Source organism: Anabrus simplex, chromosome 11 (genome assembly GCF_040414725.1).
Source record: "Anabrus simplex isolate iqAnaSimp1 chromosome 11, ASM4041472v1, whole genome shotgun sequence".
NCBI classification, from domain to species: domain Eukaryota; kingdom Metazoa; phylum Arthropoda; class Insecta; order Orthoptera; family Tettigoniidae; genus Anabrus; species Anabrus simplex.
In genome coordinates, this window is record NC_090275.1 from 26,064,975 (window position 1) to 26,209,153 (window position 144,179).

At 40.2% G+C, this 144,179-nt stretch overlaps 1 long non-coding RNA gene across 1 annotated transcript; it reads left to right on the forward strand.

The window, feature by feature from the left end:
• The first annotated feature begins 35,221 nt into the window (after positions 1-35,221).
• On the forward strand, positions 35,222-102,460 carry LOC137502664 (uncharacterized). The gene is made up of 3 exons (XR_011018822.1): positions 35,222-35,276; positions 40,235-40,269; positions 102,068-102,460. It is a non-coding gene; the product is annotated as an uncharacterized lncRNA (long non-coding RNA).
• The last annotated feature ends 41,719 nt before the right edge of the window (positions 102,461-144,179 follow it).

The following is a 144,179-nucleotide window of genomic DNA, read 5'->3' on the forward strand; positions in this document are numbered from 1 at the left end:
CCCTTCGATAATTTCCAGCACACAATAGAATAAATGAAACCAGCTACGTATTTTAGTTAAATAACTATGCCTTCACGATTTTCGACGGCGGAAGTTTATGAAATTTCACATCACTTTCAACTAAATACTCTAACTCAAGCCACCTACATGAATGTATAACACAAGTTATTCTGAGGAAACAAATACCGCACTTTTCTCGGAGACAAGCAACGTGGGTTCCTCCGCCCAAACTTTCAGATAGAGTGTGTGAATATTCATGGGGGGGGGGTCTATTTATAAGATCTGAGATGACGCTGCCGTGGTCATGAAGTCTTGTGGTGCAATCCTCTAATTTCATAACCGCTGGACCAATCTTCCTGAAATTTACTCCGAAAATTCAACCATAATTACAATTCACAGTTTTGTTTTTGTTATATTTTTCCCATGCTTGCAACGTGCGTAATTAATATCTGACATGTAAATTCACGCGCTTTATAAGGGTTTGACCTTCGCATGTGTCGTTAATCTGCCGATACAGACGCCAACTTCTCTCCAGGCTTAATTACATTCATTTTCACCCTGTGGATTATGTCTTCATTTAATATTTATTACTAATTTCAATTCTTTATTCCTGGATTAACTATGTTGCCAAAATCTCTCGTTGTGAAGGTTTTCTATAGATTGATAATTAGTCAGTACCCGAAATCAGCCGAAGTGTCCTGGCATTTCACGAGCGGGTGGCTCGCTCGCTACGGTGAGTTCGGTCCTACGGTCTTGGAAGGTGAGATAATCTCGCAATAAAAATATTGCTGCACCAAAAGTTATTTGTGGCTGCAATATTTATCTGTAATATTTATCATCGAAGAATTATGGGTTTAATAATAATAATAATAATAATAATAATAATAATAATAATAATAATAATAATAATAATACCGGCCGAGGTGGCCGTGCGGTTAGGGGCGCGCGGCTGTGAGCTTGCATCCGGGAGATAGTGGGTTCGAATCCCACTGTCGGCAGTCCTGAAGATGGTTTTCCGTGGTTTCCCCTTTTCACACCAGGCAAACGATGGGGCTGTACCTTAATTAAGGCCACGGTCGCTTCCTTCCAACTCTTAGGCCTTTCCTATCCCATCGACCCATAAGACCTACCTGTGCCGGTGCGATGTAAAGCCACTAGCAATAAAAGAAAGAAAAAATAATAACCTATTAATAATACAACTCTCACTAATACACCATAAACAGCTACCCGTCTAGTTATTTTATACAATACAAAATATCATCTTCTAAAGGGTAAGATTACCTCAAATTAAATTATTAAACATTTTCAATAAGAAAAATATTTTATAAATATGGTTAGGTTATCTAAAACATCTCGATGTACTAGTTAATGTTAATACTACTAGAACAAAAATTACATATGAGACTGTTTTGAAAATTGTATCTGTTTTATGTATCTCACGTCAACACTAATATCTTGTCCGTAATCAAGACACAACCTCTTCACTGGCTCAGAATGTGCTTTGCAAACGGCCAGACGTGCTCCGAATGTCGTTACTAGGACTCGGAAGTTGAACACTTATAGATTGCCTTAAAAAAAAGACCTGAAATATCAAAAAAGACGCAAAATTGGTAAAAAAAGGCTAAAAGTGCGACCCGAATTCATTCCTAGAACTTCTTTCGGACTTTATATATTTTTAGATTAACATAATTGAAAGAAATCCGTGTTTGTTAAAAAATGACTTGCAGAATTTAGAATGAAATGTTTTTTCCACCTAGAATGAATTCAGCGCACCCGCAATGCACATCTTGGAGAAAGAAACTGAAATTTACATAACTGGAATCATACTTGGGTCAACCACACTCTACAGAAATTTGAATTTGGAAACATTACCTCATATCTCCGGGTTCTGAGGTGCAAAGGATCGTCGGGTTTGAGGCAGCGCGTAGCGAAACCTTGAGAAACACATAAAAAATTTATCTTTTCAATATTTCACTTATCTGGCTCATCTGGTTTTATCAAGCACTTGTTTGATTACATTTCATCTTCTCTCTTACTAACAGAAAAAGGTATTTAAGAGGTCATGGATGACCTAATGAAGAATCCACAGTCTGTTTCAATTCATTGACCAGGTCACGAATGGACTGGACGAAGTCCCCATCTAGCGGCGAGGATAGGAATTGTGCCGGCTGCCGGAGCCTGTCGCACTCCTGTGGGTCAGTGATTAATGAATGACATATGGAATGAAATGATACTGGAGAGTGAAAACCGGAGTACCCGGAGAAAAGCCTGTCCCGCCTCCGCTTTGTCCAGCACAAATCTCACATGGAGTGACCGTGATTTGAACTACGGAACCCAGCGGTGAGAGGCCGGTGCGTTGCCGCCTGAACCACGGAGGTTCAGGACGAACTAATGATTATTCGAATTGAGAATGGGCAGTACAAATGTATGCGAAAGACGGTGAAGTTGCTAAAAAAGCCATTGAGACCTGAAAAAGGACCGATAAGCCAAAATACCGGTGCGCCGAGAAAGGCAAAAAAAAAAAAAAAAAAAAAAAAAAAAGGACAAATGAAACCCAGCATTTTCTGGCCTGCAGTGACCGGGAATGAACATATATTATGTTGGGTTACGTCTTCGTCTCGGACCTCAGCAGCTACCAAACTGTGACAGTTATAAATGAGGCTACACTCTGCTCTGGGAGATGCAAATGGCCAACAGGCGGGAGTATTTACACTATTTACCTCCACATCTTTTTGAGCACGCACTTTATTGAGGAAAATTACTTTTTACATAAATATGTCTTATGATCATGCGAAAATTTGTGTAACGTGGTGCGACAAAACGTGTAACCATAGCAACCGGGCGGGCAGTGATGTAAGGTGAGTAGATGGGGGTTCGATTCCCACCTCAGCCACCCTCGAAGTGATTTTTCGTGGTTTCCCACTTTTCCTCCAGACAAATGTCGAGATAGTACCTAACTTAAGGTCACGGCCACTCCCTTTCATCTTCCTTGTCTATCCCTTCCAATCTTCCCATCCCCCAACACGGCTCCTGCTCAGCATAACAGGTGAGGCTGCCTGGGTAAGGTACTGGTCGCCCTCTTCAGTTGTATCCCCCGAACCAAAGTCTCACGCTGCAGGACACTGCCCTTAAGGCGGTAGAGGTGAATTCCATCGCTGAGTCTGAGGGAAGAACCAACCCTGGAGGGTAAACGAATTAAGAAAGAAAGCAAGAAAGAAAGAAAACTTCCAACTTTTCGCGCTTTCCCTTGAGATTCCTTTACAAAGCAATGTTAGAAAACCTTAATTAGCTTTTTAAATAATTGAAAGGCACACTTATAACGTTCAGCCCACGATCCCGGTATACTGCGAACACCAGATTGCTGGGATTAGAAAGATTTCGAACGGAGTGTAAAACGGATGAAAAATTCAATTTTTATTTTAGTTTGAATCTGCGTTAATTTCCCTTTCCAATGGTGTATAAATTATGATAATCTTCCTTCTTTTTTTTGTGAGATGATACGTAGGATCCCCGCTTCCACTGGGTGGATAAATTTGACAGACTTATGAAGCAGTAAAACATTATTCTGTTCATGTGGCGCGCCACGGAAATCGTGTTCGTGTGTCACACGCGTGGCATAGGGATAGAGCAGCTCAGCTCGGAATTGGTATTACGTCTCACGAACTAGTTTTACTGTTTTTGGAAACGCTGACGTGTCGGAATTTCGTCCTGCAGGAGTTCTTTTTCGTGCCAGTAATTCTACTGACACCACGCTGGCGTATTTGAGCACCTTCAAACATCACTGGACTGAACGGGGATCGACCCAGTCATCTTGAGCTCAGAAAGCCAGCCATCCCCTCGTAATATCAGTCAAAGGAAAAAGAATATGTCACAATAACGCATACATACTTTGCGGAGTAGGATGGCAATGATTTTGAAAGACATTTTAGGTTATCTAAAGCTGTCAGTCTGGAATTCCCAGCAAATGGATAAGTAACTCGATTCTAGCGTATGTACTAAGGAATATGCCTTATTATTTGAGTGAAGTGTACAATGTGTAGGCTAAAATCCAGTGGCGGCTCGTGACAAAATTTTTTGGGGGTTCACAACAACATTTTTGTTCATGTCTCAAATCTGCAAAAAAGTAACATAGGTACATAAATCACTTTACCAAAAGTTCCTTGTACGGTTCCTTTTTCACAAATAATATGGTAGAACCCCTGTAACCGAGGATAAATTTTATACTAGACTAATCTGTTAGTGTAGAACAAAAGTAAAATTCATAATAACTTTAGTACACTGCGGATATTGAAGGATGCGAGCACTATTCTTGGCTTTTAAATAGCACGAATTTCACCTAGGCACGACGAGAAGCATGGAAATAATGTGTGCCGCATTTACCGGTCGAATTTTTTAAAATAATTGTTTCCGAATTGACCCCAATAGTCTCCACATTATCTCGGTTAATCAGGGTTCTGCTCTATCACATGTTAATTTTTTCTCGTCTTGGAAATTACAGACAACACTAGCATAGGGAATTCAATACTCGCGTTTTTGTGTGCATGAAACTTTTCATGTTAATTTATTTTTGCACTCAAATGAGCAAGGTCTGTGCACCCAGCTAAATTCCATACATTTCTTTCTTTGTTGAACAATAACCAGGGCAAACAAAAAGGCGCACTCCTAGACTACCATCCACAGAGCCATTTGCGTGTTTCGTACATTTCTCTCTTCAACTTACGCCTATAGTCGCGTTTGTCAGTTTTTGTAAGGTTCTCACTAATCAAATCTGGTCTGTCCGGTCCAAGCCTTATAATTTCTAACTTACCCTGATAGGTTAATATTTCTTTCTTAATCTGCTTACCCTCCAGGGTTGGTTTTTCCCTCGGATTCAGCGAGCGATCCCACCTCTACCGCCTTCAAGGGCAGTGTTCTGGAGCGTGAGACATTAGGTCGGGGGATACAACTGGGGAGGATGACCAGTATCTAGCCCAGGCGGCCTCACCTACTATGCTGAACAGGGGCCTTGGTGGGCGATGGGAAATTTGGAAGGGATAGACAAGGAAGACGGAAGGAAGCGGCCGTGGCCTTAAGTTAGGTACCATCTCGGCATTTGCCTGGAGAAGAAGTGGGAAACCACTTTGAGCATGGATGAGGTGGGAATCGAACCCACCTCTACTCAGTTGACCTCCAGAAGCTGAGTGGACCCAGTTCCAGCCCTCGTACCACTCTTCAAATTTCGTGGCAGAGCAGGGAATCGAACCGGGCCTCAGGCGGTAGCAGCTAATCACACTAACCACTAGGGCCTACACCACAGAGGCGGACGGTTAATATTTCGTTGGTTAAAATTAACTGAACTGAATTCATTTCCTCTTACACAAAGAATACCATGGTTACAAACCATACAAACAGAGAAGCAAAACACAAAACTCAAATAAATTTCAATTGAAAAGATTTTCCAGTCACAAGGTAAAGCAAACTTCTTCCCGCAATTGCGAACACCTGTTCACGAGCTAGAAAATGCCTATTCAGAATTACTAGCGAAATCTGCCGGTAATGTAATGCAATAGTATCTCCTGCGGGGCTGTGGCTAACAGTAATAGGGGAGGTGGCGGACCCTTGTGGTCAACTGTAATACTGGCACTGGTTTGAGGATTGCTCAAGACGGCAAAGCACGTACCTTACCGTGCTCCTCGCTAATGAAATATCAGTGCATAAACCATGACGTCATCTGCTTTGCGCATGCGTATAGTCTTCAGCACAATAGCGCATTACCCAGTGTGCTCGCTGCACTGTCAGTCAAAACGAACAACTGTCGGTGTAACGGAGCTTCTATATAAGTCGAATGCTTTCGATCGATTGTTGAAATCAGGTCGAAAGAAAGGAAAGTTTTAAATTATCCATGAATGCGTAAAGTTGTGTTAAAACTGGGTGTTCACGTGCTCCTGTGCTCCTAAGAGCCCACCGCCACTGCTAAAATCTGTTTTCTTATTCTCTAAGATAATGTTTTCTGCTACTAAATTCAATGACAATTCGCCGGACTGAGTGGCTCAGACGGTTGAGGCGCTGACCTTCTGACCTCACCTTGGTAGGTTCGATCCCCACTCAGTCTGGTCCTCAAATACGGCAGCCGCATGTCGGTAAATTTACTGGCACGTAAACGAACTCCTACAGGATAAAATTTTGGCACCTCGGTTTCGTAAAAGTAGTTAGTGCAACGTAAAACCAATAACATTATTGCTGCATAATAATAATAATAATAATAATAATAATAATAATAATAATAATAATAATAATAATAATAATAATAATAATAATAATAATAATAATAATAATTGTACCGGGCGGTACACCTCCATGCCGCTTATTTAAAATTTGCGCCAGTTGAAACTCCTCTGCTGGAGGAAGTCTGAACTTTATCTACGGTATTAATTTTCTACTTTCTCAGAAGATGTCACTACCTGGAAATTTTGGAGTTTTTGAACTGTGTCATTTTCGACGTATTTTTGTTTTGCTTGTAATAAGAAGTGTGAACTTTCTCTTCTAGAGGACACTACTGAAGATCAACAATAGTGCACCCTAGTGCAGAGTGAAAGAACTGTTTTTTTTGGAGAAAATTTAATTTCAAAAGTTTGTTTCTTGTTAAATTTATTTCTGTTATTGTTTAAGTTGGCTGTATACCCCTCTCTTTCCCCTTGTTTTGTATCTAGCCAATCCCGAATGTCTTTAATTAATTTTCCACCAATAATGTGTTTCTTCTTCATATTGTGTAGGGGTTTTCTTTAACCACCAATAAAAGATTGTGGGCGGGTGTTTTCCTTCCTAAAACGCCTCGAACTTTCCGCGAGAGTATATAAACTGCTGATTTTAGGGTCTCTGCGCCACTTCTGTTCCATCTTTTCGTGTGTAAGGTACATAGCAGGGGGCGGGAAGCGCCTCTTTCTTCGGCAGCGGTCAACAACAAGGTAATGGCCGATTAATAACTTCTTTCTTTGCTAGCTCAGCAGTTTAACTCTCGGGGCGGGTCCGAAGTTTTTCCATTATGTAACCTTCCTTAAAATGTAAAGAAACTTGTATCTATTCTATCTTTTAAACTACATATTGGGATAGAGAGTGCTTAACCCTCTCGAGCTCCCACTCATATTGTTTTGAGGTGAACTTATTTTCTCAACCTATTCTTCCTTAACATTATGTAAATTTGTTTCTTTCTAAAGTCACCTCTTTAGTATGGGATTAGCCCTTGCATCAGTGGTCTAGAGCCAAATTAGGTTTTGAAACAAATACATTAGGAGTGCAGATCGCCTCCTCTCAAATTGTTATTTTAGAGGTCATGTAATTATCCTTTTATCGCTTAATAGACCTCAGTAGGTTGGGTATTTTACCCCTGTGCTTACGTCCTTAGAGGACAGCTTGAAAGTAGAGTTAGGTGTGGCCTTGTGATAGGCTTAAAACTTTGAGAGCGGATCGCTCTTTTTCAATTTGTTTCTGCGTGCCTCTAGGAGGTATTACTGTGTAATTCGGAGCAAGTGCTCCTGGGCATGATTGGGGTTTTCTGCCCCTTTGCTAAACCTTATGTACATGTAAATTCGGGCTAACTGCTCGAGAATTGGAAGTTCGGGGCCCGAAGCCCAAAACCTGTAAATACTATTGTTGCTCTTTGTTGCCTTGCTACTCTGTACCTGCCATTCTTGTTATTTCTGAGTTTGAAAAGAAAATATAACCTTGTTAAATTTTAAATTAATTTGACTTTCGTAGCTTGAGACCTGTTCACCACCCCGCACCTTCTTTCACCTCTAACTACCACAAAACACGGTAACAAGTGGTAGCAGAGCGTGGTTTGAATGGGTCTCAATTTAGCCCCTTTTGACGGCTAAACATTGTTTTGTTCCGAACTCTAACCATTTTCTCAGTTGCTGGAATTTTTGATCCTTCCTGTTTCAAAATTGTTCCGTCATCATGCCCGGCCCTCGCGATGTTCTCCATCTTAACTATTTGTGCAAAGAGGAGTTGATCTATGAGTTAACTATCAGAAATGTGCAATCTGGAGGCACGGTTGCAGTAGACACAAATAAGCTTAGAGAGTCCCTTGATTTGCCCATTTCCATCCCCACCTTGGGAGAGAAAGAAATTGACGACTCTCTTTCCACTATCGTCGAGAATATTACTGGGCTAGCATCTGTAGTTAGTTTTTTTGATGAAAATGATCCTTCTCCTAATCAAATTAAGCGTGTGCAAGCCAGGCTGTTTCATTTTTCAAATAGAGTTAACGATCTGTTGTCTCTAAAGTTGAATGACGTTCAGAAGAAGGAAGCTAGTACGCTGCTTGAAAATATTTCTGAATTATCTAGCAAGGTCACTCAATTGTTAACTGGGGAGGTTCCTCCCAAAAGCGATCTACCCACCACAGTGAATGTAGGTAGCGAGGAAGAGCCTCCTAAAGGAGAAGTAAATAGGAAAACCATCGCTGCTCAAACAACCTCTGCCCCATTGGACGAGTCTGAACGCCGTAACTCATTAAATAATGTACGTTCTGAATTAAGTTCCTTGCCACCGAAACCTTTACCTACTATGTCACCCGGGTTCAGCAGTTTGCCTCATCCATTGGCAATGTTGCTCAGAGGTATCTCTAAGTTTTCCGTTAATACCACCAGTGAAGTAATTTCCTTTTTAAGATTTTTAGTTGAATTTCAGGATCATGCCCTTGTGTTTTCTCTTTCTCCATGTCAAATTTTGCAAATTATCTATCCCTATGCAATTGGCATTCTCTCTGACAAAATAGTAACAGCCATTGCCGAGCAATCATCTATTGAGGATTTCCACGCCCACTTGCTAGCTAACTTCATCCCGGCTAGGGCCAGGTCCTCCCTTATTCAGAAGTACTATTATCGTGTACAGCGTTTGGATGAAAACTTGGCAGACTTTATCCAAGATATTAAATTCTATACTAGGGTGTTTGCTCTTCATTTTCCTGAAGACCAGATTGTACAGGCTATTGTAGAAGGAATTTCACCATCCTATAGGTCATATTTGTGTTTCGCTGCGTGCCCGCAAACCTTCTCTGAACTTGAAGCATTGGCCGTCTCAGCGGAAGGAGTTAGATACGCCGATTCTTTGCGTGTCGCGAAAGAACCCCCTCCCTCTTTTAGTAATCTTCGGCCTCCACCTCGCCGACCAGTCACACCCCGTAAATGTTATGCTTGCGGGTCGCCCGACCATCTGCGCAATAAGTGTCCACTGATCAAGTCGAGTGGGACAAGGAATGGGGCTGGTTCATCACAAGGCTGTTTTAAATGTGGGGCTTTCTCACATATCGCCAAAAATTGCCCAAATTCAAATAGCACCCCCTCCTGCTCAACTTCTGGTGCAAACTCCACCAATGCCAATAATAAAAAATGACTAGTGGCTTCGGCTGAGTCGACTAATCCCTCTTCCCGAGGCTCAGCCCCTGGTAAACAGGTCGAAAATTCAGGGAATGTTCTATCTTCAAATTCATCTTTCGAATGCCCCAAAGAATGTCTTAGGATTGCGGCGGATACCCCCGCACCGGTCCCCTTTCTCAAAATTGAGGTAAATAACGAACCTGTAACAGCTCTATTAGATTCAGGCAGTGTTTGTTCTATCATTTCGGCCGAATGGTATGCAAAATTGAAATCTGTTTGTAAACTACCTGACTATGACTCATCTCCTGTTCAATATGTTTCGGCTAATTCATCCCCATTAGAAATTCTAGGTTCTTTACAGGTCAAAATTCGTATTTTTAAATTTACATGGAAATTCAAATTGTTTGTGGCCAAGCACTTGTCTTGCCCCATTATATTGGGAGCTGAGTTCATTTCCTACACTGGTCTTGTGCTCGATCTCCAAAGTAGGTCGTGCTCTTTCAAATTTGCGTTTAATTGTAAAATCCCATTATTGAAATGTAATTCTGTATCATGTTCATCTATTTCGCCTACCCAGGATGAGATGTTGTTAGACCTTAGACATCTACCTGAGGAGCAGGCTGATAGTATTCGTAAGTTGTGTCAGTCGTTTCCAGAGGTGTTCTCTGATACTCTTGGTGTTACTGACCTTATCGAATACAAAATTGAGGTCACGGATTCGATTCCTGTCCGTTTTCCACCTTATAGGCTATCTCCACTTAAAATGAAGGCTCTGAAAGAAATCATCGATCAGATGTTGAAGGATGGTATTATTAGGCCCTCTAAGTCGGCGTATTCGTCGCCTATTTTTCTAGTCCCGAAACCCCAGGGGGGCTTCAGGCCTGTCATTGATTATAGGGCTCTCAATCGGAAGGTGGTGTTACAATCTGTGCCCCTTCCCGACCTTCATTCTTGTTTTTCATGGTTCCGTAAGGCCAAGTTCTTTACTATCTTGGACTTGAATCAGGCCTATAATCAAATTCCACTTGCCGAAGAGTCTAAACATCTTACAGCGTTTGCCACGGACTGGAACTTATACGAATACAACCGCGTGCATTTCGGGCTCCCCACGGGAGCAGCTCTACTCACTAGGCTGCTAGATAGGGTCTTCTCCGACATCAAATTTGAGTACTTGTATCACTACTTGGATGATGTCGTCGTATTTTCGGAGACTTTTGAAGAACATCTTGATCATCTGCGAGAAGTTCTTAGTCGCCTTCGTAAGGCTGGGTTAACTGTTAAGTTGTCCAGGGTTGCCTTTGCTAAGCCCTCTATGTCATTCCTAGGGCATATTGTGTCACCTGATGGTGTTGCAGTCGATCATTCTAGAACACAGGCCATCCGTGATTTTAAACCTCCCAAGGACGTTAAAGGTATCGCCAGGTTCATTGGTATGGTGAATTTCTTCAGGAAGTTTATTCCTAACTTCGCTAATAGAGCGGCGCCCTTAAACCTTCTTCGTAGGAAAGGCATCAAATTCGAGTGGGGACCTTCTCAACAAGCCGCTTTTGAAGATCTTAAATTAGCTCTCTGTAATGCCCCTGTCCTTGCTATGCCTGATTTCTCGAAGAAATTCATCGTCCAAACCGACGCGTCGTCGTCAGCAGTAGCTGCAGTCCTTCTTCAAGAGACTGAACTAGGGAGGCGACCCATCGCCTATGCATCTAGGACCTTGTCGGCTCAAGAAGCCAAGTATTCCAGCTATGAGCTCGAAGGTTTGGCAGTCTTATTCGCCTTAGAAAAGTTCCGTCTCTATCTGGAACACGTCAAATTCGACCTGGAGACAGATAATCAAGCCTTAAGCTGGGTCTTAGGTAGGCCGCGTCGTACTGGTCGTATAGCCCGTTGGGCCATACGAATTTCTGCCTTCCAATTCGATGTCCGGCATATCAGAGGTACCGAAAATGTTGTTGCTGATGGACTCAGCCGTATGTTTTCCAACGACGTCGAGACCCACGAACCGGTCGACAGTTCATCACCTCCCGAGTCCATACTATCTGGTGTTAATGCCATCTTAACAGATGCTCCCATGCTCTTTAGGGATATCGAGAAATACCAACGTGAAGATCCGACGCTGGCTCCGATAATGGAAACCCTTTCTTCTGGGGAACATGTTGTCCCTTATGTTCTGAGGAATGGTGTTCTATGTTGCCCTTCGAGCCATGATAAGATGATGAAGGTTGTCGTTCCAGCTGTTCTTATGCCTATGATCTTCAAGTACTATCATGAGACCCCATTAGGAGGGCATCTTGGAATCTTTAAAACTCGTGAAAAGATTCGTGAAAGGTTCATCTGGAAGGGTATGGACGGTGAAATCCGTGAACTAGTAAAAGCTTGTAAATCTTGTTTGCTCAGTAAACCCACCATGTCCACCAAGGTAGGCCTTTTGTCTTCTCATCAAGCGTCGCGCCCCATGGAACGCCTGTATATTATGTAGGACCCTTCCCCCAGTCAAAGGGAAATGCCAACAAGTTCATCTTTGTATGCGTAGATGGTTTCGCAAGATTTTCCTGGTTATTTCCGACTAAGCTGGCTACCGCTCAGTCCACCATTACTTGCTTAAATTCTATTTTTGCCTCTTTTGGTCCGTGCCAATATATTGTGTCTGATAATGCTAAGGCGTTCACATCAAAACTTTTTCGTAAATTCTGTTTTGACTTGTCCATCTCTCATGTAACTACTTCTGCTTATTACCCTCAACCATCTCTGGCTGAACAGGTTAACCGCAATCTCAGGTCCGCGCTTATTGCCTATCATCATGAAGATCATTCCAGGTGGGACACGTCCCTGCATTGGTTAGCTTTTGCTTTGAATTCGGCGGTTCATGAATCTCACAAGTTTACTCCAGCTTCTTTGATGTTCAAGTTCGTTCCCAACACGCCGCTCTTTAACCTCTGGTCTCTGAGTGACATTCTACCCGAGACAATAGATCCGGATAATATTAAAGATCTTTGGAAGAAGGTTAAAGCCAATCTTAAAGTCTCTCATGAAAAGGTTAGGGAAAGATATGATCGTGGACGGAGACCCACCCATTTGAAGGTAGGTGACCAGGTGATGGTCAAGAATTTTGTTCCCGCGGGCAAGCTTGCCCCCAGATTTCATGGGCCGTGTATCATTCTAGATTTCCTTACGCCGGTCACATTATTATTAAGCAATCCAGCCACCGAGAGGATATTTAGGGTTCACCTGTCACAGGTGAAACCGGTGTAATTTCTGGGTTAACTTGCTTCATATAATCGTGAAAGGAATATGAAGGTTATATTTTTTTTGAGTTTTCACTTTTAAGGCATTCTGCCCCTTCTATAATATTTTGTTTCATATGTAAGTTTTTTGTAAACCTTCCCCGCACGGTTAAACTGCCATCCTATCCTTGCCACGGCCATTACCACGCTCCCGTCTCCTGCTCCACTACACACAGTGGCTCGCATCTGAAAAAAATTTCTGCACGCCGCTGGCCCCTCAACCTCTCCACAAAGCCTGTGCCCTCAAAAATGATGATGGTCCAACAATTCTGCCGCCTAGCTTTAATGTTTCAGTGCCCCCGCAGCCGCGCGGCGCCGTGCTGCGACTGGGATAGAGGAAGGGCCCCCTCTTCCCCAGCGAGGACATGTGCACGGCGAGCCGGAGCCCTCCTCCCGGCCAAAGCTGATGTGCGGCGCACGACCTGCTACTGGCCCGCAGCCTGTATATGTTCACCGCGGGCGCGGCGTGCTTCAACACCTCTACTCCTCTCATAGTGCGGGCGAGCGGTGTCTCAGGGTACTTGAGGGGTCCGAGCGGCCTCCTCTGGACACAAGCTGCAGCGGCCGGTCTGGCCATCCAATTTAATTAACTACATGGACAATTACTATCAGCAATTACTATACCTGAGAGTTCAACAACAATATCTGGTGGACTTAGAAAATTTTTCCTCAACTTAAAACTAAAGTTTTCCTTCTCAATTCAACCTTCTACAAACATTAAGACAGTACTTCCGCTGTTACTACAAGAATTTTTGAAACTGAATCAATCTAAATTTCAACCATTTCGATAAATGCTTCTGCAATCAATCTTCATATCCACATCATAACTTGGACCTTGTTTTCAAACAAATTTCATGTGTCACCCCTGGAGGAACCTTTGGGGGGGGGGGAGGTCTGTACCGGGCGGTACACCTCCATGCCGCTTATTTAAAATTTGCGCCAGTTGAAACTCCTCTGCTGGAGGAAGTCTGAACTTTATCTACGGTATTAATTTTCTACTTTCTCAGAAGATGTCACTACCTGGAAATTTTGGAGTTTTTGAACTGTGTCATTTTCGACGTATTTTTGTTTTGCTTGTAATAAGAAGTGTGAACTTTCTCTTCTAGAGGACACTACTGAAGATCAACAATAGTGCACCCTAGTGCAGAGTGAAAGAACTGTTTTTTTTGGAGAAAATTTAATTTCAAAAGTTTGTTTCTTGTTAAATTTATTTCTGTTATTGTTTAAGTTGGCTGTATACCCCTCTCTTTCCCCTTGTTTTGTATCTAGCCAATCCCGAATGTCTTTAATTAATTTTCCACCAATAATGTGTTTCTTCTTCATATTGTGTAGGGGTTTTCTTTAACCACCAATAAAAGATTGTGGGCGGGTGTTTTCCTTCCTAAAACGCCTCGAACTTTCCGCGAGAGTATATAAACTGCTGATTTTAGGGTCTCTGCGCCACTTCTGTTCCATCTTTTCGTGTGTAAGGTACATAGCAGGGGGCGGGAAGCGCCTCTTTCTTCGGCAGCGGTCAACAACAAGGTAATGGCCGATTAATAACTTCTTTCTTTGCTAGCTCAGCAGTTTAACTCTCGGGGCGGGTCCGAAGTTTTTCCATTATGTAACCTTCCTTAAAATGTAAAGAAACTTGCATCTATTCTATCTTTTAAACTACATATTGGGATAGAGAGTGCTTAACCCTCTCGAGCTCCCACTCATATTGTTTTGAGGTGAACTTATTTTCTCAACCTATTCTTCCTTAACATTATGTAAATTTGTTTCTTTCTAAAGTCACCTCTTTAGTATGGGATTAGCCCTTGCATCAGTGGTCTAGAGCCAAATTAGGTTTTGAAACAAATACATTAGGAGTGCAGATCGCCTCCTCTCAAATTGTTATTTTAGAGGTCATGTAATTATCCTTTTATCGCTTAATAGACCTCAGTAGGTTGGGTATTTTACCCCTGTGCTTACGTCCTTAGAGGACAGCTTGAAAGTAGAGTTAGGTGTGGCCTTGTGATAGGCTTAAAACTTTGAGAGCGGATCGCTCTTTTTCAATTTGTTTCTGCGTGCCTCTAGGAGGTATTACTGTGTAATTCGGAGCAAGTGCTCCTGGGCATGATTGGGGTTTTCTGCCCCTTTGCTAAACCTTATGTACATGTAAATTCGGGCTAACTGCTCGAGAATTGGAAGTTCGGGGCCCGAAGCCCAAAACCTGTAAATACTATTGTTGCTCTTTGTTGCCTTGCTACTCTGTACCTGCCATTCTTGTTATTTCTGAGTTTGAAAAGAAAATATAACCTTGTTAAATTTTAAATTAATTTGACTTTCGTAGCTTGAGACCTGTTCACCACCCCGCACCTTCTTTCACCTCTAACTACCACAAAACACGGTAACAATAATAATAATAATAATAATAATAATAATAATAATAATAATAATAATAATAATAATAATAATAATAATAATAATAGTAATAATAATAATAATAATAATAATAATAATAATAATAATAATAATAATAATAATAATAATAATAATAATAATTGCAACGGGAGGTACACCTCGACTCCGCACATTCAAAATAAGCGCCTTACTGAACTCCTCCATCGACCAAAATGTGAAATTTCTACTACTTAAAGTTGAGACTTTAATCAGAAGATGTCACTTCTGAAATATTAAGTAATTGTGTTGTTGTGAAGTTTCCTCATCTGATTGGATTTCTCTTAGTTTTGTTTCGCTATACATCAAGAAGTTTAAACATTTTTCCACATATGACACTACCAAAAAACTATGGTCATGCACTCTGGTGTAAGGTTACATAAGTTGTTATCGAAAGAAATTTTGTGTTTATAGGTTTCTCAACTTTCATTTGTTTTTTCTGTAATTCTAGGTTTGCAACACTCCTGTCTCATTCCGCCAGTTTTCAGTCTGGCCAATTAAAAAATTTCTGTAATTAATTCTCAGCCTATCACAGGCTTCTTGTTCGATTTTGAGTGTAACTTTTGGGTTCAGCCAATAAAATTGGGAGGATGTATCCGGATTAGTCCAGAATCCTCTCGAACCTTCCCTGAGGGTATATATACTGCGGCTTTTCTAGCTACCGTGTCTATTGATCGTCGTCTTTCTGAGTGTGTGTATTAAGGCAGGAGGCAGGGCGCCTCTTTCTTCGGTAGGCAGAACATCAGCAAGGTAATTGCCACATAAATTCAATCTTTCTGGCCGTTTCCGCATACTTATCCGAGGGGAAGGTCCGAATTTCTAAATATGTAACCGTTTCTAACGCAAACTTCTACCTTTTCATGTAAAATTTCATAAAGTCTTTAATTGAAAATCGGGGATAGAGAGTGAGTAACCCTCTCGAGCTCCCCTTCATCTTGGTTTGAGGTGACTACGATTTCGCAACTGTTTTCTTTCATGTAATATATTAAAATTATTTCCATGCGAACCACCTCAGTAACTTGGGACTAGCCCCAGTTTCGTCGGCCGAGAGCCCTGTAGGTTTTTTATATTTCATTATCTGGGAGCGCAGTGTACGCCTCCATTCAGTTTGTGTACGGGCCATTTATTTAACCTGTTCTTTTTCCGCAAAGGCCCAGTAGTTTGGGTACTAGATACCCCTGTGTAAAACTATTTCCATTGTTAAATCGTGCCTTGTGAAGCCAGAGAGTGTAAGATTTTGATGCAATAAGTGGGCTGTAAGAAATCGAGAGCATATAAGCTATTCTCAAAGTTTTGTAATAGTGAAGGGTGCCTCTGGAAGGCTAGATATTGTAATTTTGGGAGCAAGTGCTCTTGAAGTAGGGGATTTCTGTCCTTGCCTAAATTATTCCTCATTTGTGAATGTCGTAAATTTGAGCTTGTAGCTCAGAAATTGTAAATCGAGGGCTTGGAGCCCAAAATTGTTAAATTCCCTATTCTGGGGTGTTCCACCCTTGTTTGGCATTGTACCTGAGATATCATTGTTATTGTCACCCAGTGAAAATTTGTAAAGTTTGTTGTTTGGAAGAAATACAACCTTCAGTTCAAGTTTTAAATTAATTTTGATATTGTAGATAGACCCATTCACCCCAGCACCTTCTTTCACCTCTCTGCGATCCACCAAACCACGGTAACGAGTGGTAGCAGAGCGTAGTTGAATGGGTCTAAATTAAGCCCTTTTGATGGCTAAAAGTAGGATCTGTTTCGAACTCTAAGAATTTTCTCGGTCGCTGGGAATTTTTCCAATTTATTAACTTTGTCAACATGTCTGGCCCTCTCGAAGTCCCCGCTCCCGGGTACTTGCGCAAGGAGGAATTGCTCTATGAGTTACTCATCAGAAAGGTCCTATTTGGAGAACGGTTGTGGCAGATACTGCCAAACTTAAATACTCATTAGAATTGCCAATTTGTATCCCAATTTTGGGGGAAAGGGAAATTGAGGAGGCTCTATCCACCATCACTGACAACACCACCGAATTAGCATCTGTAGTGAGGTTTTTGAAGTAAGCGATCCATCTGCTAATCAGCTTAAGAGAGTACAGGCTAGACTGTTCCATTTTTATAATAGGGCTCGGGACCTATTGTCTCTAAAATTAAAAGAAGATCATGCTACATACGCTATTAATCTTGTTGAACACCTTTCAGAAATGTCAAATAGAGTTAGTCAATTTTTGACTGGGGCAGCTGCTCCCAAAACCGATCAAGCCCCTTTAATCAATTTGCCTACTGAGGAGGATTCTTCCAAAGTTGTAGAAAGTAGAAAATCTGTGGCAACTCAACAAACTTCTGCCCCAGTAGAAAATGAGTCTGATCATCGTACACAAATTCCACCTTTCTTTTCAAATAATGCTATGTTAGAGACTTCTCAACCTTCTATGCCGTTACCTATTATGTCACCTGGGTTTAGTAGTTTGCCTCATCCATTTGCTATTTTACTTAGGGGAATTTCTAAATTTTCAGTAAACTCCACTAACGAAGTAATTTCATTTCTCAGGTTCCTTGTTGAATTTCAAGATCACGCTCTAGTATTTTCTCTCTCTCATTCCCAAATTCTTCAAATTATTTACCCTTACTCTATAGGTGTCCTCTCGGACAAAATAGTTAAAGCAATAGCTGAGCGATCTTCCATAGAAGACTTCCACGCCCATCTGCTGGCTGACTTCATTCCGGCTCGAGCCATGTCATCATTAATCCAAAAGTACTATTTCAGAGTACAGCGACTGGATGAAAATCTTGCAGAATTCATCCAAAATATTAAGTTTGACACCAGGGTATTCGCTCTTCCTTTCCCTGATGATAAAATTGTGCAGACGATTGTTGAAGGTATTTCCCTGCCCTATAGGTCGTATCTGTGTTTCGCGTCGCGTCCTCAATACTTTTCAGAATTAGAGGCTATGGCTGTCTCAGCCGAAGGAGTAAGGTATGCCGACACCTTACGAGTCGCTAAGGAGCCCACTCCATCTTCTAGTAGTTTTCGGCCCCCTCCTCGCCGAACTTTCACCACCCGCAAATGCTATGCTTGTGGGTCAACGGAACATCTGCGTAACAAGTGCCCATTGATAAAATCGAGTGGGACAAAGAATGGAGTATGGTCATCACAAGGTAGTTTCAAATGTGGATAGTTTACCAACCTTGCCAAGAATTGCCCTAAAGTTAATAGCACCGCCTCCTGCTCAACTTCTGATGCAACTTCCGCGAACTCCAATAATAGAAGGTGACTAGTGTCATCGGCTGAGTCGGCATGTTCATCTTCCCAAGGCTCAGCCCCTGTTAAACCCAATGAAAGCTCTGGTAAGGATAAAGGTTCTTCTAATCCATCGTTTGAAGGCCCTAAAGAATGCCTCAGAATTGCGGCAGAGTCCCCCGCACTTGCACCATTTCTTAAAATTGAAGTCAATAGTGAACCCGTCACTGCTCTATTAGATTCAGGGAGCGTGTTATCTATAATTTCGGCTGAATGGTACTCTAAATTAAAGACTGTTTGTAATTTTCCTGACTATTGTTCGTCTTCAGTCCAATGCACTTCGGCAAACTCTTCTCCATTAGAAATTTTAGGTTTCATATTTGCCAAAATTCGCATTTCCTTATTTACCTCGAAAATAAAATTGTTTGTGGCTAAACACTTGTCTTGCCCTGTAATATTGGGGGCTGATTTTATGTATTCGACTGGTCTGGTGCTCGACATTCAGAGCAAGTCATGCACCTTCAAATTTGCTAATAATTGTAAAATTCCTTTGTTAAAGTATAATTCTGTATGATGTTCATATATTTCGCCTACCCAGGATGAGATGTTGTTGGACCTTAGACATCTACCTGCGGAGCAGGCTGAAAGTATTCGTTAAATTGTGTCAGTCGTTTCCTGATGTATTTTCTGATACTCTTGGCGTTACTGACCTTATCGAATACAAGATTGAGGTTACGGATTCTATTCCAGTTAGATTTCCGTCTTATAGACTATCTCCACCTAAAATGAAGGCTCTTAAGGAGATCATCGATCAAATGCTAAAAGATGGTATAATTCGACCTTTTAAGTCGGCGTATTCATCGCCTATTTTTTCTTGTGCCAAAACCCCAAGGTGGCTTCAGGCCTGTGATTGAATATAGGGCTTTAAATCGTAAAGTGGTGTTACAATCAGTGCCCCTTCCTGATCTTCACTCTTGTTTTTCATGGTTTCGGAAAGCCAAGTTCTTTACCACCCTAGACCTCAATCAGGCGTACAACCAGATCCCTCTAGCTGAAGAATCGAAACATCTAACTGATTTTGCCACGGATTGGAACTTGTATGAGTACAAATAAAAATAAAAATCTTTTACTTTTACTTGCTGACATCTGACGACATTGAATGCTGAATGCTCTTTTGTTCGCCCTTTAAAGATCCGATGACCTCTGCTTTGTTTGAACGTGCTATCTTAGGATCTGGAGGCAGACACTCTACCACTGACCCGTAGAGGGCGCCTGACAAAGCCTGGCTTTGTCTAGTTCCGGATACCTCAAGCCGAAGCACAGATGAGTTGTATTTGGAATTGACCAACTAACGTAGGCTTCCGTGAATGAAATACACTGGCGTAAAATGAAATTCCAACACCAAGAAGATATTCGTTTAGAGTAATGCAACATAGATTAAGCAATTGCCCACGCCTGTTGCAAAATTTAATGCTGGTATTGGATGACACTGGATTTGTCGTCCCATATGTCCCATACGTGCGCAATAGGCGATAGGGCTGATGATCTCGCAAGCCGAGGAGGACAACTGGTCGACACTCTGTAGAGCGCGTTGGTGACAGCAGCGGTATGAGGACGAGTGTTATCCTGTTGGAAAACGCCACCTTGAACGCTGGGAATGGATGGCAGTATAGTAATCACCACGTAAGGTAATACCCCAGAAAGTAAATATCGCCGCCCGATGCTCTTCTTTTCTCTTTTTTGTAACGGCTGATCACATATTAAAATCACCAGAGATAACCATAACAAACTAACCTCAATGTAAACACCGATAATGAATGTTTCCCTACCCTAGTAAATGATAAGAGTTAAGATGAAATAAATCAAGATATTCATAATTAAGTCGGTTTCCACGCTCAATGAGGAATTGAGGAAATAAACACACTTTCTCACTCAAATTAATGTTACATATATCTGTCTTTATTTTGATATACAGTAGGCGTACTATAACTATATTCTTGAAAAGAGGGGCGTGTTAAACGATGCAATTTATTTAATAAGTCTTTGCAGTGTGATTTTCGAAAGTTCCAGGCATCCAATGACTTCCCTTTCATTTGCGCGAACATTTCCTTCTCTCTTCAATACCGGTAACCAGTAAGGAGAGAGATTATTGGGCATATTTTCAGCCTGCAGGCTGGTTATATCTTCAAGCTTATCAGGAAACATAGGAATACTAATGTGCCAAGCTCCATGAACGGAAATTAGGTCAGCTTTCAAGTTCACTGCGGATTTGAAACCGGTTTAGACACCAGTCTGTCGTACAAATTTGCTTTCAAGGTTCTTGGGATAAAGACGAGAATGGTCCTGCTTCAAAGGAATTAGGTCCCCAGACCACAATTCCTAGTGTATGTCTAGTGTGTAGGTTCAGTGTGTCGACGTCGCAGACAGCTTGGATCTAAGACCTCACCAGGCCGCCTCCTTACCGACCCACGGCCATCACTGGAGATCCCGCATGAGTCCATACATGACCGCCCACAGTTTCGGCAAGCCATCCAGCGGGGAATTTTTCCAATGTCATTTACAAGTAAGAAGAACACAGGAACCAGCAGACCTATATGGGCGGAGTAAAGAAATCTGGATCACAGCCAGAAAATGAAGGAATACTGGAAGAGGAGAAAACAGACGGCACAAGTGACGAGAAGATACGAGCCCCGTGATCCTCAGGAGGCCCAAACGACAAATAATAATAATACTAATAATGATAAAAGTAATAATAATAATAATAATAATAATAATAATAATAATAATAATAATAATAATAATAATAATAATAATAATAATAATAATAATAATACCGGGCGGTACACCTCTACGACGTAAGTTCAAATCTTGCACCAATTGAAACTCCTCTACAGGAGAAGCTCTACTGAACTAATTCTACGGTTTATCAGAAGATGTCACTGAGTGTTTTTGATTTGCTTTTGTTTTTCATGGATCAAGAAGTGTGGACTTTCTCTAACAGATGTCTCTACCAAAAACTATGGTAATACACTCTGGTGTAATGGAATGTACTCTCCTGAAGAAATTTTGTATTCCTAAGTTTTGTTTTTACTAAATTTTGTTCTGTGGTTTGTGGGTTGGCAACATTAATTCTTTCTTTCCGCCTGTTTTGAATTTAACCAATCACTAATTTCTGTAATTAATTTCCCTCCAATCATTGCTTTCTTCTTCTTCTTCTTCTTCTTCTTCTTCTTCTTCTTCTTCGAATTTCCATGTGTAACTATTTGTCTACCAATAAAATTGGGGGGGTGTGTGTCTACTCATTCCTGAAAGGTCTCGAATTTTCCACGAGGGTATGAAAACTGCTGATTTTCTTGTCTCGGTGCCACTTCAGTAACATCTAACTTAGTGTGTGGATATGTAGCAGGGGGCGGGAAGCGCCTCTTTCCACAAGCAGCTGCTCTTCAACAAGGTAATTGCCTGTTAACATCTTTATTTCTTGCTAGCTCAGCAGTTTAGCCTCGGGGAGGGTTCGAAACCTTTAATATGTAACCTACCACTTTAAAATGTAAATTCCTCTTCTGTCTATGTAAAAACTTGAAACATCTTTTACTGTAAAGCGGGGATAGAGAGTGCTGTGCCCTCTCGAGCTCCCCTTCATTTAGAAATTGAGGTGACTACGTTTCATAACCATTTCTTCTCTTCCTTAATGTATTAAAGTTTTCTCATACGGGTCACCTCCATAGATCGGGATTAGCCCCTGTATTATCGGCCTAGAGCCACTTAGGTTTTAAAGTGTAGATTGAGGAGTGCAAATTCACGCCTCCATCCTTTTGTTTTGGGCCATTTAAATTAACCTAGTTTTGCACACTAAGGCCCAGTAGGTTGAGTACGAGATACCCCTGTTTCTTCATCATGCCTTGATGGCAGTTTGTGTAAAAGTCCGTTATTGCCTTTATAGGCTTGAAAGATCGAGAGCGGGATAGCTTTTTATAGGGTTGTGGTAAAAGTGCCTTAGAGAGGCTTGAGATGTAAAGTTGGGAGCTAATGCTCCATGTAATTAAGGGTGTTCTGCCCTTTGGTATTTTGTTGTTGTGAGCTGAGAGCTCAGAAATTATACTTGGGGCTCGAAGCCCAGATCTTGTAATAACCCCCTAAATAGTGTGATTTCTTTGTACCTGATTTTGGCTTGTTGTTGACTTGTTAAGTTTTCAAATTTTATATAAACTTTTGTTAACTCTTGTTGTCTATTGAAAATATAACCTTTATTTAAATTTTAAATTCATCTTTCGGACTTGTAGTGAGACTTATTCCAGCCCGCACCTTCTTTCACCTCTTACTACCACGGATATCTCCGTAACAATAATAATAACGATGGGGTACATCATAGGGGCGTGTGAAACTTATAAGTTATTTTAGTAAAGTTACAGTCGGCTACAGAACACTTTAAAATGTTAGGTACTATAAACATATTTTTATTAATGTAGAATTTTGATGTCAATTTTGACAGAACAATGTTCATGTGCAATGCTTAAAAAAAGAAAACTTCTTGTTTAAGCTGACATATAAATGTGCTTCAGCAGAACATTTCCTTTATTTGACAAATAGTTTAGCCGGCTCCGTGGTCTCGGTTTAGCGAGTCTCCCTCTTACATGAAGGACCCGTGGTTCGATTCCTGGCCAGGGTTTTTATACGGATCGGAGGGCTGGTTCGAGGTGCAGTCAGCCTACGTGAGAACAGTTGAGGAGCTATCTGGAGGTGATTTAGCGGCCCTGGTGTAGAAATCCAGAGATTTGTTCCAACTGGCAGTAAGATAGCGGCCCCGGTGTAGAAATCCAAGAGATTTGTTCCAACTGACGGTAAGATAGCGGCCCCGGTGTAGAAATCCAAGAGATTTGTTCCAACTGATGGTAAGTCCTAATCCCGACGGTATTACGTTTGCGAGTCCTATGGGCTGCATTCACAAAATACGACTCCGAGTAGAGTTGGAGTAGAGTAGAGTATCGCGGAGTAACTGGTAAGGTTAACTCTGAGTAACGGTATTTCGTGAACGCTTCGAGTGAATACGGCTAATCAAAGATTATTTGTTTTACCATAACCTCATATGCGAGGAATTTAATGTCTAATTTCCAGGCGAATTTCTTCATAGCAGCGTGCTATATGAGTTATTACTACTTTCCTCACCAAGTTGTGCCTTAAAACAGTACCCGTTATTCTTTACCTCGTAGGAACAATCTGATTACATTGATGATGAATACCAATACATCGGCTCCGCACTGGTGCACGATAAGCCATTTAGGACAACTAACTGTAAAGATTATGTTGTTAACAACTACGACGAAACTGAATTTAAACAACATTTCCGATTCCCGGATCAGCATTCGAACATCTACTCAGAGTCCTTGGCCCTAAACTTTCTAAATCCAAAATCGGGGAACGAGCAAGACCATTGTAAGACTCACGAAAAAAACTTGTTGTAATTCGGCTCTTAGCACCTGATTCGTGCAAATCCGTTTCTTGAGAGTTGTAAATGCACTGTGTGGTATTTCTGATCGTATAATTAAATGGTCTCATTCAGAAGGTCATCTAAAATATTAAAAAGTTACGTATTATACATTTTAATAAATCAGCTGATCATTCATAACATGGGTATTCTCATAAAAATTCAATCATGTTATTTCCGCCGATTATTAAAATTGGCACGGTACCTATTTTTCCTGTTTTAAACGAAAATATCCCATTCTTTATTCAATACATAACGCCCTTCTTTGTCAACAACTAGAAAATAATTTGAATTCATTGTCATGTCAATATACTCGCAGTTAATATATTTTACCGCCACCAATAAATGAATTACTGCGCATGTCGAGTTAAATCTACCCACCTATTTACGCAGACGCAGAGTAAAAGGAGGATACTCTGAGTTAACTCGAATGCATTTTCTGAACGCCTTGTAGAGTTAACTCTTTACTTTTATGAACGGATAGAGTTAACTCCGAGTTTACTCGGGGTTGAAGAGTAGTATTTTGTGAACGCAACCATGGAGTCTCTTATTTTCACTTCCTTCGTGGCCTTTCTCTTTCTTTCAGTCACTCATCAATGATCTGCATTTACGGCTGTCGCCCACGTGTTGTTTACCTAGCTTTTCTTGAACGTTTTCAATGAACTCGGAAATTTATCGAACATTTCTCCGTTTTTTTTAAAAGTTGCTTTACGTCACACCGAGACTGATAGGTCTTACGGCGGCGATGGGTTAGGGAAGGGCGAGGAGTTGGAAGGAAGCGGCCGTGGCTTTAACTAAGGTACAGCCCCAGCACTTGCCTGGTGTGAAAATACGAGGGAAAACCATCTTCGGAGCTGCCAATAGTGTGGTTCGAACCCACCATCTCCCGATTGCAGGCTCACACTTGCGCGCCCCTAACCGCACGGCCAACTCGCTCGGTCTCATAAATTATTCCAATCCCTTAATCCTCGTCATATAAATGAATATTCGTCCTCTTGGATTCTAACTTTATCTTCATGTTATGATTATTGAAAGCTCCACTCAAGCTTCTTCATCTACTAATGTTGTTCAACGCCATCTTTCCACTGACATCTCCGAACATATCACGTAGTCCTTACTCCCAAGTTTACCAGCCCAAAGTTTACAACATTTTTGTAACACTACTGTTTTGTCAGAAATCACCAAGAACAAATTTTACTGCTTTTCTTCGGATCATTCCCGGTTCTCAAGCAATCCTGGTGTGGATCCCATACTCTGATTGGGATCATACCAGACACTTACATCCTTACACCCTTAAATACCATCACAACCATGTGAACAGATATGTACTCTTTCTCTACAACCTTGCTGATGTGCTTACCCCATTCTAGGTACTTATAGAAATTTCCATCAACACAGTAATTCAAAATTCAAACTGAGAGGACTTTTCCTCTCGGTAAAACTTGCAGTCTGACTGTTCGTCCCATTGACCATCGCACCATTATCTGCTGTCCATCTCATCTTTTTGTAGCCGCTCGTAAGCCTGTAACTTATTTACTATTCTATACAGTATGACATCATCCACAAATAGCCTATAGATCTTCATTGGGGGTGATCACATAAATGGGATTGTAAATAAAGGGTACAGATCTCTGCACATGATTATGAGGGTATTTAGGTGTTGTAGTAAGGATGTAAAGTAGATAGCGTATAAGTCTCTGGTAAGACCCCAACTAGAGTATGGTTCCAGTATACGGGACCCTCATCAGGATTACTTGATTCATGAACTGGAAATAATCCAAAGAAAAGCAGCTCGATTTGTTCTGGGTGATTTCCGAGAAAAAAAAAAGTAGCCTTACAAAAATGTTGCAAAGTTTGCGCTGGGAAGACTTGGGAGAAAGAAGACGAGCTGCTCGACTAACTGGTATGTTCCGAGCTGTCAGTGGAGAGACGGCGCAGAATGACATTAGTAGACGAATAAGTTTGAGTGGTGTCTTTAAAAGTAGGAACGATCACAATATGAAGATGAAGTTTGAATTCAAGAGGACAAATTGGGGCAAATATTCGTTTTTAGGAAGGGGAGTTAGGGATTGGAATAATTTACTAAGGGGGATGTTAAATACATTTCCAAATTCTTTGCAATCATTTAAGAAAAGGCTAGGAAAACAACAGATAGGAATCTGCCACCTGGGCGACTGCCTTAAATGCAGATCAATGTTAATTGATTGACTGATTGTATACAGTTCGGTAAAGTCGCATAATCTAAGAACTTTAAGAAGATAATTAGCCAACTCATCTTAATACAACAAATTTAATAACTTTTCTGTGTAAACAATAGCTGTCACTAAATATGTTGTGATAAATAACATAACTCTTCCAGGAGATAAGTGTACACCAGCGGAGCAATCGTGGTTTCACTTTATGAACATTAACTTGAACCAGGCAGTTTTTTGTTAGATCCTTCTGAATGTTATCATATTTGATTAACTGTAGATAATATGATTCACGTGATTGAAAGTACACATCGAGAAGAGGCTCCTTTAAGGATGATTCTGGATTACAACAAAAGTCTTGAAAGATGATGAATTATTATACAAATAGAAACGATTGAAATGTCATAACGATAGATTATTCTGTATAATACCATATCTGGTAAATTATCGGTCATGATTCAAGTGACTGAAACTACATATCAAGAAGAGGATTCTTCAAGGGTAATTTGAATTACAAGAAAAGTCTTTAAGGATAAAGACGGCGAATTAATCAAATGAAAACAACTGAAATGTCATCATGCTTGAATTCAGAATGCAAATTTTCATAGTACCGGTAAAAATATATAAATCTTAGCTAACATAATCAATTTGGGTTTTCTCAGAGATGCTGCAAATAGACAAATCTTGTAAAAAGGAACATATAGCACCAGGACATAGATATAAGGAGTCAAAGTAGGAAATTTCACGGAATCATAGTCCTCAATAACACCCAGATGGTGGTGGTGATCCCTGTTTTAAGAGGAAGTACAATTGGGCAACCATCCTCTATATAACACTGATCACAGAGAAACCATGGAGGTGATCCCACACTTCGAAATATGAAGGTATCGATCAAAGAAAGACAAAGACTATGGAGGACGTGAAAATGAAAGAATCCCTAGACCTTGCAACCTAAAAGAACGAGAGTTGACCAATGGAGGTCGGATAGGATAGATGAAAGTGAGGAGCCTGACTCAAGTAACTGGAAGCAATGTAACGACTCAGCTTAGGGCCCCGTGGTCACCAACTCACGCTTCAAAGTTAAGAGCCCCTGTGGCCTCTTTTAGTCGCATCTTAAGACAGGCAGGGTTTACCTGGATATTATTCTACCACCCCCACACACAGAGGAACCATAACACCCAGTAGCCATAAACATTTTCACACTTATAAAGTAAAACTGAATCATTATAACCTGTCCCATTCAAAGTGTTACTTACCTCCAAAAGACAAATGAACAAATGAAGATGAAGTAATGTAAACACTAAAAGGCTTGAAAACGTTCTCATATTGTATCTTAAAAAGCTAAGACAAATACTGGTCAATGAACGGAAATCCTCACCTATACCTCATTAGTTTGTCTTACGAAGCTAAAACCATTCTCCATTTGTTTATCTATCCAGGAAGTACTTCTTATGTCGATACGGCGTGTCCATTCTTGGAAGAGTCAGACCTCTACCATTTTCCCTGTCATTAGTGTTACTGGTTACCTACGTAGTTGTACTTCGTCTTTAAACAATAATCACCACCACTACAAATCTCGTACATATTGGTAAATAATGCATTAACGAAGAGTAATCATTTACAATGATTTGTGATTAATTTCTAGCCGTAGGATTTTAGTGGGTCCGCCTCTGCTGCGTAGTGGTTAGTGTGATTAGCTACCACCCCCGGAGGCCCGGGTTCGATTCCCGGCTCTGCCACGAAATTTGAAAAGTGGTACGAGGGCTGGAATGTGGTTCACTCAGCCTCGGGAAGTCTACTGAGTAGAGAGGGGTTCCACTCCCTCCTCAGCCATCCTGGAAGCGGTTTTCCGTGGTTTCCCTCTTCTCCTCCAGGCAAAGGCCGGGATGGTACCTAACTTAAGGCCATGGCCGATTACTTCCCTCTTCCTTGTCTGTCCCTTCCAAACTTCCCATTCCCCGACAGCACAGCAGGTGAGGCCGCCCGGGCGATGTACTGGTCATCCTACCCAGTTGTATCCCCCGACCCAGAGTCTGAAGCTCCAGAACACTGCTCTTGTGGCGGTAGAGGTGGGATCCCTAGCTGAGTCCGAGGGAAAAACCGACCTTGGAGGGTAAACAAATTAAGATGAAATGTGAGAAATAGCAAACTTTGAAGTTTTGAAACCTTTCATTTATTGCCTTTAGAATGAACAAGTAGAAGTGTGATAAGGAGAGAGTAGAGATAAGGAACTGTAAGCGGAATGCGAGTCAATGTAGTGCTGCCCGACACGTCATACATATACGCGTGTATTATCTAGAATCTGTCAAGAAACTGAGCGATAAAACGGACCATAGTGGAATGGCGTCACTACACTTCAGGAGCAAGATTGCTATAGAATAATGGTAAGCAGAGGGAATTATATTCGTTGAACTGTGAGCAGTGGAATATTATAAGAATGTTAGAGGAAGTCGAAATGTCTATACTTCTCTTGGTGCCCCGCCCCTAATATTTTTCTGAACCTTCTATCCAAATACCGGCGTATTCTTTGTACATCTCTTACGTAGTGTGTTGAAGAATTAACAATTCTTCTCATAGCAGTTATTTTGTATAGATATCACTTTGTTATATCATTTCTAAATTTTATCATTCATTCAGTACAGTGCATTTATGATTCGAGGATCAGCGAAAATACCCCGATCTGATTTATAGGGACCTGGTTGATTTCATGATATAACCATTCAATTTTTTTCCTTATACAATATATACAGTGCATAACAGTCTTGTTTGTACACCAACTTATTGCAACGAAATAACGGTTAAACTTTTGTATACAATTATTGTGATGTATTTTATTGCCCATATCGTAATAGATGCACTAATAAACATTGTAAATAATAAAACAACTGATCTGTGATCTTACATTTTAACATAAATTCAAGCAATGTACAAAAACCGGGCGTTTCATCATGCAACAACCTTGTTTGTACACTTACAGAAGATAGCAAAATGTTCACACAAAAACACTCGTTAATACCCCGATGAGTATCCTCTGGCCTTGAGAACTGCTTTGCACCTTCGCTGCATCGAATGAACCAATTTCTCACATATTTTTTGGTCGGTTTTACCCCATTCTTCGTTGACTATACTTCTTAAATGCTCTAGTGATTGAGGTTTCCTTGCATGAACCCTTCTTTTTAGATCGACACACAAATGTTCTATGGGGTTCAAGTCAGGGGATTGGGCAGGAGTTCGCAGTTGCGATGGTACGTTCCATATCAGCCACTGCTTGCAAATATCAGCTGTGTGCTTGGGATCATTGTCTTGCTGAAATATATAGTAAGACCCCAACCCCATTTTTACTGCACTCTGACATTGTTCTTTAAAATGTTTAAATAACCCCATCTGTCTATGATGCCACTGATGATTTCTATATTTCCCACTCCACAAGACGACATGCACCCCCAAATGATAATTGATCCACCTCCATGTTTTACAGTGTGTAGCGTATTTGCAGGTTTATTGGCTGTATTAACTTTTCTCCATACATAACTGTTTCCATCCGAACCGTATAGAGATATTTTAGTCTCATCTGACCAAATAACTTTGTTCCAGAATGTGCAATCCTTGTTTTCATACTCTCTGCAAAATTTCATTCTGGCTTGTCGATTTTTCTTAGTAACAAACGGCCTTTTCCGTGGTCGTCTACCGTGATGATCATATTTCCACAATACCCTACGAATTGTCTGACTTGACATTTTCTTCTTCGTCCTTTCTTCGAGCATTACGCGGATCTTAGGCGCACTTAATTGAGGATTCTGTTCTACTTGTTTCACAATATAACGTTCATCTCGCCTATTCAGTATCTTTTCTTTTGCTTTCCTTGGCAAATTCTTCGTGGTTCCACTATATCTGAATTTATTCAACACATAGTGTATTGTGAAATGAGGTTTATTTACTTTGCGTCCAATTTCACGCAAAGAATACCCTTGCAATCCGAAAGATACAATTACATTTTTTAGTTCGTCACTTAACTCTGTTCTTTTACCCATTAGGCCTATGTAACACACGGTCTGGTGCACTAACTGCGAAACTATACACACTAGCACAGCACAGATACACACCAACTAGCTAGGAGTGTTCCCGAGCGACGAGGTAGCTAACGTGTACAAATAAGACTGTTGTAAGCAAATAGGCCACTACACAACATATATCACTCATATTCTTTTAAAATGGTGTACCGAGACTTTTGATCGCTAACATCAAGTTCTCAACACCTTGTGCAATAACTTATCCATGTCTTGTGCACTGGTTACGTACTATTTAGAAATTATAAAGACATTATATCTGCTAAGTGGGGTGTACAATCAAGACTGTTATGCACTGTAGGTATGCGCGTATATGATTTATTTCTTTATCAGTTTGGCAACCGGTTCGTGCGGTAAGTTGTTATCATCGTCAAGAAGTTATTATTTAAGACTCTGAAGGTCTGCTCTGGCTCATTATAACTTCGTATAAATGCAATTTGAACCCAGTAGCATGACAGGTTGAAATTACCTTTATATATTAGTTGTACCGGTACCTCACATTTGAACAGTTTATCACGCAGAGTAGTTTTAATAATTTTACATACAGAAGATAATCCTCATGAACATTCCGTTGTAATTTAAGATCATGTATAAAAAGTCAATACAATAATAACCCTTTGTCTAGCCTACGTTTATTTTATTTGTCTGCGTTAGGTCTATAGATGTGTGGTGATAAGATTTTGTTCTGAAAGTGGTTCGTTGAAAGTATCAGTGAATACGTTCTAACAAACCTACTTTGTCGAAGGATTTTAATAATAATAATAATAATAATAATAATAATAATAATAATAATAATAATAATAATAATAATAATAATAATAATAATGTTATTGTTTTTACGTCCCACTAACTACTTTCACGATTTTCGGAGACGCCGATGTGCCGGAAATTAGTCCCGGAGGAGTTCTTTTGCGTTGCAGTAAATCTACGGACATGAGGCTGACGTGTTTGAGCACCTTCAAATACTACCGGACTGAGCCACGATCGAACCTGCCAAGTTGGGGTCAGAAGGCCAGCGCCTCAGCCCGGACGAAGGATTTTAGAATGCTGGCTGATGGTGTTGGAACAGCAATGAAACTACCCGTTTCACTCCTTCCCCAAATTCTCAAACCGTATATTTAGAGATTCAGCCAATTTCACAGCAATCACATAGCAAACAAAAGGAGCATTCTTCTTCGTTTTTAAAACTTAACTTACAAGTTCACCGCCTGCTTGATTCACAATAACATTGCTTGTCCAGACGCAACATCCTCCCAACTTTGATTTTACACTGTCAATTCAAATTAATTTACACATGAACAAGATATATTAAACAAAATTTCAAACACAGTTTAAGTTCTTTCACTCAAGAAAACGTGAAGGGATGTTCACTTTCCTGCCTGTCCTGGTAACTTTGGCACCTTGCACGGGGACACCAGGATCTGGAGACTTGGAACAGGTACCTTGGTATTTTTTGTGGTAACGTCTAGTGTTGCGCCTTTACCTGGGCTTATGGGAGAGAAACACATCTCCAAGGGATAGATGTATTTTATTGGCCGGATGAATGCTCCAGCAGTCACTATTCGTGCTACATTGTTCTTCCCGGGGAACACCTCTGTTACTCGCGCCAAGGGCCAGTTCATTCTCTTCATGTTGTTATTGCCGATCAGCACAACATCTCCACACTTTATCTCTTCTCTCCTCCCCTTCATGTCACCTTTCTTGTGAACGAGTTGACCTAGATACTCCAGTCTGAATCTCTTCCACAATTCTTCTCTCAGGCGTTGTAGCCTTTTTGATAAATGAATGTTATCAATAGAATCGAGGTCTGGCACTCCCACCGTTTTGATATCTTGTATGTTCATTGAAGGTGTCAGCATGGTGGTTAACATCACAGCATGGTTAGGATGCCCGAGCCCTCTTTCCATTCGTCCCATCACAACCCATCCTAGTGAGCCCACATTCCATTTCTTCAACTTTTCCAGTATAAAGCTTCGCCACAGCGTCCGCTCCTAACAGTATCTCAATTGATGGCTGTCCGTTTCCGACATCAGTTATTTTGATTCCACGTTGGTTCAGCTCTTTCAAGCAAGCCGTAGACGGGTGTCGGGATATGGATCCACATATTATGGGCTGGTCTAGTACCTCAACGTTGCTAGCGTAGTTTCCTTCCAAGCTTTCTAAGCAGATGCTGTAACATCGGTTCTTTTTTTTCTTGGTTGAGCTCCCACCAAATAGGACGTGTTTTGCCATCTCAGTATTTACATGTCGTCGCCTCATTTCTTCTGCAATCTTCTTCAGGATATACGATCGTTGTGAACCTGAGTCAATTAGTACCCTTGCTTTTTGCTTTCTGCCATTTGCAACGAGATTTACCGTGAGTGTTTGAAGAAATACCCCTGAGGTACACTGACTAGATAAACACGTTTTGTCGTCTTCATCATTTTTACCTTCTACAGATAAATTTTTCTGTGCATTTTTTATATTTGGACACATGATTATATAATGTCTTTTGGAGCAAATTATGCAACTTACTCTCTGCTTGCAGTCCTTTGCCCGATGGCCATGTTTTAAACATGCGTAACATATTTTCCCTTTTCTCACCAAGTCTTGCTTGTGGCTAAGGGATAATTTGTGGGCATGGAAACAATCCTTACTGACATGAGTTTTATTACAGAACAGACACACAAGAGGACTCTTCTTCTTCTCACCAGAAAATAAGTCTGCTGCAGTAATCATAACATCATTGTCGTCAACTTGCTCTCCGTTGTTCTTCTGTCGCTTTGAAGCCAGCTTTTGCTAGTGCTATTCGTTCTTTACCCTCAGCTTCACACCCCAAGAATGCTAAAAGACGTTTCAATCGGTCTTCTTAAATTCTACCTTCTTCGTTCTCTTGTTCGATTGCTACAGGGTTCCTTAACCACACGGGAAGTAGATCTTCTGGAATACAGCATTCCACAAGTGGAAATAGCATCGCTGCGTATTTATCTGATGTCATCCCGATTGATTCCAATGCTCTCAGGTGTGCTTCTAACTTATCGTAGAGATGAGCTATTTCAAGCCTGGTTTGGGACTCTGTTACATTTCTTATTACGAGTCCTTGTAGCTCTCTCACGTAATATTCGGTCAAAGATTCTTCCTTACCGAATCTATTTTTTTAAGCTTTCAACTTTCAATAGCTTTCTTATAATTTTCAGCAGATGCGGGGAAACTCTCTACAATCTCTCCAGCTCGTGAACCTTCTACTGTAGTCTGAAGCAAATACTGAAATTTATCTGCATCTTCCATATCCCTGTTTTAATCAATTCTTCTAACTGATTCCAAAAACCCAAATGTCTTTTATATTTCCACTAAATTGTTTCAGCTCTATTTTAGGAAGTTTAAGCTTCCTCCTACTTGAGGTTAGAGATGAACTAACCGACTGGGCATCATTGACTAGTTCTACTTGAGCGCATTTTGTAACAAAAGTTTCCATCTTTACCTTAACACAATCCATTTTTTCTCTATATGCTTCTGCAGTGTCATATTCTGTTTCAAAGTCAGCATTTTCATCATCTAATATCAACGTGGCCATTTGATCGTCTAGTTTATTAAGATCGCCAGATAACCTATCTAACGTAGAAAACTTTGATTTCACTATTTCCTCATTCGGATTCCCAGAATCTATTTCTTGTGTAAAACTGTCATAAGTTTTAGTAAAACATGCCTTCACCACTTTATGTTTCTTAAGTACTGCCTCCATTTCTTCCGTTACGGTACCTATAATAACCAGATTGAGACTCACCAGTATCTGCGTTATTAGATCACGTCGGGGACACCAAAGTTATGTTGGAACAGCAATGAAACTACCTACCCGTTTCACTCCTTCCCCAAATTCTCAAACCGTATATTTAGAGATTCAGCCAATTTCACAACAATCACACAGCACAACAAAAGGATCATTCTTCTTCGTTTTTAAAACTTAAATTACAAGTTCATCGCCTCCTTGATTCACAATAACATTGCTTGTCCAGACGCAACAGATGGTATTGGGTCTCAATCCGTTTACTTCGAATACAAGAGATTAGCACTATGACCTCGCCACACCTGAAAATTCTGGTTATCTTCGACTGGCCTGTGAGGAGCCGAAGGACATTGCCGTTCCTGAAATGTTTTTTATACCCCGATTGCACAATTCTTAGTGTGTAAATGATGACTGTGACGTTATAATCGTTAATATCAGTGTGTAATTTGCTTTAAGATCACATTTAATTAGTCGCCTTTTCCCTGTGTATAAATCATTCATATAGCATTGTAAGTGTATATATTTTATAATAAGGTAGGTTGTGGTAATAAGGCCCAGCAGGTATGAAGGCCAACTGTTTGATTTTCGTATTTGCCGCTTCTTTGGTCGGTAGTTAACCTACATGTCTGCTTACTGTCTATGCCTGGTACCTGTTGGAGAAAGTGAGATCTTGGCCCTCCTCAGTATTTGGTTGCCAGGCCAGACTCAAGACTCGAAGAAGGGGAGTTGATCTCATTTTAATAATTTTTCTTTGGAAAGGGAAGTAAAAAAAGGGAATGTTAGTGCTAGGATAGCATTAAATTAATATATGTATCTAATAGTGCATTAAATAAATAACGAAACGGTGTACATTTTATCGAATTTGGTTAAGAACACAAGATGATGCAATAAAAAACCCTCAAGGTCACGATGCAGGAAATAAGGCCCACGCTTTGCAAATGTAGGCCTTATATTTGGAATTATGAATCATCTCCACCCAAGCTCGTACTCCCCAAGTATAATACTTTATTGCGTGACCTAGATAGGTTTAATTATGATAGCACAGCTTATAATAGGCCCAGGAATTGGATTGGCACTGAGGAATGTGAACCAAATATGGCATGTCTGTAATCTCTTAAATGCATCTCTCAATCAAGTGTGGTTTAGGTTTAATTGAAATGTTAATTGCGGCCAGTATCCAGTATTTGGGAGATAGTGGGTTCAAACACCACTGTCAGCAGTCCTGAAGGTGGTTTTCCGTGGTTTCCCATCTTCATACCAGGCAAATGTTGGCGCTGTACCTTAACCAAGGCCACGGACTCCTCCTTCCCATTCCTAGGCCTTTCCTATCCCATCGTCGCCGTAAGACCTATCTGTGTCGGTGTGACGTAAAGCAACTTGTAAAAAAAAGGAGATGTTAAAGATATTTTCTTTTCAGATTTTGGAGGCTCTCCTGATAATTTGAAGGAGTGGTGGTGTATCATCAAGAAAAATGGTCCCTGCAGAGGAGGTAACTAGTTCCGTAACATACATTTATTTCAGACATTCTTCAGGCTAAGAATCTACTTATCTATGAGGGCATTTTGTATAGGTTTGCTTCTTATATGATCTTTCCAATAATATCTGGGATAATGACCCGAGGTGCAGAATCCGCATAAAGCCTAGAATATCTTCTACCAGAGAGTCATTTATTTTTCACTGTAAGTAATGTTTATCCTATCATGTGTTCCTTTCGATGTCTGCATCTTTCTAAATAATGGTATGACTTAATATTCACCGCTGTCGCTGTCCTTGTCCACACTCACAGGTTGTTTTCATCTTGTTTACGTAGAAATGAGGGCTCTTCTGTCAATATCGGTGATACACTGCTGCTTCTAACTCCTCATCACATGTGTAACGGTGACCTATCAGATGTTCCTTAAGTTTCAGAAGAAGGAAGAAGTAACAAGATGTGATATCGAGAGAGTATGATAAATGGGGTAAAATCACATGAAATTAGAGATGCCATAATGCACCTATGTGTGGACGAGTATTGTCAATAGAAAGAGGCTAACTTCTTTTCCAGGACGACCTCACGGTAATCAGGTGTGATGGGTCCACAAAGTACCCACTTGCACTTAGGAGCTGATTGTTTTGCCACACTCTACAAAGTGTATGCGATCGCAGTCCCAGAAGATGGTCATCAACACTTTCCCTGCCGAAGCAGTTTTAGGGGTCAGGTGACCCTTTATGACTGTCGCTTGTTTTCTGGGTATATTGGAGCTTTAGAAAGAAGTTGGAATAGGAAAGCTAAATGGGATAATTGATAGGAAGATGATTTGGACGTGTAAAGAGGATGGAGGAGAAAAGAATACCAAGACAGAGATGAAGTTTGAGGGAAAGAGAATGATAGGAAGACGTAGTACAAGGTGTATCGATTCAGTAAAGAGGATTGCAAGGAGAAGAAACCGGAAGTGAGACAGAATGATGGAAGAGGAATGGTGGGAGGAAAGAGGAAGAATGCCCCGAACCAGCAGGAGCTGAATAAGGGGAAATGGTGATAAATGGAGTGCCCATGACTTGTCGCCATTTACATTAATTTATTACAATAACTAGAACATAAGCCTGTCAAAACTACTATCTATAAAGTAATTGGAAATTCTAAATGGATATCTTATGAATAAAAGTCACACTTTCCAGGTATTTCAAATGGAATCAATACAGGTAGTGTAGTATTTCCTTATGAACCATATTGGGTGCACTTGTAGCTCAGAGTTGTACTTTGACGTCTATGGATCTGCGTATGTTTGATAAAGCTACACACAACAGTCCAAAACGAATCGTCATCAGCAGCGTAATACGCCCTCACTCCATATGAGCATTGCGGAGAGGTTTGTAATTGAACTTACTACGCATTCTACTGATTAGAAATTCTATAACTCCACCTCTCCTTCCTGCTGGCCAACATTCTGAACAGGACTGGAACCGGCTAACCACGATATCAAACCTTGGCCATCATGTACTTATCGATAGAGATAAATCTCAGAATGGAAATGAAACAAAATAATTCATTCATTTCACTGGTAGATAGTATTTTTCACCGAACAGTTCTGTTATGATGGTCATTTTTGCACTTTCTTTTAATCCATAACTGGTACAAGTTTAAGGGTGGCGGGCACCAACCAAGAGTAAATTCTACTTCCGTAGTAAAGTACTCTTGAAGTCAGCATTCGGCGACTTCCACACGAGAGTAAATTACTTCCGAAGTATTTTAGTCCTTTCAGATACACCTGGACTAAATTACTACAAGAGTAAAATGTTGAAGAGCACCATCTTGTAGTATATTACTAAAGAAGTAAATAACGTACGAATATAGGTTAGAATTTACTCTCACGTCGTGCATGGAGTAAGCTAAGTTTAGACTTGTTGACTAATGATAATATCGTGCCGTATATGAGAGGAAAGACGTTTCAAACGTGTTTATGGATTACTTAGATTATATTGACGATCTCGACGCAGTAAACGATGGGAAATGTAATAGTGCGTAGGCCTACAGTGCGTGAAAGGCGATAGCCGTGTAATGTGAACACGGCGAGTTTCAGGAACGTTTTTGGTCTTAGGAAGGAATCCTTTACTTTTCTTCTAAATCTACTTGGAGATCACTTACAGCTGAATTCTTGTCTTAATTTTGTTGTATATCTAAAATTACAGTTGCTGTGTGCCCTACGAGTGTCTCGTACCGGAACATTTCAGTCCAGTTGCCGGTGATCTAATTAACGTTTACCGCACAACTGCTAGCCGTATCTTTCATCGCGTGATTAAAGCAGTAGTTGAGGCTAAGTGGGAGGTACGCCTGCAAATGATGGTGATCGTTCGGAAAATAAAAGGATATTCTTCACGTTGGCAGGTTTCCACACGTCGTGGGTGCAACTGACTGTGACTGCGCGCATATTCCCATTTATTGCCCTCTCGGTGACAACGGTGAACTTTTCAGAAATCGGAAGATTTTTTTTTCAATCTGTTTAACGTCGCACCGGCACAGATAGGTCTTATGGCAACGATAGGGCAGGAAAGGCCTAGGGATTGGGAAGCGACCGTGGCCTTAAGGTAGGGCCTACCTGCCTGGTGTGAAAATGGGAAAATTTCGCTGTGGATGTAGGCCATCTGTATGAAGAAACCGCCATCACTTTTAATTATTCCCGCGTGTCCATGATTTTCTGCTTTGCTTCCGTCTTCGCTTTTAAGTCCTTCTACAGAATCTTAACTTGCTCTTCACTGCGTTTTCCGTCACTCGAAGCATTGAATTCTTTCGCCACGACTTTCCATGAATTTCCTTTCTTATCCAGCATCTTTATGTTGTGTTTCTTACACCTTATATCCTTTGCATAGATGGTCATTATCTCTATTAACAAGCATTTATCTTTTTCGCTTACGTTTTCCCCCCGTTTCCTATCGCACATAACCTTATCTATTTGGATTTCTTTAAAGAAGATACACGAACACAGCACTACTCCGCGAGTAACGAACGCTACTTCTGTAGTATGGACTTCTTTAGTAAACGCTACTTCCGTAGTAATTTACTCCAAGATGGTGCACGCCACCCTTAGTCTTTCAAATGTTTCTGTGGAAGGCAGCATAAGCCAAGATGTACGCAGTTCAACACAATGCTGATGGATAAAGCTTTAGGTATACTTATGTCATCAAGGCCACAGACAATTTATCAATGGACATAAGGAGTTTTCATGCCCCAGAATAGAAAAATGATTCATTTATTTTACTGAAAGAAAGCATTTTTCATTAAATATTATGATGTTCAACATTGCGTTATTCTTATAACCCATATCTGGTACCAGTTGGAAGACAACAGATGTCGGGATGTACGAAGTTCTAACTCAGCCCGATAGATATAGCTGTGTACTTAACGTCATCATGATGATGAGACAATAACTCCTCTAACAGAAACCAAATTTTCTTTAAAAATGTACAAAAGTCGTGTTCATGAGAGGTTGATTGTATTTTTCTAGTAAAGAAGACATAACAGCCTATAACTGGCACCAGTTTCAGCTTTTGAAACATTCTTATTTTCTCAATATGTTTTATATATAGAGATTTTTGAAACAATTTTTTACATTACTTATACTTTAGTGTAGGGGTGATACCAGACGGCAGTGATCTGGAAACGTATGTAACTAGAGAAAGACCTACGCTGCAAAATAGAAAGAAAGATAAGAGTGATAAAAGTGAAATAACGTATAACCTACAAATGTTGCTCAGTCAGGAGTGTTGGACATCGGATGAGTGATTGGAACAACTCGCTATGAATAGCGACAGAGTTTGTTAACCTCGACACAAGTGGTACAGTCTCATCCTGGTGACTTGTCTTAACAACAGTAATGTTGTTCACATGTAGTATATTCCTGTCAGAGATCAGGGATTTCTTTTTGTGTTACTTCTGTATCGATTGACAGAACTGCAGCAATTTATAGGATGGGAAGGCCTCCAAAGAAATTAAGCAGAAAGATAAAATCCAATGTTTTAAAATTTCTTACTGAAGATAAGTATTCAAAGCTGTAAAAATGGGGCAGTGCATGCTGCTAGGTGGTGTAAAAAAGCAGAGTGATTGATCGGGATTGATGGTGAGACACTTGAGAAAAAGTATCTCCTTTTAAGTACCTGGGTAGGTTAATACCGAAGGATGGCTGCTGTCGACAAGATGTCAAGGTGTGCCTTAGGATGCTGTGTCCCTACGAAGGTTGACGATCCAGTTGATTATGATAGCTCGCAAAACAGCAGCTAGAAATATTTCATTGGAAGTTCGTCCATACCAGCAGCGCAGGGAGGTAGTGTTGTACAAATACCACAACATGCTAGTCTAATGCCCTTAGGTTCAGGAAGTGATTCCTTAAAATATTTGTTTGGTCAGTAGGATTACATGGGATTTAAATGTGGATATTGAGCTCCAAACTGATGGGTTGTATTCACGCCTTTCAGATGTGATGGTGAGGCTTGATTAAGAACCACTGAATTAATTGAATTAAAAATATAGAAGTAGATTATCAGGTTGGTAAAGGAAGAGTTATTTTTAGGCAACTGAGTAGAAGACGACTTGCCTGGGTCAGACACGCTATAACATGGAGACTTGCTGTTCGAGATGGTGGAATGTAGGCTGGAGGGAAAGAAACAGCAAGGAAGACAATGTCACACTTTTATAGACCGACTAAGACAAGAAACGAGTTCACACATTTGGGCAATTAAAAGAAACAGCTCTCTCCCAGGGACGGATGATGGGTATTTTTTTCAGAAATCCCCTGCTTTTCAGCATTGTTCATTTATTTCCCTATTGTTTCCCTCACTTCCCTCAAATACACTTCCTTATTATTTGAAACACCACTTTCAGCGGTTTTCTTCCTCCACATGATTCCAATATCAGGCCCATTCTTCCTGCATGAAGTGATTACTATTTTAGTGATAATATATTTATTATTTCAGGTGCAGGAAGACAACCCTCAGAATGCATCAGTCCCGTAAGTCAAGTAGTATTAGTACTGGTTAAAGTGAAAATATAGGTATTTAATTTTATAAATTAGTTTGTTGATTTAAGTGAATATTTAATTTTTACTGCTGCAATGTACTTGAAATAAACTTTCTGCTTGCTACGTCATGCTATAAAGATATACTTTCAGCTTATTATGCCGTGTTGTAGTAAATACCAAGAGATGTTAAGCACAGAAAAAATGGCCAACCTGATGCCAGTGGGGTCAAAATCTTCAGAATTCCCATTTTGCATTGGTTGCTCCAACGTTTGAGCTATTCAAGCGAATATTTAACCTCCTCGGGCCCATGGTTCAAGTATAAGTGTTTCGAATACAATTTTCAGATTTTCAGGATGCAAGAAATCTCAGTTTTATGGAAAAAATGACGTCAAGTTTGAAGCTAATTACTGCCCCAATACCATATGTAACCTATATGTTACAGTGGGTCGTAATGTTTATGATGGAAAAGTATGGGATATTTTCTTTGAAATGCTGTTGGTCACTTCGAAACACACTTAAGTTAAACATCAGTTCACTATATACCACAAAATAAACAGATTAAAAACATACTTTCATATAAAGTTATTACAGTTTTAGGTTCAATGAGTTAACAACACACTAAAAGTACACAAACAGAATACAACAAATCATAACCCATAGAAATGTTTGTAGCAGTTCTGATTTGTGTTCATACAGAGAAACACCTTACAAGTGGAACACATGACCCTGCATTTTGAAATGTCACAGGCTGGTAGGCGGTAGCGCTAAGGTTTCACATTTCCAGAGATTTCCGGCATATGATCAGCGTTCCTGTCAGGATACAGAGATGTTGTTGCTTTCCATTTTCAGGTCACCATTTCAAATGCCGTTTTGTTTGTATCATCATCTTCCGCTTCCATCTCCACTTATGATTGTTAGTTCATTAATGAGTGTAGCAGAGGAGAAAGCCATGACTCAGTATTTGACAGATGAAAAGGGACTGTCCTGAGAATGGTTTTCTGTGGTTTTCCATTCTCCTGAACTAAGTCAAATACCGGGATAGTTTCTAGCATAGGCCACCGCCGCCAACACCCTTAATTTCTCCACACATCTCCTTCACTGCTCCAAATCTCCTGGCCAGAGTGTGGGCGTTACCCTCTAAGAGGCCTTCATGGTATGGATAGAAAACATTTGTACTTAGTCAAGTTAACGGTCGTCGTTAGAAAGGTCTGAAGCATAACATTTTAAATTAAAAAGAAAAGGAGATATTTTCCTAAAATACAGTATTATACACTTTACATTAATAATTTTTCTATCCTCCACTGCAAACCATGTGACCTTGCCATGGTGCGGAGGTTTGTGTGTCCCAATGAAGCAGATAACTGATCCGCAGTTGCAACCATATCGGATGGGTATCTGTCGAGAGACCAGACTAATGAACGGTTCATCGAAAGTGGGGTAGCAGCCTTTTGGAAGTTAAAAGGGTGGCAGTGTAGATGACTGACTGATATGGCCTTGTAATAATACTCAACATGGCTTATCTGTGTTGACACTGCTATACGGTTGAAAGCAACGGGAAACTACAGCCGTAACTAACTCCCGAGGACTTGCAGCTCTCTCTGCATGAATGATGTACTGATGATGGCTTCCTCCCGTGTAAAATATTCCGAAGGTAAAATAGTCCCTGGATCTCTGGGTGGGGACTACACGAGAGGGGGCCATCATCAGGAAGATATATACTGACATTCTACGAGTCGGAGCGTGAAATGTTAGAAGTTTGAATCATGGTAGGTTAGAGAATTTGAAAAGGGAGATGGAAAGACTGAAGTTAGATGTAGTTAGTTTAAGTGAAGTAAGTTGGCAGGAACAGCAGGATTTTTGGTCAGGCGACTACAGAATTATCAACACAAAATCAAACAGGGAGAAATGCAGGAATTGGTTTAATAATGAATAAGAAAATGGGGCAGCGGTTACGCTACTACTACTACCACTACTGTGAAGATAGACACTAAACCAATGCCCACCACAATAGTGCAGGTCTACATGCCTACTAGTTCAACAGATGATGAAGAAATGGAGAGATTATATAAAGAGATGGAATATTTTATTACAATATGTAAAGGTGACGAGAATCTAATTGTGATGGGCGATTGGAATGCAGTGGTAAACTAAGGAAGAGAAGGTAATGCAGTAGGAGAATTTGGACTGGAACAAAGGAATGAAAGAGGAAGTATGCCGGTAGAATTCTGCACCGATCATAATTTAGTTGCTGCCAATACTTGGTTCAAACACAACAAAAGATGGCTGTTTACGTGGGCGAGACCTGGAGACACTGAAAGTTATCAAATAGACTTCATTATGATTAGGCAGAGATTCAGAAACAAGGTGTTGGATTGCAAAATTTTCCCAACCCACTGTGGGTGGGGGATGCAGATGTAAAATACACCCACGGTATGCCCTGCCTGTTGTACGAGACGAAAAAAGGGGGCGACCAAGGGATGATTGAATTAGAACCATGAAACTACTTGTTATTAGTACCATCATGCAGGAAAAACCATGGGTCATCTTTTCTTGTGAGTAGTACCACTATATGCGGAATGGAACACCATGGGCCTACGTTGCCTGTGATTAGTACCGACTATTTTAGGAACACCATGGTATAGTATGAGTCCCTATGATTAGTACACCTATGTGAGGAATACCATGGGTTTGCATTGCCTACGAGTGGCGGCATCATGTGAGAAACACCATAGGACTGCCTTACCTGTGCGACGTACAATACTTAGAGCAGTACCATAACGTTTCGAACACTGTGAGTCTACGCTACTCTCAATTAGTACCGCAACTTGAGAAATACTATGGTTCTACTTTACTAGCGATAAGTACCATTATGATGCACCATTGACGTGGATTTTGGACCCCTTTGGACAACAAGAGCCGGCCCCATGGTGTAGGGGTAGCGTGCCTGCCTCTTACCCGGAGGCCCCGGGTTTGATTCCCGGCCAGCTCAGGGATTTTTACCTGGACCTGAGGGCTGGTTCGAGGTCCACTCAGCCTATGTGATTAGAATTGAGGAGCTATCTGACAGTGAGATAGCGGCCCCATTCTAGAAAGCCAAGAATAACGGTCGAGAGGATTCGTCGTGCTGACCACACAACATCTCGTAATCTGCAGGCCTTCGGGTTGAGCAGCGGTCGCTTGGTAGGCCAAGGCCCTTCAAGGGCTGTAGTGCTATGAGGTTTGGTTTGGTTTGGACAACAAGAATCATCGATTCAGAATTGTGCTTTGTAAGCAGTACCTTGGTCAGTAATACTCATTTTTCAATATAGATTCTGGGAAGGTGGGGCATTGTGGGTCAAATCCACTGATCGTTTTAAGTTCATAATCATTGTTCATTGCCATCCTTTTGCATTCTATCCAGTGGATTGATTTTGGAATTATTTTTAACTTTCAGCATTGCGAGTTGGCTCTGCTGATTATTTTAAATTGATATTTATCTTTTCATTCTTCATCATCATGTTTTAAATTCTGTTCAGTGGATGAATTTGGGACTTTTAAATTGTCATTGCATTTCATCTCATTTCATACCATTAGGTGCCAATGACCTAGATGTTAGGCCCCTTTAAACAAGAAACATCATCGTCGTCGTCATCATCATCATCATCAAAACTTTCCCAGGAGCATTGGCTCTGACCACAACTTGATGGCCATGAAATGCCAACTGAAGTTGAAGAAATTGAAGAAATGAAGGAATGTAAGATTGTGGGATCAGAACAAGTTGAAAGAAAAGTGTATTCGGGACTGTTTCAAGGAACATGTTGCACAAGGACTAAATGAAAAGGCTGAACGAAATACAATAGATGAAGAATGGACAGTCGTGAAGAATGAGGTCCCTAGGACTGCAGAAGAAATTAGGAAAATAGGAAAGATCAAGTGGAGCCTCCGTGGCTCAGACGGCAGCGCATCGGCCTCTCACCGCTGGATACCGTGGTTCAAATCCCGGTCACTCCATGTGAGATTTGTGCTGGACAAAGCGGAGGCGGGACAGGTTTTTCTCCAGGTACTCCGGTTTTCCCTGTCATGTTTCATTCCAGCAACACTCTCCATTCTCATTTCATAGCATTTATCAGTCATAAATAAATCACTCTGGGAGTGGTGACCCCATCGTACTAACAGCCTATATCTGCTTCATTCATCATATCCCTGACCTGGTCAGTGACTGGAAAACAGGCTGTAGGTTTTCATTTTTTCAAGAAAGATCAGCTAAGAATCAATGGATAACTCAGGGGATACAAGATCTGATTGATGAACAACAAAAGTAGAAGAATGCAAAAAATAAAGAGGACAAAAAGGAATACAGGCGATTAAAGAATGAAGTGGACAAAAAGTGTAGGACAGCTAAAAGAAATGGCCGAAGGAGAAGTGCAAGGATGTTGAAGATTGTATGGTCCTAAGAAAGGTAGATGCTGCATACAGGAAAATCATGGAAACCTTTGGAGAAAGGAAAACTTAGGTGCATGAATATTAAGAGGTCAGGTGGAAAACCACTTCTAGGGAAAGAAGACAAGACTGGGAGATGGCAAGAACATATCCAACCTATCAGAGTAAAGATGTAGAAGATATGGTTCTGGAACAAGAAGAGGCTGTTGATGATGATGAAATGGGGGACCCAATTTTGAGGTCAGAGTTTGACAGAGCTTTGAGAGAAAAAGAGGAAAAAGGCACCTGGAATTGATGACATTCCCTCCGAATAAGTGACTGCCTTAGGAGAAAACAGCATGGCGAGATTATTCCGTTTAGTGTGTAAGATGTATGAACAGGGGAAGAGCCATCCGATTTTCGGCAGAATGTGGTTATACCTATTCCTAAGGTAGTCGGTGCTGACAAGTGTGAAAACTACCATGCCAGTAGTTTAGTATCTCACACCTGCAAAAGTTTAACTCATATTATTTACAGGAGATTGGGGAAACAAGTTGAAACTGAGCTGGGAGAATATCAATTTGGCTTCAGAAGAAATGTAGGAGCACATGAAGCAATCCTAACTTTATGTTTGATCTTAGAGGATCGTATTAAGAAGGAAAAGCTCACATACACGGCGTTTGTAGATCTTGAAAGGCATTTGATAATGTTGATTGTGTTGTATGTCCGGCGCTCCCTTCTCGCTCCGCCAGCCAGCTGCACGCGCGCCTGTGTATCATTCTGCTAGCTTCGACGCGCAGCCCTCAGTGCGCGTGCCTGACCATCGAGTGTACTATAAATAGGAGCTCCCTGCCTGCTCACTTGCCCACTTGCCCCGGTGTCCAGCTCCAGAATACACCCTACGTCGAGCACGGAGGCTACTCCTCTTGAAAATGTGCTTCGACCAGGTGGACTGAATTTCTGGCAGTACGAGGTTTCACCTCTGGTCACCGCTCCCTTACCTGTTTCCGCTGCCTATGTTCCGTAATTCTTTTACAAGCCATTTTCATTCCCTAATTTACGCAAGCTCCCTTAGTTTCGCTAGGTGGAATTTCTTCAATCAATTGAACTTGCTTTTTAGGAATTCAGGCACTTCAACAAACAAGGACTCTCAAAGACATTTATGTTAGTGTGCCAGATAGTTCTCGACTATGAACGTGTCAATTCACAAAGACTATCTTTTCAAGATAGAAGTGTATATAAAGACTGCAAACCTGTACATATTGTATAAAGACAGACTTTTCTCAAGATTCAATATTCCTTCTTGCTTCAAAATAAATTTCAGTTATTTGTGTAAATATCAGAAAGTGAAGCAATAAAAGTTGTGTTCTGTAAACTTCAACCTTGGTTACAACACAACTCTATGGCGACGAGGTAAAAACGCAACCACCTACAATTCTTCAGCCCCAATTGCCAACTCTATAGCAACGAGGTAACCACGGCACTACAATTCAACAGGCCCAGTTATCAACTCTACGGCGACGTGCTACACAACAACGACACTCCAACCAGTTCTGACACACAGCTTACCTTACTCTTTCTTGCACGCATCTCGCAATGGCTACTGCGGAACAACTCGCTACGGTCTTCCAAGCCTTACAGCAGCAACAACAACAGTTTATGCAACAACAACAGGCAGCATTAATTCAGGCTATTCAAGCTATTTCTGTCTCTACACAGCCATCAGCTATTCCTCCGTTCTCTGCTTTTGATCCAGCTAAGGAAGAATGGTCAGTTTATTTAGCCCGTCTACAACAGCATTTCATCTGCCATTCTGTCACAGATGATCAACGCCGCCGCGCACTATTTCTTAGTTCGGTTGGCAATGCTACGTGTGAATTACTACGTAAATTAAGTCCGGAAGAACACTTATCAGGGGTACCCTTCACGCAGCTCTTGGCCCGTCTCACGGAACACTATGCCAAAGCTCCTCACATAGTGGCTGCTCGCTATAAATTTTTTCAGAGCAGAAAGCAACCCCATCAGACACATACTGAATGGATAACTGAATTGCGTGGTCTAGCTAAACCCTGCCAGTTCATCTGCTCCAAGGACGGTTGTGGTTCCTCCTACACTGATTCTCTCATTCGGGACATGATAATTTTACATACTCCTGAAGACAAAATACGTTTTGACGCTGTCAAGCAGAGTAACCCTTCTTTAGAAGACGTCCAGCGTATTGCTACGGTTTATGAGCTTACTACCAAGACTGCCGCAGCCATAGCTTCTCCACACGAAGTTGCACAAGTCTCGCCTCAGGCCCGCAAGTCCTCTGCTACAGTGAACCGTACGGATAAGGCGCTCTCCACCAAGCATTCTCGCCAGGTTCCCTCTCGTAATGCTACACGGAAGCCCAATTCTAAAAGCACCTCGAAACTCCTGCCTTCCTGCCGAGGTTGTTTCAAGCATCATGAACGTCGTGACTGTCGTTTTTTCAAAGCTACTTGTGAACGATGTAATAAACTTGGACACATTAAGACTGTCTGTCAAAGTTCGCTCCGCCCTGCTAAGACTACTGCAGCACGCCGGAAGCATATACAGCCCCGCCAAGACATGGAAGTTGATCAGATCAATCTTATTCTTCCCACAAAGAATTCTCACAAAATCATCATTCCTCTCTCATTCTCTGATCGATCTGTCGATTTTCAATTAGACACTGGATCACCTGTCTCTATTATTAACCTGACTACCTACCACGACTTAGGTTCACCTTCATGCTCTCCAGCTGACATCCAGCTCGTGACATTTAACAAGAAGAAAATTGACATCAAAGGTCAAATCAAGCTTCAGGCTAGTTATAAAGGAATTCAGAAGGCCATTCCTCTTCTCGTAGTTAACAACTACACTGCATCAAACATTATGGGCATGGATCTATTTAACTTATTTGGTTTCCAGATACATGACAACATTAACGTCGTATCTACATTGCATCCTACTTCTGACGTTACCGCTCTCCTAGCGCAGTTTCCTGAAGTCTTCGACTCTCAGCTCGGAACAGCCAAAGACTATACAGCTCACATACAGCTGAAATCCGGAGCTAAGCCTCGCTTCCTCAAAGCACGCCCAGTACCCCTAGCACTTCAAGACCAGGTCACGAAAGAATTAGAAAGATGGATACAGACTGGAATTGTTGTACCAGTTACTTCTAGTCAATGGGCTACTCCACTCGTGGTAATCAAGAAACCTGATGGTAATGTTCGACTTTGTGGCGATTTTCGATCTACAGTCAACGCACAACTCGACACAGATATCTTTCCTATTCCACGTCCAGAAGACTTATTCCGTCGTCTCTCTGGTGGACAATTCTTCTCTCGAGTTGATCTTAAAGAAGCATATCTCCAGCTACTTTTAGATGAAGAATCTAAGAAATTTCTCACACTCAACACTCCTCTCGGACTGCTTCAGCTCCAGCGGCTCCCATTCGGTGTTTCATCCTCAGCGGCTATTTTTCAGCGCTATTTGGCTCACCTCACCGCCTCCATTCCCGGTTGTGCTAACTACCTGGATGATATTATTGTTACTGGAAAAGATCATCAGGAACATCTAACCAATCTACGCCTCCTTCTCCAGAAATTGAAAGACAATGGCCTACGAGCGAATCTCGCTAAATGTACCTTCTTTCAGCCTCAAGTTCACTACCTAGGACATATACTTGATAAGAATGGAATTCGTCCTAGTACACAGAATGTCTCAGCGATAGTAAACATGCCAGCACCTCAGAACCTCAAGCAGCTTCAGTCCTTCATAGGCAAAGCGAACTATTATAATAAGTTCATTCCACGCTTCGCTACAGTGGCAGCTCCATTAAACGCTCTACGTAAAAAAGGTGTTAAGTTTCAGTGGACTCCGCAATGCCAACAGGCATGGAAAACAATCAACAACGCCTTAATTCAAGCTATACAACTCACTCATTTTCAGCCCGACAAGATCATCACGCTAGCTACTGACGCTTCAGACTACGGTGTCGGTGCCGTTCTCTCCCAGAAGGATCGTCATGGACAAGAACGCCCCATCGCCTTCGCTTCGAAAACACTTAATGACCATCAACGTCGATACTCACAGATAGAGAAAGAAGCTTTAGCCATCATCTTTGGTATTCGCCGTTTCAATGAATATCTCTATGGCAACCATTTCCTGATCATTACCGATCATAAGCCTCTCGTACACTTATTCCATCCTGGTAATAAGATCCCAGAGAATTCCCTCAGAAAGCTTCAAAGATGGTCCATGTTCCTTTCTGATTATTCCTATCAGATTCTATATCGAGCCACATCCCAGCATTGTAATGCTGATGCCCTCTCCCGCTTACCCGTTGGTCCTGATACTGCCTTCGATTCTCAAGAATCTGAATGTCTTCAGTTGGACATAGAACTTGAAGATACTGTATCCAGTTTTCCTATTGATGCTACCTGCATAGCTAAAGCTACGGATAAGGACAATACACTTGCTACTGTACGTACTTACATCCGCAACGGTTGGCCTCTTCAGAGCACACTTCCTGCCCACCTGGCACCTTATCATCGTATGCAGCATCGTCTCACGACTCGTGCCGGAGTTGTCTTACTAGAAGCAGGCACCATCTTCCGAGTGGTTATCCCACTTAGCCTACAGAAACAAGTTCTCGAATTATTACACCAAAGCCATTGGGGTATCTCCAGAACAAAGCAACTCGCCCGTCAACACTGCTACTGGCCCGGTATTGATGCCGCCATCGAAAAGCTAATACGTCATTGTGAGCAATGTCAAACGAATCAGAACGCCCCGTCTTCTGATCTTGCTTCATGGCCTCCTGCTACTACTCCATGGGAACGAGTTCACATCGATTTCGCAGGTCCTTTCCTCAATTCCATGTGGTTAATAGTCATCGATTCACTGTCAAACTTTCCATATGTCGTAGATATGCATTCGACTACTACAACCGAAGCTACCATTCGTGCTCTCCAGAAAATCTTTACTACAGAAGGTTTAGCGCAAGTACTCATTTCGGACAACGGACCTCAATTTACAGCTACTGCTTTTCAGAACTTTTGTACACATAATGGCATTCGTCATATCCTAGCACCACCTTTTCACCCTCAATCTAATGGTGAAGCTGAACGCTTCGTCCAAACATTTAAAAGAAGTATGAAGAAAGCTGTCTCTTCAGGCTTAACTAAAGACCAAGCCTTGCTCCAACTCTTAAACAACTACAGAACTCTACCCGGCGCTGATAATATCACTCCTGCACAGAAGCTCCATGGACGACCTCACAGAACTTTACTTTCTCTGTTACAGCCTCTCCCGGCCCAGCATAAGACCTCACCAACGAAGTTCTCCCTCAACGACAAGGTCTACACCAGGACATTCAAATCCAACCCACTCTGGATACCTGGAGTCATCTGCAGATCTTTGGGTCATCGTCTATACGAGATACAGACTACGGAGAAACGTATCTGCCGCCATCAAGATCAGATACGTCTGCGCTACCGCCCCTGTCCAGCTATTGATGCTATTGCTAAACCTGATAAATCTATTGCTGCACGCGCTTTAGATCATTTAATAACAATGGGTTCCTTTCAGGACGAGACAGCGCCACTACGCCCAGTTCCAGCTCCGGACACTACAACAGTAACATCAGCAACTCCGCCCCAGCATCGCAGTCGCCGCCAGCGCCGCCGCCGTTTCACGCCGTACCGGCGTATTTAGGAGGGGAGGGTGTTGTATGTCCGGCGCTCCCTTCTCGCTCCGCCAGCCAGCTGCACGCGCGCCTGTGTATCATTCTGCTAGCTTCGACGCGCAGCCCTCAGTGCGCGTGCCTGACCATCGAGTGTACTATAAATAGGAGCTCCCTGCCTGCTCACTTGCCCACTTGCCCCGGTGTCCAGCTCCAGAATACACCCTACGTCGAGCACGGAGGCTACTCCTCTTGAAAATGTGCTTCGACCAGGTGGACTGAATTTCTGGCAGTACGAGGTTTCACCTCTGGTCACCGCTCCCTTACCTGTTTCCGCTGCCTATGTTCCGTAATTCTTTTACAAGCCATTTTCATTCCCTAATTTACGCAAGCTCCCTTAGTTTCGCTAGGTGGAATTTCTTCAATCAATTGAACTTGCTTTTTAGGAATTCAGGCACTTCAACAAACAAGGACTCTCAAAGACATTTATGTTAGTGTGCCAGATAGTTCTCGACTATCAACGTGTCAATTCACAAAGACTATCTTTTCAAGATAGAAGTGTATATAAAGACTGCAAACCTGTACATATTGTATAAAGACAGACTTTTCTCAAGATTCAATATTCCTTCTTGCTTCAAAATAAATTTCAGTTATTTGTGTAAATATCAGAAAGTGAAGCAATAAAAGTTGTGTTCTGTAAACTTCAACCTTGGTTACAACAGATTGGACCAAGCTATTTGAGATTCTCAAAGTGAACATGATCAGATACTGAGAACGAAGAATTATCTACAATCTGTATAAAAATCAGCCTGCAATGATAAGAATGGAGGGATTGAAAAGAAGCAGCAATCCAGAAAGGAGTAGGCAAGGCTGCAGTTTGTCCCCCCTCCTTTTGAATGTTATATAGAACAGGCAGTAAAGGCAATCAAAGATGAATTTGGGAAGGGAATCACAATCCAAGGAGAGGAAATCTAACCCAGAGATTTGCTGCTGATATTGTTATTTTATCTGAGACCCTTTAGAAGATCTGGAGAAGTTGCTAAATGCATGGACAGAGTTTTGGGTAAGGAGTATAAGATGAAAATAAATTAGTCCAAAAGAAAAGCAATGGAGTGCAGCCGAACACAGTCAGGTGATGTAGGAAATATTAAATTAGGAAATGATGTCTTGAAGGAAGTAGATGAATATTGTTACTTGGGTAGTGAATTAACTAATGATGGCAGAAGTAGGGAGGATATAAAATACAGACTAGCACAAGCAAAGAAGGTTTTCTTAAGAAAAGAAATTTGCTCACTTCGAATACTAATATAGGAATTAGAAATATATTTTTTATTACTTTTGTATGGAGCATGGCATTGTATGGTAGTGAAACATGGATGATAACTAGCTCAGATAGAAAGAGAATAGAAGCTTTTTTTGCTAGTTGCTTTACGTCGCACCGACACAGATAGGTCTTATGGCGACGATGGGACAGGAAGGGGCTAGAAGTGGGAAGGAAGCGTCCGTGGCCTTAATTAAGGTACAGCCCCAGCATTTGCCTGGTGTGAAAATGGGAAACCACGGAAAACCATCTTCAGGGCTGCTGACAGTGGGGTTCGAACCTACTATCTCCCGAATAATAGAAGCTTTCAAAATGTGGTGTTACAGAAGAATGCTGAAGGTTAGATGCAAAGATCGAATCACGAGTGAAGAGATACTGAATCGAATTGCTGAGAGGAGATTGATTTGGTTTAATTTGACCAGATGAGATAGAATGATAGACCACATCTCAAGACACCCAGGACTTGTGCAGTTGGTTTCTGAAGGAAGTCTAGGTGGTAAGAGAGGTAGGGTAGACCAAGGTATAAATATGACAAGTAGATTAGAGGAGATGTAGGATGCAGCAATTACATAGAATTGAAATGATTCGCACAGGATTGGGTGATATGGAGAGCTGTATCCAACCAGTCAATGTACTGATGACTCAAATAACAATTTTTCTATTAAACACACAGGTCATCCATAATAAATTTATATTATTTACAAAATTCTACTCATAATATCTTCTGTACTTACACAGATAATCAACTCATATACAGTATATGGAATCACTTGAAATAATACTATTCATTTGCTAAAGATTTAAATTTACATTGCTCTTTAACCCATTTTACTACCTAATGTGCATAACGACCTGTTGCAACTTAACCAGAGCCTATTTTTCCACTATGTTTCAGAGTTCCCAGCTACCGTAGTGCTCCCAGGGTGCTCGAAGTCCCCACTGTACTTCACCCCTACAGGCTCGATAGCTGCAGTCGCTTAAGTGCGGCCAGTATCCAGTATTCGGGAGATAGTGGGTTCAAGCCCCACTGTCAGCAGCCCTGAAGATGGTTTTCCATGGTTTCCCATTTTCACACCAGGCAAATGCTGGGGCTGTACCTTAATTAAGGCCACGGCCGCTTCCTTCCCACTCCTAGCCCTTTCCTGTCCTATCGTCGCCATAAGACCTATCTGTGTCGGTGCGACGTAAAGCAACTAGGAAAAAAAAAACTTTGGCTCTCCAATCTCCATAGACGAGGGGATGGAATTATTTACAAAAATTCTTTTTTTATAATAACGTAGACAGGTCGGATGTCATCTAACATTTCTTTTCTCTGTTGCTGTCTATTCTTTTCTTGAATATCTGTTCAGATTTTGAAAAAGGATCAAACACTTTCCCAGGTTAACTGTTCCACTCCTTCACGCCCTTCTCAATGAATGAAAATTTACCCAAATCGTTTCTGCTAAATTCCCATCTAATTTTATACTTGTAGTCAGCCATTCCAATATAATTATTTTCCAACTGAAGCATCTCATGGATTCCCTCCCCCCTAATGATTCCTCTCCTGTATAGGCTCTATATAATCCTATAAGTCTAGTTTTCTCCCTTCTCTTACTTACAGCTTCCCAGCTAAGTATCTCTAACATTTCTTACAGTACTTTTTCTTCTGAAATCCCCTGTTACAAATCTTGCTGCTTTTCTCTGCACACCATCTATTTTTTTTATTAGGTATTCTTGGTGAGAATCCCAAACACTGTTTGCATATTCCAATAATGGGCCACATTAGGACATGAAATCATCTGTATGCTTTCCCAACAATATCATCAACATGACCCTTCCAGTGCAAATTACTTTCAAATCTCACACCTAAGTATTTGCTCTTGCCATACTTTGGAACAATTACCTCATCCAAAGTATATTTAAATTCAGATTTTAAGCTCTTGTTTGTGAATGTTGCGACAATCAACTTGCCAATATAAATGGTCCGATATTGGACATTATAAATTTTCCAGCTAACTCATTCCTGGTTGCCAGCGTTTCGCCCCCATGTGCTAGGCTGGGCTCATCAGTTGGTACCTAGCACCTGGCACACTGGCAACCAGGAATGAGTTAGCTGGAAAATTTATAATGTCCAATAATGGACCATTTATATTGGTATTATAAATTTACTCATTCAGAACAAATATTTCAGATTCCCTGTGAGAATCAACATCTATATCAATCAACTTGCCTCCGTTAATCTTCATATTATTCTTTTTAACCCACTGTTGGATAATGTCAATGTCCCATTGTAATTCTGTACAGTCCTCTGTTCTTTATTCCCCTATAAACTATTATGCATGGGCGCCCATATGACAGTTTGTAGAGGGGGGGGGGGGGGGGGCAGACCTGGGAGACGTAGTATTTTTTATATTTTGGAAGATAAATGGCGACTTGTATTCTGCGGTAGAATAACCTATGGTATCCCCTGCCTGTTGGTGGGGAATGGTCCTACCGCTTCTACATAATACTGACTTTTAAATCATTTTCTTGAAAGGAAAACACGTGACTACACTAGATTTTTGCTTTTCCCTGAGAGCTGGGGGGGGGGGGGTGTGTGTGGGGGCGTGGCCCCATCTTGCCCCTGGGTATGGGCGCTTTTGCTATTATGTCATCTGCACACAATGTTATTTTTGATATTGTATTGTTCCCTATCATTTGCATATATTAAGAAAAGTAATGGGCTGATTATACTTCCCTGTGGACTTCCCTTCCAAACTTTCTCTTCCTGTGATACATGATTTCCTACTTTGACTTTTTGAACCCTTCAATTTAGAAATGTTCTTATCCATCATATATGACCCTTATGTCCAATCCTATTCCCTCAAGTTTCTTTAATAACATTCCATGTTCCACTCTGTTCAATGCTTTGGAAAGGTCTATGGCTATGCAATCCAACTGGCCTCCTGAATCCAACAGATCTGATACGTCCTGCTGAAATCCCACCAGTTGTGCCTCACAAGAAAACTTATTTCTAAATCCATACTGGCTCCTCATGAACCAATTTTTATCTTCAAATACCCCTCTAATATACTTTGCTATTAATCTTTCCAGTATTTTACAAACTATACTGGTCAGGCTGACTGGTCTGTAGTTGTCAGGTTTTCTTTTATCACCCTTTCCTTTATAAAGTGGTATTATTATAGATTCCTTCCATTCTTTTGGTATTACACTATTATTTATGACATAGTCAAAGAGAAATTTTAAATTAGGCACTAGGTACCACCCCATTGTCTTTAATACCTTCCCTGTAATTTGATCACTTCCTACTGCTTTTCCTTGCTGAAGCAGTTGAATTTCTCTGAAAATATCCTCATTTGTGAATTATAAGCTTCTTGTTTCCTTATGTGTCTCTCCTCTGTTTCGCTTTCCAACTCCTGACAATCTTCTACTGAATGTATGAATTGCCTATAAATAGATTTGCTTTCTCATTATCTGTTAAAAAGTGTTCACCCCCTTCTCCCACCATTGTGGGAATTTGGATTTCTTTTCCCTTTTTATTCCTTATATATGAATACAGTTTTCTCCATTTCCCTTCATGGTCATTACCGTCAAGAAGTATGCTATTCATATAATTCTCTCTGGCTTCCTTTTCCATTCCATTAAGTTCTCTTATTAGCTGTTTTCTAGTATCTCTATTCTCTCTTATTTTCCTGTTCACAATTCTACATTATCTTTTGAATTTTCTTATTTCTCTTGTATATGGTGTCTGAGGTATTTTTCCCTTCTTAACAGGTACAAATCTCTTCTCTCCTACCCAAATGATTCCTTTAGAGTTTGCCCAAAGTGTATCCACATTACTCCCTTCACTTATCCAACAATTGAATTGTGATTTAAGGTAAGTCCCGAATTCTTCCACTTTAGTTTTTCTGAACAGTTTTTTACCTTGTGTGACTCTCTTATTAAGCCTTTTTGGCACCAGTCCTACATTCATTATTATAGCCTTATGGTCACCTATCCTTTCAATTACCTCAGTATTATCAAGAGTTTCCGATGGTTTCATCAAGAATACATGTAGTAAGTTATTGAGATGAGTTGGTGCTTTACTATTTGTGTAAATTCACCCTCCCAAATTAATTTATTTTTCAATTTCTGTTCATGGCAGCTCCATTCCATTCAATTTCAGGAAAGTTTAGATCTCCTCCAATTATTACCATATAATTATTATTGTTTTTAAGAATATAAACTATTAGTTTCTCAAATATTCCCATGTCTCTTTCCTCTATTCCAGGCCTATGTTCATATAATTCCCACCTGCTCCATATTATCACAAACTAATTTTATCCCTAATATTTCATCTCTTTCATGCTAAACGATTCATGTGAGCAATAAGTTTCCTCGACAAGAATAAACAACCCCTGTCCTATTTTATCTCCTCGGTCTCTGTGATAGACTGTATACCCTTCAGGAAATACTTTTCTATTACCTACCGCTTCTCTCAACCATGATTCCACTCCAATCACTACACCAATCTGATAACATTCTATCAATGTAAGAAATTTTAATTGGTTATTAATAGACTTTGACAGTTTACCAGGAGAAATCTCAGACCCCCTTCTTTCTTTTCCAGTAATTTACTATGGTTAAGGTTCTGTTGCCCTCTGCTATACTAGATTTTTTTATTATCCAAATGATTATCAAGAGAATTTAAACTACCGTATGTTCCTTTACTATTGTTCTACTTGTGGGCTGAGGTTCTATGATGCATTTCCTTGAGTTGCTAGTTGATAATTAATTACCTACATCCTTGGATGCATGTACCGTTTCCCCAAAAAAGTGTTACCTGTGGGGTTATAATTAAATTTGATCACCCACCGATCAAGCAATGTTGGATTTCCCCCTTTCTGATTATTATTCTCTCCAATTCTCAGCGGCATATGCAAATTCTCAATCAACTTTCCTAACCTATCACACACCAGGTTTTTCCCATGCCTGTTCATGTGAAGACCGTGCCTTGTAAAATGATCCCTAGATAACCTCTCACTTTCAAAATAAACTGCTATTCTTTCCCTGTGAACAATTTCAGATGCATAAACTTATCCTATCATATGTTTGTTAGCTCTCTCAATAACAGGATTAAGGTTAAGCATATCATGTCTGTGTGGTATATCATGAAAAATTACATTGTTTCTGTGTGATAATTTTAGCAAACGACTTACGGCATTATCCAATTGCTCGGTAATTACATTTTCATTTAGCCCTACATCATTTGTTCCCACATTATCACCAGCACATCTTTCTCTCCTAAGTTTTCTGTCTTACTTTCAATTTTTTTCACTATTTCCCTTAAAGGTGCAAACAGTTTAATAATACTTTGCACTTTGTTACCTGGGAAAATGTGCATGCATTTTGTTGCACATGTACCGATACCATTTTGTAGGATGGAGTTCCACACCTGTTGCACTTGTCGGTTAAATAAGCAACGGTTAATGCTGTATTGGATTTGTCGTCCCATAATGTCCCAAACATGCTCAATGGGTAAAAGGTCTGGTGATCTCCCACACCATGGCAACTGGTCGACATACTGTAGAGCATGTTGGGTGACAGCGGCGATATGAGGAGGAGCCTTATGCTATTGAAAAACACCCCCTTGAATACTGCGATTGAATGGGAGCACAACCAGCCTGATGTACGAACCTGCTGTCAAGGTTCTTGGGATAATGATGTGAGTAATCCAGCTGTCAAGTCCCCACCAAGTCTTTCTGCAATATCACGCAAAGAACATCCACTTTCCCTATTACATGGCCTCGCTGAAACCCAGTAAACTGCTGCTACTGCCTTTCATGTCTCCTTAAAGGCATGTTTGACTCACACATACCTCGCAGCGTCAGCACCATGATCACTAATGCTCACGAAGTTTACAGCCTGTATGTAAAGCAAACTTGCTTTGAAAGATCATAGTTTGCTGCTAGTAACACTCTCGTTGACTAGCATGCAAATTTGAATAGGCGTTATCTTTCAGATACCTAAATTTGTTTATCTAATCCAGCTCCTTCTTGGTCTTGGGATCATTTTCTGCCACTGTATTATGTTTGATTATGAAGGCTGTTATCACAGATTTTGCTTTATTTCTCTGATTTAACACAAGCACACCTCCTGCACACCCCTACCTGCCATGGCTGACAGGATTTATATCTGTCTTTCTCGCACACTTTCACCGAATATCAGAGAGGTGTGAGATAGCCAGAGCGCTGGCTCGACGTGGTTGTGCTCCTGGGCTGTGCTAGTATGTGAGGAGTGCAAGTCTTGGCTATTGCTGGTGCACAGTATGCTGTGTACATGCAAGTAGACAATCTTCAAGAGTTCTGTAAGGAACATAATGTACAATGTTCAATTTTTGCTGTATAATATGGAGATATATTCCCTTTAGTTGCTTCTGTTGATCAGTGACAGACTGTCAGTCCATGCGACACTCTTTGTCATACGATGTTGGCATTTAAAAGATCTCTGGTAACACATTCAGTGTTTACGCGTCAAAATTCATTAAGAACTCTGCCATAGATGCCTAAGAGAGATTTGGCTTACTCTGCCATCTAGTAGGCCTAGAGTAAAACAGAATATCAAAATCAATGGGCAGACAGCTAGATGGCATCAAATTGAAATGTCTGCACATGGTAGCTGAGGCCATACAATGTTTATTGATTATAATATTTCCTTTAAAAAAAATGTATATTGGAGTTTCTTTTCTCTTGTTTCAGTTTCTATAATAAGGAACATGAATACAAATTTTGATTCCAAAATATTAATTATTCTGTATTTCACATTTGGTTTACACTTTAGTGAAGTTTAAAATGTTCCACTAAGTTAATTATCAGAAAGTCTCTAGCTTTGCATGATATTTAATGCCATGCGATAATGTATGATACAGCTTAAAATGAAGTAAATTTCCTAACAGAATTGTTGCTAAAATAGTTAACTTTGCTGGTTCTTGGGTTAAATTGCTGCCCCATGTATTTGTTGTATATTCATGAGAGATGTTTCTTGGTTTCAGAAAATATGAGCGGACATCTGGAACGTGTACCCAGAAGGGTACGAAGTTCGAAATCAAAATGGCAGCACTTGTGTACTTACGAGATAAAAGATTCTTGAAATCTTTTGCAATCAGCATTAATGATGCTCTGGCTGGTAAATTTGATGATATAGTTCTTGCTTACAGCAGTGGTTCCAAGAAATATGAACTGCTAATGCAATTGAAACATCTTGGTAGAAATGTTACCAAAGCTGCACTAGCTTCAGAAAGTGGAAAATTAAGCTTAAAGGAATTGTTTTCCTCTGTCAAGAGCAGATTTATTCCTCCTGCTTCTGCCTCCAGCTCTGCATCTGATAACACTAAAGACACAGTCTGCATATTGTTTACAAACACAGCTGTTAAGTTTACAAACACAGCTGTTAATCTGGGCACCTTCCAACGTGCCAGTAACATAGACCCCCTTGTGACTGACTTACTGTGCACATCAGACACTGATTCTGTCCTGGAAGTGAATATAAATGGTGAAGTTTGCACCACTTTTAAAGAACAGCCTGGAGCAACAGAATTTGTGAGGAATTTCTTTATTTTTAGTTCACAAGCTGATGTTGATCATCTAGATGAAATCATTAAACAAGAATTTATTAAATTGTCCTTCAGAATAATTCCAAATTACAGAAATTTAGAGACAGCATATCTTGATAACATAGAGACATATTGGGACATGACAGGAGAGGTCCCTTATTTGACAGAAGATTGGAGAAAATGGAGTTCATTTCAACATCTGCTTAGTGGAAACGAAAAATTATTACCACATATTAGATTTGATGAACAAGTACTGAACATTCTGGCTCAGAAATTACTTCATTCAAACCATCAGAAAATTCATGTTGTGTGTCGTGATTCTAGTGTCTTGCTGACAAGTATGAAAGTGAATCAAGCCCTTGTCAAACTTAGGAACCAAAGACATCTCTTCACCAGCACTGATGAACAGAAGGAAAATCTGAACATTGTGTTAAAATTGTGGGAAAGTAATTCATATGATATTCTCATAATAGGTTGGGATAATAGCAACTGTACATATAAGCTAGAAATTGATGAGAGCATATTTCTAAAGAAGCAGAAAAAACTGATTCTTATTTCTGATGGCAGAAGGAGTACCTCTGATATTTTTACTGACAAGCTAGTTGACTGTTGGCATAACCTCGATGAGGCATTCTCATTTTCTCAACTAGATAATTCATCTCAGGAAACTGTGCTTAATCAGCCAATACATTTACAAGGAATAGAAGTAAAATTGTCTGATTTAGGAGTTAGGAAGGAGATTCTTGGTGAAAGTCTAATATCATTTTTGAACTGTGGAAACATTCAGTTGGGTCGCAAACTTGAATTTCCTTGTAAAAGTTACATTCCTAGAACTCTGTATAAACAAGTTGCTATCAAGAAAGATATTCTAGCAGTGGCAGAAATTCCTGATAAGGTATGTGTTGAGGGTGTAACAAATGAAGAACTGAGAGATGAGATTAACAAAGTTAGAATGTCAAAAGATTTAGATATCTTCCAGGAACCTACTAAGGTTAAGTCTGTTGCTGATGCTGACCTTCGTAGCCAACATTCAGTGGATCCCATTCATACATTAGAAATCAAAGACAACATGCTTTATTGGAAATGTTCATCTGGAGATCCAGGCCTTCTGTACGAGTTCTTGAATGTTACTGAAGGGGAGATAGAAGATGTTAGACATTTCATAGAAAACTGCAAGACTTCAAATCCTAAAGAAGATGTTCTAGTGACAGCTGGACTGAGAAAAGTAATAGTTGCAGGTGAACCTGGCATAGGGAAATCTGATCTCTTTATGCATATTGCTCATAAATTGAAAGACTTATATCCAGATTTTTGGGTTATACCTTTAAATTTGGAAGATGTAGCTAAATACATGAATGAGAAAGAAAATCACATTGTTAACAAGGAGAGTGTATTCAGAATGCTGACATTTGCTACAGCTGTTCAGGACTCTCTTGTTGCAAAGACGTTTCTTGAAGAAGCTATTGAGTACAGTGGTAAAATATTCATTCTGTGTGATGGATTTGATGAAATATTCCCAAAATATTCTGAATTAGTGCTTGAAATTTTTAATACCATCTTGGAAACCAAAGTAAGTGGATTATGGGTATCATCGAGACAGGCTGCAGTTGATAAACTGGAAACTTGTCTTCAAGCAAAGGCATTTTCTCTTGAGCCCTTCACTGAAGATGAAGCATTTAGATACCTTAGTGATATTTTGGGATGGGATGATGCTAAAAAGATGTATGAATTGATTCAGAAAAGTACTTCTGAAGGAGCAAATCATGTGAGTAGTAACCCTCTGCATTTGATGATGATCTGTGATTTGAAGGTTTCGGGTGAATTTCCAACTGATGGCAAGATGTTGAATCTGTATGAAATGTACAGAAGTTTTACAGACATCAAGTTAGAGAAATACCTGAATAATACAGTGAAGGACACACACATGCACATGAGACACATCTATGCTAAGGAATTCATGGAATCGCACATGATTTGTTCAATAATTGCATTGGATATTTTAAATGAATTGCAAGAGGAGCAGAGAAGCAACATCCTGGAGTATTTTAACAGGTACAGAGAGATTGTTGGTGGATGTCATGAGAAAACTGGTATTATCGATGGGCTTTCTGAGGATGGTCGGCCACGCTTTGTTCACCGCACTTTTGCAGAATATTTTGCAGCATTGTGGTTAGAAATAAACAAAGATAGCAATTTGAAGTATATTGGTAAAATTACTTTTCACACTCATCAGAATGTGCTACGTGAAGTATTCAATCGACTGCTGGCGAAAAATTGTCCAATTCATCTTGCTGTGTTAGACAACGATATTTTGGACTTACGTAAGAGATTAAAGGAAAATCCTGATTTGGACTCCAAGGATGCTGGTGGACGCACACCTCTTCATCTGGCTAGTTTGAGCGATGAAAAAGTAGCAATTAAAATGATGAAGGTAGTTTTGTATTACAAACCAAAGCTAGAACTCAGAGACAAACTTCTGAACTCGACTCCTCTTTATTACGCTGTTAAAGCTGAAATGTGGGATGGAGTGAAGTTATTATTGCAGCACGGAGCCCATGTGGAGAACAGTATTACAGAATGCTCATACGTGATGGCTCTGAAAGAGGAAGTGAGGTGTAAGAACTCTAGATTCACCCCTAATTTAGATTTAGAGTTTGAAATAAACTGGCCCATTTTTGTTGAATATAAAACAATTCTCCATTTAGCAGCGATCTCTGGTTTTGAAGATTGCTTCAAAATGCTGATAGAAAATGGAGCAAATGTTGAAGTGAGAGATATTAAAGGGAACACTCCTTTGCATGATGCAGTAAAACCACTTCATGATGGAGTGAGGTATGGAAACGAGTCTCTTGTTAGGTTGCTGTTGATGCATGGAGCAGATGTAAATGTGCAAAATAAGGATGGTAATACTCCTTTACATTTAGCAGTCAGTTCTGAAAATGAACTCATTGTTGAATTACTGTTCAACAGTGGTGCATTCGCTGCAGCAGTAAATAAAAATGGAGCTACACCTCTTCATATTGCCGTAAGGAAGCATAATTTAAGAATGGTGCGGACATTATTGCAGTATAAAGCATCCACAAGCATGACGGACAAACATGGTGACACTCCGTTGCATGTAGCTGTCAGGGAACAAAGCGGAAGTATAAGTATAATAGAACTATTATTCCAAAATGGAGCACGAGCTAATGTGAAGAATAAGTATGGAGACACACCTTTGCATGAAGCTATCAGATACAATAACTTAGATGTGGTTCAACTCCTGCTTGACAGAGGTGCATCAACGACAGTCAAGAACATTACTGGAGAGACACCATTGCACGTAGCTGTCAGACACCGCTGTAACTTAGTTGTGGTTCAACTCCTGCTTGACAGGCATTCATTAACTACAGTCCAGAACAAATATGGGGAGACACCATTGCATGTAGCTATCAGATACCATGACTTTGATGTGGTTCGACTCCTGCTTGACAGACATGAATCAACTACAGTCCAGAACAATGATGGGGATACACCATTGCATGAAGCTGTCAGATACAGTAAGTTAGATGTGGTTCAACTCCTGCTTGACAGACATGCATCAATTACAGTCCAGAACAATAATGGGGATACACCATTGCATGTAGCTGTCAAACGCCGCTGTAACTTAGTTGTGGTTCAACTCCTGCTTGACAGAAATGCATCAACTACAGTCCAGAACAATAGTGGGGAGACACCATTGCATGAAGCTATCAGATACCATGACGTTGATGTGGTTCGACTCCTGCTTGACAGACATGAATCAACTACAGTCCAGAACAATGATGGGGATACACCATTGCATGTAGCTGTCAGACACCGCTATAACTTATTTGTAGTTCAACTCTTGCTTGACAGACATTCATTAACTACAGTCCAGAACAAATATGGGGAGACACCATTGCATATAGCTGTCAAATACAGTGACTTAGAAATGGTTCAACTCCTGCTTGAGAGACATTCATTAACTACAGTCCAGAACAAATATGGGGAGACACCATTGCATGTAGCGATCAGATACCATGACTTTGATGTGGTTGAACTCCTACTTGACAGACATGCCTCAACTACAGTCCAGAACAATGATGGGGATACACCATTGCATGAAGCTGTCAGATACAATAGGTTTAATGTGGTTCAACTCCTGCTTGACAGACATGCATCGACTACAATCCAGAATAATAATGGGGAGACACCACTGCATATAGCTGTCAAAGACCGCTGTAACTTAGTTGCGGTTCAACTCCTACTTGACAGACATGCATCAACTACAGTCCAGAACAATAATGGAGATACACCATTGCATGAAGCTATCAGATACAGTAAGTTAGATGTGGTTCAACTCATGCTTGACAGGCATGCATCAACTACAGTGCAGAACAATAATGGGGACACACCATTGCATATAGCTGTCTTTCACAATAACTTAGATGTGGTTCAACTCCTGCTTGACAGACATACATCAACTACAGTCCAGAACAATAATGGGGAGACACCATTGCATGTAGCTGTCAAGGAGCGTGATTCAGATATTGTGGAACTGTTACTGAAAAATAAGGCTTGTGCTAATGATGTCAATAAGGACCAGGACACTCCCTTACACATAGCTGCCAAATATAGCGATCCAAAGGCAGTGGAATTGTTGCTTAGGTATGGAGCAAAATCAGATGCTGTAAATAAAGATGGGGATACTCCATTGCATGTTGCTATTGGTTTCCGAAATTGGTTCAGTGAAGACCCTGCTGCTATTGTAACACAGTTGCTAGAGAAGGACAAAAGTTGTAGTTTGATTGCCAACAATGTCGGTGACACACCTTTACACATTGCTGTAGAGAAGGGATATTCCAGAATAGTAAAGCTCTTGTTAAAGACAGGAGTAAACATGAATGTAATAAATAGAAATGGTGACACTCCAGTGTCTATTGCAGAGAAGTTTGGACACACAGAAATTGTAACAATGTTGCAAGATATTGCTGGTAAATGTTAATTTTTGTAAAGTGTAGAACAGTAGTTGTGTTCAAGCTAAAAGCTTACTACTCTGTTTACCAGATGTGAAAGGTTGTTTTATAAAACTGGTAATGACTCTCATAGACAGGTAGTAGAAATACTGTTTTGAACCATGCTGGAATAGTACAGAGATTTCAAATTAAAATGCTGATGTGTGCAGAGAACTTATAGTGACCAAGTGCTCCCAGTCAAGACAGTGGGCTGAGTGCTTACTGTCTCCTTTCTGTCACTGCCACATGCTTTGCGATGGTTACACAGCTAATAAAGGAAGAGCATCTATTTTTGTGGCATGCATGGAGCCATGTCTAATGCCGACTTGAACACGAATTTCTTCCTCCGTGGTTCGTCGGTGTTCTCGGATAAGGCCATGTATCAGGAGTAATGGCTCAATGGGCCTGTCTTGGGCACTTATCGTCTTGCAGTGCTGTGTGCCATTCTTGGAATCTCCTGTGGAACTTGTGCACATTCGCCATTGACCTGCAATGTTCGCCATACACAACAGACGTGCGACGATGAGTTTTGCGTACTCCAGCACCTTCAGCCACCAGGAAACATCCACACTTCTCTGTTCTTCTTTGCTTGCCTCCGTTTCTACAGCTGAACAAACACACTAGACGAGTCCGCGCACCAACAAAGACATAACCCAACAACTTCATGCACCTGAGATTTCTCTATGCTGCTATGGCAGTATCGATTCGTAACAGCATTGTTGCCACCTATCGCACATAATGTGTGTTAATAATAATAATAATAATAATAATAATAATAATAATAATAATAATAATAATAATAATAATAATAATAATAATAATAATAATAATGTTATTTGCTTTACGTCTCACTAACTACTTTTACGGTCTTCAGAGACGCCGAGGTGCCGGAATTTAGTCCCGCAGGAGTTCTTTTACGTGCCAGTAAATCTACCGACACGAGGCTGTCGTATTTGAGCACCTTCAAATACCACCGGACTGAGCCAGGATCGAACCTGCCAAGTTGGGGTTAGAAGGCCAGCGCCTTAACCGTATGAGCCACTCAGCCCGGTATAATGTGTGTTATGGCGGGTGATTTTTTTTTTTTCATTTGACTGCCCCTTAAATTTTGAAATGAATTGGGCTGAGAAAGTTTAATTTGTATACAACAGAAATGGAAATAGCAACACTAAGAAAGAGTAGTTGTACTGATGTTGAGGTACCACATAAGTATATAAACTGTCCGACTCGTTGGCTGAATGGTCAGCGCACTGGCCTTCGGTTCAGAGGGTCCCGGGTTCGATTCCCGGCCGGGTCGGGGATTTTAACCTTCATTGGTTAATTTCAATGGCCCGGGGGCTGGGTGTATGTGCTGTTCCCAACATCCCTGCGACTCACACACCACACATAACACTATCCTCCACCACAATAACACGCAGTTACCTACGCATGGCAGATGCCGCCTACCCTCATCGGAGGGTCTGCCTTACAAGGGCTGCACTCGGCTAGAAATAGCCACACGAAATTATTATTATTAGTACATAAACTGTATCAGTTTCAGGACAGTATATGGAGCAATGTGAAAATTACAAGAAACTTAGCGATATGTTGTTATCATTGAAAACACCACAAAGTAAGTGCAATATCAATTGTCCACCAGAGAACAATGGGAAGGTAATTTTTGTATGATGCAAAAAGTATCTGCCACCAAATAGGATGATTTATAGCAGATATGAGTTACATTTCACAAATTGGCGGTGTTCAGAGGTAGTGATTGGCGGTCCGAGATAGGATGTCGAGTTTTCTTGAGACTGGCACACTGACTTCTAGCTCAAAAGAGATGTCAAGAGCTTTCTTCCTACTTTGTAGGCAGAGCAGAATGGTGTTTTAGTGTTCTCCATTCCATAAATACATGTCAGCGAGCAACTAGAATGCTCACTTCTAACATGCGGCTATTATTGATGTGGTGCTACCTAACTGTAAAGGATATGCTTTGTGACAGTATATGCTGCAGTAATACTTTTATTGAAAATAACCTTGTGATTTAAGTCTTAAAATTCTTGGGGTATAGACATGTTGATTGACTAGAGGCTATGTTTGGTAGTCTTAGCAATTGTCCGTACGGGTTTGTATGTATTTTAAACTGTGCATGATACTTTGTTCGATCCCCGTTCTTCTTGTACAGTATTGTACTTTTGGGTTTGTTGATCCCACAAAATGAGCTCATCACAGCTAACTTGGGCATAAACTACATATTTTGTAAAGCATTGTAATGTTGAAAGAAGCCTGTCTAAAATGTTCATTGGTTTATTTTTTATTTAAACATTTACATGGGCAGAGAGTATAGAATTTCAGCATAACCACGTTTATATGCAGACCTTGTCCATGACTGTGAATTAATTCTTATGAAATACTTAAAACTGTTAACAGTCACAAATTTTATCAAATATTAACCCTACAATGCCTTTCAGAGACTTTGCTCCATCACCGCCTGATGAAAAATTGTAACTAGCAACAGTTTTAATTATTTCATAAGTATAGAATTTGTTTATTTAAGATGTTTTGTTTTATGTAACATACCAAGGTCCCGGTACAATCATCATAATAATTTGTCAGCTTTTTTAAATTTTGTGCATGGTTATATATTGCAGTTGATGAGTATCAGATTAATTCATTTTCTGAAGAAGGTCTCACAGACTGAAACATGTAGTAATATGTGTATTTATATCTACTGTAAGTACTGAGTGATGGAAAATATAAAACATTCCATTTAAAGGAATAATTATTTTATGGTTATATATTGTTGAACGATAATTCAGAACTCAGGTAGTATGTTTATAACAGCATTTAAATAATAATACCGGTAATAATAATAATAATAATAATAATAATAATAATAATAATAATAATAATAATAATAATAATAATAATAATAATAATAATAATAATAATAATAATAATTGTACCGGGCGGTACACCTCCACGCCGCTAATTTAAAATGTGCGCCAGTTAAAACTCCTCTGCTGGAGGAAGTCTGAAATTTATTGACGGTATTAATTTTCAAGTTTTTCAGAAGATGTCACTACGTGGAAATCTTGGAGTTTTTGAACTGGGTCATTTTTGATGCGTTTTTGTTTTGCTTTAAGTAAGAAGTGTGAACTTTCTCTTCTAGAGGACTCTACTGAAGATCAACAATAGTGCACCCTAGTGCGGAGCAAAAGAACTATTTCTTGGAGAAATTTTTATTTCAAAAGTTTGTTTCTTGTTAAATTTCTTTCTGTTATTGTTTAAGTTGGCTGTATACCCCTCTCATTTCCCCTTGTTTTGTATTTAGCCAATCCCGAATTTCTTTTATGAATTCCTGACCAATAGGACCTATCTTCCCCCAACTTGAATATGTTGCTGTATCCTACCCAATAAAGAATTTGCGGGAGGGTGTTTTCATTCCCCTAACGCCTCGAACCTTCTGCGAGAGGATATAAACTGCTGATTTTAGGGTCTCCGGGCCACTTCTGTTCCATCTTTCTGTGCGCAAAGTACATAGCAGGGGGCGGGAACCGCCTCTTTCTTCACCAGCAGTTCAACTCCAGGTAATGGCCTCTTAATAACTTCTTTTCTTGCTAGGTCGGCAGTTTAACTCTCGGGGCGGGTTCGAAGCGTTCCACCATGTAACCTTTTCCTAAAATGTAACTACTCTTTTCATCTATTCTCTTTTAAAGCTACATATTGGGATAGAGAGTGCTAACCCTCTCGAGCTCCCACTCATATTGTTTTGAGGTGAACTTATTTTTCTCAACCTATCCTTCGTTAACGTAAAACAAATTGTTCTCTTCTTAAGTCACCTCTTTAGTATGGGATTAGCCCTTGTATTAACGGCCTAGTGCCAAGTAGGTCTTAATCAAAGTGTATTAGGAGTGCAAGTTCGCCTCCTCTCAAATTGTTATTTTAGAGGTCATGTAATCTATCTTCTTTTCATTTAATAGACCTCAGTAGGTTGGGTATTTTACCCCTGTGTATATGTCCTTAGAGGACAGCTTGAAGGTGGAGTTTGGTGTGGCCTGTGATTGGCTTAAACTTTGAGAGCAGATTGCTCTTTCGGAATTTGACTTTTGTATGCCTCGAGGAGGCTTTTCTGTGTAAAGAGGAGCTAGTGCTCCTGGGCATGATCGGGGTCTTCTGCCCCTTTGGTTAAATTTTGTATATCGAAGGGTTGGACTTCTAGCTCAAGAATCGTGTGTTTGGCTCTTGGAGCCCAAATTCTGTAGTTGTACATTTCTAATTGTGTTTTTGGCTACTAAGTACCTGTTCTATTTTGTTATTACTTAATCGTGAAAAGAAAATATAACCTTGTTAAATTTTAAATTAATTTTACTTTAGTAGCTTGAGACCTTTTCACCACCCCGCACCTTCTTTCACCTCTAACTACCACGGAAAACTCCGTAACAAGTGGTAGCAGAGCGTGGTTGAATGGGTCTCAATTTAGCCCCTTTTGACGGCTAAACATTGCTGTGATCCGAACTCTAACAATTTTCCCAGTTGCTGGAATTTTTGATCTTTCTTGTTTCAAAATTGTTCTGTTGTCATGCCCGGCCCTCGCGATGTTCTCCACCTTAACTATTTGCGCAAGGAGGAGTTGATATATGAGTTAACTATCAGAAATGTGCAATCTGGAGGCACGGTTGCAGTAGACACTAACAAGCTTAGAGAGTCCCTTGATTTGCCCATTTCCATCCCCACCTTGGGAGAGAAAGAAGTTGACGACTCTCTTTCCACGATCGTCGAGAATATTACTGGGCTAGCTTCTGTAGTTAGTTTTTTTGATGAAAATATCCTTCTCCTAATCAAATTAAGCGTGTGCAAGCCAGGCTATATCACTTTTCAAATAGAGTTAACGATCTGTTGTCTCTAAAGCTGAATGACGTTCAGAAGAAGGAAGCTAGTACGCTGCTTGAAAATATTTCGGAATTATCTAGCAAGGTCACTCAATTGTTAACTGGGGAGGTTCCTCCCAAAACTGATCTACCCGCCACGGTGAATATAGGTAGTGAGGAAGATTCTCATAAGGGAGAAGTCAATAGGATAACCGTTGCTGCTCAAACTATCTCTGCCCCATTGGACAACGAATCTGAACGCTGTGCATCGTTGAGTAACATCCGTTCGGAATTAACTTCCTCGCCATTGAAACCTTTACCTACTATGTCACCCGGGTTCAGCAGCTTACCTCATCCATTGGCAATGTTGCTCAGAGGTATATCGAAGTTTTCCGTTAATACCACCAGTGAAGTAATTTCATTTTTAAGATTTCTTGTTGAATTTCAGGATCATGCCCTTGTGTTTTCTCTTTCTCCATGTCAAATTTTGCAAATCATCTATCCTTATGCAATTGGTATTCTCTCTGACAAAATAGTAAGAGCCATAGCTGAACAGTCATCTATTGAAGATTTTCATGCACACTTGCTTGCAAATTTTATTCCTGCCCGCGCGAGGTCATCTCTGATTCAGAAGTACTATTACCGTGTACAGCGCTTGGATGAGAACTTGGCTGATTTCATACAGGACATTAAGTTTTATACTAGGGTGTTTGCTCTTCACTTCCCCGAGGATCAGATTGTACAAGCTATTGTGGAAGGGATCTCACCACCCTACAGGTCATATTTGTGTTTCGCGGCGTGCCCGCAAACTTTCTCGGAACTTGAAGCATTGGCCGTCTCAGCGGAAGGAGTTAGATACGCCGATTCTTTGCGTGTCGCGAAAGAACCCCCGCCTTCCTTTAGTAATACTCGGCCTCCACCTCGCCGATCAGTCACCCCTCGTAAATGTTATGCTTGTGGGTCGCCTGACCATCTGCGCAATAAGTGTCCACTGATCAAGTCTAGTAGGGCAAATAACGGAGCTGGTTCAGCACAAGGCTGTTTTAAATGTGGGGCTTTCTCGCATATGGAAAAGAATTGCCCAAACTCGAATAGCACCCCCTCCTGCTCAACTTCTGGTGCAAATTCCACCTATGCCAATAATAAAAAGTGACTAGTGGCTTCGGCTGAGTCGACTAATCCATCTTCCCGAGACTCAGCCCCTGGTAAACAGGTTGTAAATTCAGGGAATGAGCAATTTTCAAATTCATCTTTTGAATGCCCCAAAGAGTGTCTTAGGATTGCGGCGGATTCCCCCGCACCTGTTCCTTTTCTTAAGATTGAGTTAAATAATGAGCCTATAACAGCTCTCTTAGATTCAGGCAGTGTTTGTTCGATTATTTCGGCTGAATGGTATTCTAAATTGAAATCTGTTTGTAAACTACCTGACTATGTCTCATCTCCTGTTCAATATGTTTCGGCTAATTCATCCCCATTAGAAATTCTAGGTTCCTTTCTGGTCAAAATTCGTATTTTTAAATTTACATGGAAAATCAAACTGTTTGTGGCCAAGCACTTGTCTTGCCCCATTATATTGGGAGCGGACTTTATTTCTCACACTGGTCTTGTGCTCGATCTGCAGAGTAAGTCGTGCACATTCAAATTTGCGTTCAATTGTAAAATTCCATTGTTAAAGTGTAATTCTGTGTCATGCTCTTCTATTTCGCCTACCCAGGATGAGATGTTGTTAGACCTTAGACATCTACCTGAGGAGCAGGCTGATAGTATTCGCAAATTGTGTCAGTCGTTTCCAGAGGTGTTCTCTGATACTCTTGGTGTTACTGACCTTATTGAATACAAAATTGAGGTCACGGATTCGATTCCTGTCCGTTTTCCACCATATAGGCTATCTCCACCTAAAATGAAGGCTCTGAAAGAAATCATCGATCAGATGTTGAAGGATGGTATTATTAGGCCCTCTAAGTCAGCGTATTCTTCGCCTATTTTTCTAGTCCCGAAACCCCAAGGAGGCTTCAGGCCTGTAATTGATTATAGGGCTCTCAATCGGAAGGTGGTGTTGCAATCTGTGCCCCTTCCTGACCTTCATTCTTGTTTTTCATGGTTTTGTAAGGCCAAGTTCTTTACTATCTTGGACTTGAATCAGGCCTATAATCAAATTCCCCTTGCCGAAGAGTCTAAACATCTTACAGCGTTTGCCACGGACTGGAACTTATACGAATACAACCGCGTGCCTTTCGGGCTCCCCTCGGGAGCAGCTGTACTCACTAGGCTACTAGATAGGGGTCTTCTGCCCCTTTGATTGAATTTTGTATATCGAAGGGTTGGACTTCTAGCTCAAGAATCGTGTGTTTGGCTCTTGGAGCCCAAATTCTGTAGTTGTACATTTCTAATTGTGTTTTTGGCTACTAAGTACCTGTTCTATTTTGTTATTACTTAATCGTGAAAAGAAAATATAACCTTGTTAAATTTTAAATTAATTTTACTTTAGTAGCTTGAGACCTTTTCACCACCCCGCACCTTCTTTCACCTCTAACTACCACGGAAAACTCCGTAACAATAATAATAATAATAATAATAATAATAATAATAATAATAATAATAATAATAATAATAATAATAATAATAATAATAATAATAATAATACCGGGAGGTACACCTCTACGCCACACATTTAAATCTTGCGCCTAAAAGAACTCCTCTACTGGAGAAATCGTGAAATTGAAACTGGACCAACTTATAAATTTACTCAGAAGATGTCACCACTGTAATTTGACGTGCTTTTGTTATTGTTAAGTTTCATGTGCTGTATGAAATTCTGCTTGTTTTGTTTGCCATTCATCAAGAAGTTTGGACAGTCTGCCATAGATGCCACTGCTAAAAAACTATGATCATGCACCCTGGTGCGAAGTGGAAGAACTTTTGATTTGAAGAAGTTTTATATTCATGAGTTTTTTTATTAATCGATGTTCCTTTATTTTTGGGTTGGCAATATGTATCTTTTCTTTCCGCCAGTTTTGAATTTAGCCTATCATGAATTTCTGTAATTAATTTTCCTCCTATCACAGCCTTCTTCTTCGATTTTGAGTGTAACCTTTAAAGCAACCAATAAAGAGAGAGGGTGTGGCTGGTTTATTCGTGAAAGGTCTCGAACTTTCCCCGAGGGTTTATAAACTGCGGATTTTCTCGTCTCTTGGCCAATTGTTCGTCATCTGAACTAGTGTGTGTGTCAAGCAGGAGGCGGGAGGCGCCTCTTTCATCAGGCAGCTGTACACCCAGGTAATGGACGCATAACATCTTTATTTTTGCTAGCTCCGCAGTTTAACCCGAGGGAGAGGTTCGAACCTTTAACTATGTAACCAACTTCTCTAAAATGTAAATCTCCTTTCGGCTCATGTAAAAATTTCATAAATCTTTAACTGTAAACCGGGGATAAACAGTGATGTACCCTCTCGAGCTCCCCTTCATCTTGGTTTGAGGTGCCACGTTTCTGTTTCTCCAATGTATTAAAGTGATTCCCATCCGAGCAACCTCAGTAGTTTGGGATTAGCCCCTGTTTCGTCGGTCAAGTGCCCTATAGGTCTTTTAACCTTTTTTTGGAGCTCAATCTTCGATTCCATTCAAGTTGTACTCAGGCCATTTACTTAACCTGTTCTTTTTTACTAAGGCCCCATAGGTTGGGTACTAGATACCTCTGTGTAATAAGATTTCTATTTGTAAATAGTGCCTTGTAAGGCCAGTGATTATTAGATTTTCTTGTTGTGTTGCCTTGAGTAGGCTTGGAATACTGAGAGCACCTTAGCTCTTTTTCAAGTGTTATAAAAGTGCCTCTGGGTGGCCTGGCATTGTAGTTTTAGGAGCAAGTGCTCCATGTATCAGGGGATTTCTGCCCTAGTGTAAATTTGTGAGCTTTGTAAATTTGAGCTAGGAGCTCAAGAAATGTAAATCTTAAAGCCCAAGAGAGTTAAAGTTCTGAAATCTCCGATTTCTCTAAGTCTTGTTTCTAAATTGCTATGTCATTGTTATCTCACTAAAGTTGTTAATTTTGTTGTTTTTAAAAAATATAACCTTCAGTTAAGTTTTTAAATTCTTTCTTGATATTGTAGTTAGACCCATTCATCCCGGCACCTTCTTTCCCCTCTGCGTTTCACGGGTAACCCCGTAACAATGATAATAATAATAGTAATAATAATAATAATAATAATAATAATAATAATAATAATAATAATAATACGAATAATAATATTGATTTTACATTCCAGTGACTACCGGTACATTTATGGTTTTCAGAGATGCCACAATGACCGAATGTTGTCTTGCCAGTGGTCTTTTTATATTTTGAGGTTTCTCAAGATCTTTGACATCAGTCTTGAGTGAGATCATTGTCATCTCTGGTCGAGGCCACAAAATGATAAAAAGACTTTTATGTTGTACCATGAACAGTGATTCAGCTCATGATGTTTCCTCCTTGCAAAAAAATTTATCCAGATGTAACCAGAGAGGAACCAAAAACTGTCAACTTATCCACTCCTTCATGGTGTTGCAATTTTCAAAGTTGCCACATGGATTAACTTAACTCTGAGAATAAGTTATAATGTGGTGACTATGTAGAAATAGAATTCTCTTATTTAGTTTAATTTCCGGGTTGAACCGTGTTGTAGTTGTCTGTACATCACGTACAGTTTGCCGACGTTTCGAATACATTGCAGTATTCTTTGTCAAGGCGACTGAAATACCCCTACTCGATCCGAGGTAATCAGTCTCCCAGACAGCAATTTACACTCTTGACTAAATCTGGATACACCATCTCATTTTTATTTTTATTGGATAATCCAAAAGGTACCTGACATCTAGCGGCCAAATTACTAGCTATGTCCCGGCCTTGTGTATCTCGTAGGAAACGGATGTGTTCATTGCGATGTCCAGGAACCCACCACCTCGTCCCAAAAGTACTGTACATTTACTTTTATAACCTAATGAAGAGTATTACACGCCATTTTCATTTCTGAACTAGCTACTTGCATTCCTATTTGCCAATGTAAAGTGGCACGTGATCTCGTTCCCGTCAATAATGTTAATCATAATCCATTACCAACCCCAGCACAATAAAAGCCCTTTGCTCGTCCCTATAAATCACAGGTCTTGTCCAGATCCTGTCCTAACCGTCTGCACGGCAAGAACCAGTACAGACCAATCGTGTTTCCACACGAAACTTGAGGCCTAGGGTCGCTTCGCGGCTTCTAACCTGGGGGCTTATGTCCCCAGACCCCCTTTGCCTGTTTCTGTATCACAGGTGTTGTCCAAATCCTATCCTGACCGCGAATGTGTAAACAAACGACAGTCGTTCAGCGGGTGTGAAAGTCTTGTCAGCCGGGTTGGAGCAACACCTCCTAGATAATAAGGCCTAACAACAGCGTAGTGACGTCACGCTACGGAGGCGATGGCAATGCAGAGAAACGCGGAACATACGGTAGTTAAACACAGACATGAATTTAATATTTTTTGGCAATGGAATAATTTATTTACTAACAAATAGCGTTTCAAATTTGAAGGATATTGAATTATACTGTCGTTATTACCGTATTTTAGTGACTCTGCCATTAAAGATAAACAGCAGACAGTTGTAAAACACGACAGCATTTTGCAATGTTAACTTACTTAGGCCGAACTGCTAACATCACAACAGAATGTTACAAACATATTTCAATTTAAATAGGTATTACGTGATCTTAAAAGAAAACTAGCACGTATAATATTAGCATAGGCCTAACATCTAAGCTGATGTAGCATCACTGGCAGTATTTGCACATGAGCCTACAATGTTTCCTCTCTTGAAGTTCATGTATGGTTTAATGAGAATTTCACCTACCATCGATGTTACTAATTTGTAATTCTGTTCGAAACCTTTATGTATTCCAGAAAGTATGTAAGTTTCTAACCTAATATTGGACTACCATTCGGACTGGAGCCTACTCTTTTAAAAGTATTGACATATTGTGGCAACATTAAATTGCTACTGTCTCATAAATTTGTAAAAATCGCACGGCGCAACAGCCCTGAAGGGCTTGGCCTTGATCCTGCTCAGCCCGAAGGCCTGCAGATTGCGAGGTGTTATGTGTTCGGCAGGACGAATCCTCTCGGCCGTTATTCTTGGCTTTCTAGACCTGGGCCGCTATCTCACCGTCAGATAGCTCGCAAATGTAAACACGCAGGCTGAGTGGACCTCAAACCAGCCCTCAGATCTAGGTAAAAATCCCTGACTTGGCCTGGAATCGAACCGGGGCCTCCGGGTAAGAGGCAGGCATTATATCCCCTCACCACGGGGTCGGCCATAAATTTGTAAACATGAGGAGATATCAGACAGAAGGTTGAACAAATAACAAGAAAATCATGCACATACTCCTTTATGAACTAAGAAATGTTTTAACTATGGCTATTAAATTAACTGTGGGGACATCATCCTCGGTGTCCAATTCACCAACTAGGACTAGAATTAACTTATTTATTGAATCTTTCTACACATTGTTACACTCATTCCTTGTGATGCAGCTATGGTGTTTTGTAACTAAAGAATATACCGCATTTATATTAATAATTTTGTCCACATATACATTAGAAATATTTTTACTTTAATAAAACCCGTTTAGAATAAAGGCCATGTCTTATAAGATGATTACATATGCCATGCAGTATGGTTGCCTTGATGTATCGACGTACAGCAAAATTACTTACGCTCCCTTCATCACAGTAGGCTACAACAACCATCAGGTAACAACGTGTTTATTGCACTTTTCAGCTGTGTTGAAATTCTGTGTATGAGATATGTACTATCTTCAATGGCTCTGTTTATTGTTCCTTTCTATTCTACATTTTTGCCTGGTTCTTTTAACTACTCCTCTTCTAAGACCATGATTGTCAGAGACAGCAGTGGCTTATATCTTTTCCAACTGCCCATCATATTTATAGTCACATTCTGGCAGGATCAGTACCAGTAACTTCCCATAAAATATCACCGACTTTGAAATGTCTGTGGCATACCTGTAAAATAATGTATCACCGTGAGCGAAATTCGTGCATTTACAGAGTGAATCGGCCTACACCAGCAGCTCCTGTAGGTGGTATGTTTTAATGCGTATAATAATAATAATAATAATAATAATAATAATAATAATAATAATAATAATAATAATAATAATAATAATAATAATAATACCGTTGAAATAATGTATCCCATGATTGTGATCTAACATAACCTTATATCATTAAAGAGTAAATATGCCTACATATCACCAGCTGTTGCGTGTAGTTAAATACGTCAAAGGTCTATACTCATTATGATTGTGTGAGAATGTAATAATAATAGTTACTCACCATTGAGTTATTAGTAAATCTGTAGTCTTGTCTTGGAATTGCACGTAAACATATCTGCCGCATAACCTCGTCTTTCGTAAACTTAATGCATGCACTTCGTTATCACTGCCGGAATTCTCCTTAAAGTTGAGTACGCAACACATCAGTACCATTACGTACAACGGTATTAACAATTGGCACCATTAAACGAATTAAAACTCTTCTAATTTCAGCGTTACATAGCCAAACTCATTGCTGTGTTATTACTGAAAAGGTTCAAGCTTGCCTCCCGATTTTGACGTCACAGTATATTCCCAGAACAGTTGTGAGGCCTTATATATCTAGGAGGTGTTGGTTGGAGTAATGATAGCTGGTGGACTTGGGTTGGTAAACGTTTCCATTAAATGTCAAGCCCTATTCTTGAGTCATGGAAGAAAAATAGAAATGAACCAAAGGAGCTTCTCATCTGCTTGGTTGAAAGACTGGTCTACTGTGACGGACTTGCGCAATCCACTTGATCTTCGGATTATCCCGCCAGCCCTGAAGTATCTCCGCAATTCCGCATGTATTTGCAAGAATGGTGCTATTTGACCGAAGCCAAGTTAGTACCAGAAGTACAATTACCACTTCGGATTTATGTTGATTTCTTTTTCAAACACCTCCACCAATCATGCGCTTATTTCAACATGTCAATTCAAACACTGACTTTAAACAACTTTGGAAAAACATTAGTGCTCCTCATTTACCTACTAAAGTGCGATCTACATGGTATAGGGTATTCCACGACATTTTATCAATAAAGGAACGGCTGTATCGAATACGAACGACTGACTCGGATTCTTAATGTGACTCAATAGTACTTAGACTGACCACTTGTCTAAGGGTCCAACCGGTGTATATGCAAGCAAAAGCTTTTCTTCAACAGATGCACTTCACAATCAATAGACAGGAACAGTTCATAAGATCTGATTACCTCATTACTCAAAGGACAAAACATAATTCTACACTCTGGATAATTGGACACACTGTCCATTTTATAATGACTACTGATGGGCAGCTGGACAAGGAGCTTTACAGTGCATACATGAAGAGAACAAGATGGAAGTTTGTTGCTCTCAAAGTCAACGAAGTGTGTGGACATTATCTAAGTGCTTTGTAAGAGGAAGTATTTTGTTGTTGGTGTTTTTGTTTGGTTTTGTTGCAGGAGTTGAGAAAGTGCAATAGAAAATTAGAAAACATTACAGATCCTAAATTATCAACAGAGAGAAATTAAAACACAGTACAGTAAGATCCTTATCTAGAATACTCTGTGAAACTAGATTGTATCACTTCGTAGGTGATTTTAACAGTTGAATGCAAATTGAAAACAAGTAAAAATAAGTAGCATAGGAAAGACAATCCAGTCTGCACTGAACTTACAACATTTATTTGTAACAGCAAAAAAGTGCAATTGATCATATTTGATAAATAAATATGTTTTTATATTAAAAAACGCGTTCATGGAGACCCTACTGCTCTATGCGCTGACTTGGTATCGCTTAAGGGATTGATATGAATGGGCTTTGCCGGAATGCTCTCCCTCTTCCTCTGTGGAACTGGAGTAACAAACAAACAAATACATACTGTACATAAATATATAAATAAAACAAGATAATCAATTTCCTTGTGCTGAAAGTAGCAACTCCACTTCACCTTAAATGACGAAAACAGTAAAAAGGTACCTACACTTTCAATAATACAGCGTAACCTCAATTTCGCTAATATAATACATCGCACGCAAGAAACAAACAATCAAACATCAGCGGGCAAATTTAGTCTTTCTGCGCAGGTCACTGAGATGGACGACTCAGTATTGTACGCGCACTTTTTAGTGATAGATTTTTATACCGGGTTGAGGAGTAAGGAGGGAGCACTGTCGGTTCCGGTAATACTGCCAACTGAATGGAAATGAAATCTAATTGAATCGATAATATGATCGATCGATATGAATTTTCTAAACCTTTATTATCTTACGCCAACAACTGTGTCACACACACACATTATATAATACTATATAACATTTCTCGATGCGAAACGTGTTCCTAGCATGAATTCTATAGTTTGGCTTTGCTGTGTAAACAAAAACAGTACGAGTAGGTAAAGTGTACGCCAGATGTCGCACAGCGATCATAAGCGATTCTTAGTTTGTGTTTCAAATCTCGAAGATAACCGAAGTCGACCGATTCAGCACTAGGGTGTAAATCTATCGTTAAAAAGTGCGCAGATTATACATGTTTTAGACCACGTGTTTCCAAATGGCGCTCGCAAAGCTATATTTTGCGGCCCGCGAGGGCTTTAAGAAATATTTTTAAAAATGTGAAGAAAATGCGGAGAAAATTTACAAGAAGTATTTCATAGCTCGTTCAAGAATGTATCAATTTTTATACCTTGTATATACCCACGCCAGAAATAATGCATTCTTTAATGTTATTTCATTTTTAAGTATTCTTCTTCTTCTTCTTAATCTGTTTATCCTTCAGGGTTGGTTTTTCCCTTGGACTCAGCGAGGGATCCCACCTCTAGCCTACCGCCTCAAGGGCAGTGCCCTGGAGCGTGAGACATTGAGTGGGGGGATACAACTGGGGAGAATTACTAGTACCTCGCACAGATGGTCTCACCTGCCAGGCTGAACAGGGACCTTGTGAAGGGATGGGAAGATTGGAAGGGATTGACAAGAAAGAGGGTAATAATAGTTTTTTTGAGATTTTAATAATAATTAATGTTATTTGTTTTACGTCCCACTAACTTTTTTAAGGTCTTCGGAGACGCCGAGGTGCCGGAATTTAGTCCCGCAGGAGCTCTTTTACGTGCCAGTAAATCTACCGACACGGGGCTGTCGTATTTGAGCACCTTCAAATACCACCGGACTGAGCCAGGATCGAACCTGCCAAGTTGGGGTTAGAAGGCCAGCGCCTTAACCGTCTGAGCCACTCAGCCCGGCTTTTGAGATTTTGATTCAATACTTTACAATAAAACGTTTACCAAATAGTACAGAGCGATTATACCATTTAGCATTTGACTACGCATTAACACGGCAAGCGGGTGAATTATACCTCAGTGTCCATCACCTTGGCAAAAAAGTATACTCCTTCTACCCTTCCTCACAGCACACTACTTGCTGTGGCGCTATACAAATCTGTTAGCCGCGATGAACGACATTTTGTGCGTATTTCCGCTACCTCGTAATTTTGTTACTACACTGGCGAAAACACATCCAAACACCATGAAATAAGGAATGTAGAATAAAGAAATTTTAGCAATATATTTATTGAGGTAACATATTTAATTGATTAAAGGTACAAGGTTACAGGTTAATATCCGCGCGAGTAAAGCCATCGCAAATGTGCCATGCTGGTCCATTAATAACCGCTGTAATCGCCTGACTGTTGAATGCAGGCATGCAAACGTGCATGCATTGAATCGTACAGGTGCCAGATGTCAGCTTGTGGGATGGAGTTTCAGGCCTGTTGCACTTGGTCGGTCAATACAGGGCCGGTTAATGCCGGTTGTGGATGACGCTGGAGTTGTCGTCCAATGATGTCGCATATGTGCTCGACTGGGGACAGATCGGGGGATCGAGCAGGCCAAGGCAACATGTCGACGCTCTGTAGAGTACGTTGGGTTACAACACCGGCATGGGGACGCGCATCATCTTGTTGTAAAACATGACGGACTTACACATGTTCAGTTAGGGAGCATGGGATAACCAAGAGAGTGCTCCTGGTGCCATAGGAAATTGCTCCCCAGACCAGAACGCCCGGTGTAGGTCCAGTGTGTCGACGCCGCAGACAGGTCGAATGCAGGCGCTTAACTGGCGTCATACTAACCAATACATGGCCATCACTGGCACCAAAGCTGAACCGGCTTTCATCGAAAAACACCATGGACCTCCACTCCTCCACTCCATCCTCCAATGAGTTCTCTCTTGACACCACTGAAGTTGCAGACGGCGGTGGGTTGGGGTAAGTGGAATGCACGCCGTAGGGCGTCTGGCTCGGAGCTGTCCTTCAAGTAACCGATTTCGAACAGTTCGTTGCGTCACTGTGGTGCCAACTGCTGCAGACGCAGTCCGCGCCACAGCCATACGCCGAATACGGCGGTCATCTCTTTTGGTGGTGCCACGGAGGCGTTCGGAGCACTGATCTCTATACATGGATCGCTGATGGCAGGTCTCCGCTGCAGGAGAAAGTACGCCAAGTTGAGCGCGCGGTTCGCCATGTTGGCGTACCCAACCTAGAGCTCTCCTTATGGGGAAGCAATGATAATATAGTCCATTTTAAGTCGCAATTAATGGCGCATTGGAATAATTAAAAATATAGAGACATGTTCACTCAAAGCATAAGGACATTGGGATCACTGACACGTCATTCCGAGGTCAGTAAATCTCCGGGATAGCAATAAACATGAGTGTATAATAATGGCCGACAAATATTAACTTAGGTGCTGAATACATGCAATTAGCGATCGGTAACATAATACGAGTGAAAACCAGTTTCTGGAAACATTGCTGTAAATTGTATACATGTATGCCACGAAATTATGCATTCTTAAAATGATGTACCTATAAACGTAGCTCACTATACAGGCCTAGATTCGACATATCGTAATCGGTGCTTGATAATGAATTTCTGTTTCCTGTTTCCATGAAATAACGCGCATATTATCGAATTAAAATATCATTGAAGCAAATGTACACATTTATAAAACCAGCAAATATTCAAAACTTGTCAATATATCACATTACCTGCAGCTTAATTTACTATTACAGACCTCTTTAATTAAATTCAGCTAGAAAAGCGATATTGATAGTCATCATCAGAAATATGTAACACCAGTTAAAAGAGTCCCAAATACCACGAATAGTATAATGGGATAGCCCCCAACACCCACCAAACTTTCCCTTCTCCCACCACTCCAGTGTCTGAAACCCATAATTATTACTGATGTGAATAAGGTCTAGAATTCCTCCAGACTTCATTTTCTAAGATTGTTATAAGATCACGTCAATTATTTCATCGAAACCGTCAGTTTAATTATGAGAAATAAAAAAAATATAAATAAATCTTTACTTGCAGTTAATGTTCAGTAAAATTGAAAACAGTTGGCTGTACATCACTTCTAAGGTGTACAGTTTTTCCATTTCTATCAAAACAGTCTTCCTCTAAGTGATCTGAGCAGAGAACAGCTGTTTTAGAAGGCTCCCAATTCTCCCGCCTGATACTCCTCATCGATGATCTTAGATGTTCGGGTCTCGAGAAAGGAAACCTATAAAAATTAATTGCCATTTTGCTCCCGGAATATGCGAAATAAGATACAATAAACCTAAAACTCAAAACACTACCATAGGAAGATTCTTATGTACAGTATAAAACTCCCCGATGAAATGATTTCTCCTTCTGCTGATCGGTTCTGTTTGTACATCCACAAGCTGAACACTGCGGTATGTTAATACCCCGTAGAATGTTTCTTCATTCATATTTCAGATAAACACATACATATTTAAATTGAATCTTGTAATCCACAAGTATACTACAAGGCAACGAACCTAAATTCGTAAAATACACTACTATTTACTTTGCAATAACACAGCACAGAACACTCGTGGAACTACAATTAAGAGGCCTGGCGTCACTGAACTAAGCATAAACAAAGCAAGCACGCTCCTCGTGGTCTATTGCACCATGTGCTCGCTGCCATCTTACTACGCCAGTCATCTTCTATTCGGCTTACTGCTACCCAAGCTACCAGCCATCTAGGTATAGAGATCAGTGGTTCGGAGCCTCGTCTTCTTGCGAGCGTACATTTTTGTGACCACTGCTGTCAGCACGCATGCACAGTGGAGACATTCCTGCCAAGTCGTTCTGCAATAGCGTGGAAGGAAAATCCACCTTAACGTAGCCCTATTATACGGCCTCGTTTAACCGCAATGAGCTGTTGATACTGGCCTCTTCGTAGTCGTCAAGGCATTCTTGACCCACTCACAGTCACTCCGACCAATCTCACAGGTAACTAACGCTCTTACACAGTGCAGCCCGTATTTAAAGCAAACCTGATGTGCAATGTCATGGGGCCGCTACTAGCGCATCACTAATGCGATTTGCGGAAATTTGAATCAACGTCATATTTCAAGTGTATAAATAGGCCTGCCAATGTTCGTTAATCTAGCACAACCCCTTCTTGATGTTTGATATTTTTTTTCGCCAGTGTAATTAAAGAAAATGAAGGAAAGAATTAGCTGATAAGACAACAGGGCTTGTAAAAAATTGCTTTTATTTTAGTAATTCCTATAATTTCTAGTTTCAGCTGGCTATAATGGAATAAAAAAATGTAATGCCCCGTCGCCGCTACTGATTTAAAGTGTATAATAGCGAGAGACTTCGGAATCCCAATCACAGAACGCTGTCTACGTTACCGAAAAATGAGGATAACATTTATTTTATACCAATTTTAATTACAATTTTATACATGTCTAATTAGAAATCTTGAATAATTCGATTTTTAATCGGTCTCTCCAACTTCGAATTAACCAAGTTAGTTGATGTTAAAAAAACGAGAAAAGTTTATTAGTCTTGGAGCAAATAGTTTCTTAGGTATGCATCTAAAAAATGGACATTAAAACATTTAGGCTCATGTCCAGATGCTGTTTTAGTTCCTATCGGATGTACAGACAAATGAAAAAAAGCAGCACATACGGATGGCAACCTCAGCTCTTGGACAAAACCCTCCAGTTACTGCTGAGCCATAAAGTTAAGAAATGGGCCCATTGAAGGGTCCACTGTATGGACCTTATCATCATAAAGACGTGTCCCCCAACAGTGCCGGTGATATATTGTTGACGGGTTTATGTGAAGCTGGCTGTAGTAAACACATCATATATCTCAGCTGTGACGTCACGGTAGGGTGTGTCACCCAGGGGCTTATTCTATTACAGTATCAGCGCTCCCCGTGGGATATTTATCTCTCTTAACTAACTAGCGCTAGAGTGAAAGTTACTGTACACAACTGCTGGATGTGCGTTTAATATCACATACTATACAGAGTTTCAATCTGCGGTGCGCAGCACGCAGGGGAGAAGCCATTTCTGATTAAGGACATAGCAGCAACCGAAGAAATATAACCAAGATTATGCAATAAAACGTTCTGGCTGGATACAATAACGCGCTACATACTTTGAGGTCTGCCATGACACACATTTTAGATTATCTAAAACTTCAACACCTGTCTGTCTCCATGATCGAACATAACCTGGAATTCCCAACAAATAGGCACGTTGAATTCTCGATGTCCGCCTCGGTGGTGTAGTGGTTAGTGTGTGATTAGCTGCCACCCCCGGAGGCCCGGGTTCAATTCCCGGCCCTGCCACGAAATTTGAAAAGTGGTACGAGGGCTGAAACGGGGTCTACTCAGCCTCGGGAGGTCAACTGAGTAGAGGTGGGTTCGATTCCCACTTCAGCCATCCTGGAAGTGGTTTTCCGTGCTTTTCCACTTCTCCAGGCAAATGCCGGGTTGGTATCTAACTTAAGGTCACGGCCGCTTCCTTCCCTCTTCCTTGCCTATCACTTCCAATCTTTCCCCTTCCCCCGCAAGGCCCCTGTTCAGTATAGCAGGTGAGGCCGCCTGGGCGAGGTACTGGTCATCCTCCCCAGTTGTATCCCCGACCCAGAGTCTGAAGCTCCAGGACACTGCCCTTGAGGCGATAGAGGTGGGAACCCTCGCTGAGTCCAAGGGAAAAACCGACCCTGGAGGGTAAACAGATTAAGAAGGAGAAGAATTCTCGGTTATATCTTGTATTGCACACTATCGAACATTGTATTGTGCGATTGCATTATACACCAATCTATTTGAGATTCTCAAGGTGATCACGATCAGATATCGAGAAAGAAGAATTATTTACAACATGTATAAAAAAATGCAGTGATAAGAATCGATGGCTTTGAAAAAAAAGCATCAGTCCAGAAAGGAGCGAGGTAAGGCTGCAGTTTGTCCCCCCTCCTTTTCAAGTTTCATATAGAACGGGCGGTAAAGGAAATCAAAGTGGAATTTGGAAAGGAAATCACAATCCAAGGAGAGGAAATCAAACCCCTGAGATTTGCTGATGATATTATTTTATCGGAGCCTGCACAAGATCTCGAGAAATTGCTGAATGGTACAGACACAGTCTTGGAGAAAATAAAAATAAACAACAAGGACACTGCTATCAATTAGGTAATACGTGGTTGCCAGCCATTAAGGATTTACGTAGGTAGTTCTCTTCCAGGCTTGTGTCAATATCATATGTTACGTACATATGTTATGTGAGCCTCTTAGACTGATTCTGATGGTTCGGTCAGCTTCCGCTACGAACGCTAGCGCTGTGCCACGTCCGGGGAGACATCTGGTGACGAACGAACGTACCATTTCCACTATTATCGTCTAAATTTAAAAAATTCATTGTTTAAGAAGCCTTTCTTGTGGACAGTCGAGATTTTCTTCTGATGACGCAGAGCACACTTCTCTGTGAAACGTAAAGAATTTCACCTTATTTCCTAGACAAAAAGCCTATACAGTATCATGTCTAAAAATAAACAATTCCAAAACAAAACTAATGGAGTTTTTGAAGTGCAGTCAGGCGATCCAGGAAATATTAGATTAGAAAATGAAGTCTTAAAGGAAGTAGATGAATGTTGTTACTTGAATAGTAAAAAACAACTAATGATGCCAGAAGTAAGGAGGACGTAAAACGCACACTAGCACAAGCAAGACAGTCCTTTCTTAAGGAAAAGGAATTTGTTCACTTCGAATATTGGTATAGGAATTAGATAGGCATTTATGAAGACTTTCGTCTGGAGCGTGACATTGTATGGACGATAACTAGCTCAGAAAGAAAAAGATAATAAATAAGCTTTTGAAATGTGGTGTTACAGAAGAATTCTGAAGGTTATATGGATAGATCGAATTACGAATGAAGAGATACTGAATCGAACTAATGAGAGGAGATCGATTTCGCTAAATTTGACCAGAAGAAGGGATAGAATGATAGGACACATCTTAGGACACCCAGGACTTGTTCAGTTGGTTTTTGAGCTAAGTGTAGGCGGTAAGAACGGTAGGGGTAGACCAAGGTATGAATATGACAAACAGATTAGAGCAGATGTAGGATGTAGTAATTATGTAGAAATGGAAGGGTTAGCACAGGATAGGGTGGCATGGAGAATTGCTTCTGTGGACTGATTACTCAAACAACAACAACAATACCATTGTGTATGATTTTTAAATGAAGTGCTAAGGAATATGCCTAATTATTTGAGTGAAGTATCCAATGTGCAGGCTATAATCTGTTTTCTTATTCTGTATAAGAAATTTTTCTGCAACAAATTCAATAACAATTCCTTCTCCAGGAACGTCATATTAGATTTCTTTGTACGTTTCTTGTCAACAGTGGACATGATTTATGGTAAATTATTTGCAAGGTCCGCCTCTGTGGTGTAGTGGTTAGTGTGATTAGCTGCCACCCCCAGAGGCCCGGGTTCGATTCCCGGCTCTGCCACGAAATTTGAAAAGTGGTGCGTTGGCTGGAACGGGGTCAACTCAGACTCGGGAGGTCAACTGAGTAGAGGTAAGCTCGATTCCCACGTCAGTCATCCTGGACGTGGTTTTTCATGGTTTCCCACTTCTCCTCCAGGCAAATGCCGGGATGGTACCTAATTTAAGGCCACGGCTGCTTCCTTTCCTCTTCCTTGTCTATCCCTTCCAATTTTCCCATCCCCCCGCATGACCCCTGTTCAGCATAGCAGGTGAGGGCACCTGAGGGAGGTTCTGGTCATTCTCTCCAGTTGTATCCCCGACCCAGAGTCTGAAGCTCCAGGACACTGCCCTTGAGGCGGTAGAGGTGGGATCCCTCGCTGAGTCCGAGGAAAAAACCAACCCTGGAGGGTAAACTGATAAAGAAGAAGAAGAGAAGAACTATTTGCAAACACTGAACTTACTCAACACGTTACTTACGATCTTGGCGACAACTTGCAGTTATATGAGCTCTCCGTGCGTCAGAATGAAAAATATAAGGCTCACATTCAGTTCAGATTGAAACGAAAACTTGGTTTTAATAATAATAATGTTATTTGCTTTACGTCCCACTAACTACTTTTACGGTCTTCGGAGACGCCGAGGTGCCGGAATTTAGTCCCGCAGGAGTTCTTTTACGTGCCAGTAAATCTACCGACACGGGGCTGTCGTATTTGAGCACCTTCAAATACCATCGGACTGAGCCAGGATCGAACCTGCCAAGTTACAGTTAGAAGGCCAGCACCTTAACCGTCTGAGCCACTCAGCCCGGCAAAACTTGACAAACGTAGATAATAAGTTCTGTGGCAAATACTGAACTGAACGTTATGCGAGATAATGACGTTATCTGAATTTTGGAGGTTCGAACCCTACTGTTGGCAGCCCTGCGGATGGTTTTCCGTGATTTCCCATTATCACTCCAGGCAAATCCTGCAGCTGTACCTTAGTTAAGGCTACAGCCGCTTCCTTCCCACTCCTAGCCCTCCCTATACTATCGTCGCCATAAGACCTACCTGCGTCGGTGAGACGTAAAGCAAAATATCTAAGATAACAACAAAAGTGAAAGGTACTTTAGCTGTTATCTTAGATTTTCAAAACTCAGATAATGTCATAATCTTGGGTAATGCTCACTTCTGTATTCACCACAATTTATTATCTCGGTTTACCAAAACTAAGTTTTCCTTTCAATCTGCATTTGAACCTTTCATTTTCTATACTAACGCACGGGAAACAAATGACTACGTGCTGCCGCCATTATCGAAATATTCCATAATCCTTGCAACATCGTGAGTAGCCTCGCGATTCCTGGCAAACGCCGATTATCTGACCTATCACAGCATGTTTGTTTTGTTCACTACTAACAACACAGGGTCTAAGTCGGAGGTGACCTCTGCATAGATCATTTGGAAATAAATAAATAAATAAATAAATAAATAAATAAATAAATAAATAAATAAATAAATAAATAAATAAATAAATAAATAAATAAATAAATAAATAAATAAAATAAATAAATAAATAAATAAATAAATAAATAAATAAATAAATAAATAAATAAATAAATAATCACTATCGAAATATAAACCATTTGTTGATTTCATTCGAGGTTTGTAAATAATTCATCACAAATTATGTCAGCTATTGACCAGAAACAAAGAAAGAAGCCTAATATTACTTTCCAAGGGAATGAATTGTTATTGAATTTGGTGGTAGAAAGCATTGACATCATAGAGAATAAGAAAACAAATTATAACCTACACATTGTATATTTCTCTAAAAAAATAAGGGAGAATTTCTTAATTCTTCATTAAAATGTCATCCAGTCTTGTACTGTACAAGATATAACCTATAATCTAGAATTCATCTTAGGTCTACCTATGTGTAGGGAATTCCATGTTATGTTCTTTCATGGATAACACTGAAAATGTGAAAGCTTTATTTATAACCTCAAATGTGTTCCAAAATCAGTAACTTCAAAGTATTTAGTGCGTTCTTTTACCCACCTAGAACGTTTTATTTCATAATCTTGGTTATATTCCTCGTCGCTCTGATTAAATATTCCAACTGTCTTCGAGCTGCCGTCTGTTTTACCGACGAACATTTCTCCGGTAAAATTTTAAACCGAGATAATAACACCCGTTAACCGATATAATGTTGTTGGTTATCTCGCTCGGTTTTCTTGCGGCAGTCAGGAGATACCGGGAATATACTGTAGTCTTCGTCCCCCTCCGACAGGGGATATGCCCTACATGTTTCCTTGTTATCTTGTAAGGATGTGACAAATCGCTATGGGATCCAGTTGTCAGCTATTAATGGCAAGCGGTGTGTCTAGGAAGACGTTATAGCGCCCCCTGAGAGAGTTGAGAAAGTCATATGTGACAAATGAATGTCACGGACAATGGAATATCAAACAGCGAATGCAGAATATTTCCATACGTCATCTTGGAGTATGATGAATCACGAACGTGTAACAAGCTCGCCTCAAATGAATGTTGATAATGGATTAGGTCTCTGAAAACGTTGTAAAGCATTGCACATCTCTCTAATTTAGGGTCTTGGAATCCATATTAATAAAGATAAATGGAATTTACAAGAGCCGAACATATGATTTATTCAGGTAAAATTTTTCCACCTATTCAATACAGTAAGCTTTTTGCAATGCAGTTTGTGCATTACATTATAAAGTTCGGTACTAATTTCGACCCTACTCAGGGTCATCATCAGCCATAATGCACCTCTGAAGAGTATACAATTTTCTGTACCATCATAGAAAATCCCTGGAAAAGTAAAGAATCAACTGAAGATCTCGAAGAAATCAGAATATCCTGTTAATGGCTTCCCACGCAGTTCGGAGGTTCTATAGGTCCAATTGCTCCGCAATGAACTGAGACTTCAATCTTGTCACAAACCACCACGCGCAGTGCTTGCATTCAGTTTGTCAGAATTCTACTGGAAGGTTATTCAATGATATGGTTTTATTCGTTTATATAAGCACATGACTTTATTCTCTTCACTTCAAGGCCATTTTACTATTAGAACTATAATGAAAAACTTCCAGTACCAAAGTGTAAAATTTTACTCCAATGACATATACTGTATATGCAAACATTTTGAAATAGTGTATAATTCAACAGCGCCAAAACATAGGCCAAACTATTAATAGAATCTACCAGGAAGACTCGCTTTTAGACTATTAGTAATTAGAAATATATTTATAAGCATATTCTGAAGCATTTATTACATGAACTTTCATCACAATTGCGCTCATTTTATTCAGTGCTACGCAAAAACGTACTTAGTTCCAGATATAGCCATGTTACAACGGCATATTAGTTTATATATGTTTTATTATCTTTGTATTTCTTCACCATTTAAGCTGGATAATGTAATATTGCATATTTTAACTGAAATGTATTGTTTTAGGATATTTTGATTAAATTGAATATTTATGGGTGATGACGACCCTGAGTAGGGTCGAAACTAGTACCGAACTTTATAACGTTATGTAAAAACTGCATTGCAAATAGCTTACTGTACTGAATAGGTGGAAAAATTTTACCTGAATAAATTATATGTAATCTCAGTTCAATACGGACCGACCCGAATTAAATTTATAACCCTTAATGAGCCGAACATATTTGTTGAACATTTTCCTCGACGTTGCGTAGTCCTAGTATTCAAATCTTTGGGAACATTGTGCGTGATCATAATTCTTCTCCTTCTTTTCCTTCTTCCTATCTTTATCGCCAGTTTATTGAGTCGGCACTTGATGTTACTTTCTGAAATTCTACGGCTGCATTTCCTTCCTTTTAGTCGCCTCTTACGACAGACAGGGGATACTGTGGTTGTTAGTCTACTGCCCCCACCCACAGGGGGGTTACAGTAGTGGTGTCCAGGAGTGTGTTAAAAGTAAATAATATAAAAATAGCTATTTACAGTATTATTCTACCCTATGTAGGGATTTATGAACAGTTTCACATCTCGGCTTGTGGTGTAGGGGTAGCGTGCCCGGGTTCGATTCCATGCCAGGTCATGTTGTTTTACCTATTCCCAAAAAAAGGAGGTGTTGACAAGTGTGAAAGCTACCGCACCATTAATTTAGTATCTCACGCCTCAAGATGAATGGAAAAACAAGTTGAAGCTTAGTTTGGAGAAGATCAGTTTCGTTTCAGAAGAAATGTAGGAACACCTGAAGCAATCCTGACTTTAGGCGTGATCTTCGAGGATCGAATTAAGGAGGACAAGCCTAAGTACATGGCGTTCATAAATATAGAAAAGGCATTTGATGATATTGATTAGACCAAGCTATTTGAGATTAAGATGGTGATCGGGATAAGATACTGAGAAAGAAGAGTTATTTACAATCGGTAAAAAAAAATAATCGATTTGCAGTGGCAGGAAGAGGGGCAAGGCTGCAGTTTTTATTCCCTCTTCTTTTCAATGTTTATGTGGAACAGGTAGTAAAGAAATAAAATTGGAATTTGGAAAGGGAATCACAATGTAAGGAGAAGAAATCAAAACTGTGAGATTTGCCGATGATATTGTCATTTTATCCGAGTCGGCAGAAGATCTGGAGAAATTGCTGAATGGCATGGACAGAGTCTCGGAGAAGGAATACATGATGAAAATAAATAGATCCAAAATTAATGTAATGAAGTACAGTCGAACGAAATCAGGTGATGCTGGAAATATTATATTAGGAAATGAAGTCTTAAAGGAACTAGATTGTTACTTTGGGACTAAAATAACTAACGACGGCAGAAGTTGGGAGAACATAAAGCACAGACTAACACCATCAAGGGAGGCCTTTCTTATGAAAATAAATGTGCTACTTCAGACATCGCAATGCGAATTAGTACGACGTTTTTGAAGAGTTTCGTCTATAAAGTGAAACATGGACGATAACTGTCTCAGAAAGGAGGAGAATAGACGCTTTTGAAACGAGATGGATAGGTCGAACCACGAATGAAGAGGGGAGATCCAATTCGCTAACTTTGATGAGGAGAAGGGATAGAATGATAAGATACGTCTTAATACACTCACAACTTGTTCGGTTAGTTTTTGGGGGAACTGTAGGCTGTAAGAACGGGAGGCGTAGACCAATGTATGCATATGACAAGCAGATTAGAGCAGATGTAGTATACAGTAATTACGTAGAAATAAAAAGTTTTGCACAGGATAGAGTGGCATGGAGAGCTGTATCAAACCAGTCTATGGACTGATAATTCAAACAACAACAACAACAACAACATATATACTTTTAGATGTTTAACGTTTTTTTAGAATTTGTTTTACGTCGCACCGACACAGATTAGGCCTTATGGCGATGATGGGGCAGGAGTGGGAAGGAAGCGGCCATGGCCTTAATTAAGGTACAGCCCCAGAATTTGACTGGTGTGAAGATAGGAAACTACGGAAAACCATTTTCAGGGTTGGTGACAGCGGGATTGGAACCCACGATCTCCCGAATGCAAGCTGACAGCTACGTGTCCCAAACCACACGCCCACTCGCTCAGTTTTTGAGTTATCACTTTGCGAGTTATCACTTACAAATGACGTTTTCAGCTATAATAACTTTTAAATTATAATTATTTGTAGAGTTACAATCACTTTTTTTTAGCTATACTCACTTTTTGGGTTATAACCACATTTTAAGCTATACTCAATTTTTGAGAGATAATCACTTTTTGAGCTATATTCACTTTTGAGTTATAATCAATTTTGAGCTAAATTCACTTTTGAGTAATAATTATTTTTTAGCCATACTCACTTTTTGAGTTATAATTACTTTCTGAGCTATAATCACTTTTGGAGCTATAATCACTCTTTGAGTTACAATCACTTTTTGAGGTATACTCAATTTTAGAGTTACAGTCACTTTTTGAGCTGTGCTCGCTTTTGAGTTATCACATTTTGAGCTGTACTAGCTTTTGAGTTATAATTCCTTTTTGAGCTATACTCACTATTGAGTTATAATTACTTTTTGAGCTATACTCACTTTTGGAGCTGTAATCACTCTTTGAGTTACAATCACTTTTCAAGCTATACTCTTTTAGGGTTACAATCACTTTTCGAACTATACTCACTTCTCGAGTTATAATAACTTTCTGAGCTATACTCACTTTTTGAGTTATAATAATTTTTTGAGCTATACTCGCTTTTGAGTTATGATAACTTTTGAGCTAAACTCACTTTTGGGTTATAATTACTTTTTAGCTATACTCACTTTTTGAGTTATAATCACTTTTTGAGCTATAATAACTTTTTGAGTTAACAAATTTTTGAGCTATAATCACTTTTTACGTTACATGAAAAGCGTCAGGTAGATTTTTCGCCAGAGATCCTGACTCTAATCTGAGTGACGTTTCAGAACAAAACAAAGAGTCGACTAATTTCTCCCGTCCCCTGCCCCTGACTACACGTCTATATAACAGATTGAACCTTAGTGGTCCAACTGGTGATGTAATGGCTTGCTTAGGGCTTGTGATGGAAACCTGTACGTGCATGCAGAATGTTAAATGAAGTCACAATAACGAGCCGATTATTCTTGGTTTGGCGCCACGAAAGAAGCGAGGGAACAACGTAACTCTCGCCGGGCCGAGTTCACGTCTTAATATTTGATGGTTAGCGCTTGAGCCCTGTACAACATTCAGAAGGTCTGTTCGCCCGGGCACGCAGCGCAGTGGCTACTCGGCTCTGTGTGATACATTGTTACATGCAACGAAAAAACTAAATTTCCCATAGTACAAGGGTTTTTCAAGAATTCAACAACATATTTTACTCACATTTCATCGTCCCCTCGGATATGTTAGCACAGGGGTTTTCGATCTGTGTCGTGCGAAAGATTGGTAGGTGGTACATCAGGGCCCAAAGGCACAAGAAGTACGCGCCGGTAGTCGAGAAAGAAGTGAGTTTTCTTCTGCCCTTTAAGTAACTTATTTTTGTGGATGTGGGTTCTCATTTCCAGCGAAGAATACACTTAGAAACAAACTTCATGTTGATTGAAACTTACAACACACCATCCAGATATTATTAGAAGTTTAGGCCCTAGTATCTAAAAAGTATTTTGATCCAACTTACTAGTACAGTGATCATTAAGGCGTGAAGTCTCCATGCTCTGACATCGTGGTTATCCCGTTGATCCCCATCTCTTCGCCACACTCGGGATCAACTAATACACCTGTATTTTTTCGGCTGGGGTGCCCTCAAGTCTAAATCGCAACTCAGTCGGCCCAAGCAAGCATAAATAGGCAGACGCCTAGTTGGCTGTCGCCTCCCCATAACAACATGTATTATTCCTGCTTTATCACAGGTGTAGACACCGATCTCTCAGAACATGTCATCCGTACCCAGCTACGAAAAGGTGGCCTCCGAGTCCACGATGTCCGCAGACTCATGGACCGTACAACTTCTCAACCTTCAACGCAAGTCTTGGCCTACCTACGAAACGACATCGATGTAACAATCCTGGAAGTCGACGGAGCGAGAATCAACAACAGGCTATATACAGTGGTGCCAACCCCAGAATATATTCTGCAGCAAATGGATGATAACCCCAATACTCTCCCCACTGTTATTGAAAATCAACCCACAATCCAGGAACCCCCACCACCCCCTTCCGCCATATCGTCCATATCAATAACTACTACCACTACTACCATCACTACCTCGGCCATCACTCCTACCTATACCTCTATCATCACCACCACTACTACGCACCCTTCTCCCATAATGTCAATACCCATCACCCCCCTTAGCTCCCCACAACCCAGTACCCAGCAACCCCCTGTCAACCGAGTAGACGCAACCAACACAGCTCAGCCAGCCACTCAAGAAGAAGCAACCGCCACAACACCAGCACCTCAGCAGCCACCAGCGTCGAGTTGTGTCATACGAGGTATTGACCCAGCCATAACCACAAGTGACATCCTGGAAGAACTCAAAACAGCAGGCATCCCAGCCCTCAGAGCATACCGAATCTACAACAGGAACGGCCCGACCTTCATGGTACGCATTCAACTCCCCTCTGAAGAAGGTGCACATCACCTCATAACCACCGGCGTCCGTATCCACAGTCAGCACCACCGAGTAGAGCAATCCCGCTCCCCACCCCAACCATGCGTACACCTTACAACAACTCCCACCGTCGCCCCCGCCCACCCCCGCCCCCGCCCACCCCGCCCCCGCCCACCCCACCCACCCCCACCCCACCCCACCCCCAACACCTCCGCCAGTCATCCACCCACCTATTCCTCAAACCAATTCCCTCATACCACCCCTCCCAATACTAGACCTTCTCCGTCTACTAGCTACATCTATCACAAACATCACAACAACCCTCCACTTCCTAACATCCCAACTTTACCTCAGCACCCCGTCCAACTCGCAACTATACCATCACTATATGTAAAGCCGTATTGTAAACTCTATATGTACTTGTAAAACTAAATCCCGTATGTACTGTAAACCGCATTATAAACCTAATATGTATATAATTGTAACTCAATGCATCTCAAGAAAAACTCAATAAAAAGCACAAGAACAGGTACTGCATCCTTAGCCAAGAGGCCAAACACCCCCACTTCACAAATCTAAAGCTCCTTCCTTTTAACTTCAAACCACTCCAAATCCCCGAACCCCGCCAAATCTCCTGGCCAGAGAGAAGGCGTAACCTTCTAGGTGGCCCGCCTCTTCCCTTCGGGAAGGGGAATGAAAACTTCCCCCTTGCTCCTTATCCCGTTCGAATCCCGAGGCTTTTGATACGAGATCTTTTAAGTGAAATGAAATGGCGTAAGGTTTTTAGTGCCGGGAGTGTCCGAGGACAAGTTCGGGTCGGCAGATTCAGGGTTTCTGATTTGACGCCCGCAGGCCGGATGCAATGATGATGAAGATGACACATACACCCAGCCCCCGTGCCAGAGGAATTAACCAATTATGGTTAAAATTCCCGACCCTGCCGGGAGTCGAACCCGGGACCCCTCCGACTAAAGACCAGCACGATAGCCATTTAGCCACGGAGCCGGACAATCTTCTGACTAGAAATTGTATACCACCACCTCTCCTATTCTGCCAGTAAGTATTCTGATGGGGACATTCTTTACCTCCAACGGGACTTGCAGTGGCGGCGAGTAGGGGGGTGGGGGAGCGAGGGCCGTCGCCCTCCCCCAGTTTGTACAGTAAAAGTTAAATCTTTATTCCATTTCAACCACCTGAAAGGAATTATATGCAAAAATGATGAAAAACCTATTCTCTTATCACCTAATCTTTCCTTCAATTTCTTGAGATATTAAAAAAAAAAACTTAGCGGGAATACGTACAAAATGATGCGGCTAACCGATTCGTACAGCGCCACAGCAATTAGTGGAAACTCGCGCAGCGGCGAGTGAAAGCGCGATTAGTATCTGATGGTACAAAACCTTAATTGCATACTAAATGAGTTTTCTATGCTGCAGCATGCCTGGGAAGAGGCGAACGTTCACTTCACTGATTGCTACGGAGGTGTTCACGTCGGCTCCTGGCGACTACACTAGTGTGACAAGGCTTCATTTCGCTCTCAATAGATCAGCAGTAGTTACTCCTCCGATACATTACTTCCTCTTCTTTCCCCTCCAAACTCGGGGCTTCGCGCAGGTTTGTGCCATCCGATAGTAATCGCACTTCTGGCATGTATACTGTGAGGAAGGGAAACGGGGGTATATCTTGGCCAAGGTCATGGACAGTGAGATATGATTCACCCTTTTGCTGCGCACATTCATCAGTCTAACAGTCTCATTCATTCAATACGTCCGTGTAGCTCTGTTTAGTGTTTGTTACTTTCTTAGTGTGTAGTCAAGTACTAAATTACATTTTTATCGTATAAACACGATGTACAGTATTTATGTTTCTTTGTAATACATGTGTAATACTCTTCATTTGAAGGAAGTTTTATTATATAGTATTGAATCAAAATCTCAAAAAATCCACAGTTCTAGCACTTCAGGGAAGCAACTCAATGTTGAAAACATCCTAGGGATATGAGCTACGAATTTTAGGTAAATAAAATATGAGAATATATTCTTTTTTATTCCTAAATATTACAACCCTTTTCTTAATGATCGTTATCCGGTCGATTAGATTAGCAGTTTGCCTTTTTCTACCACTACGAGCGCTAATGTGAGTCAATGCATTGTTTCACTTAAGCACCACTACGAGAGCTGATGTGAGTCAATGCATTGTTTCACTTAAGCACCACTAGGATCGCTAATGTGAGTCAATGCATTGCTTCACTTAAGCAACACTACGAGCGCTAATGTGAGTCAATGCATTGTTTCACTTAAGCACATGTATCTACATTTGCTGTGGCCATTTTTCAAAAAATCAGAAAACGCCTGAGAGCATTGAACCAAGGAACACATTACGGAAAGAATTATATAATTAATTTGGTTAGGATTTGAATAAAAAAGAAAACTAATAAAGAAACAAGCGATTTAGGCTGTTTATTCGGAACTGAATTTAGGCTGGAAGGATCTTCGATTTTTTTTAAAAAAGTTTGATAGAGCTACCCGAGATTTAAAATTTGAAACCTTTCCGGACTCTTTAGCTTTTTTTTCGGCACAATTGAGGAAATTGCTTAATTTTCTGTTTTTAGTAGTATGGGGAAAATTTGAAACATGAAAATAAATAAGTTTCATTTCTATATACGTAGCCACGTTTTGCTTGAAAGTTCCACCTGGGCTACGACACATCAGAAAACTGTTTTGCACCATGCAGACGCACTCATACCATGGACATTTTGATGGTTCGCAATTTCTGAATTCCAGAATTAAGATCGAAAATTTTTCATCCTTATTTATTAATTTGATATTGATTCTAAATTCTAACGTTTTGCAAAACTTTAATACCAACAGTATATCCTGTGTAACTTTATTATCGCCTGGCTGAGTGGCTCAGACGGTTGAGCCGCTCGTCTTCTGACCTCAGCTTGGCAGGTTCGATCTTGGCTCAATCCGGTGGTATTTGAAGGTGCTCAAATACGTCAGCCTCGGGTCAGTAGATTTACTGGCACGTAATATAACTCGTGAGTTATTCATTCCAGCACCTCGGCTTCTCTGAAAACAGTGAACATAATTAGCGGGACGTAAAGACAGTAACATCATTATTATTATTATTATTATTATTATTATTATTATTATTATTATTATTATTATTATTATTATCATTATCATTATTACTTCTTTATCATTTATACTTATACAGGCACAAACTATTTGTTTATTGTATTTATTTATTTTATCTTTACCGTATTTATTTATATATTTATTTACATTTCTACTTTCCTCAACTGGAGGTTCCCCCGAAGGCGAAGTATACAACAAGAGAAGATGAATATTAAAAATAATTATGAGTTCGTTAGGACATTTGACATGCCGTATGTTGTTCCATTAAAAAGTTTGCGAGATATGGTTCTTGAGGATTTGGATAGAATATTTCAACGCAAAAAGCAAAGCAAAGTCATCTCCGTACAGGCCGTGTAGGCCTTTGGAGGGGTGGAAGGTAAAGGCTCCCTCGGCACATGATGGGGTAGAGTGGTTAGCTCTACGCCCAGCCACCTTTGCCCCCAGGAATTAACCTGGTACTAATTTTTGGTGTAGGCTGAGTGAACCTCAGGGCCATGTGCACCTCAGGAAGTGGACATCTCGTTTCTTAAATTTCCTGACGGGGAATCGAACCCACGTCCTTCCGGGTGTACCGAGCACGCCTTTACCGCCTCGGCTAGGCTGCTCCTATATTTCAAGGCAGTCACAGCAACAGGTATTGATATTGTCCGCCTCTGTGGTGTAGTGGTTAGTGTGATTAGCTGCCACCCCCGGAGGCCCGGGTTCGGTTCCCGGCTCTGCCACAAAATTTGAAAAGTGGTACGAGGGCTGGAACGGGGTCCACTCAGCTTCGGGAGGTCAGCTGAGTAGAGGTGGGTTCGACTCCCATCTCAGCCATACTCAAAGTGGTTTTCCGTGGTTTCCCACTTTTCCTCCAGGCAAATGCCGGGATGGTACCTAACTTAAGGCCACGGCCGCTTCCTTCCCTCTTCCTTGTCTATCCCTTCCAATATTTCCATCCCCCACAAGGCCCCTGTTGAGCATAGCAGGTGAGGCCACCTGGGCGAGGTACTGGTCATCCTCCCCAGTTGTATCCCCTACCCAGAGTCTGAAGCTCCAGGACACTGCCCTTGAGGCGGTAGAGGTGGGATCCCTCGCTTAGTCCGAGGGAAAAACCGACCCTGGAGGGTAAGCAGATAAAGAAGAAGAAGGTGTTGCTGTTGATAGAATGGGATGATTGGTTCATATGTTGTTTTCTTTTCCTCATGTACCTCAGTGGGTTGTGTTTCGGACGTCTCCAATCTGATCATCGGATATGTCTTAAAGCCCTTTGGGTGGTGAAGGTTATCATGTCAATTCAACGGGTGATGCCTGTAATAGAGAGACCGTGAACCTTCTCGCAGACTGTAAATCCTGAGCCACTTAACGCTTCAGCAATGACAGATCGTTTATGCAGAGCTTCTGCATGCGAACAGTGACCGATGGCGTGAGCAAGAGTTTTTACCTCCTTGTGTCATAGAATCGCGTCTTATTTACGATGTATATTTAAATTAATGGTTTATAATCAATCAAAAATGTCTCAATAATTAGCCAGGTACTCATATTTTGTAAACCTATCATTTATGGATTTTTTCTTTGGGGGAACATTGAACTTTCAGCCATGAGTGAGGAGTAAATCTCATAATAGTTTGAGAACCTCTGAACTAGTATGTAAAAGTCGTGGCAATATCGGTACGTCAGATCGCCAGAGTCAGTGGACAGGGATCAAGATCTCCAAGTTCCACTGAGGCTGCCAATGAAAAATGACAGTACGTTTAGGTCTGTCGGTGCGACGTGAAGCCCCTAGCAAAAAAAGTTTAGGTCTGTTTGATCGACTAGTGTTTGTTGTCGACCCTCACTCTGAGATACGCAAGGGAAGGAGACGACAAACAGACTTGACTTGCAGAGGAGGAGGGATTGCTGAAACAATCCAGAGAACACAAGGGAACAAAAAGAAGGAAATCAATGGCGACTCGAAGACGGCTCCAGGCAGGACGCATTATGGAGACAAATTGAAAATTGTTGTGGTTTGTTTTGTTTTATTCTGTTTATCTGCGTGCAGCGATGAGAAGGACTAGCAGTCGGGGTATTTTTATCGTAGAAACTGAATGTTTTCAAAGAAGAGAAATGCATATTCAAGAAGACAGTTTGGGCAAATATTCGTTAGGCAAAATTTCCATTTTATTCACAATCATTTAAGAAAAGGCTAGGATAACAAGAGATAGGGAATCTGCCACCTGGGCGACTGCCCTAAATGCAGATCAGTACTAGTATCAGTTCTAGCCCTTAAGCCAAGCAACTCAATGTTGAAAACATCCTAGCGATATGAGCTACTAATTTTGGGTACATAAATATAATAAAGTATGAGAATATATTCTTTATTTATTCCTAAAAATAACAATTTTTTCTTAATCATCGTTATCTGGACCATTAGATTAGCAGTTTCCCTTTTTTCTACCACTACGGCCGGGCTGAGTGGCTCAGATGGTTAAGGTGCTGGCCTTCTGACCCCAACTTGGCAGGTTCGATCCTGGCTCAGTCCGGTGGTATTTGAAGGTGCTCAAATACGTCAGCCTCGTGTCGGTAGATTTACTGGCACGTAAAAGAACCCCTGCGGGACTAAATTCCGGCACCTCGGTGTCTACGAAAACCGTAAAAGAGTAGTTAGTGGGACGTAAAACAAATAACATTATTATTATTATTATTATTATTATTATTATTATTATTATTATTATTATTATTATTATTTTCTACCACTACGAGGGCTAATGCGAGTCAGTGCATTGTTTCACTTAAGTCCTTATAACTATATTCGGTGTGGACATTAAAAAAAGCACAAAATAGCAGCTGGGGGTGTTGAATCAAGAATACATTACAGAAAGAATTATGTAAATAACTTAATTTGACTAGGATTGAATGGAAAAGAAAGAGAATAAAAAACAAGCGATTTTAAGGAGTTTTTTCGGAACTGCATTTAGGACGGAAGTGATTTTCGAAATTTGGTTCTATAGCTATCAAAGACTTAAAAGCTGAAGCCTTTCAGGGTCCTTTAGCCCTTCAACTTTCGGCACAATTGAGGAAATCGCTTAATTTTACGTTTTTCGTAGCATGTGGTCCACTACTTTGTCTGTTAAGACATGTTTTCAACATTAAAATAAAAAAAAATAAGAGAGGATGGTTGGTCAGTGTTACTCAGGGTGCGAAATCCGAAGGAAATGGTAGAGGGGAGAAGGAACATAGGTACCGAGCTCTATAGGTGCAGTCGCTTAAGTGCGGCCAGTATCCAGTAATCGGGAGATAGTGGCTTCGAGCCCCACTGTCGGCAGCCCTGAAGATGGTTTACCATGATTTCCCATTTTCACACCAGGCGAATGCCGGGGCTGTACCTTAATTAATGCCACGGCTGCTTCCTCCCAATTCCTAGGCCTTTCCTGTCCCACCGTCGCCATAAGACCTGTGTCGGTGCGACGTAAAGCAAATAACAAAAAGAAAGGAACATAGGGCTTAACTACTAGTGTTTATTTCAAGCAAAATTCCGCGGGGGAGGGGGATTGTGTATAAATTTCCCCTGTAATTTAATAACCCTCTCCCCCCAGAAAAATATAAATTGTAAATCTTTTTGTTTGAATTTTGTTGTTATAACGAGAATGATAAACATTGGAACGTTATTCCAATTAGATGAGAAGTTTATGAGTGATTGTCGCTTTCTTAAGAAAGGCCAGACGAGGCGCGATTTTTCCTGATTTATTGTTTTATTTGTGGAACTTTCCTTTATCAGGGCTGAATTTTGTCTGAACAAATTTGTCGGTTTGTACACATGTGAAGTGAATATTGTCCTATTGGCTACCTATCGGAAACACACCCTCTCCAAGAAGTAGAGGAGTGGTAAGCTCGAGCTACTTAGAACGATGACAAGGGAGGAGAGCTTCAAGTAATTTACATTTTTGCCCGGGTTTCAGATGGACTTGCTAGAGTGAAACATGAATAATAGGCTGCAGGTCCGGACTGCCACTGCTGCGTTGTTTTATTGCTTAAGATCCGGCAGCCATTTGAATTATTGCTGATGTATTTACGAAGATATGTACAGTAAAAATCATTAATTTCAGTATTAAATTATATGTGTTCTACATTTTCCTCATTATTTTATAATGAAAGAATCTCCCCCGGGCAATTTTAGTGGGGGGGGAGGGGGGCTGGAGGGAATTTTTGAGATAAAATCGTCGGTGGGGGTGGGAATCCCTCCCTTTCTCCCCACGATTTCGCATCCTGGTGTTACTTCCTCTTAAAACAATTATCACCACCATCCTTGCTCTAACAGACTTGACACGAGTGTTATAATACGAGTGAGAAAGCTGGAAACATTCCTTGATGCAGTGACTGCCGAAGCACCCCATTCCAATGTTGACAAAAGCAAGGTAACTTGGTGTTAAAAAGAGTGCAGACGACCGACGGACAAACAACTACTATGACGTCACTAACAGCTTCGGCAAGCACTGTGCGTTATTCTGGGAAAACAATGGCGAGTCGCGAGGGCGGAGATCTAATTAATGGCGGCTCGAAAACAATTGACAGTCGGACAGAACAAGTAGTGCTATCGTGTGCGGTTTGGAGGGCGACAATTTATGTTTGTGCGTGTTCGCTTGTTCGAATGTATGTAAACTCGTAGATTATTATCACACGTTTGAAATTCGGACACTAATTGCCAGAGTTATTTTTATAAAAAGATGCTCGTAATTAACAACAGAATGTTTGGTTTAACAAAATGATATCGAGATCAAGTGTTCATGCATTTGAAATGTTCTTTTGAAGGGCGAACCGAGTGCCTCAAAAGGTAAGTTAAAATTTACGATTTCCGTTATATTTTTAGTTTGTAATTTTAAAATTGTCTGCCTCTGTGTTGCAGGAGTTAGCATGATTAGCTGCCATACCTGGAGGCCTTGGTTCGATTCCTGGCTCTGCCACGAAATTTGAAAAGTGGTACGAGGGCTGGAACGGGATCCACTCAGCCTCGGGAGGTGTTCGATTCCCATTTCACCTATCGTCGAAATGGTTTTTCGTGGTTTTACACTTTCCTTCAGACAAATGCCGGGATGGTACCTAACTAAAGGCCACGGCCACTACCTTCCCTCTTCCTTCTTCCCTTCCAATCTTCCCATGCCCCTGTTCAGCCCCTGTTGAGCCCATAGTTCCGTCCTACAAGAAGGCATACAACCTAAAAAGGATCGAAGTCATCATAGGCTTGCTAAATGGGAGTAAAGGCACGATTCCCCAAAAATTCGTTGAGTGCTGCAAGACATTCCACCTGCCAAAATCTTTGATTGTTGACATTGTCTGGAAGTCGTTAATAACTGTTTTAAGAAACCATCCTCGGTGATTTTCTTAAAAATTTAATAGACTTCAATTTATTTTTCTGTTATACAATATTAGTTGGTATTAAGTATACTTTTTCTTTTAGTCAACCTCTAAATTGAGGAAATGTTACTATGTAATAAATATATACTAGCCTGAACAACGATTATGCTATGAGTTTTGCATAAACATTAGGGGTACGACCCCTCATAACCCCCTAGAGTTTATGTTACTCTCGCTACATTACGGAAGAGCGGGGTGGACGATACAGCCTAATAACCAAATTAGTTTGCATTCTAACCTATTACCGCCTGAAAATCCGAGGTCTACACATTACCAAGTACCACAGATAGACAAACATAGGCTTGGCGTCAGGAAGGGAGTCTTCCGTGAAACTTCGTCAGGTCTACAAATGCGAGACCAGATTGGACCAACGACTCCACCTGAGTGTGGGGAAACGGCAAGAAATTTCAGAATAAAATTATCTTCTCCTTTGAGTTTTCCTATTTATACGGGGTCTGCCTTCATGCAATGTTTCCTCCACTCCAATTGATGCATACGTCCCGACGGCTGAGTATTGTGAGCCACTTGTCACCTCTCACCTGGTCCAGCCATTGTGTTTGAGGTTGCCCTCGATGTTGGCGACTCTTCACGTTCAGTTGAAGGGCAGTCTTTGCAACTGAGGTTTCACTGCTACGGAGTATATGTCTATACCATCGCAGGCGTTATTCACGCATGTTCTTGTGTGTTTAGAGAAACCTTGAATTTCTACCGCACATCATCGTTCCTGATATGACCTAGTGAGGTCAGGCCACTGGACCCTCGCAGCATCTTCATTTCAATTGCATTAAGTGCCTGTTCCTACTTTGGTCTTGTAGAACAGCATTCAGATCCATTAAGGAGCAGCGATCTGACCACTGTGCGGTACACTTAGATTTTAGTTAGAATGCCATTTTCTTATCGCACAGGACTCAATAATCACGCGCCATTTTGTCCATGAAACACAAACTCTTATCTTGACATCGGGATTCATACTGCAGATTTCAAAATGAAATATACATTTCAAATCCAGAGTTTTCAGTTCCTAATTTACGGCGTCCACCTTACTTTCTACCATTGCAGATCACGAGGCACAACATTTTAATTCGATTGTATTTCAGGGAGCAATAAATAGCATGTTTGTACGATGGTCCATTGGACTGGGCGGGAAAATTGTGTATAGGGGTTTTCCTTTGCTAATCGCACTACTAATTTTCATTACTACACACAGACAGGAGGCAGAGAAATTTCTACCTTAATGGGAAATTCAATGTTGGTTGGGTTTCATAGAACTAAATAATACTAGGCAAGCGGCCACCCGGAATATACCAGGTGGCTCTCCAGCCCCGTATTTTCTGCTTGTAAGTGTCCCGCATGCACAAATGATGAACGGGATGCCTAGTCGCTAGTTTACAAAGGAACGCTACAACATGCTGAACTTCGGATGTGAAACAAATAACAGTCATTTTACTACACACGTTCTGTAACAGGGTGCATTTGTAAAAACGCCAAAGATGCAGAAAATATTATTAGCTCATTAATTTATACATGTACAGACATTCTGCTCTACCAAAATGTTGCTTGTATATGATATGTGCCTTGAGAGACGCATAAGCTCTAAATTGTAAATCCGTGTGTAGAAGACAAGTGGCTATTTGGAAACTCCTGTGCATACTGCCTGCGAGCTTCGGCTGCGTTCCGACCAGATTCACCAAAGACTAAAATTATGTCCCTGTATTCGTCGTTTTAGAACACACCACACATTGCCGATATGTTGACAGCAACTGTAGTGCTGCTAAATATTAGCCTACAGCTTAGCATCGAAATCGAGGCCCAAGGGGGCGCATTTAACGGGTAGCATTGAGGAACATGTAGCGAGCGGCCATCCGGTTGTTATCTCTCCGTATTCTGATGTAACCTACCTGCAGACAGTAATACCCCTGTGAAAAACAGTATTAGACATCCCGTTCATCATTAGTGCATGCGGGACACTTATAAGTAGAAAGTAGGGGGCAGACGGGCCATCTGGTATAATTCTAAGTAATTTGTGGGCTAAAAGAATTACCTACTTGACATATTTGAACGTTTAGTTTCTGAATATAAGTTCAGTAGAAGTTAAGTGTCACGTATTCCACTTTTTGAACTTATGAAGTCTCAGATTCAGACAATGACAGTGACAAATAAGAGTACGTTAACCCTCGCTGCTCATCCATGAGACTGCTTGTCACAAAGAACCCCCAATTGTTTCTGTACGGCTAGCTGTCATAAACCGTAACAACCTCACGTAATAGCCTTAGATCCCATTTAAAGACATCTGAAAAGCCATGCTCCAAATCCTCTCAGAAAAATCCGCAGTTCTATCAGTCAGGCAAGCAACTCAATGTTGAAATCATTGTAGGAATATAAATGACAAATTTTAGGTATGAGAATATATTCTTTATTTGTTCCTGAAAATAACAATCCTATTCTTAACCATCGTTATCCGGTCGATTAGATTAGAAGTCTGTCTTTTTCTACCACTACGAGCGTTAATCAAATAAACACCTGAGGGTGTTGAACCAAGGAACATATTACAGAGATAATTATGTGAACAAGTTAATTTGGCTAGGATTTGAATAAAAAAAGAAAACGAGTAAAGAAATAAGCGATTTTAGGCTGTTTTCCCTGAACTGCATTTAGGTCGGAAATGATTTTCGAATATTTTTTTTTTTAGTTTGATAGAGCTATCCAAGCCTCACAATGTGAAACCTTTCCGCGCCCTTCCAAATTTCGGCACAATTGAAGAAAATGCTTAATTTTAAGTTTTTCCAAGTTTGGGTATGTTTTCTAAGAAATGATTTCAACAATAACATGTCAGGATCATCGAGAAAGATCAGACTAGTCTCGCAGACGAGGGTCTGTTTGAGGGTTACATTTATTTTAGGAGATCTCTAGTGCTCAAATTCTGCCCTGTAATGTGGTCTTGAATGTGGTATTCTATCCACTATTATAGGTTTCTCGCCTGTAAGTCTGTTAAATTTCAACGGAGTGCTTAGACATCTGATCACACGACCTTAACTTAGCAGGGTACTCAGGCGGACAGAGGAAGGAGAAGTAAAGGAAGAGGAGTGGAGTGGGGCGACAGCTCAATGTGGGTATGAATTATTAATGGGTATGAATAGGAAATGTTGGTAGCAGTGATCCACCAATGTCAAGCGAATAATTTAGTAAGTAGAGCGCAAGAAGTTCTGCTCGCTATTGATGGAAAGCGAAAGGGACTGCTGGTGGGAGGAGAGCTTGTTAAAGGGGACATTGCAAACATACCAGCCTTCATAATCGCACCCTGTAGCGAAACAAGACAAGCGAAGTTTTTAACATGACAACGTCTATGAACTCAGGTTTTATACATTCGAACCTCACTTGAGTGTGAGGTTGCAAGTGCAGTGCTTATAGCCCTAATATCCGGCTCCATAGCTAAATGGTTAGCGTGCTGACCTTTAGTCACAGAGGTCCCGAGTTCGATTCCCCGCAGGGTCGGGAATTTTAACCATAATTGTTAATTTTCCTGGCACGGGGACTGGCTGTATGTGACGTCTTCATCAACATTTCATCCTCAGCATGACGCGCAGGTCGCCTACGGGCGCCAAATCAAAAGACCTGCACCAGGCCTCTTGGGAGGACACATGCCATTAAATACCCGTAATAATTAAAGAAGCGTTTTGACTGATAGGGCTGGAGGGAGGAGCATTGCACGCTGTTGCCACATTCATGCATTACTTTCTCCCTCCCTTCGCTTCCGGCTCACTTGCTCGTTCGTTCAGACCGCTTTGTTCTGTTGTACGTAACTCAGAATTGAGAGGTTTGGCAACTCCAAGCAACACGAGTCGACCAGCAGGTTTATCTCCATGGCAACCGTGCCCCCTACACTCTTATCCCCAACCAGGCAGGCAGTAAACTGACCTCCTTCTAAGAACTGTCAGAAGGCATCTTTCAATATTACGACTATAGTTAGAAGATTTTAAAAGTGTCTTTTCTACAAGGAGTATCACAACTAAGAAACCAGTGATGCTGTTCGTCTTATGTTAAGGGCGTTGGTGCAATGGGATTGGCGGAGAAAAGTTTTCTTTTCCAGAAAATGAGGTTATTTTTTAACTTCCGGGCGCGTGATTCAAATTGACTAACTCGCCGTATTTACTATGCCAGAGCGAAACCCGTTGCCATGCTTGACGAGTGCGGGGAAGTGGTATGTTTATGACGGAGATAAAGATAATGCTCTGCGAGTATGCACATGATTGTCAGGCTCCTCACTTTCATCTATTCTATCCAATCTCACTTGGTCAACTCTTGTTCTTTTCGACCCCGACGGTATTAGGTTGCGAATCCTAGAAGTCTTTCATTTTCACGCCCTTCGTGGCCATTCTCTTCCTTTGGTCGATATCTTCATTTTCAAAGTGTCGAATGCCTTCCATTTTTCTCTCTGATCAGTGTTAATAGAGGTAGGTTGCCTCGTTGTACTTCCGCTTAAAACAGTAATCACCACGATAACCACCTAGTATGTTACAGGCAATATCCCCAGTTCTTTTACTAAACAGCGGTAACTGCACACACAGTAGAAGAACACGCTGTAATTAAGACACACTTGTCAGTCAAGGAATGCACCAGATCGTTTCTCCTCCCGTCTGTTTGTCACAGTAACGTTCTTTATTATTTAACAAGCTCGAAGATACAACGCTGCCGTCCCACGATTGTGTGTTTCACTCACAACATTTAAATGGAGCTCCATGGCTAAATGGTTATCGTGCTGGCCTTTTTTCATAGGGGTCCCGGGTTCGATTCCCGGCAGCGTCGGGAATTTTAACCATAATTGGTTAATTTCGCTGACACGGGGGCTGGGTGTATGTGTCGTCTTCATCATCATTCCACCCTCATCACGACGCGCAGGTCGCTTACGGGAGTCAAATCAAAAGACCTGCATCTGGCGAGCCGAACTTGTTCTCGGACACTCCCGGCACTAAAAGCCATACGCCATTTCATTTCATTTACCTGCGTCAGCCAATACTTGTGCACAGCCCTGATTCAGCAGCGTGGAGAAGTACAAGCCGACTGAGGGGAAGAGACTACCCCTCCCCGCCCCCAGTGCACACGTATTTCTAACACGGTCACAGTGCCTACGGCGGGCAAACTTCGACACCCGTGTGCTTGACCAATGGTATTCAGACATTTTGTTCGGCATACTCCCAAAATCCAATGATTTTACTTTCGTACCCCCGAAGTACGGGCATATAGCGATTATACCAGAAGTAACAAATGATTTTTACTGCATGCAAAATAATCTAAACAAATAAATAAAATTGAAGTGACTGTTTGTAATGTCAAAATAACATCATTTTACTACGTTTACATTAAAGCAATTCCGGTACTTTTAACTAAAAACTAATTTTTACAATTTTTGTCTGTCTGTTTGTTCCAGCTAATCTCCGATACGGTTGGACCGATTTTTATCGGACTTCTACTGGCAGATAGCTGATGGTATGAGGAGTAACTTAGGGTACTATTCAACTTTCAAAATAATTAGAGGGGGGCCGACGGGAGATATAAATATAACAGGCGAAATATCGAATTTGTCGTACAGGGACGAAACAAAACTCATTTTAAGCCCCTTGACGCAAATAACAAAACTCGGCAGCCTTACGGGCCAGAAAACCATGTTTTAAGGACCTAAAACGAACCGTTACGGAGATATTGGCACCACACTACTCTTGCGCTAGGAATCTGATAAAGAAACGACCAGCCGTAACCATGGCTACGTCAGCTCAAGGATTCTACAGCAGCGAGATTTACCACCCCAAACTGGTACACATTTGTAATAGTTACGAAATATCGGATTAAACAAGCACCTGTTTATTAAATAATATTTATATTTGTGGTACTATCTGGCGGCAATATACTTACACTATTATATTTCAAACATGACAAATAATTTCTATGTACTTAAGTAAGTACATCAGTATTTAATGAAGTCAGTCACACCGATAGTATGAGTAACTAAAGTCAGTTTCCTATAACCCGTACGAAGAACGGGTACTTCTGCTAGCATTAACTATAATAATCATCTTCCTCAGCTTATCCTGCTTTCTCAGGTTTCCTGCGCGCTCTGAGGCATGAAAGAGTTGTGGCCGGGATTTAAGGTCACTTGCTCTTCCTGACACCAAGGGATTTTCAACTACGAGTAAAAATCCCTCTCCAGCAACACCGGGAATCAAACTACGGGTGCGGAGATGACAGGTAAGCTGCTAAGCCGCTACGCCACCCTATCTCTCAATAATAACAAGAATGTATTTATTATTATTTTTATTATTAACAAATGCATCGCAAATGGGAAGTATCCCGGTGGCAATGGTCACTTACGGTACTATAAGAAAGTAAAGTTAACAAACAAACAAACAAACAAACAAACAAACAAACAAACAAACAAACAAACAAACAAACAAACAAACAAACAAACAAACAAACAAACAAACAAACAAACAAACAAACAAACAAACAAACAAACAAACAAACAAACAAACAAACAAACAAACAAACAAACAAACAAACAAACAAACAAACAAACAAACAAACAAACAAACAAACAAACAAACAAACAAACAAACAAACAAACAAACAAACAAACAAACAAACAAACAAACAAACAAACAAACAAACAAACAAACAAACAAACAAACAAACAAACAAACAAACAAACAAACAAACAAACAAACAAACAAACAAACAAACAAACAAACAAACAAACAAACAAACAAACAAACAAACAAACAAACAAACAAACAAACAAACAAACAAACAAACAAACAAACAAACAAACAAACAAACAAACAAACAAACAAACAAACAAACAAACAAACAAACAAACAAACAAACAAACAAACAAACAAACAAACAAACAAACAAACAAACAAACAAACAAACAAACAAACAAACAAACAAACAAACAAACAAACAAACAAACAAACAAACAAACAAACAAACAAACAAACAAACAAACAAACAAACAAACAAACAAACAAACAAACAAACAAACAAACAAACAAACAAACAAACAAACAAACAAACAAACAAACAAACAAACAAACAAACAAACAAACAAACAAACAAACAAACAAACAAACAAACAAACAAACAAACAAACAAACAAACAAACAAACAAACAAACAAACAAACAAACAAACAAACAAACAAACAAACAAACAAACAAACAAACAAACAAACAAACAAACAAACAAACAAACAAACAAACAAACAAACAAACAAACAAACAAACAAACAAACAAACAAACAAACAAACAAACAAACAAACAAACAAACAAACAAACAAACAAACAAACAAACAAACAAACAAACAAACAAACAAACAAACAAACAAACAAACAAACAAACAAACAAACAAACAAACAAACAAACAAACAAACAAACAAACAAACAAACAAACAAACAAACAAACAAACAAACAAACAAACAAACAAACAAACAAACAAACAAACAAACAAACAAACAAACAAACAAACAAACAAACAAACAAACAAACAAACAAACAAACAAACAAACAAACAAACAAACAAACAAACAAACAAACAAACAAACAAACAAACAAACAAACAAACAAACAAACAAACAAACAAACAAACAAACAAACAAACAAACAAACAAACAAACAAACAAACAAACAAACAAACAAACAAACAAACAAACAAACAAACAAACAAACAAACAAACAAACAAACAAACAAACAAACAAACAAACAAACAAACAAACAAACAAACAAACAAACAAACAAACAAACAAACAAACAAACAAACAAACAAACAAACAAACAAACAAACAAACAAACAAACAAACAAACAAACAAACAAACAAACAAACAAACAAACAAACAAACAAACAAACAAACAAACAAACAAACAAACAAACAAACAAACAAACAAACAAACAAACAAACAAACAAACAAACAAACAAACAAACAAACAAACAAACAAACAAACAAACAAACAAACAAACAAACAAACAAACAAACAAACAAACAAACAAACAAACAAACAAACAAACAAACAAACAAACAAACAAACAAACAAACAAACAAACAAACAAACAAACAAACAAACAAACAAACAAACAAACAAACAAACAAACAAACAAACAAACAAACAAACAAACAAACAAACAAACAAACAAACAAACAAACAAACAAACAAACAAACAAACAAACAAACAAACAAACAAACAAACAAACAAACAAACAAACAAACAAACAAACAAACAAACAAACAAACAAACAAACAAACAAACAAACAAACAAACAAACAAACAAACAAACAAACAAACAAACAAACAAACAAACAAACAAACAAACAAACAAACAAACAAACAAACAAACAAACAAACAAACAAACAAACAAACAAACAAACAAACAAACAAACAAACAAACAAACAAACAAACAAACAAACAAACAAACAAACAAATCCATGGAAAGAAAATATTACAAGAATTACTACTACTTTAACATTCTAAATCCATCATCATATACAAATTCACACAAAACTTAAGTATTTCCAGTGCTTAACACTACGGCTTACAATACTATAGGTTGACCTTACTATTAGCTTAACATTATAAGTGATAATAAAGTTAAACCATAATTACCCTACAACAACAAAAACAACAATAACTTGAGTACAAAAAGCAATTCCATGGAAAAGAATATTATACGAAATACTATTAGTTTAACATTCTAAATACCGCATCATATACAGTATCATACACAAGTTAATTATTTCCAGTACTTAACACTATGGCTTACAAATATGTAGGTTGAGTTTACTAATAGCTTAACGATACAAGAATGTATTTATTATTATTTTTATGATTAACAAATGCATCGCAAATGGGAAGTATCCCGGTGGCAATGGTCACTTACGGTACTATAAGAAAGTAAAATTAACATAATTACAAACAAACAAACAAACAAACAAACAAACAAACAAACAAACAAACAAACAAACAAACAAACAAACAAACAAACAAACAAACAAACAAACAAACAAACAAACAAACAAACAAACAAATCAAAATAAAACAACAAACAAACAAACAAACAAACAAGCAAATCAAAATAAAACAAACAAACAAACAAACAAACAAATCAAAATAAAACAAAAAACAAACAAACAAACAAACAAACAAACAAATAAACAAACAAGAGTACAATAAGCAAATCCATGGTTAAAACATAATTACCCAACAACAAGTATTGCATACAATATCGTCGCTGGGTATAGGAAACCTCGTAATTCCTTTGGAGTAAAGTTTACGGAAGAAGTCCAAAACTGAGCTGTCCGGAGAACTGATCCTGGCATTTTCATTGCTTAGTGATAGCCCATATTTTCGACAATATGAGTATTCTGTTCCCTTCTCAGGCAACGCAGCAAGACAGATGGAGAAACGTGGTTTCATCGTGAATAGAATTACGAGGTTTCCACTGCCTAATGCAACAATAATTACTATTGTTGTATGTCACCGACACTTTTCAATATATATGCTGAAAAGCTAATCAATAAGGCCTTGGAAAAATCTAAAGGAGTTGTAGTGGGAGGGGAAAGAATAAAAACCATCAAATACGCTGATGACATGTCTGTGCTATCAGAAACGGAAGAAGAGCTCCAAGTAATGATGGAGAATATTGTAAACGTGGGTAAAGAATTTGGAATGAAACTGAACATTGGCAAGATTAAAGTGCTGAAAATAGGAAAAGTAGACGACACAATTAATAAATCAATAGATGGAATAGTATTAGAACAGGCTCAATCATTCAAGTATTTGGGAAGCTTGATAACTTCCAGCGGAAGATGTACGGAGGAAGTGAGATGCAGAATATCCATGGAAAAGACGGCTTTTGGGAGAGTGAAATGTTTGCTGACAGCTAGAAGCATCTTCTTCTTCTTATCTTAATCTGTTTACCCTCCAGGGTTGGCTTTTCCCTCGGACACAGCGAGGGATCCTACCTCTACCGCCGCAAGGGCAGTGTCCTGGAGCTTCAGACTTTTGGGTCGGGGATACAACTGGGGAGAATGACCAGTACCTCGCCCAGGCGGCCTCACCTGCTATGCTGAACAGGGGCCTTGTAGAAGGATGGGGAGATTGGATGGGACAGGCAAGGAAGAGGGAAGGAAGCGGCCGTGGCCTTAAGTTGGGTACCATCCCGGCATTTGCCTGGAGGAGAAGTGGGAAACCACGGAAAACCACTTCCAGGATGGCTGAGGTGGGAATCGAACCCACCTCTACTCAGTTGACCTCCCGAGGCTGAGTGGACCCCGTTCCAGCCCTCGTACCACTTTTCAAATTTCGTGGCAGAGCCGGGAATCGAACCCGGACCTCCGGGGGTGGCAGCTAATCACGCTAACCACTACACCACAGAGGCGACTATAGCTGGAAGCATACCAAAGAAAATTAGGAAGAGGTTTGCCAAATGATTTATGTGGAGTGTGGTGAAACGTGGACAGTCAGATAGAAAGAACAAAAATATTTAGAAAGTTTTGAAATGTGGTTATGGACAAGAATGGAGAAAGTGAAATGGTCCAATAGAGTGAGAAATGAGGAGGTGCTGAGCAGGGTAGGAGGGGAGAAGAACTTGAACATGATGATGATACTGAATAGGAAAACATCTTGGATTGGTCACATATTACGTGGAAATTGTCTACTACAGAGAATCATGGAGGGAAAAGTGAAAGGAAAAACGAGGGAGAGGACGAAGAAAGTTTGGAATGCTGACAGATGTGAAGAGAGGGAGAAGTTCCAACCAAAGAAAGGAAGATGCTCAGGACGGAGAGAAATGGAGGGCATCCAGTTGATATCTGTCCAAGGACAGACTTACTGAAAGAAGAAGAAGAAGAAGGAGAAGAAGAAGAAGGAGAAGAAGAAGAAGAAGAAGAAGAAGAAGAAGAAGAAGAATTAATATTGTACTATGTATGTTACTACTGAAAAACAAATGAAGTTAATGAGTGGATTTCGAACAAAAATTAAAAAAGGAAAAGAACAATACAGCACAAGTAAGCATTTTTACATACCTAGTCACGGTCTTCCTTCCGTTTCCCTCGAGGTACCGGAATTTTGTCCCGCAGGATTTATTTCACGTGCCAGTAAATCTAGCGACAGGAGGCTGACGTATTTGAGCACCTTCAAAAAGCACCGGACTGAACCAGAATTGAACCTGCCGTCTGAGCCACTCAGTCTGGCACGGTTGTTTTGGTAAGATACAAATCCACCTGATGATCTGCCCTTTACGAACCAAATCATATATCCCAAAATCATAATTTGTAAAGCCTCCCCTGCCTCGTGTATTTCACTGTGGTCCACCGTGTATAATGTTTTTTTTAAATTTTTCATGTCGCACATTTCAAGCCGAAGGGTACCTCATCTATTCTGATCGGATCTTTAGTTCCCAAAGTGAGCACGTGATTTCGTGTAGTAAGGTTCGAATGTATGGAGCATAATTTTACGGACGTTGACGGACCAAAAGCGTTAATAACTCTCTCATTATAGACTCCAGTAACAGAGCTGGAAAATGAAATGGTAATTACGCAGTGTGGTCGTTGAATTAGGAGCTGAGTTGCAAGTAGCAGGGAGTCTACACAATACGATGAGATTAAACTGTAGAAGTTGGCGAACTCCAAGGGAGAATTGTCCTTGCGGTGGAATGCCCTGGAGCCCTCGCTCGGGTCTAAGGGGCGACATTGGTGCTAAACGTCTCGAGTCTAATTCACTTATTCCATTGAATATTCTCTTCGACTGGCCTCACTCCACATATATTTACAATAATTAAAACACGTAACTTAATCAACGAGTAATACCGAAATTACTGATAATTCATGTTGTACTTTTTATGTTCCTTATCGCTGTGCACTTTGCGCCTCTTCTTAATTCTTTTCCCTTCATTATCTTCCTCAGTTTCACCTTTTCTTCTTTGAATTCTTTTTCTCTCTTCTCTTTTGTATTTGTCTTGTTCTCTTTGACATCGGACGAATGGTTGACGTAACTGTCTGCTTACGTCGCACCGACACAAATAGGTCTTATGGCAGCGATGTGATAGGAAAAGGCTAGCACTTTAAAGGAAGCGGGTGTGGCCGTAATTAAGGTACAGCCCCAGAATTTTTCTGGTATGAAAATGGGAAACCCCGAAAAACCATCTTCAGGACTGCCGACAGCGGGGTTCGAACCCACTATCTCCCGAATACTGGATACTAGCCGCACTTAAGCGACTGCGGATATCAAGCACGGTGCTACTATCTTATCATCACAACACTGTCATATACAAATTCACACATACCTCATATAATTCAGACGCCTTAATACTACAATTTACAGTGGGTTGAGTGTTGCATTAAAATATGACACCATCACATAGACATTTACACACAGTTTACAGAAGGCTGGAGTCTATTCTTGAAGCATTTTTGGGGAAAAGGCTCTAAGAAATCTGCAGGTAATGCATTCCAATCATCAGTTCCCCGATTTACAAACGAATGTATACCGTAGTTAGTTCTCTGCGATATACCTTTTACTTTAGGGGCTGCCTGGCCGAGGCGGTAAAGGCGTACTCGGTTCGCCCGAAAGGACGTGGGTTCGAATCCCCGTCAGGAAGTCGTAAAATTTAAGAAACAACATTTCCACTTCCGGAGGTGCACATGGCCCTGAGGTTCACTCAGCCTACACCAAAAATGAGTACCAGGTTAAATCCTCGGGGCCGGGCGTAGAGCTAACCACTCTACCCCACCAAGTGCCGAGGTTACGAATAGTGGAAGCCTTTACCTTCCACCCCTCCAAGGGCCTTCATGGCCTGTACGGAGGTGACTTTGCTTTTTTACTTTATGCGGATGACCTGTCCTGCTTTGGGTATAACACGGCGTTTCTAGTTGAAACTCTTCTCAAGCTGGCTTATTCATCCACGATCTTCAGTCTTTGTAGATCTCATCGTATCTATTCGTGTTTTAATATGAAGTTGTAATAAAAAATCTTCTTAGCCTGTCGTTGTTCGTTCTGTGAGGGGACCATAAAATTGTACTCCTCGTCTTTCAAATGTGTCTGTAATTTTCTCTATATTGGGTTTTCATTTTTCTCTTCATCCGCATATTTTTATTCTTTTGGGGGTTTCAACAATTTTTTAAAACATGTTCTTTTCTTTCTTTTCCAGTTCCTCTTGGTCGCCTATTTTGTTCAAATTTATACATCCTGATCTATATAATACCCCTGGTTTAGTTACAGTAGTGTAGAGCATCATTTGTTGTAATGCCATTATATATATATAATTCGCTGGGGCCATCAAGGACCACGTTAAGTCTTGTTGCATTTGACACTGAACTTGGCCTTCTTTAGAGCCCAAATTTCCCTCATTCTTTGTGAGTGGGCCTGCTTACGCTCCTCTGTCCAAGGGGCACCGTGTCTTCTCTTCGGCTGCTCGTCTCCGTTTAGCCCGTTCGTCAATATTTTCTTGCAGAAGAGATCTCTGTTAAGGGCGTCTTCAGCTGAGATATGTAGCATTTGCAGGTCTTCTTTGGTATTTCTAAACCAGGGAATTGTGGTTTTGGGGTTTGAATAAAAAAGTGAAAGATTTCTTTAGTTAACTTTCTTCCGTCCATTCTTTTCAGATGACCGTAAAATCGTGCCCGTCTTTTTCTGATTGTGTCGGTAATTTTCCCTATTTTGCTGCAGACTTCCTTGTTGGATCTCTTTTGATGGATTCCATTTCTGTACTTTGATCCCAAGATTCCTCTCACAATTTTGCGTTCTCTTTTCTCCAGTTCTTCAAGGAGTCCTTTGTTGGCATTTAGAGACAGGGTTTCGGCTGCATATAGAACTACTGGCTTCAGAACTGTTTCATAGTGACGTATCTTGGTGTTTTGGGAAAGGCATTTTTTTGTTGTAGATTGTGCGGGATGTTTGGTAGGCTATTTCCAGTTTGCGTACTCGCTCCTGAAGTGCTTCTTTGTCCAGTCCATTTTTCATGATGATCTCACCCAGGTATTTGAATTTGTCTACTCGGGTGATGTCCCCGTATTTTGTATGGAGTTTTGGTGGAGCCTCTTTGATGTTAGTCATTACTTCTGTTTTCTCAAACGATATCTGCAAACCAGTTTGTTCGGCAATTTCCTTTAAAATTTCAACTTGAGCTCTAGCGGTTTCTATGTCGTCTGAGAGAACAGCAATATCATCGGCAAATGCTAAGCAGTCTGTTGCGATCCCCTTGGATTTGGTTCCTATTCTCAATGGACTGTAGCTGGTTTCCTGTAATCTCACCCGCCAGGTTCTGATGATCTTTTCAAGAACACAGTTGAAGAGTATCGGGGATAGCCCATCACCTTGTCGGACTCCTGTTTTGATGTCAAAGGAATGCGAGAGACATCCGTGGAACTTCAACATGGATTATTATTATTATTATTATTATTATTATTATTATTATTATTATTATTATTATTATTATTATTATTATTATTATTATTAATGGTATATCTTACTCTTTTATCCCAATCCACAAATCTCTTCTGAGTCCCTATTGCTTTGTTTTGTGCTCTGCTGATATATTTTTCCTGTTAGGTTTCTTAATTTTTTACCCAACGTTTTCTTTAAAAACATAATTCATAAATATAAACAAAATATCCTTACAGGGGTTCTTGCTCTACTTCAAAACTTGGTGCCGTGACCCAGACACAGTGACGTTCGAATTTTTTGAAACCTTGTTAACCCAGCATTTCTCTGAACACCCACACGTCAAATGCTTGGAGTGGACTTAACGGAGTCGAATTTTATTCTCCGTGTCTGTGATGCGTAGCAATGAATAAGTTCATTAATTAAGTCGTACTAGGAATGTTTAATAATAAAAGGAAGTGTTTGTCTGTGTGCCTATGTGCGCGATGCCCAACCAAATCTATGCCACGCAGAGATCTGAAATTTTTATCGTAGGTGTAGGCTTAGATGAATCTTCATACAGGTAAGGACCTGCTTTCATTAATTATTTATATTACTTTTAATCGTTTTATTCATTTATTTATTTATTTATTTATTTATTTCATATTCACGTGATATTCATTTCACTTAAAGAAATAAGCGCATACGAGGATTTCGCTATACCAGCAATAAAAAAAAGTCAACCTATTTTCTTTCACTAACTAACTCTTAAATTTTATTTCATTTAGCGGAAACATATATTACATAAATGGTGGTGATTATTGTTTTAAGAGGAAGTACAACTAGGCAACCATCCTCTATATAACACTAATCAGAGAGAAAAAATGGAAGGGGTCCGACACTTCGAAAAATGAAGGTATCGGCCAAAGGAAGAGAAGGGCTACGAAGGGCGTGAAAATGAAAGAATCCCTAGCCCTCGCAAACCTAATAGCGTCAAGGTCGGAAAAGAACAAGAGTTGACGAAGAGAGGACGGATAGGATAGTTGAACGCGAGGAACTGGGCAAAAGTAAGTGGAAGCAATGCAAGGACGCAGCTAAGGGACCCGTGGTCGCCAACCCACGCTCCAAAGTTCAGAGCCCCTGGGGCCCTTTTAGTCGCCTCTTACGACAGGCAGGAGATACCGTGGGCGTTATTCTACCGCCCCCACCCACAGGGGGATTACATAAATGGATAATAATAAACAAAGAATAGTAATACATATATCCCTAAAGGTGCCATTTTAAGTCCATGGCATAGGAAGCCATTACTGTTCAGTCCGTCCGGCTCCATGGCTAAATGGTTAGCGTGCTGGCCTTTGGTCACAGGGTCCCGGGTTCGATTCCAGGCAGGGTCGGGAATTTCAATCATCATTGGTTAACTTCTCTGGCACGGGGGCTGGGTGTGTGTGTCATCTTCATCATCATTTCATCCTCATCACGACGCGCGGGTCGCCTACGGGAGTCAAATCGAAAGACCTGCACCTGGCGAGCCGAACATGTCCTCGGACACTCCCGGCACTGAAAGCCATACGCCATTTCATTTTACTGTTCAGTCCGTGATATGCGGAAGTGTTTGGCTGTGTATGTGCGATGCTCAACCAAATCTATGGAACGCAGATATCTAATTTATTTTTATATACGTGGGCACAACGTTTCACCGATCACGCAAAGCTGTGTCAAAGAGCAAGAAATGAAGCTGTCAACGTCATCAACAAGCCAATTGTACAAGAATTACCCGCTTTTCAACACATTTACAAGTCTATCGATACGACATGTAATACGGATGAAGTTGTCAGCTATTTGACACACCTTTGAACAACTTGAAGTCACATGGAATACCCTCGAACATCTTGGAGCGGACGATTGTGGAACCGATTGTCCTTCTCAGGAATATGAATTCTCCCTCCCTCTGCAACGGAAGAAGACTCAAGAAACTGATGACGAATATTACTGGATATGCTACGGGCGAAGTAGTATTAATTCCTCGGATTAAAATCATTCCGTCGGATATACTGTTTCAATGTAGACGTCTGCATTTCCCGTTCGTTTTTGAGTTTCCCTATTTGCATCAACAAGGCACAAGGTCAATCGCTTAAAGTTGTGCGACCGGGCGAGTTGTACGAGCTGTTATGGTCACACAGCTGTGAGCTTGCATCCGGGAGATAGTGGATTCGAACCCCATTGTCGTCAGCCCTGAAGATTGTTTTCCGTGGTTTCCCATTTTCTCACCAGGCAAATGCTGTGGCTGTACCTTAATTAAGGCTACCGCCGCTTCCTTCCCATTCCTAAGACTTTCCATCCCATCGTCGCCGTAAGACCTATCTGTGTCGGTGCGACGTAAACAAATAGCAAAAAAAAAAAAAAAAAAAAAAAAGTTGTACGAATCGATCTTCAGAAAGGGTGCTTCTCCCGTTGCCAAATGTACGTGGGTTGTTCATGAAGTGGAAAGGCAAACACGCTAGCGCCTATGCGTCTTAGCTCCAAATGGGAGGACATTTAATATAGTTTATCCGAAAACTCAATAAGGAAACATTACTTTGTTTTATATATAATATGATCTTTTATATTGTTTTAATCTTATTTGTAATGTCCACAAAGATTTGAAAGTAACAATATAGACTAATTAATCCACTTTACGTAAAAACGATAAAAATATATTTTTCTTTTTCTTGTAAATACATTTTTTAAAATTATCCAACGTCTGCCTCTGTGGTATAGTGGTTAGTGTGATTAGCTGCCACCCCTGGAGGCCCGGGTTCGATTCCCGGCTGTGCCACGAAATTTGAAAAGTGGCACGAGGGCTGGAACGGGGTCCACTCAGCTTCGAGAGGTCAACTGAGTTGAGGGGGGTTCGATTCCCCCCTCAGCCATCATGGAAGTGTCCTTCCGTGATTTCCGACTTCTCCAGGCACATGCCGGGATGGTACTTAACTTAAGGCCACGGCCGCTTCCTTCCTTCTTCCTTGTCTATCCCTTCCAATCTTCCCATATCCCACCAAGACCCTTGTTCAGCATAGCAGGTGAGACCCTGGGCAAGGTAATGGTCATTCTCCCCAGTTGTATCCCCCGACCCAATGTCTCACGCTCCAGGACACTGTCCTTAAGGCGGCAGAGGTGGGATCCCTCGCTGAGTTCGAGGGAAAAATCAACCCTGGAGGGTAAGCAGATTAAGAAAGAATGAATGAAAGAAAGAAAGAAAGAAAGAAAGAAAGAAAGAAAGAAAGAAAGAAATTATCAAACTATCAAACAGTTGAATGAATAAACGCAGACGAAGCCGCAAATACATGCTAGTTACTAATATTTTATTCGATTTATTCGAGGATCTTATAAATAATCACATAGAACGTGGAGCCGTCTGTTGAGGTGGTGAAGGTGTGTTCTTGCATGCACTTGTTACAGAGCATGTCGCGGAGGTCTGACTGTGAACACGCCCGGATTTGAAGTAACTATTTACCACAACATTTTCACGGAGTGAAAGTGGACTGTAAGTTGTGGCCTGCACTTCTTAGTCCTGGCCTAACACGGAGACGGGCGGCTCACCTCTTGGTCCCTACAGATCCTCGGCCAGCCGTGACCTCACCACAAACTTGAGCGAACTTCGTGGCCGACACTTGGGCGTGATGAATGGAGACCTCTCTGGAGACATCCGTGTCCAAGTTAGAAAACTGCAAGCAACACGCTAAGCCATACATATTGTATGTGAAGGAGAACTGTCTGCAGGTACGGCGTAGCGTGAGCTACTACTGTAGACTTTCTGCCCTTCGTGGCAGTAGCGCAACTGGGAACTGGTAAGGTAGTGATGGGATAATCGAATACTTTTAATAATGGAATAACCACCATCCCATTATTTAAATAATCGAACAAATAATCGAATGAGTTTCAAATATCATTCAGATGTAGTGATGGCATAATCGAATACTTTCAATATTCGAATAACGTCCATCTGGTTATATAATCGAATAAATAATCGAATGAAATAATCGAATGAGTTTCAAATATCATTCAGTTGTAGTCATGGCATAATCGAATACTTTCAATATTCGAATAATCTCCTTCTGGTTATTTAGTCGAATAAATAATCGAATGAGTTTCATATATCATTCGATTGTAGTAATGGCATAATCGAATACTTTCAATATTCGAATAATCTCCATCTGGTTATATAATCGAATAAATAATCGTATGAAATAATCAAATAAATAATCGAATAAATAGTCGAATGAAATAATCTAATAAATAATCGAATGAAATAATCGAATTAAATAATCGCATGAAATAATCGAATGGAAAAATTCACTGTTCGATTGCCTCATTCATTCGAATGGAGTTTCGAATGAATAATAGAAAAAAAGAATCGAATGAAAAATTCACTATTCGATTGCCTCATTGATTCGAATGGAGTTCAATCAGTCACTACTGATCTGCATTTAGGGCAGTCGCCCAGGTGGCAGATTCCCTATCTGTTGTTTTCCTAGCCTTTTCTCAAATGGTTACAAAGAAATTGGAAATTTATTGAACATCTCCCTTGGTAAGTTATTCCAATCCATAACTCCTCTTCCTATAAACGATAACTTTCCCCAATTTGTCCTCTCAAATTCCAGCTTTATCTTCATATTGTGATCTTTTCCAACTTTTAAAGACACCACTCAAACTTATTCGTCTACTAATGTCATTCCACGCCATCTCTCCGCTGTCAGCTCGGAACATACCACTTAGTCGAGCAGCTCGTCTTCTTTCTCCCAAGTCTTCCCAGCCTAAATTTCGCAACATTTTTGTAACGCTACTCTTTTGTCGGAAATCATACAGAACAAATCGAGCAGCTTTTCTTTGGATTTTTTCCAAATCGGATGGAAAAAATATTCACTATTCGATTGCCTCATTCATTCGAATGAATAATCGAACAGTAATCACTATGCGGAGGCACAAACCTTTATAGACAAAAAGTACGGGGTCTGAGGGATATAGCGGGGGTGGGGTGGGGTGGGGTGGGGTTGGGTGGGGGGTGGAGTGGGGGTGGTGGCAGACATCAAAATTGAAGAAAATATGATTATACAATTAATATTCATTTAGTTTTTGACTACACACTAACAAAGTAACAGACACATTTACTGAGGGAGACTGCCAGACTGACGAATTCGTGCGGAAAAATATACCCCTGCTACCGTTCGTCGCAGAACAGATCATTACACATAATAAACTTATGCTTGAGCTCGCACTGTCATAAGTGTTAACTTGTGAAATTTTTATGTTAAATATCCCACCTTTACAATGCTGTGAATCGTCTTTGTCAAGAGTACATTAAGCTATAATAATTAATGAGACATGCTTCGTTCCGCTTTCGCCCTACCGCGGTGTAGGGGTGGCGTGCCTGCATCTTACCCGGAGGCCCGGCCCGGGGCTGGGTGTTTGTGCCGTCTCCAACATCCCTGCAACTCACACACCACACATAACACTATCCTCCACCACAATAACACGCAGTTACCTACACATGGCCGATGCTGCCCACTCTCATTGGAGGGTCTGCCTTACAAGGGCTGCACTCGACTAGAAATAGCCACACAAAATTATTACCCGGAGGCCCCAGGTTCGATTACCGGCCAGGTCAGGGTTGTTTACCTGGATCTGAGGGCTGGTTCGAGGTCCACTCGGCCTACGTGATTATAATTGAGGAGCTATATGACGGTGAGATCGCTGCCCTGGAATAGAAAGCGAAGAATAACGGCCGAAAGGATTCGGCGTACTGAACAAACAACACCTCGTGATCTGCATGCATTCGGGCAGAGCAGCGGTCGCTTGGTAGGCCATGGCCCTTCGGGGCTGTTGTGCCATGGGGTTTGGTTCGTCCCGCTTTCGGGACATATTCAGTCAAATAAGAACAAGACCCATTTAAAAATTTAGTGTCAAAGTTCAACTATTTGCAAAAAGTCTTTGCATTCTTGTTGCAACGCGACGTGTTACAGTTCACCGCGCATGTCGTCATTACTTGATGTGGCGTTGTATAATTTGATTAGTTGCGGCGAACTATATTTTGTGCGTATTTCCGTTAAGTATAAGCATTAAAGAAATTAAAGGAATTAATTAGTGAAAAGACAACAGGTTTTGCAGGAATTGCTTTCTAAACTTTTTTATAAGTGGTTTCAGGAGGCTAAAATGAAATAAACCGGGCGAGTTGGCCGTGCGCGTAGAGGCGCGCGGCTGTGAGCTTGCATCCGGGAGATAGTAGGTTCGAATCCCACTATCGGCAGCCCTGAAAATGGTTTTCCGTGGTTTCCCATTTTCACACCAGGCAAATGCTGGCGCTGTACCATAATTAAGGCCACGGCCGCTTCCTTCCAACTCCTAGGCCTTTCCTATCCCATCGTCGCCATAAGGCAAATCTGTGTCGGTGCGACGTAAAGCCCCTAGCAAAAAAAAAAAAAAAGAAATAAAAATGTACTTTCTTCCCCACAGAATGAGGGCGCGTCTGACGCCCGCCGCCACTGCGCCGCGGTCTTCCACTTCCTTTTATCTTTCCTATACGGCTTCCCTTGATCTTCAGTTTTGTTTGTGATTAGTGCTAAGAGAGTATGGTTGCTTACTTGTACTTCCTCCTCTTAAAACACTAATCACCACCACCAATTATCCTGGGAACAAGTGTCCGTTATTCTGAGTGACTGTAAAAAAACTTACCTCTCAAAAAGTGTCAAAGGAATTTGTTTTTTTTTGCTATTTGCTTTACGTCGCACCGACACAGATTTGCCTTATGGCGACGATGGGATAGGAAAGGCCTAGGAAGTGGAAGGAAGTGGCCGTGGCCTTAATTAAGGTACAGCCCCGGCATTTGCCTGGTGTGAAAATGGGAAAGCACGGAAAACCATCTTCAGGGCTGTCGACAGTCGGGTTCGAACCCAGTATCTCCCGATTACTCGATACTGTCCGCACTTAAGCGACTGCAGCTATCGAGCTCTGTAGAATTTGTTTCTACGGGTTCAACTTTTCAATGAGCAACTTAGAATAAACACTAAAATTGAGCGTTGAATTTATTATATCACTTTTTCAGAAGATGTTTCAACCCCCTACTGAGCCGTCTTCAGCTACTTTAAACAATTGAAAAAGGCATCTTAAAAACCACACAAATACATTATATAGGAAGCCTTTCAGCTAGTTTAAACAATTGAAAAACAATTGTTAATAGAGGATAGTGCCCAGCTGTACTTTCTCTTATGACACCGCCACCATCCGCCCCCGCCTCCGCCCCCATCACCACCACCGCCGTCGTTACTATTCATGGATATGCACGATCCCTTCTGTAATGCGACATCTGGTGACATCTATCTTTCTGGTTTTGAATTCTGCCCCCAAGTGACGTGATTCGTTGATACGGACTGAACAATATGTTTGTATCGGTATGGCTGTGGTATTACCGTCAGAAACGATTTTTAGTACATCTCTCATTAAGCTTATGTCCGGCTCCATGGCTAAATGGTTAGCGCGCTGGCTTTTGGTGACAGGGGTCCCGGGTTCGATTCCCGGCAGGGACGGGACTTTTAACCGTCACTGGTTAATTTCGCTGATACTGGGCCTGGGTGTATGTGTTGTCTTCATCACCATTTCATCCTCATCACGACGCGCAGGTCGCCTACGGGAGTCAAATCAAAAGACCTGCACCTGGCGAGCCGAACATGTCCTCGGACATTTCCGGCACTAAAACCATACGCCATTTCATTTTCTTTCATCAAGTTTGTAATTCTGTAATCTCCATGAGAAGTAGATGCTCAAGGTCATGCATTAAATATTTTGAAGGATTCGATGAAAATATTAAACCGCCATTTGCATTCTTGCCATTCGATACTAATGACTCATTATGATGCATTTCTATTATGTATAAATTAAATTGTTTTTCGGATATTTGTGATCATCCGCAATTTCGGCCGGATGTGTCTCTTTTGTTGAGAATGATTAGTGTGTTGAATCTTGAAGACAACATGTAGATATATCTTTTAGGTTATATGAGAATGACAATCAACAAATTTGATTAAATCCTAGGCAAAATTAACTAATTTATCTTTATTGTTTGTTATTCAATACATGAATAAGTTCTCAACAAAATGGAATTACAAAAATACTTATAAGGATCATTTTTCTGCCAACGTATTACATTTAGATATCCTCATTTTGACGCTTTTTATGTATGTGTTTTAAAAAGACGAAAGTGATTCCTTACAGTTTTTTGTGTGAAATGTTGCATACCTTACGTTGCATTCGGGAGATAGTGGGTTAGAAACCCACTGTCGGCAGTTTTAATGATGGTTTTCCGTTGTTTCCCATTTTCACACTAGGCTGTACCTTAATTATGTCCGCGGGCACTTCCTTCAACTCTCAGCCCTTTCCTATCTCATCGTCGCCATGAGACCTATCTTTGTCGAAGCGACGTAAAGCAAATTGAAACAGAGAAACTTTTCACTTTGCGCAGAGCTGATGATAATGAATATGTCTTTCAATGAATGAAACTCAAATATTGATAACGATAGTTGCAGCATCTTTGGCGACCAAGGCCTACGGTAAAGACTAATGTGACGTCACTGACGGTACACATTTTAGGATATAAAAAAATCACTACCGAGCATGATTTTTGCGGCAAAGCATCTGCTATGTGATTTGAACTAAATAAGGTCTCCTGATTTCAGAAATGTCATTGGTTCTATTGTATCACATCTAGTTTTCGTGTTATTTGCCATTTACTGTCTGAAATGGCACAGTGATGCTTTGTGATAACAGCGAATCTGCTGTTTGTGGTTTCCTGAAAGAGGAGCTTAAAGGCTGTACTACTTCATAACCGAAACATTCTAGCTTCGATTCCTGTGGCACATTCCGTTTCACTAAAAGAAAATTACAATATATCACAATGCAAACTGTTTTTAAATAAAACCAAGTATCATGAGCACCGGTGGGATGTGTGTAGTGACTTGAAGGTGTGTGGTATTGTATTAGGACAACAAGCAGGCAACAGAGCTAGATGTCTACACCTTCCTGGACCAAGAGACAATTTTTGACACTTGGTGTGAAAAATGTTACAAATGTTACAAAAGCTTCATTAGTTGACCCACAAAAAATTATTTTGCCACCGCTACACATCAAACTGGGGAATCATGAAGCAGTTCGTTAAGGCCTTGGACAAAATTAGCCCCTGTTTCAAGTACATTGCTAGCAAATTTCCACATTTTTTCTGATGCAAAAGTCAAGGAAAGCATTTTTAATGGATCACAAATTAGAAAGCACCTGAAAGACAGAAACTTTGAACAGACGATGACTGCCGTGGAACTTGATGCATGGAATTCAATAAGAGACGTCATAATGAAGTTCCTACGAAATGTAAAGGATGAACGATACGAAACAATAGTGAAAAGGATGTTGGGTGATACGAAAGAGTTGCGTAGAATGAGTCTGAAACTGCACTTCCGTCATTTTTCTCACGACTAATTTCTGGAAAATCTTGGGGCTGTTAATGAAGAGATGGGAGAGAAGTTCCACCAGGACATCAAGGAGGCAGAAAGAAGATACCAGGAGAGGTGGGATGAACCAATGATGGCCGACTACTGTTGGTGTTTGAAAAGAGGAGACAAACTTGATGCAGTCAGACGCTGGGGAGCCAACCGTTCGTTCCAAGCGGACATCTAGGACTGTTAATTTTGTTCACATTTATGAATTCATAAAAATACTGAATAAAAGTTACATTGTTTGCTTGTAAATCACGTTTAATTTTCAAAATAAAATGCTTCCATTGCCTCGGAGTTGCTTGTTTATGTGTTTTTGTGTAAATCAGTATTATATTATAATAAACGCTAGATATTTCATTGTAATTTTATACTCAATAATTATTCATTGTATATAATAATTCAAGACAATATTCCACTATTTCATGCAAAGAAATATAAATATTTCCAAAATTATCAACATTTTCAGTACTTTTTAAATGCAATATTCAGGTCTATCTCTTGTTTTGATATACCCATTGCGAGAAAACGTGACGTGATATGTAGAAGCGGACAACGGATTCGTGTTCAGCGACCCAAAATTAGTTAAGATCACCTATCACACCTCTTGCCGCAAGAAAAAAGTTTGAAAATGCTGGGTTGTGAAATTTGCGTACGTCTGCTCTGTGTTCCATATTGGGATCAAAAACGAACCATTAACGGGGACAGAAAGAACATTAATATTTTACGATTTTTCTTGTCATTCTGTGGTATGTTATTTTTTCTCAAAAATTGAGATAATACATACGTAAATATTCCTTCCCTGATTGATGTACGGTGGAACCTGGGAAAAGTTGGGGACGCTGTCGGTAATTCGGTGCACACTATACTTACATAAAGTGTAATTATGTCATCCGAGCAGATTCTTTCATCTTCATTAGAATGGCTGTGGGCGCGGATTACAGCTGGAGTTAAATCAACGAGATAATTATTTGTTATTTGTTTTGGCCGCTGGAGAGCGCGCGCAGCACGTGGCGCGGGACAGCCTACATGCAGGGGGAGAGCTCTGCGGGTCGGGTCGAGTCGAGTCGTTTGTGAGATCTCGGACCGGGTGGGGTGGTGCCGTGTGCAGTGTTATATCGCCGAGAAATAGCGGGAGCAAGACAGAACAGTAACCACCACATCAATGAGGCGGCACAGGTAAGAGTTCATTACTAATATCAAATGGTTCAGTTCCAATCCCAGGCTGAGGATATTCCACGTCCAATGTCACTGTCTAATTTTATCAGGAGCAATGTAAAGATTTACTGTGTGCAGAATATTATCATATATCAGAAAAATAACACAGCTTGAATAAATATTTCCGTGTGGCTGATTATTGAAAGGTAAACACCTTTTAATATCCTGACATCTTTTAATTTTTGTTAAGAAGGAAGCCATACTGTTCTGTGTCGACTGAGTTAAATGTAACTTAAAAGCCTTTCGGTCTGTAGAACACACGAGTTAAATAGAAATAGAAATAATTATCTGTAAAAGTGCACACTATTAAACAAAGTGTGACAAAATTCATAAGTGTTTGGACAGAAATAAACATAAATATTTCCAAATTTTGAATGTGACTTGGTAGAATCTGACGATGTTTAAGAAGGAAACATGTCATTGTTAGTTTAATAAGTAAGAAGAAGGATGTAACAGCACAGATAGTTTCTCTCAGGTCAAGAAATAGAACGAGTATCTGCATTCATATATTTAGGAAGCACAATCAGAAGTGATTTATATTCTTCAGATGAGATGAAGGGCAGGATCTCAATGGCCAAGGAAACATACATGAAGCAAAATGTACTGATGAGTGCCTTAAGAAGAGGTTAGTGAAGCGCTTTTTATAGAGCGTTGCTTTCTATCGGTCTGAGACTTGGACTTTGAGAAGGAAGGAAGAAAGAAGATTGAAATTTTTTGAAATGTGGGTATGGAGAAAAACGGAGAAGATCAACTGGCAAGACAAATTGTATTGGAAAGACTACGTGAAGAAAGGACGACAGTACTGGAAACCATTGAAAAGAGAAAGAAGAATTGGTTAGGTCAATATTTACGAAGGAAACGTTTATTAACACAGGCATTGGAAGAAAAAGTTGCAGCGAGACGATTGAGAGGAAGAAAGACGTAACAGATGATGGACAGTGTGAAAATTAATGGAAAATACTGGAAGACTAAACCTGTTGATAGGCAGAGCACCGATGATGAATGTGTTTCTTTACAGTATGTTAAAATGTAATATTTAACTTGTGTGTTGATAGACTGAAAAGCTTTTAACTTACTTTATCTTGATATCCGCAGATGGGCAGATAAAAGTAAATACAATAGTGTTTAACCCGAGCCCCTAAAGTTGATGCAACACTCTAAACACAGGTGTTTTGCGGTCCACACCGTACTAGAATTTAACACGATCATCATCTTTTAGCGTTATTCCCGCTTAAAGACAAACTTTTTTGAACTTATCCCAGTTATTGGAACCACCCATGATTATTTTGGTTTTGTCCGCGTGTTTAAGGCCGGATGCCAATTCTTCAGGCACGTGTTTTTGAGATGAAATTCTCAACCCAAATTTGACCAAGATTCGAACCTAAGACTTCCGAACGAGGAGGCACTAGTAAAGCCACTGTGCTAGTCACGTCCATTCCCTTGAGATCTCACTGAATAATGTATAAAAGTTTCTTTTTCTAATTTATCGGGAGTTAGCTTTTTGCATGTGGATTGGCCCCTCTTTTCGGCCGAATATCATCCCCTGATGTATTTACTATTACGTGACCTGTGGTGCTTGGAAGAATTGGTGTGCTATATGTTAAAAAAGTGGCGTATATTAACACGAACACAAATACCAAGTTCCCGAGCCAGATGAAGTTAAAATCCTCGACTCGGCCTGGAATCGAACCCAGGGGTTTCTGAAATGGTAATTACCTCAAGGAACCACACATGCCATAAAATAATGTAGCTTGAAATATACTATGTTGTGGCTGATTTTAAATAGTAAAGGCTTTTTACTGTCCTGAGACCGCAACTAAGAAGATAAAGGTACATTTCGCGCTTGAATTTCAGCCTCGCCTAGCACGAATTTTTCAGGACGTAATGACTGACAAGATAGAGAATGAACACATTAGAGAAATTATTTAACGGGAAGCATTAATAATAATATGCAGCTGTATGTTTAACACTTCGAAAACCTCGTAGCCTACCTGAAAAACAGGCAATTAAGGAAAGGAGATTTATCCAAAACCTTCTTGGTCCCATCCTCAAAGATGGTGTTTACAGACTTCGGTGCAACTTAAAAATATACACCCACACCGGAAAGATATTATGCGTAATCCGGAAAAGTAGGATAAATTATACGCTCACCTCTTCAGATTGTCAGCTGGAAGAATCTGTAAATGTTTGTTATCCCACTTCAGAAGTCTCATAACGATCCCTCCTTTCTTGGTGGAGATCGATAAGGATAGCAAAGAATCGCAGAAACAGACATTCGACTCCGAGCATCACTCAAGCATAAACTTCGACAGGTTTACCAAGAAGAAGTCCCAACTCGACTGAAGCATGTCAATTCTGATGCACAGAAGAAAGCATCGTCCGAACGGATGAAAACCTCGTGGGCCCGCAAGAAGACGAACAGTTGAGATCTCGCGGTCCTTAGTGGCCCTAACGATGAATAATAATAATAATAATAATAATAATAATAATAATAATAATAATAATAATAATAATAATAATAATAATAATAATAATAATAATAAATGCATTCGGGTTTTGTTTTAAAATTTGCCTTACGTCGCGCCGACACCGTTATGTCTTATGGTGACAATGGGATAGGAAAGGGTTAGGGGTTGGAAGGCAGCGGCGTTAGCTAAGGTACAGCACGAGCATTTGCCTGGTGTGAAAATGTGAAACGACGGAAAACCATCTTCAGTGCTGCCGATAGTGGGATTCGAACCCACTATTTCCCGAACGCAAGCTCACTGCTATGCGCGCCGAACCGCACGGCCAACTCGTTAGGTATGTATTTAATTGTTAAGTTTGTTACGATGGACAGTGTCAAAGAAAAGCCCATGCATATAGGCTACGTGCAAAAAATCTGAATACCGAGCATTATAGCTGTAGTCGCTTAAGAGCGGCCAGTATTCGGGAGAGAGTAGGTTCGAATTCCAATGTCGAGAGGCCTGAAGATGGTTTTCCATGGTTTCCAATTTTCACACCAGGTAAATGCTCGGACTGCACCTTAATTAAGACCACGGCCGCTTCCTTCCCACTCCTAGCCCTTTCCTGTCCCATCGTCGCCATAAGATCTATTTATGTCGGTGCGGCGTAAAGCAATTTGTAAGAAATAAAATAAATTCTGAATAATATGTCATTTGAATATCATGTTCTTCTCTTTTTCTGGCCTTATATCCAACCATCTGTGCTCAGCAGTAATGTAAATGAAGCCCATTTTTAGGGACGGATTATGTGTTGCATGTAAATGAAGACGTGTGTTAAGATAATCACAAATACCGAGTCCCCGAGCTTAAGGAATGAACCAAACGCTGTTTAAATCCTGGGACGGCCGGGAATCGAACCCGAGAACCACTGGACGTAAGGCTTCTATGCTGCCCATTCGAATAAGGTGCCGGGCAATATGCCATTTCTAAATGTATACAGTTATACTAACTAACTGCGAAGGTTTTCTGTATTAAGTGCAAAGGATGCATGATTAATCACTTTTTGAAGCTAATTTCTGGACATATTGATTGTTAGTTCTTTTAAACTTGATGGCACTTTATTAAACATTTTGAAATGAACAATGAAATGGCATGAACTTGTCTCTTTTAGCCTATAACAAGATACATCGACTTGGTGAGCTGACGTAGTATAGTTATAAATAAATAAATAAATAAATAAATAAATAAATAAATAAATAAATAAATAAATAAATAAATAAATAAATAAATAATCTAGAGAGCGTTTTTTTTGAACTGTAATACAACCCATTCCATTCGTATTCACCTGGTTCTAAACGTCCTCTTGCCCGCAAGTAAGTTTCGTAAGGAAAGTTGCATAAATATTAGGGGTTTAAAAAGGCAGGACACTGATGTATATGGAACATTCTAAACACGAGCGTTTAGAGGCCGAGGTGATACTTGGTTCTTGCTGACATCTAGCCTATTAACAATGTGGCATTAAATATAATTTCTTCTTCTTCTCCTTCTTCTTCTTCTCCTATTACTTTCTCAATTATTTGAGGCTAGTGCTGTACGTGACTTTAGCCCAATTTCACGACCGGATGCCCTTCATGAAGCTAACCCTACGCGTGTCTTGCTGTAGTTGGTAGTGTGGTGTGGTGTGGTTGGTTGTATAAGAGGAGACGTGTACTGAGACTAACGCCCAGTCAGAGGAATTAATTAAACACGATGGAAATGGAATCCACGACTCTGCACATTGACAGTGGTACGCCGACCATTCAACTACGTATCCAGAATTATCATAAAAATAATACACTTCTAAATATATTTTCGTCTGGTTGATTAAAAATTTACTACCGCTAATGGTCAACCAACACATTAGTGTAACTATCCTTAAATGAGAAACGTAAGAAAAACAAACAAACAAACAAACAAACAAACAAACAAACAAACAAACAAACAAACAAACAAACAAACAAACAAACAAACAAACAAACAAACAAACAAACAAACAAACAAACAAACAAACAAACAAACAAACAAACAAACAAACAAACAAACAAACAAACAAACAAACAAACAAACAAACAAACAAACAAACAAACAAACAAACAAACAAACAAACAAACAAACAAACAAACAAACAAACAAACAAACAAACAAACAAACAAACAAACAAACAAACAAACAAACAAACAAACAAACAAACAAACAAACAAACAAACAAACAAACAAACAAACAAACAAACAAACAAACAAACAAACAAACAAACAAACAAACAAACAAACAAACAAACAAACAAACAAACAAACAAACAAACAAACAAACAAACAAACAAACAAACAAACAAACAAACAAACAAACAAACAAACAAACAAACAAACAAACAAACAAACAAACAAACAAACAAACAAACAAACAAACAAACAAACAAACAAACAAACAAACAAACAAACAAACAAACAAACAAACAAACAAACAAACAAACAAACAAACAAACAAACAAACAAACAAACAAACAAACAAACAAACAAACAAACAAACAAACAAACAAACAAACAAACAAACAAACAAACAAACAAACAAACAAACAAACAAACAAACAAACAAACAAACAAACAAACAAACAAACAAACAAACAAACAAACAAACAAACAAACAAACAAACAAACAAACAAACAAACAAACAAACAAACAAACAAACAAACAAACAAACAAACAAACAAACAAACAAACAAACAAACAAACAAACAAACAAACAAACAAACAAACAAACAAACAAACAAACAAACAAACAAACAAACAAACAAACAAACAAACAAACAAACAAACAAACAAACAAACAAACAAACAAACAAACAAACAAACAAACAAACAAACAAACAAACAAACAAACAAACAAACAAACAAACAAACAAACAAACAAACAAACAAACAAACAAACAAACAAACAAACAAACAAACAAACAAACAAACAAACAAACAAACAAACAAACAAACAAACAAACAAACAAACAAACAAACAAACAAACAAACAAACAAACAAACAAACAAACAAACAAACAAACAAACAAACAAACAAACAAACAAACAAACAAACAAACAAACAAACAAACAAACAAACAAACAAACAAACAAACAAACAAACAAACAAACAAACAAACAAACAAACAAACAAACAAACAAACAAACAAACAAACAAACAAACAAACAAACAAACAAACAAACAAACAAACAAACAAACAAACAAACAAACAAACAAACAAACAAACAAACAAACAAACAAACAAACAAACAAACAAACAAACAAACAAACAAACAAACAAACAAACAAACAAACAAACAAACAAACAAACAAACAAACAAACAAACAAACAAACAAACAAACAAACAAACAAACAAACAAACAAACAAACAAACAAACAAACAAACAAACAAACAAACAAACAAACAAACAAACAAACAAACAAACAAACAAACAAACAAACAAACAAACAAACAAACAAACAAACAAACAAACAAACAAACAAACAAACAAACAAACAAACAAACAAACAAACAAACAAACAAACAAACAAACAAACAAACAAACAAACAAACAAACAAACAAACAAACAAACAAACAAACAAACAAACAAACAAACAAACAAACAAACAAACAAACAAACAAACAAACAAACAAACAAACAAACAAACAAACAAACAAACAAACAAACAAACAAACAAACAAACAAACAAACAAACAAACAAACAAACAAACAAACAAACAAACAAACAAACAAACAAACAAACAAACAAACAAACAAACAAACAAACAAACAAACAAACAAACAAACAAACAAACAAACAAACAAACAAACAAACAAACAAACAAACAAACAAACAAACAAACAAACAAACAAACAAACAAACAAACAAACAAACAAACAAACAAACAAACAAACAAACAAACAAACAAACAAACAAACAAACAAACAAACAAACAAACAAACAAACAAACAGCCGGGCTGAGTGGCTCAGACGGTTGAGGCGCTGGCCTTCTGATCCCAACTTGGCAGGTTCGATCGTGGTTCAGTCCGGTGGTATTTGAAGGTGCTCAAATACGTCAGCCTCGTGTCGGTAGATTTACTGGCACGTAAAAGAACTCCTGCGGGACAAAATTCCGGCACCTCGGCGTTTCCAAAAACCGTAAAAGAGTAGTTAGTCGGACGTAAAGCAAATAACATTATTTATTAAACAACAAACAAACAAACAAACAAAAAACAAACAAACAGATAATAATAATAATAATAATAATAATAATAATAATAATAATAATAATAATAATAATAATAATAATAATAATAATAATAATAATAATAAACCGAGTGAGTTGTCCGTGCGGTTAGAATCGCACAGCTGTGAGCTTGAATTTGGGGGAGACTAGGTTCGAGTTGCACTGTCGGCAGCTCTGAAATTGGTTTTCAATTTTTCTGCATTTTCACACCAGGCAAATGCTGAGGCTGTACCTTAAATAAGGCCACGGTCGCTTCCTTCCCACTCCTAGCCCTTTCGTCTCCCATCGTCGTCTTACGACCTAACCATGTTGGTGCGACGTAAAGCAAAAATGTACGTAATAATAATAATAATAATAATAATAATAATAATAATAATAATAATAATAATAATAATAATAATAATAATTGACATAGTTCCTGTGCTACACAGAGAAAGATATGTTTTTTTACTTAGAAGACAAGGTGTCCACACTTATTTCAGAAAACCCCTAGCCCAAAAATACCAAGCGGCTCGCGTGCGCCGTACTGTCTACTTACAATATTGTCCCGCATGTACTAGTGATGCAAGGGATGCCTAATCACTTGTTTTAGAAGTAGCGCTACAACGTGCTGTATTTTGGATATTGTGAAACAAATAGCAGTCATTTTACCGCACACGTTCCACAACAGGGTAAATACGCCAAACGTGCAAAAAAGAATTTTAAGTACTTATTAATTTTTTTTTTTGCAAGGGGCTTTGCGTCGCACCGACACAGATAGGTCTTATGGCGGCGATGGGATGGGAAAGGCCTAGGAGTTGGAAGGAAGCGGCTGTGGCCTTAATTAAGCTACAGCCCCAGCATTTTCCTGGTGTGAAAATGGGAAACCACGGAAAACCATCTTCAGGGCTGCCGATAGTGGGATTCGAACCTACTATCTCCCGGATGCAAGCTCACAGCCGCGCGCCTCTACGCGCACGGCCAACTCGCCCGGTACTTATTAATTTATACATGTGTAGATATTTCACTCTATGAGAGAGTTGTTTGTAAGAAACTAATACTGTTCGGCGAAATATGTGTGCAGAAGACAGACGTCTGTTTAGGAAGTCCTGTGCATACCCTCTGCGAGATTCGGCTGCATTCCGATCAGATTCTCCAGATTAAAGTGATGTCTGTGTATTCATCATTGCTGAACACACTAACCACTGCCGATATACAGACAGCAAGTGTAGTGCTGCTGTACCATACACCAGCCTAGTACTATGCGGTAGAAAACGAGGTTTACTAAGGCAAGGGGTTGCGATAGACGGGTAGCGCTGAGGAACATGCTGCGAGTGACCGTCCGGTTGTTATCTCTTCATATTCTGACGTAACCTGCCTGCTGGCAGTAGTGCCCATGTGAAAATCAGTTAGTAGACATCCCGTTCATCATTTGTGCATGCGGGACATTTATAAGTAGAAAGTACGGCGCTCCAGGGCCGCCTGGTTTGCTAATGTTAAAACATTACTGCAGAGGGACCGCTGAATGTAGGTTGTCTTTAAGACGGAAAGAGATCTTTGACATACTAATAAAACAGCGCGCTAGCTATTAGAGCGCAGTTTTCATTTCAAATTATTTAAATTTTATACCTTTCAGGATACAAAATTGTATTGAAATAAACAACAAGGTAGTTATTAAGAGCTTGTGTTCTATTATAGCAACGTATAGATGGTGCTACTGACCAAGTATACGTGCACTGGTTGTTATGGTTACCTTAGTGTCGAGAAATTCTCGACGCATATTCTTTACAAAATTTCCTACAGTTGAAGGTTGCCGCAATGGAAAAAGCGTAATGAAACGAATGAAATTTAATTTTAGTTTACAAGAATTTTTTTGATTACATTATTCTCATAATGTATTTAAGCTATAAGAGTTATAACATGTAGCAATGATTTCTCAGTTATGCCCATTCGCAGATCGTGTTTGAACTTGTTCGTTGGCCTGATGATTTTCGCCAATACACCGTGTTGCAACTTGCGTTCTGTTCACCACTTACTACCAGTTTTCTTCTTAGTTTTCTCCACGAATTTGTGCTTAGCTATTATTGTGCTCAAGGTTTCACGATCTGCTACGATGACGTCCGTGATATTCATTTCGTGAAGGTCCACCTCCGTTTTTTCTAGCCAGTTTATTTTGACCTTCTTTGACTTAATTACTTTAAAAGAATTTCAGGCGTCTCTTGCGTACGGCATCAGTGAACCATTTCAGTTAATGAGTAGAAGTCTGCTGTTCTCCTCTTAATCCACATTCCATTTTCTCTCGTGTGACTATAAATTTTCCGGATAATTTTCCTTTCTTGCTTTTAAATGTCTATAATTTTAGAGTGACCTCCAAGGGGTATTGTTTCTGAGGCGTATAAGGCTTTCCGGCAAAACAACTGTCTTGTAATGTCATCGTTTTTCATTACCCGATATGACTCCTTTGTTGTAGTAATTCCACGTTTGTCTGAATGCTTCATTATTATTATTATTATTATTATTATTAAGATGCATATTTTTATGCAGTAATGCAGTAGATTAGGTTTCAGTGCGAAGCAAGCATCCTGTGGTCCGTTAAACGTTTGTGTTTAGAGTGTTGCATGTACATTAGGGGCATGGCGTCCTCATAAAGCTAATAAAGACAGTTTTTAGTTCCGGAACCTGTAAATTAAACTGCTTCCAAAAATTCACATTGAATCGAGGAATAGCCCATGAAGCTCCAGCTGTTTATCCTATGATTTTAATATCCTTTAATCCAAATGTATCTTTATAATAAATTACGCTCGGTTCATAGATCAGCTTCTTTTCCCCATCAACATATTCTGGCTGAGTTGTGGAGATTTCAAAACGAACTGTGGAGTCTAGCGCTATCCACGCTAATTCTAAATAGACCCCTAGCCTAAAAACATATACATGTTAATAATGAAATGAAAATCCACAGCCTGCTTCAGTTTGAAACGGTTCAGGAATGAAATGAATGAAGCCCTCCTCTAGCGGCGAGGATAGAAATTGTGCCAGTTGTCGAAGCCTGTGGCACTCCCTTGGGGCAATTCATGACTGACAGAAGAAAGAAATGTGATATTGAAGAGTGTTTCTGGAGTGAAGGTTGACAGGGAGAAAAACCGGTGTACCTGGAGGAAAACCTGTCCCGCCTCCACTTTGTCCAGAACAAATCTCTCATGGAGTGACCGGGATTTGAACCACGGCATTCAGTGATGAGAGATCGGCATGCTGCCGCCTGAACCATGGAGGCTACTTATCCATGTTGAAAATGAAACTGCACATCATGTTTCCAGTTATTCTACCGGGTTAGGAATGGAATGAATGAAGCCCCCATCTAGCGGCGAGGATAGGAAATGTGCCGGCTGCCGAAGCCTGTCGCACTCCTCAGGGCAATGATTAGTGACTGACGGATGGAATGAAACGATATCGGAGAGTGCTGATGGAATAAAAGATGACAGGGAAAATCGGAGTATCCGGAGAAAACCCTGTCCCGCCTCCGTTTTATCCAGCAGAACTCTCACATGCAGTGACCGGGTTTCGAGCCACGGAATTCAGCGGTGAGAGGACGGCGTGCTGTTCCCCCAACCCCGGTTGCTCTTACTTATCAATGTTAATAATAATAATAATAATAATAATAATAATAATAATAATAATAATAATAATAATAATTATTATTAATTATCGTTCAGGCCATCTATGGACCACGTTTTACAGTCTTTACGTTATTTTTCACCAGTCCTGACTTCACATTCTGCCAGTACTTCTTCATCCTTGCACTGACTTCTTTCTTCTGTTCTTCTGTGTAGGTTCTCTTCTTCTTCTTCACAAGTTCTTCCCCAGTCTCCTGAAAACCCTTGAACTCCTTCACTTTTTGTCTAAATTTGTTTCTGTCCAGTACGTCCTCTTTTTCTACTCCTATCCTGGCCAGGTCGGTCCTTACTTCCCGAAACCATTTTGGTTCCGTCTTCCTTAGGCTGAAGAAGCTGAAAATCCTTTTTGTCAGACGGTTGGTGTCCATTCTCTGTAGATGTCCATAAAATTGAAGCCTTCGCTTTTTCATCAATACCACGACTTCCTCTGTCTTCTGGTATAGTTCTTTGTTGGGTCTAAGTCTCCTCTCCCCACCTTTCATATAATAATAATAATAATAATAATAATAATAATTCAATGCCCAACTAGGTCGTGAACAGAAGTACAAGAAAGTTATAGGAAATTACCCTGCTCACAAAAGAACCAATCCCAATGGCAAAAGACTGGTGTCCATTTGCGAAAATCACAACCTGCAGGTCATGTCGACCCACTTTCGCCATCTTCCCAGAAAGCAAATGACTTGGCGTTCTCCCGTCCAAACTCTTGGAGAGTTCCAAATTGATCATGTTGCAATCTCCAGGAGAAACAGCCCTGAGATTATGAATGTGAAGGTAAAGAAAGGCATCAATGTGGCCTCAGATCACTATATGTCTCTTATCAAATTCAAACCAATTCCCGCAAACACAAGGAAGACAACCAAACAGATCACACAATGACAATGATAAACTTCGGCAAAGGGTCGAGGAGTTCCAGGAGAAGGCTAGACCAAATGACTGTGACTTTAACAACGCCAAAAATCTCCTTGTTGAGGCCGCCAAAGACGTTGCAGAAATCAAGAGAAGCAAAAAGCATGCCTGGTGGAATGGTACCTGCGAATCAGTCCTCCAAGAAAGACTCAATGCGTGGAAACAGTACTACTCTACGAAATCAGAAAATGATTGGGAAACCTACAAAACCCAACGTGCCCAAGCAGCTAGGGTGTTCAGAACTGAGAAACGTAAATACGAAAAATCTCTCATTGAAAAGATAGAACAAAACTTTAGGAAGAATGAAAGCAGAGAGTACTACAGGGCCTTCAAACGCAAACTCACTGGCTATAAACCACCATCTCTATGCTTTGAGCGAAAGGACGGCACTCTGGCGACGTCAAATGAAGAAAATTGCAGCATTCTGGCAGACTACTTCAAGAATTCACTTAATTGCTCTAAACCGCAAAGCCCCATTGAGACCAAGGAACCCTTACTCAGGTACCCAGATTCCCGACCACCCGACAGAGATGAAATCAAGCGCCACATTGCCCGTCTCAAAAAATAACAAAGCGCCGGGGGAAGACTCAGTAGTAGCAGAACTATGGAAGTATGCCCCAAAAGAATCACTTGATATCTTGCAAAAGCAAATAGAAGAAATTTGGAACAAGGAGACCCTACCCGAAGATTGGAAAATAGCTTTGATCCATCCATTACACAAAAAAGGCAGCATGAAGAACATCAACAACTACAGAGGAATATCTTTGCTACCCGTGACTTACAAAATTCTATCACTTGCCATCCTGGAGCGTTTGGAAGCACAAGTCGAACATCAAATAGGTGAATACCAAGGAGGGTTCAGAAAAGGTCGCTCAACAGCCGAACAGATCCAAAATCTCAAAACGATCATCAGATATTGTGCACTAAGGTCCAAGCAGTATGTGTCTGTCTTTGTGGACTTTAAGAAAGCGTACGACTCTATTGACCGGGAAGTCCTGCTAAACATCTTAAATGAATTTGGAGTTGATTTGAAACTGCTGGCATTAATTAGAGCCACCCTGACCGATACAAAATCCAAGGTGAAGTTCCACGGATGTCTCTCGCATTCCTTAGACATCAAAACAGGAGTCCGACAAGGTGATGGGCTATCCCCGATACTCTTCAACTGTGTTCTTGAAAAGATCATCAGAACCTGGCGGGTGAGATTACAGGAAACCAACTACAGTGCATTGAGAATAGGAACCAAATCCAAGGGGATCGCAACAGACTGCTTAGCATTTGCCGATGATATTGCTGTTCTCTCAAACGACATAGAAACCGCTAGAGCTCAAGTTGAAATTTTAAAGGAAATTGCCGAACAAACTGGTTTGCAGATATCGTTTGAGAAAACGGAAGTAATGACTAACATCAAAGAGGCTCCACCAAAACTCCATACGAAATACGGGGACATCACCCGAGTAGACAAATTCAAATACCTGAGTGAGATCATCATGAAAAATGGACTGGACAAAGAAGCACTTCAGGAGCGAGTACGCAAACTGGAAATAGCCTACCAAACATCCCGCACAATCTACAACAAAAAATGCCTTTCCCAAAACACCAAGATACGTCACTATGAAACAGTTCTGAAGCCAGTAGTTCTATATGCAGCCGAAACCCTGTCTCTAAATGCCAACAAAGGACTCCTTGAAGAACTGGAGAAAAAAGAACGCAAAATTGTGAGAGGAATCTTGGGATCAAAGTACAGAAATGGAATCCATCAAAAGAGATCCAACGAGGAAGTATACAGCAAAATAGAGAAAATTACCGACACAATCAGAAAAAGACGGGCACGGTTTTACGGTCATCTGAAAAGAATGGACGGAAGAAAGTTAACTAAAGAAATCTTTCACTTTTTTTATTCAAACCCCAAAACCACAATTCCCTGGTTTAGAAATACCAAAGAAGACCTGCAAATGTTACATATCTCAGCTGAAGACGCCCTTAACAGAGATCTCTTCCGCAAGAAAATATTGACGAACGGGCTAAACCGAGACGAGCAACCGAAGAGAAGACACGGTGCCCCTTGGACAGAGGAGCGCAAGCAGGCCCACTCACAAAGAATGAGGGAAATTTGGGCTCTAAAGAAGGCCAAGTTCAGTGTCAAATGCAACAAGACTTAACGTGGTCCTTGATGGCCCCAGCGAATTATATAATAATAATAATAATAATAATAATAATAATAATAATAATAATAATAATAATAATAATAATAATAATAACACATTTGAAATCTATAATTATTAAGAATATTGAAAGAACCCCGTAAATTTTTAATTTTAACTCTATCAATCCATTTCCATCGGGTTGTTTTAAAACACTGAGTCCCTGAACTTCCCGGGACTTGCAGGGTTCAACCACTCTCCCGACATTCTGAGGCAATCATTGTCAGAGAGCGTACGTCTACAATTCTACTGCGTTCAAACGCATGCACACTTGTCAAATGTCATCTTGTGCAGACAAGGGCAATATAACTCCTGCAAGTTAATATTCCCTCTTTCAGAGTAAAGAACAACTCTGAGAGAAGATTGAATTTTTATTACAAAACTGTCAGAATCTTACAGCATGCCTTCTGAACCAAAGAGAAGGGCAATTTCTTGTTCAGAGTTGTATGAAGAAGGAACACACATATCTTATTGTCAACTCGACAAAGATAGCTCAATATGTAATTTAAGAAATGACAACGGGAGCTCTAAAGGATATAGTGATTATCAGATCCTGAACATATACAGAGAGCGTTGAAACCCATGGCATAAATCAGATGGATTTCAATGCACTAAGAGATGTGTCTCACTTTTTGGGTGTAGCATGATATATAATTTTGTAGAAAGTTGGGTTCAGTCCACCACTTCTCCACGTTAAGGCAGTGGACTAGAATCAGTCGTGGCGGAATTTTTATGCAGTTGTTTTAAGGAATCAGCAATATTATTTATTGCAGCATGCCATGCTATAGTTCAGAGGTCGATAAGGCGAGTTCGTGTGTTGGGAGAGGACGTCAGATAAGACTTCGTGTCAATTACATTTATTCCTTCTTTCTTAGTCTGTCTATCGTCCAGAGTTGAATTTTCCCTCGGACTCAGCGTGGGATCCCACCTCTACCGCCTCAAGGGTAGTGTCCTAGAGCGTGAGACATTTGGTCGGGGATACAAATGTTGAGATGGGCCGGTACCTCGCCCAGGCGGCCTCACCTGGAATGGGAAAATTGGAAGGGATAGACAAGGAAGGGGGGAGGAAGCGGCCGTAGCCTTATGTTTGGTACCATCCCGACATTTGCCTGGAGAAGAAGTAGGAAACCACGGAAAAACCACTTCGAGGATGGCTGAGGTGTGAATCGAAACCGTGCTTCTGGGAGTGGCAGGTAATCACTCTAACCACTACACCATAGAGGTTGACAATTACAGTTATTGCCTTGGTAAATTCTCAGTCTTGTCTTGTCGTATTTTTTCTACAAGTTCATTTACGGCGACGATAGGATAGGAAAGGGTTAGGAGTGGGAAGGAAGCGGCCGTGGTCTTAATAAAGGTACATTTGCTTGCTGTGAAATTTGAAAGCCATGGAAAACCATCTTCAGGGCTGTGACAGTGGGGATTCGAACCCACTATCTTCCGAATGCAAGATCACAGCTGCGCACCCCTAACCGCACGGCCAACTCGCTCGGTCTCAGTCTTGTTTATTGACACTAGAGTGACCTGTGAGTTGTCAAAATAATGTGATGATTGTTGTCTTTATTAAGTCTGTCATTGTGAAAACAAAGTTAGTGCCAGTTTCCGGGAAAATGAATTAGCAGTGGATATATTATTTTTCCAGCGGTCCATTTTCATTCACAATCCCCCCCCCCCACGGAACAAAAATACACTCTTTACCAGAAAGGAGCAGGAAGTTTTAAATGCATCGATTCTCTACCATAAAACATTCTGCTTTTTATGTCGTTGACTGAAAATATAAATCAATAATGAAGACGCGAATCGATGTATTCGTAAATATTTGGCCTGCGTTATGTGTTGGTTGCACTGAATGTGTTGAAGAGGGTGTGGCATGTTCATTACTTAAAATGCAGTGCACGGGGGGCGAAGACTGTGGAGTGTGTTAGCCTTAGGGTGTGTGAAAAGAATTACGAGAGAAGGGGAATAAATTGATTGTGTTGGGGAAATACAAAATCATTGGAAGATGGTGTTAGGAATTGTACGTATATGTTGAAAACCTGTATTAAGTGCTGTACATTTTAAAATGTTTTTGCCTGGTTTATAATTTATATATCAGGCTAATGATGCACGTGCCTTATTTACTATACGTCTATACCAGAGCCCCAATCGTTCCCATGCCCTATTCCATCATCACTATAAGATCTATGTGAGGAAACTGGTTCTACGATGAAGTCATCATGGTCATGATATTGACGAATTCTGTGTAAAATGTGACGGAAAATTGTGTGTTAGTTAAGGAATATTTGCTATGGAGGGAATCAGGATACACTAATTGAAGTTCAAATTGGAACTGAATATGAGCTGTAACTCTTCTGAAGGAAGAATGGGAACCCGATTCTTTGGGAAGAAATCGGCGTTACCCGATATAGGCTACAGTAATTTACGTCAACGGTGAGAAAAATCTGTTGGCGCCGATTGCACTCGAGGTATGCAACCTACAAGACAGTCCAGTGTGAAGGATGGTAGAATGCAGGAGTTTTAGCAGGAATTGCTTGCATGGTAGTCGGCTAATAATATTATTGTGACCATCTACATGTCTATTTACCTAATAGAGTTCCCTCAGTGGACGAGTAGTAGAGTATCAGCCTCCCGATCGCAAGATCCTGGGCTCAAATCAAGCAGAGGTAATCAGCTTTTTGAAGGGCAGGAGAAGCATGTAAAGCATCTATGATGATAGATTTGATGCATACGGAACAAATTACTTAAAATTCAGCCATAAGATGTGAAATAGTTTTCTAATAATAATAAAGTTACTGACAAACCAGGAAAAACCATTAAACAATGTAAAGCATTCACATCAGATTTTTAACACACACGCCCAATTCCTAACACCATCCTAAAATGACTTTGTATTTCTCTAACAGCCCAGCAAGTGACAAAGTATAAGTAAGCCTATTTAGGAATAAATGTGAACTACAACAT